The 144179-nt window shown below is 43.0% G+C and overlaps 3 protein-coding genes across 15 annotated transcripts; 1 reads left to right on the forward strand and 2 right to left on the reverse strand.

Moving 5' to 3' along the window:
• The first annotated feature begins 7158 nt into the window (after positions 1 to 7158).
• Positions 7159 to 59680, forward strand: tbce (tubulin folding cofactor E). 3 transcript variants are annotated; one of them, XM_041187447.1, is made up of 17 exons: positions 7163 to 7370; positions 20494 to 20636; positions 22805 to 22889; positions 26601 to 26783; positions 31052 to 31140; positions 33731 to 33830; positions 38856 to 38958; positions 39035 to 39111; positions 39560 to 39655; positions 40488 to 40552; positions 42679 to 42743; positions 46924 to 47076; positions 50006 to 50159; positions 53363 to 53431; positions 54917 to 54976; positions 55816 to 55907; positions 57843 to 59680. In XM_041187447.1, exons 2-17 carry the CDS (start codon positions 20531 to 20533, stop codon positions 57930 to 57932), a joined length of 1587 nt encoding a protein of 528 aa, XP_041043381.1. In that variant the 5' UTR covers positions 7163 to 7370; positions 20494 to 20530; the 3' UTR covers positions 57933 to 59680. The 3 variants fall into 3 exon arrangements, with proteins under 3 accessions (XP_041043383.1, XP_041043381.1, XP_041043382.1); XM_041187448.1 differs by having other exon boundaries at positions 7168 to 7308; XM_041187449.1 differs by lacking the exon at positions 46924 to 47076 and having other exon boundaries at positions 7159 to 7370.
• On the reverse strand, positions 59674 to 98816 carry b3galnt2 (beta-1,3-N-acetylgalactosaminyltransferase 2). 2 transcript variants are annotated; one of them, XM_041187450.1, is made up of 12 exons: positions 98550 to 98816; positions 88274 to 88391; positions 78559 to 78659; positions 76987 to 77180; positions 75799 to 75894; positions 71761 to 71871; positions 71053 to 71143; positions 69042 to 69225; positions 68236 to 68358; positions 66091 to 66250; positions 62232 to 62288; positions 59674 to 61560 (listed from the first exon to the last, which is right to left on the reverse strand). In XM_041187450.1, exons 1-12 carry the CDS (start codon positions 98656 to 98658, stop codon positions 61429 to 61431), a joined length of 1476 nt encoding a protein of 491 aa, XP_041043384.1. In that variant the 5' UTR covers positions 98659 to 98816; the 3' UTR covers positions 59674 to 61428. The 2 variants fall into 2 exon arrangements, with proteins under 2 accessions (XP_041043384.1, XP_041043385.1); XM_041187451.1 differs by lacking the exon at positions 62232 to 62288.
• A 7112-nt stretch (positions 98817 to 105928) lies between these two features.
• Positions 105929 to 133473, reverse strand: LOC121278062 (guanine nucleotide-binding protein G(I)/G(S)/G(O) subunit gamma-4). Of its 10 annotated transcripts, XM_041188110.1 has the most exons (6): positions 133270 to 133473; positions 131321 to 131430; positions 127312 to 127458; positions 124630 to 124735; positions 122358 to 122417; positions 105929 to 106070 (listed from the first exon to the last, which is right to left on the reverse strand). In XM_041188110.1, exons 4-6 carry the CDS (start codon positions 124714 to 124716, stop codon positions 105942 to 105944), a joined length of 276 nt encoding a protein of 91 aa, XP_041044044.1. In that variant the 5' UTR covers positions 124717 to 124735; positions 127312 to 127458; positions 131321 to 131430; positions 133270 to 133473; the 3' UTR covers positions 105929 to 105941. The 10 variants fall into 10 exon arrangements, with proteins under 10 accessions (XP_041044044.1, XP_041044043.1, XP_041044046.1 ...); XM_041188109.1 differs by lacking the exon at positions 131321 to 131430; XM_041188112.1 differs by lacking the exon at positions 131321 to 131430 and having other exon boundaries at positions 124630 to 124756.
• Between the last annotated feature and the right edge of the window lie 10706 nt (positions 133474 to 144179).

Below are 144179 nucleotides of genomic sequence, written 5' to 3' on the forward strand. Positions count from 1 at the left end.
GGTACATTTTTGTTTTTAATTGCCACTAGGGCCCCCTTATAGCTGGCCTTGCACACTCTATCCAGCCAGTCCAAAACTCTGCTGCTGGTCCCGAACTTGGACCTTGTGATTCGGACTTGGTAATTCACTCCACTTAGGCATCACTCCTGATCCTTGCTGACCTGCACTGATAACTGTTTAAGCAACAACTTAATTTTAAAGTTCTTATCTTTGTTTTCAAATTCATCAGTGCTACTCCCTATCTCTATAATCTCCTTCAACTCTCCGAGATCTCTGCACCCCTCCAATTCAGGCCTCTTACATGTCCCTGATTTTAATCACTCTACCACTGGCAACCATGCCTTCAGCTGGCAAGGCCACAAGCTCTGGGCTATCCTCCCTAAACCATCTCCACCTCCCTTCTTTAAGATGCTTCTCCAAACCTATCTCTTTGAACAAGCATTTGAGCCTGCCCTAATATCTCTTTATGTGGATTATCTGATAATACTCCTACAAAGTGCTGGGATGATATATGATGAGATAGGCACTATGTAAATGCAAGTTGCTGTTTGAAAAAAAGGTTGCATACCTGATATCTAGCCTCATTGAAGCACAGCATTCCCATATATTATTGTTGCTTCACAAGAATGTAACACCTCCACAGGAGTACAGTTCCTACAGGGATGTTTTACAACACATTCAACTAATGTTAACATATTTTACTAGGCACCATTTAGGCTCCAGTCTGTACAGTTCTGTACAATCCTCCACCCTCTTCAGAGCCCTGTCAACCACCATGGGTGGAAAACTGGCAGTATAACTCAGTGCTGCTCACTCTTGAATAGTACCTGCAGTGTGACAGCAGTAAAGTTCCACTTCTGTTAAGGAATATGTTCAGGGTAAGTAACAATGGGAAGGAATGTCACTCAGTTCTGCTGGGGGTACAATTGTCCCTCTGTCCCCATCCCGTCTTCCAATCCTAGCCCCAGCCGTGTATTCACCAGACCCCCTGACCTTCCCTCCCCGATGCTGAATGTTCATTGCTCAGCAAAGGACTTAGTTTCATACGCTTACGCCCTCATCTCAATGAATTTCGGGCTCGGCACGATGCTGAACTCTTCTTCCGCCGTCTTCGTCTCCGTGCTCACTTCTTTGGGCAGGAGTCCTCTCCCCATTCAACAGATCCTTTTACACAGCTCCAATATTCTCCCTCCATCTGGACCCCTCCCTCGGGATTCTTACCTTCTCTTGATCTTTTCATTGAGAACTGTCAGCGTGACATTAGTCGTCTCAATTTCTCTGCTCCTCTCACCCACTCTAACCAGTCACTCTCTGAACTTGCTGCACTCCGTTCTCTCAGGTCCAGCCCTGACATTGTCATCAAACCCGCTGACAAGGGTGGTGCTGTTGTTGTCTGGCGCACTGACCTCTACCTCGCAGAGGCCGAGCGTCAACTCGCAGACACTTCCTCCTACCTTCCCCTGGACCATGACTCCACCACTGAACATCAAGCCATTGTTTCCAGGACTGTTACTGACCTCATCTCCTCTGGAGATCTTCCTTCCACAGCTTCCAACCTGGCCCGCTTCTACCTCCTACCCAAAATCCACAAACAGGATTGTCCCAGCAGACCGATCATGTCAGCCTGTTCCTGCCCCACGGAACTCATTTCTTGCTATCTTGACTCCATTCTCTCTCCCCTTGTCCAGTCCCTTCCCACCTACATCCGTGATTCCTCTGACACCCTACATCATATCAACAATTTCCAGTTCCCTGGCCCCAACCGCCTCCTCTTCATGGACATCCAATCCCTCTACACCTCCATCCCCCACCAGGATGGTCTGATGGCTCTCTGCTTCTTCCTCGAACTGAGGCCCGAGCAATCCCCATCCACCACTACTCTCCTCCATCTGGCTGAACTTGTTCTCATGCTGAACAATTTCTCCTTAAACTCCTTTCACTTCCTCCAAATGAAAGGTGTGGCTATGGGTACCCGCATGGGCCCCAGTCTCTTTATGGTGTATGTGGAACATTCCTTGTTCCAGTCCTACACTGGCCCCCTCCCACAACTATTTCTCCGGTATATCGATGATTACTTCGGTGCTGCTTCACGCTCTTGTCTGGACCTGGAAAAATTTATTAATTTTGCTTCCAATTTCCACCCCTCCATCATTTTCACATGGTCCATCTCTGACACTTCCCTTCCCTTCCTTGACCACTCTGTCTAAATTTCTGGTGATAGACTGTCCACCAGTATCAATTACAAGCCTACCAACTCCCACAGCTACCTCGACTACAGCTCCTCACACCCCGCTTCCTGTAAGGACTCCATCCCATTCTCTCAGTTCCTTCGCCTCCATCGCATCTGTTCTGATGATGCCACTTTCAAAAACAGTTCCTCTGACATGTCCTCCTTCTTCATTAACCAAGCTTTTCCACCCACAGTGGTTGACAGGGCCCTCAACCGTATCTGGCCCATCTCCCACGCATCCGCCCTCACACCTTCCTCACCCTCCCAGAAACATGATAGGGTCCCCCTTGTCCTCACTTATCACCCCACCAGCCCCTGCATTCAAAGGATCATCCTCCACCATTTCCGCCAACTCCAGCATGATGCCACCACCAAACACATCTTCCCTTCACCCCCCCTGCGGCATTCTGCAGGGATCGTTCCCTCTGGGACACCCGGGTCCACTCCTCCATCACCCCCTACACCTCAACACCCTCCCACGGCACCTTCCCATGCAACCGCAGAAGCTGCAACACCTGTCCCTTTACTTCCCCTCTCCTCACCGTCCAAGGGTCCAAACACTCCTTTCAAGTGAAGCAGCATTTCACTTGCACTTCCCTCAATTTAGTCTACTGCATTCGTTGCTCCCAATATGGTCTCCTCTACATTGGAGAGACCAAACACAAACTGGGTGACCGCTTTGCAGAACACCTTCGGTCTGTCCGCAAGCATAACCCAGACCTCCCTGTTGCTTGCCATTTCAACACTCCGCCCTGCTCTCATGCCCACATGTCCGTCCTTGGCCTGCTGCAATGTTCCAGTGAAGCTCAACACAAACTGGAGGAACAGCACCTCATCTTCTGACTAGGCACTTTACAGCCTTCCGGACTGAATATTGAGTTCAACAATTTTAGATCGTGAACTCTTCCCTCCATCCCCACCCAATTTCTGATTTCCCCCCCCTTTTTTTCCAATAATTTATACAGATTTTTCTTTTCCCACCTATTTCCAATATTTTTAAATGTATTTCCATCCATTGTTTTATCTCTGCCTTTTAGCCTATTTCGAATCCTTCACCCCACTCCACCCCCACTAGGGCTATCTGTACCTTGCTCGTCCTGCTTTCTACCCTTAATTAGCACATTCCTTTTGAAAATATTACCACGTTCAACACTTCTTTGTCCTTTTGTCTGTGACATCTTTTGGCTATCTCCACCTATCACTGGCCCTCTATCCAGCTCTACCTGCCCCATCACCCCCGCCCCCCCCCCACCCTCCTTAAACCAGCTTATATTTCACCTCTTCTATTTTTACTTAGTTCTGTTAAAGAGTCATACGGACTCGAAATGTTAACTGTGCTCCTCTCCGCAGATGCTGCCAGAACTGCTGGATTTTTCCAGGTATTTTTAGTTTTGTTTTCGATAGATTTGTATTGGTTTATGATAATGAGGGATGTGGAAATGATTAGCCATGAGCGGTGAAACAGGTTCAAGAGGCTGAACAGCCTCTGCCTGTACCTTTGTAACCATAAATGTGAGATCCACACTTTTAAATCTAATAGATAACTCAGGAGAAATGTCTTTACCCAGAGAGTGGTTACAATATGGAATGTGCCACCTGAAGGAGCGGTTGAGGCAGATAGCATAGTTGCACTTAAGAGGAAGCTAGATAAGTACACAAGGGAGTTTGGAAAGAAATAAAAGGATATGCTGATAGGGTGGGATGAAGAGGGGTTCAGACAAGGCCCATGTGGAGCATAAACCCTGGCATGGACCTAGGGCTGAATGGACTGTTTCTGTGCTGCAGGCTCTATGTGCCGAAGTATTTCTCTTTCTGACCCCAACTCCCCCCTCCATTTCCAGTTCTCTGTTTTTTTGCTCGTCCTTTCATCTTTTTCTTTTGCTTTTCTCATTTCCTTTCATCCTCTGCCCACTCTGTCTTTCTGTGCCCTGAACTCAACAGGCGGTGAGCAGCTGTCAGGAAGTATCTAGCTGGTAATCTCACTGGCCGTTTACACTGCTTTTGGCACGGTCCTATAGAATTCCTGGTCTGTGAATTGTATTATCCCATTCCAGAATTCCCATGATTAACAATCCTAATAGCAATGTGGATTATTTTGGCATGCAATGTTTATCATATTTTTGGTGAGTTTTGAATAAGTGCAGTCTGTTGCAAAAGTAAAAATGGGGGTAAAATGTAAACAACAGAAAATTTCCTTAAATCCATCATCCATCCTGCTTGCAATTTTCATGGATTACATTCCCAATGAAACTAGGCACGTATTGGGGCTTTCACTCCTGCCATCTGCAGCAGCTGGAACTGTCTGACAAACCAGAGTATTGACTGTTACTGTCACCTGCTGGATAGATTGGGCATTGCCTGCAAGAATCAGAAAAGTAGGAAATAAAAACAGAAAAACACTGGAAAGACTCCACAGGCCAGACAGCCTCTGTGGAGAGAGAAAAATAGAGTTAATGTTTCAGTTCGATGGCCTTTCATCAAAAATATAAGAGCATGGAACAGGAGGAAGCCATTTAGCCCTTCGAGCCAGTTCCGTTAATTTTTTAAATTCATTTACGGGATGTGTGCGTCACTGGCTGGGCCAGCATTTATTGCCCATCCCTAACTGCCCTTGAAAAGGTGCTGGTGAGCTGCCTTCTTGAACTGCTGCAGTCCACAGCACTGTTAGGAAGGGAGTTCCAGGATTATGACCCAGCAACAATGAAGGAATGGCGGCGATATATTTCCAAATCAGGATGGTGTGTGGTTTGGAGGGGAACTTCCAGGTGGTGGTGTTCCCATGTATCTGCTGCCCTTTTCCTTCTAGATGGTAATGGTCATGGGTTTGGAAGGTGCTGTCTAAGGTGCCTTGGTGAATTCGTGCAGTGCATCTTGTAGATAGTACACACTGCTGCTACTGTGAGTTGGTGGTGGAGGGAGTGAGTGTTTGTGGATGGGGTGCTGATCAAGCGGGCTGCTTTGTCCTGGATGGTGTTGAGCTTTTCGAGTGTTTTTGGAGCTGCACTCATCCAGCTAAGTGGGGAGTATTCCATCACACTCCTGACTTGAGCCTTGTAGATAGTGGACAGGCTTTGGGGAAGGTGAGTCACTCACCACAGGATTCCTAGCCTCTGACCTGCTCTTGTAGCCACAGTATTTATATGGCTTGTCCTGTTCAGTTTCTGGTCAATGGTAATCCCCAGGATGTTGATAATGGGGGATTCAGCGATGGTAATGCTGTTGAATATCAAGTGGCGATGGTTAGATTCTCTCTTGCTGGAGATGGTCATTGCCTGGCACTTGTGTGGCATGAGTGTTACTTGCCACTTGTCAGCCCAAGCCTGGATATTGTCCAGGTCTTGCTGCATTTGGACATGAACTACTTCAGTATCTGAGGAGTCATGAATGGTGCTGAACATTGTGCAATTATCAGTGAACATCCCTGCATCTGACCTTATGATGGAAGGAAGGTAATGGATGAAGCAGCTGAAGATAGTTGGGACTAGGGTACTATCATGAGGAACTCTTGCAGTGATGTCCTGGAACTGGGACGATTGACCTCCAACAACCACAACCATCTTCCTTTGTGCTGGGTATGACTCCAACCATTGGAGAGATTTCCCCCTGATTCCCATTGACTCCAGTTTTACTAGGGCTCCTTGATGCCACACTCGGTCGTCAGTTACATGATGGCTAATCTGTATCTACATTCCATCTACCTACCTTGGTTCTGTAACCCTTAATTGGTAGATTTTCATTGGACAAGAGTATTATCGAGTTGATCTTCAGACAAATTTTCTTAGAGGAAACATTTAACTTTATTTACACGACAGCATATGCATCAAGCTCCATAACTAAAGAAGAACGTTCTGTCAAGGTTTGCCGTGCTGCTAGCACATTGGTTTACACAGATCATGTGATCTTACAACACAGATTATTCTTAAAGCTACAGTCTGGTACTACACTACCAATCTCAGAAATCTTTTGGATAATGGTAAAGAGTTCCAGCTTTCAACTAACTTCTGAATGAAGTGCTTCCTGAATAGCTCTAATTTTAATATCGTCTCCTCTTGTCCTACATTCCCCACCAGAGGAAATCGTTTCTATTTACCTGATCAAGACCTTTCATCATCCTAAACACCTTAATTAGATCACCCCCTTAATTATTTCTTAAAAATGACTGATCACAATAAGTACAATAGAATGGATGGAACAGGACTGTTTATAACTGCTTCTGAGTTTATGATTTTTAGTTGGCTGCTGGAAAAATCACACTAAATGGAATGCTTGGTCCCATTAAAAGGGTAATTGGAATTGATAGGATTAATACAAAAAAACTTTTTCATCTGGTGAAGGTATAAGAAACAAGGGAGCATAATCTTAAAATTAGAGCCAGACTGTTCAAGGGTGACACCAGGAAACACTTTGTCACATGTGAGACACATCACATTCAGGCCTGGTTCTGGACACTGGGAGGAGGAAGGAGGAGGGTCATCATATTTGAATTGTTTGATGGGCTTTGGGTGGCATCAGCTGCTGCCCTGTTGATGGGCTTTGGGTGGCATCAGTTGCTGCCCTGTTGATGGGCTTTGGGTGGCATCAGCTGCTGACCTGTTGATGGGCTTTGGATGGCATCAGCTGCTGACGTGTTGATGGGCTTTGGATGGCATCAGCTGCTGACGTGTTGATGGGCTTTGGGTGGCATCAGCTGCTGACCTGTTGATGGGCTTTGGATGGCATCAGCTGCTGACGTGTTGATGGGCTTTGGATGGCATCAGCTGCTGACGTGTTGATGGGCTTTGGATGGCATCAGCTGCTGACCTGTTGATGGACTGTGGGTGGCATCAGCCGTTGACCTTGTTATTCGGAGATTTTGCTGCTGCTGTTTTGTGGCCGCGCTCCTCCGGCCGGAAGAGGGCGCACTGACTCGGCCCTGTCCAGGAAGTGACGTAAGGTCCGTCTCCGCACGGAAAGTCTCCGTACCGGAAACCGCGGTGCTTTAGCAGGAGTCCCGGCCGCTGGTTGCCCTAGTGACGGAGTCTGGAGTCGGACTGGCGGCGAGAAATACAGCAACGGAGACAGCGGCAAGATTCCAGTCGGTCGGTGGGCAGGCGGACGGAAAGATAAAAACGGAGGGTTTCTCCCCGCTAGGCGGGTCTTGGTGGGTTTAACGGAGGTGGGAGAGGGGCCTGCCCCGGTGTTAAGTGGCCCGGGCCTGGGGCCTGGGAGGGGTGGATGGATTCAGGGAAATGTTCTCCAGGCTGACTGTAACTGATGTCATTCTCCAGCCACGGGGTAAGGACCAGACCTGGGGTGGGGCGGGGGGAAGAAATGATTTCCCCTGCTGAAATAATCCAGAACAAGGGGACATAATCTTAAAATTAATATCAGAGTCAGACTGTGCAGGCGTCATGTCAGGGGGCGTTTCTTCAGACAGAGTGGTGGAAATCTGCAACTGTTCCCCTACTCCCCGCCCCATGCACACACTGGCTGTTGAAGCTGGGGTGGGGATGGGTGTAAATTTAAAAATTCAATATTGGGATTGATGGATTTTTGCTGGGTAAGCGTTAGGGAACCAAGCAGGGTATATGGAGTTAAGATACAGATCAGCTATGCTTGTGCTGGAACAGACCTACGGGGCTGAATGGCCTCCTCTGTTCCTATGTTTCTCTGACAGTCGTAGAACCGTCTTGCCAAATCCCACAGGTCCCCTCTCCAGATCTCTCTCTGGCCTTGAATCATCACACACTTTAATTGTAGACCGCAAGGTTTCTCACACCCACACACCCAGGCATGTCTTTGAGGAAGAGCAGGGGAGTTCTTACCTGTGTTCTGATGAATATTGATTCCACGACCAACATCACTTAAATGGGTTATTTGCTGTTTGTGGAAGTTTATTTTGTGCACCTTGACTGCCAGATTTCCCTACATCATAACAGTGACTACACCTCAGAAGTATTTCATGGCTTTGAAGCATATTAGAATGTCTTGAGGCCATGAAAGGCGTGACATAAATGCAAGTCTTTTTTTCATTCTAATATAACATTGCCCGTCCTTTTCATTTAAAAAAACATTCTTCACTGACATGCTTTCCTCCTCAATTGCTTTTCTCTCCACTTTTCCCCTTAACCCCAACATTGATTATACAAATTAAAATTAAAATAATTTCATTGGTCATTGCAATGGTACTTCCTTTCACTTAAACATTTCATTGTTACAATTTATTACTTGGGGGAAAAAAAAGTAGTAAAGCCATTGCTGATTATGAAATCTGTATTTTAATTCACCATCCATGTACTTGGCTTCCAGTGGTCCGCCTGTAATATAATGCAAGTCTGTACATTTCCTATCTGATTTGGAGAGGTTGTTCAAACTGATCAGCTGTAAGAAATTGACTTTGCCTTCTTTGACCATGCATCATAGACAAATTTTTAATTGACAAATCACAATTCAGGAGCTTGGAAAGGCAATCCCAAAATTTACTAATTAATTAAACCTGCACATAAAAGAAATCAAATCTTTCGGCAAATGAACATACAAAATAGGAGCAGAGTAGGCTATTTGGCCCCTTGAGTCTGCTCCACCATTCAATAAGATCATGGCTGATCTGTTTGTGTTTCAAATTCCACATTCCCATCTACCCTGATAACCTTTGATTCCCTTGCCTAACAAGATACTGTGTACATCAACCTTAAAAATATTTAATGACACTGAGCCAGACAGTTCCAAAGTCGCATAACCCTCAGAAAAAAAATTCTTCTCATTATTGTCCTAAAAGGTTGATGTCTAATTTTGAAACAGTGCCCCCTAGTTTTGGATTCACCCACAAGAGGAAACATCCTTTCCACATCCACCTTGTTGCGACTGTTCAGGATCTTAAATACTTCATTCAAGTTACCCGTCACTCTTCTAAACTCCAGTGGAAACAAGCCCATTTTGTCCAACCTTTCTTCATAAGACAACCCACTCATTTCTAGTAAACCTCTGAACCACCTCCAATGCATTTACATCCTCCCTTAAATAAGGAGACCAAAACTGCAGACACTATTCGAGATGTGGTCTCATCAGTGCCCTGGATAACTGAAGCATAACATCCTTACTTTTATGTTCAAATTCCTCTCGTAATAAAGGATAGCATTCCATTAGCCTTCTTAATTACACGCTGTATCTGCATAATAAGTTTTTGTGACTCATGCACAAGAACACCTAGGTCTCGCTGCATCTCAGAATTCTGCAGCTGTTCTCTGTTTAAGTAATATTCTGCTTTTTTATCCTTCCTGCCAAAGTGAACAACTTCACATTTTCCCACATTATACTCCATCTGCCAGATTTTTGCTCACTCACTCAACTTATCCATATCCGTCTGCAACCTCATCTCCTCTTCACAACATACTTTCCTACCTATCCTTTTGTCATCTGCAAAATTTAACTACCATGCCTTGACTCCCCTCACCTAAATCATTGATATAAATTGTAAAAAGTTGAGGCCCCAGCACATACCCCTGTGGGACTCCACTTGTAACATCCAGCCAATCAGAGAAAGATCAATTATGCATACTGTTTTCTGCCAGCCAGCCAATCTTCTGACCATATTACCGCCTATACCATGAGATTTTATTTTCTTCAATAACCTTTCATGTGGCACCTTATCAAATGCATTCTGGAAATCCAAGTGTGGTACTGCAGGCTCCCCTTCATCCACAGCGCATGTTACTCCTTCAAAGAACTCCAATAAATCGGTTAAACGTGATTTCCCTTTCACAAAATCATGCTGACTCTTCCCGATTACCTTGAGTTTCTCTAAATGTCCAGCTATAATCCCCTTAATAATAAGTTCTGACACCTCCCCCATGACAGACATCAGGCTAACAGGCCTATAGTTTCATGTTTTCTGCCTCCCTCCCTTCTTGAATAGAGGGGTAATATTTGTTACTTTCCAGTCTGATGGAACCTTTCCAGAATCTAGTAAATTTTGGAAAATTAACGCCAACGCATCTATTTGTCACCTCTTTTAAGGCCCTAGGATGGTCCATTAGGACCCAAAGACTTGTCAGTCTGCAGCTCCATCAGTTTGCTCAGTACTGCTTCCTTAGTAATTTCAACATCACCAAGTTCCCCTCTCCCTTCCAGCTCCTGATTTACGGCTATTGTTGGAATGTTTTTGGTATCTTCTATCGTGAAGACAGAAACAAAATATTTGTTCATTTCATCCGCCATTTACTTATTACCTACTATTAATTCCCACTGTCACTCTCTTGAGGACCAACACTCACATTGTTTTTTTCTTTTTTAAATACCTGTAGAAACTCGTGCTATCCATTTTTACATTTCTAGCTAGCTTCCTCTCATACCTTAATTTCTTACTCCTGATTAACCTTTTAGTCATTCTCTATTGTTCTTTATATTCTGACCAATCATCTGTCCTTCTTCTCATCTTTGCGCAGCTATAAGCTTTTTCCTTAAGTTTGATGCTTTCCTTAACTTCTTTTGTTAACCGCGGATGGTGGGTCCACCCCTTAGAATTTTTCTTTACAGTAGGAATGTACTAATTCTGTGTATTCTGGAATATCCCCTTTAATGTATGCCACTGCTTCTCTATTGATCTATCCCCTAGCCTAGTATCCCAGTTAACTTCAGCTAGCTCAGCTTTCATGCCCACGTAGTTGCCCTTATTTAAGTTTAAAATACTAGTCTTAGACCCACTCTTCTCCCTTTCAAACTGGACGCAAAATTCAATCATGTTGTGGTTGCTGCTACCCAGGGATGCCTTTACTCTGAGGTCATTAATTAATCCTCTCACATTACTAAATACCAAGTCTACTATAACCTGCTGTCTGATTGGTTCCAGAACATGCTGCTCTAAGAAACTATCTCGAAAACATTCTATGAACTCATCATCCAGGTTACTACCGCCAATCTGATTTTTCCACTTTATATTAGGTTAAAATCACCCATGATTATTGCCATCCCTTTATCACAAGCAGCCGATATATCTTCTCGTATACTTTGTCTTACATTGTGGTTACTGTTAGGGGGCCTGTAGACCAGTCCTACTAGTGACTTCTTTGCCCTACTATCCCTCATCTCTATCCAAACCAATTTTACATCCTGATCCCCTGAACCAAGGTCATCTCTAACTATTGTACCAATGCCACCCTTGATTAACAGTGCTACCCCTTTACCTAGTTTTTATTCTTCTTAAATGTCATTTGGAGAGCCAGGGCAGACACAATGAGCTGTATGGCCTCCTTTTGTGATGTTAAAATTCTGTGATTCTGTGCTGTACGCCTCAATAATCAGGACTTAATCCTTGTCATCCTGTAGTCACATCTCGGTAATGGCTATCAGATCATATTTATTTACTTCAGAGTGCGCTATCAATTCAATTATTTTGTCATGAATGCTTCGCACATTTAGATAGAGAGTCTTCAGTTCTGTCTTTTTGTTATCTTTGTAAAATCTAGCCTTGACTGTTGGTGTATTCTAAGGTTTTTTTTCTCTCTGTCCCTTCCTGCCATTCTCTGACCCCCATATTACTATTTTGTTCTCCTGCCTTGACTCTACCCCTTGATTTGCTCCATCTATCCAAGCTTGACCCCTCACACACCCCCCCACCCCTTGTTTGGTTTAAAGCCCTCTCTACTTGCCCTATTATGTGTCTCACTAGCCCCAGCATGGTTCGAGTGTAGACTGTGCCAACAATACAGCCCCCACTTTCCCCAGCCCCCACTTTCCTCAGCTGTCCCACGAACTGGAACCCACTTCTCCCACACCAGTCTTTGAGCCATGCATCCGTCTCTCTAAGCTTATTTGCCCAAAGACATTTTGCACGCAGCTCAGGTAATAACCCAGAGTTATTACCTTTGAGGTTCTGCTTCTTAATTTGGCTCCTCATACTGACTATGTAGAACCTCCTTCCTTCTCCCGCCTCTGTCATTGGTACCTGCATGGACCATGACAACTGGATCCTCCCCCTCCCACTGTAAGTTCCTCTCCAGCACTGAGCAAATGTCCCAAAACCTGGCACCGGGCAGGCAACATAGCCTTCTGGACTCTCGTGCTTTGCTGCAGAGAACGGTGTCAATCCCCCTCCCTATATTATCTACTACTACTACAATCCTGTTTGCTCCCCCTGTTTGAACAGCTTCCTGTACCATGGTATCATGGCCATTCAGCTCATCCACCTTGCAGACCTCACTTTCACCCACACAGGTTGTGAGCACCTCAAACCTGTTTGACAATTGCAAAGTCTGAGGCTCCATCCTACTCTGCTTGGTCCCATTACCTGCCTCACTCCAGGTCAAACCCTCCTGTCCCTCACTGCTGACCAAAACAGGTGACCTTATTCTAAGAGGCACGACCATATTCTGGAACAAAGAGTCCAGGTATTTCTCTCCCTCCCTTGTGTTGTGCAGTGTCTGTCGTTTGGCTTCCAGGTCAATAAATCTGATCCGGAATTCATGTTGCTGCTTACACTTTCTACTGACGTGTTTGCCTAGGATCGCCTTGGCATCCAGAAGGTCCCACATTCGGAGTAACTGCCAGACTGAATAATATTTACAATTTAAAAACAAACAATAATGGAATCAGTCAAATCACATCTCAAATTTTATCAAATTTGGAAAACATTTACCAAGTCACTTTCGCCCCTCAGCTGACTGGCTATGCAAAAGATGGTGAAATGAACTTCCTTGTAAGGGCAAAAGACATTCGTAAAAATAATGTTAACTGACTCAACATTATCCACTTCTTTTGGAAATGCATATGTCAAGTTTTTCCCTCTCTAGAGATTAACCTCTGTCAGGGGCTTGGGGCTCAGTGTCTAAAACTCATTGCCCAGCCTTGCACTGCTTCCAGCCCACAGACTACCCATTACCTGCCCACTTTGACCTCATTGAGTTTGCCAGGCCTCTCTCAGACTCAATGTGCTCTCCCCTCGACCTATTCTCAATGTTTTCCTCCATCCCTCAGGGGCGCAGTTGCAGTTTTAGTGCTACATGCAGAGAATGCTCCAGGGAACTATTGTCCCCCACGCTTTTGTTTAATTCAAACAAAAGACTCAATGTTTGGACACGTTCTTTCTGCTTGCATATGAATTTGTGTAGCTTCTAGCAAGCATAAGTGAGCCGCGTGCAATGTGACAGCAAGTGCTGTCCAATCACGGATGCACATCTAACGTTAGACATTATGTTCTGCGTTTTGTAAGCACAGGCTGGTTGAGTATGATTAGTACTCTGCCTATAGCGAATAGCCGAAAGTATGTGCTGTTTGGTACAATCCACCAGTCTTTGGGACATATACGTATCTGGCATCACACCAACACAGAAATTCATATACCGCATCACTCATTAGTGTGATAGGCAGAATGTCTTTTTGGCTTGACAGCAGCATCCTGTTTGTGGAAAATACCACTTGTATTGCTACTGTCTAGTAGCAGCATGAAACGGCTAGTGTCACCTTTGCTCAAGGTTTTGAGATATCTCACCATTCCAGGGTAATTTGAGGTAGGCTGGGCATTTTTCAGTTCCAAAAGTGGCAGTTTAGGCCCATTCGTGAGTTTGTGCGAAATTTTTACATGTAGCAAAACTATCATCTACATATCAAGGGGTAGGAGGTTAGGGGTCATTACATTGAAAATGTGTTTCTCGTGGAAACTGACACAAATGTTTAAGAGAGCTGGGCCTCGAGGGGATCCCGTGGCAAATTTGGCCATATATGGTGTCATTAAAGCTGAACATAAGTTCAATGAACACAGATTCAGACAATGGTGAGGCATCTGGATCACCTTGATATAGTGACTTGGTGCAAATGTTTTTGGCCTCCTTGAGCGGTACATTAGTGAATAAACTAACAATGTCAAGCAAGCACATGGACATGACATTGATATGCAGGTTCTGTATAATCTTTGTGAAGGTGAAGGGATCCTTCACTGTGTATGTGGAAATCTCATTCAGAACTGGTTGTAGCACCTTCCTGAACTCTTTGGCCAATTCATGTTGTACAGAACTGGTCATAGATAAGATAGGGCATAAAGGGACATGTGTGCCATGGGCAGCCCATACATATGTGGACGCAGTGAACCATGAGGACGAATCCTATCATATATGCCACAAGACAGCTCATTACACTTACACAAGTCTAAAAAACATTTTTGTAATTTGCTTTTGAGCAGGGTTGTGCTTTCTGTTTCTTCCCCCTTCCTTTTGTTTTTTCCAATAATTTATATAGATTTTTCTTTTCCCATCTATTTCCATTATTTTTAAATCTTTTATGCCCCCCCACCCCCACTAGAGCTGGACCTTGAGTGCCGTACCATCCATTCTTAATTAGCACATTCGTTTAGATAATATCACCAACTTCAACACCTCTGTGTTCTTTTGTCTGTGACATCTTTTGATTATCTGCTCCTATCACTGCTTGCTTGTCCCTACAACCACACCACCCCCCTCCACTTCTCCTCTCCTCTCTCTCTCTCTCTCTCTCTCTCTCTCTCTCTCTCTCCCCCCCCCCCCCCCCCCTCCCCCAACACCACCTTAAACCAGCTTATATTCACCCCTCTCCTTGGATTCACCCGGTTCTGTTGAAGGGTCATGAGGAATCGAAACGTTAACTCTTTTCTTCTCCGCCGATGCTGCCAGACCTGCTGAGTTTTTCCAGGTAATTCTGTTTTTGTTTTGTGCTGTCATGCTTAGGAGCAGGTCCAATGGATACAAATTTGGACCTGTCATTAAGAACAGTGTACATTTTATCAATATAGTTTTGTGTGTTGAGGATGACTATTCCAGTCCCTTTGTCAGGCTTGCAAATATTTATGTCTGGTTTGGCCTTGAGGCCCAATGCCACCAGACATTCACGCTGCATGTGAAAATTGGGTAAGTCATTTGGTATCCTGCAGTATGCATGCACTAGACTAGCTGGTTTGTGGCAGGATAGCTGAGAATAGAGTAGTTCAAACTCAGCAAATAATGTTAGATGTGATTCCATGTTTGCTGAACAATCTTGAGTATACTAAGAATTACACAAACAGCCAATTTAAGACTCTCAGTTGGGCTCGCAATGTGCTTGCTTGCTTGAAACTACATATATTCATAAGCAGGGACTTGTCCTCTACAAGCAACAGCATGGGGGACAATAGTTCCCTGGTACAATCCCTGTGGCAACATCTTGAACAATCAGAGTCAACTTGTCAACTATTCAGCACTCTTTTCTCATGCAGTATAAATTGTTGCTCCCTTTGAAATTTGGCATTCTTGCATCTGTCCTGATGAGTGCAAAATGAAAAGCTTCAACAGTATCACTTTTTTTCAGCAATACTTTCACATTATTCCATGGACCCCTGGGAAGTCTCTACAAGCCCCCAGAGGTGTTCAAACCCCAGTTTGCGAATTACTCGTCCAGGATGTACCTGTGGATCACCTTCACTGCTCCACATCCTAGTACCCTGTATACTGCCAGCACTCTCATACATTGATATCCTTGCTCCACAGTGCTCTCAGACTCCTGCCCCAACATCGTTATCCCATTCGATGATCACCCAGTGCTACCAGATCCCAGGAACTTTTTAGGACACATCCAGGGACTCCCTTCACTGCTCCTCACCTCAGCATCCTCCACAGTCCACTGATGGATGCATAAGCCACTTGTACAAGCCCCTGTGCCTGGTTGATGCTGCATTCCTTCCCCCGCCCCACCACCCCCAGCTCCAAGGTCCTTAGGATGTGTGGCAACCCAGACTGTGGAATCATCTAGTTAGCCCAATGCCATATTTTGCAAACTCCCCAAATATTTTGAAACCCATGCTTCCCCTCTAAATAAGGCCGTACCTCAAAACTAAACCCTGATTGAACTGCTGCTAAAACTTATCTATCCACTTCCAATCTAGTCATATTGTCTATCCTGGGCTTGAAAAGAAGTAAAAATATAAACCAAATACATAAAATGTATGTTAAAGGAATGACAAATAATAATTGAACCTGTTGACTTTCGGTACCTATTGTAAATTTGGCAGAATCACAGACTTAAATCCCCAACATATTAGTAAAATATCAGGGTACCTTGTAATAAGCGATTTTGATTTGGTGTTCTAGCTAATACATAGGTTGTGTATCCTCCGTCACACCCTAAGTAATGACGTGGTAAATTTTCTCATTTTTATCTTGCAGAAAAGCCATATACATTCTTCCTGTCAATGAAACCTTACTTCCTATTGTTGCTCTTTGTGTTTGCTTTTCTCCATTATAAACTCCTTTATTCACATTTATAATGGAAATCAGTTTTGTAATCAGCATTGTATTAACTTTTTTCCACAAATTGCTCAAAATGCTCCTGAACACTTCTTTTCTTCTCAGTAGGTGAAATTTCTCCTGTCCAAAATAAGCATTCAAGTAATTGTTTCAGAAGTAGATGATTTAAGTTCTATTGAATTGTCTTTCATTTTTTTTAGAATCATATAGCACAGGTGGAGGCCTTTCAGTCTATCGTGTCTCTCTTTTTCCTGGAGCTATCCAATTATTTCCACTTCCATTGATCTTTCCCCATAGCCCTGTAAACTTTTTTTGTTCAATCCAATTCCCTTTTGAATGTTGCTATGAAATCTGCTTCCACCATCACTTCAGGCAGCACCTTCCAGATCATAATTTGCCAAATGAAATAATTCCTCCTCATCTCTCTCTGGTTCTTTCACCAATTATGTTAAATCTGTGTCCTCTGGTTACCAATCCTCCTGCCGCAGGAAACAATTTCTGCTTATTTACTCTATCAAAACCCATCTTACTTTTGAGCATATCTACTAAATCTTCCCTTAACCTTCTGTCTTTTAATGCTTTCATAATTTATTTTGTGAAAGTCTCAGGCTCTTTGAAAGTTCTGGGCATGGACTTGATATTTTTATCCAGAGGTGAGTGCTGAATTTGGATTGGGGGGTGGATCTGTGCATGTGCAGTGTACTTAATTTTCCTTAATGCATCAGTACATGTCTGTCAGCTGTATTGGTAGAATAGCTTTCTTTAGATTATAGGAGTTTCTGTTCAGTTATTACATGATGCTGGATAAAAAGCTAGAAAGAACACATTTCAAAAGCTTCATTCAGGTAAAGTAAGTTGAATTTTCTGTTGAAACAACAAAGGCTTTGTAAGTGTCTGCCTGTATGTGCGAGGAGAAATTACTGAGTGTTTTTCCTCACACTAATATTAGTTCAGTTTTCAAAAATAAAGGCCTTGATTTTGAACCTAACTAGCTGTCTCACCTGTATTTCCTTGACAGCTAGAAAAGGTAATTGTCCTAATTGCTCCCACTGGTGAGACACTGATTCTAATTACTAATGACTAGACATTCACAAGAAGGTGATTAAGGTTCTAATTGGATTTTCTGTGTTTGAGATGCGTGTAACAATGCTCCCTGCCGGAGACCTGGGTACGTGCCAAGGTTGTGTAAAGTGGAAGCTAATCAAAAAAATCCCTTCACTGCCTCTGAGAAAACATCTTCCAGGCTTCCTTCCAAATTGTTTCAGTCAAATTGTGGAGTCTTCTACTCACAACCCCTCAACAATATAACTTCTGTCGTACTGTGAGCAACACCACAGAAAATCTATGTATGTTTGTTGAATTTGCTCCTAAAGTTGGGCTCTAATTTTGTTGAGTGTAAAAGGATTTTCAAGTTGAGTTTACACAAGTTCATAATTGTGGATTTACTTTTTTAAATTGTTCAGAATGTTTACAATTTGTTGTCTTTTTCCTTATTGTTCAAAGTTCAAACTGAACTGAATATTAGTGTTGGTGCAAATCTCTCATCCTGGGAATATCATCTCAGTGCTAGACAGACTAATCCTTGTTTTCAGTATTGGACAATTTGTAACTGACTATTGGAGCAAAAGTAAACCTCATCATTTAAAACCCTATTCCTGTAATCTCTTACAGACTCCGAGATCTCTGCATTCCTCCAATTCTGGCCTCTTCCAGATCTCTGATTTCCTTCCCCCTACCGCCTGTGTCTCCAGCTGACCTAAACCCTGGAATTCCCTCGCTAAACCTCTTTGCTTTTCCACCTCTCTCTTCCTCAAAACCTCCCTCTTTGACCTAACTTTTGGTCACCTGTCCTAAAACTTGTCTATCTGGCTTGGTGTCAGATTTCGACTGATTTTACTTCTGTGAAGCATCTTGGAATGTTTTATGGCATTGAAGGTGCTTTATAAATGCAAGTTTTTATAAAACAGGAAACTCAATTAATTATACACAATGTATTGAGGGGATTGAATGATGAGGAGTGGTAATGTAATTTGGGTTTACTCTCCCTGGCAAAGAGATAGTTGAGAGGTGATATGTTTGCTGTTTTTAAGATTCCAAAGTGACTGGATAATGTAGACCATAACAAACTATATCACCTTGTTCAGAAACACAAAACCAGAACACAAGGCCTGAGCTTGAAGGGGGTAAATTCAATGAGCAAACGTTCAATCTGGGGGCAACAGTTTGCCTAGGGAGATAGTGGGAAAAGTTAGTATTGATTCATTCAAATGCAAATTCAGTAAATTTCTTTCAAAAAATAACATTTTGAGATCCACTACATGAGTAATTTGAGATATGACGTGATCCATATTTAGGAGGAAGAGGTGACTTTGGACCTCTGGATTCCTAAGCTTTCCATCACTCGGGGTTTTTCTTACCTCATATCTGGGTTTTTTTTATAGACTCATTGATGCAGATTGATTGTCATAATATTATCATTATATCATGTGACTGCCAAGATGATAGAACACAAAATCAGTCGATCATAAATCTTTTCTTGTATAGCAATTCCTATATTCCTAGTAGCCCAATATGATTATGCCTTAGCTGGAATACCATGTCCACTTTAGGAAGGATGTCAAGGCCTTGGATGGGGTGTAGAGTGGAGAAACTCAGGTTGTTCCCTTAGAACACATGGGCCAGAATTTTTGGCTTAGTGAGTGGGGGCATGTGTCCCGATGTCACCGCGCATCATTTAGATTTTCAGTTCAGTGGTCGCACAGCTGAGTCGGCTGCACACCCGCCGAACTGTCAAAGGCCTATTAAGGCCATTTAAAAAGTAATTAAACGAATAAACTGAGCTGCCCGCCCAACCTTAAGGTTGGCGGGCAGGCAAAGAGCCCAGGCGGCTTTCACATTTTTCAGGGAACCTCATCCACGGGCGGGATGAGGTTTCATGAAGTGTTTATAAATTGAATAAAAAATTTTATAAAAATTCATTGACATGTCCCACCTCATGTGACACTGTCACATGAGGGAACATGTCTTAAAAATTTTTCTTTTCTTTATTTAGATTTTAAAAATTTAAACTAATCTCCCTGAGGCACTTCTGTGCCTCAGGGAGATTTCTGTGCTCTTTTGCGCAGGCCCCGACTTAGGGAATCCCCCCCCCCACCGCCCCGACACATAGGGAGCGCTGAGCGCTTCCGGGCACACATCACAGTGGCCCGCCCATGTAAAATGGTGGCGTGCACCCGATCAGGGGTGCCGATCGGGTCTGCGCCTGCCCCCGCCCGTACTCACACAACCCCCCCAACGAGAGGGAAAATTCTCCCCATGGACTTGATGGGCCGAATGGCTCCTCCTGTGCCATAATGATTCCCTGAGAAGGTTAAGTGGAGATTCAATAAAGATGTTCAAAATTATGAGGGGTCAATAAGGAGCAAGTGTTTCCAGTGGCAGGAGTGTCAGTAATCAGAAGACAGAGGATTTAAGATAACTGGCAAAAATGTCAGCGGGGAGATGAAGGGAATTGATGCACTGCCTGAAAGGGTGACAAAAGCAGATTCAATAGAACTTCCAAAAGAGAATTGAATAAATAGTTAAAAATGGGGAAAGAAGTCACGGGTGTGGGGAGAGCAGGGGAATGGACTAATTACACAAACTAGGGTAGTATTCTCTGGAATTATTTAAATCTGAGATTTTGTTATCCAAAGGTATTCAGGGATATGGGACAAAGGTGGGTGTATGGAGTTAGGTCATAGATCAGCCCTGATCTCATTGAATGGGGGTGCATGAGGGAGTAAGCAGCCTACTCTGTTTCTATATTCCTAATTGGATAGCTCTTTCAAAGAGCCATCACAGACATGATGGACCAAGTGACCTCCTTAGGTGCTGTGTGACTCTGTGTGCCTAAATAACACTAAGGGGAGCTGCAGGAGTTGGGAGGGAAGAGAGTGAGTGGTGTAGTGACCTTGCTAATTCCAGGAGAAGCAGCACAGCTCAGTCCATAGAATGTGAGGGTAATGGACCTGATACTATCTCTTTTCAATTTCTGTTCAGATTTGGATGAGCCGTCAAAGGCTGAAATATACCAACGATGACTCAGAGTGACAGTGTGCCTTGTGATGCTGTGGGTAGAAGAATCATCTATCGGGATGAATACGGGACTGTTCGCTTTGTGGGAACAGTATCATCAGCAGCAGGTATAGTTCAAATCACAATCCTTTTCTGATTCAATTCATGGTCGTTGAAGTTACTCTCAGATTAAAGGAATGTTCTCTTTGTGTTATTCATTCCCTGGAAGAAGTTGTTCCTGGACTTTTTACCAAGAATTTTATAATGAGAGCTGGTGACGATTTCTTTATTCCTTCCTTGGATGTTGGCGTCAGTGGCAAAGCCAGCATTTGTTACCCATTCCTAATTGCCCTTGAGAAGGTGGTGGTGAGCCACAGCAGTTCATGTGGTCATTCCCATTTGATTTAGACTGATGGTGGGGGGTGGGGGGGGGTGCGGGGGGCAGTAGTATTTAACTTTGTCAGCCATGACACTTTGGAATCAGAAGGTTGTGGGTTCAAATCTAACTTTAGAGTCTTGACCGTGTAATCCACTTTCTCACTCGAGGCACAGTAGTGAGCTACATTGTCAGAAGTGCCCATCTTGTGGAGGAAATGTTAAACCGAGGTTCCGTCTGCCTTGGAATTAAAAATCCCATGGCAGTGTTTTGAAGAAGAGTACTAGAGTTCTCCCCCATATCTTGTCTAATATTTATCCCTCAACCAACATCATTTGAATTACCACATTGCTTTTGATATATGCAAATTGGATCTCATGTTTCCTAGTAACAACACTTCAAAAAAAGTATTTCACTGACTCTAAAATACTTTCGAACACCTTGAGGTAATGAAAGGTACTATAGAAATGTAAGTGCTTTCTGTCTATAATTTGGGACCAAGTTACCACTGTAAGTTAACATAATTTAGATTTTCCATCGTTTAGCTGAGTAAAAAAACTGCAGGAAACTTTACAAATTGATCTGATGTGCATGGCTATCTTATTTTGAACTTGTGTTCTGTCGTGGAGAACAATAACAGTAATATTTCAGAAAATGTTTCAGATGGATTGTGCTTTTTTTTTAAGCATAAGCTTAAGCACACACACCCAGGATATGGAATTTAGACAGTGTATATGTCCTGCTTTCGATTATTGGAAGAGGAGAGATTGTGTTCACAGGATTAGGCCATGGCCTGAGACATGGGACTTTGAATATTAGACTCAGAAAGGAATGAGCAGTTATTGAGAGTTGGAATCAAAGAGGGTTGAGTTAGAAAGGGGGGAGAGTTTGGACCAATGGGAAGAATCGAGAGCCGAGGAGCCTCTGACATAACGGAGTTCCACAGAAGGGGACAACACAGAGAAATGATGTCAGAGAAAGGGAATCTAACAAATCACTGGAAAATAAGATAAGGAAAAATTGGATGAGAATTTAGCAGGAGTTGGAAAAGATGGAACATTTTATGAGGCAGAGAAAAAATTGTTGAGATTAAAGTGGGGCAGGAGTGAGGAAGAGAGAAAAAAACGTGGAACTTAGATAAAGAAACTCAGGTCATATGAATATTGAGAATTGAAGTCAAAAATAAGCCATTCAGCCCATACGGCTCAGCTGTCTGCCATTTCAGCTCATCCAGCCAGCATCCAAGTGCACCTAAGACTCCCCTAATGCCTGTGATAGAAAATCAGCAGAAAAGAGGCTGTTGAGATAGAATTTCAGCCCACTTAAAACCTGGCAAAATCTTGAGGGTAATGTTCAATTTCACTGCTGGGGTTAATGAGCAGCCAGTTGCCCATTGCTCTAAAATCTCCGGTTTTCATCTGACTGAATTCAACAGAATGAAAATCAGATGAGATTTGATGGGTGGGCAGTACACAGTGAGCCCTCACATTTCTACTACAAAATCATTGGGAAATCCAGTGAGCCGGTAATTATATATCTATTGTATGTTTTCGTGAGCTAAAGGCAGTACATTGGGGCAGATGGACACAGCAGGTACTGAGGGCGATGTGGCATTGACTGGCAATAGTAATGGAGCCCCTCATCCCTTAAGCACAGTTGTACCCAGGTCTGGGAGATCAGAAAGGAGGATTTTAGTGAGGTTAAAATAGGGGGAATTCACACTCTCTGGAAAAAGAGCTAGATAATGGAAAGGGGGTAATACTGGCTGCGCTTACTGAGACTATTGAAGTAATTTTGTGACAGTTCATAGTTTGAAGTGATGTGATGAGTACCTTCAGAATAAATGTGAAACAAGATTTGATAAGCAGTGTAAAGAGTGAAATAAGTAAAAGTGATAAAAATGCATCACTTGTTTTCAAGGGATCTGGCTTGGAGTGGAATGGGACAATCCTGAACGAGGAAAGCACAATGGGACGCATGAGGGAGTGCAGTATTTCCAGTGCAGGTGAATGAATTTCTTCTCTTTGCATTATTTCCTTTAATTATGTGAGCTGTAGCCATTTAAAATGTATTTCTTCCTATTTTCAATCATTATCTTTCTCCTGTCCCCATGCCTCAACACAGAGAGTGGGAAGGTGACTGGAAACCAGATCACTGCAAATACTGTCCCTCTACATTTGTTTCTGAAATATCTTGCACTAATCTTCTCCTGATTTGTGCTGGGATACAGATCCACAGGTTTCAGCATCCTCAATTACCCCAAGGCACTGTCTTGTACAGGATACAGATCCATTGGATTCAGCCCCCTCTAATACTGACCCGTAATGGGATACAGATCTACAGGTTTTAGACTCCTTTAATACCCAAATTCGTACTAGGATATAGACCCACAGGATCCAGTTCTGCTAAAACAGTAAGATTCTAACTTGTACTAGGGTATATATCTTCAGGGTCCAGTCTTCTCTGGTATGTTTCATAATGAATTTGTGATCTATGTAAGGTGCTTTCTACTAAAATTAGTGCATATGGTCAAAATAGTGTTGCCAAAGGCTTGCTCAACTATGTTTCTCGGGCATCACTACATTAAAGAATCTGACTCCCTCACCTTAGGGCTGAATCGTAAACCCTAATTTTCACAGATTGGCAATACCATTAGGATCACAGAGTCAAACTTATTCACTTTATGGAGTGAAGTTAATGTAGGGAGATTGGAAAATGCAGAGCAAAAGTAACTTAGCAAAACCTGACAAAGAATGGTTAGAAATTATTAAAATTCCACAGTGGAGTTACTGTGTACTTGCAACCTGAGCGTGCTGTATCCCAACAGGGCAGGCTGTGGGATTACACCCACTTTTCCACAAGTTTTCCACATTTTAGAGAAATATATAATTATTGAAATAATACATAATACAATAATACATAAGAAAAATCATACTCAGGAGTCAGGGTGTGGGTGCTGCTGGTAAGGCCAATATTTATTTATTTATTGGCCATCCCTAATTGCTCTGAGGGAATCTTTGATCCGCTGCAGGTTTAATACAACGTAGTGGTTTGCTTTACTAGGCAGAATAAGCCACATTGGTATGGGATTGGAATCAAATATAGGTCCAGACCAGAAAGGACAGCAGGTTTTCGTCCCTAAAGGAAGATGATGAATTTGTTGAATTTTTACAACAATCCAACAGCTTCACAATCACTATTACTGAGACCAGCTTTTTATTTCCAGATTTTAAATCGAATTCAAATTCTCAACCTGCCCACGGTAGTATTTGAACTCATGTTCTCTAGATTATTAATAACATAACCACCACATCACCATTCCTCAACAGATAAAAGATAATGATCTTTTTCAGTATTCATGTGAAAACAAAGACCCTCTCTCTTTCCCCACCCCTTATATAATCTTGCCGTATACCAGCTAGCCTACCCATTGGTGTCACCATCTCCCATCAGTTTTAATGCCAGAGGCCAATAGCTCTAGACACTGAGATAAAAGCAAAATATTGTGGATGCTGGAAATCTAGAGCAAAAACAAAAATACCTGGAAAAACTCAGCAGGTCTGACAGCATCTGTGGAGAGGGATATAGTTAACGTTTTGAGTCCGAATGACTTCATCAGAACTAAGGAAAAATAGAAAAGAGGGACAGGTAGAGCTGGATGGTGGGGATTGCCAAAAGATGTCATAGACAAAAGGACAAAGAGGTGTTGATGGTAGTGATATTAGCTAAGAAATGTGCTAATGGGAACATTAAGGGTAGAAAGCAGGATGAGCAAGGGACAGATAGCCCTAGTGGGGGTGGGGTGGGGGTAAGGGATCGAAGTAGCCTAAAAGGTAGAGATAAAACAATGGATGGAAATATATTTAAAAATAATGGAAATAGGTGTGGAAAGAAAAATATATATGAATTATTGGAATAAAGGGCGATTGGAAAGGGTGTGGGGATGGAGGAGAGTTCATTATCTAAACTTGTTGAACTCAATATTCAGTCCGGAAGGCTTTAAAGTACCTAGTCAGAAGATGAGGTGTTGTTCCTCCAGTTTGCGTTGAGCTTCACTGGAACAATGCAGCCAGCCAAGGACAGACATGTGGGCATGAGAGCAGGGTGGTGTGTTGAAATGGCAAGCGACAGGGAGGTCTGGTTCATGGTTGCAGACAGACTGAAGGTGTTCCACAAAGTGGTCACCCAGTCTGCATTTGGTGTCTCCAATGTAGAGGAAACCGCATTGGGAGCAGCGAATGCAGTAGACCAAATTGAGGGACGTGCAAGTGAAATGCTGCTTCACTTGAAAGGAGTGTTTGGGCCCTTGGACGCTGAGGAGGGGACAAGTAATGGGGCAGGTGTTGCACCTTCTGCGGTCTGGCTGAACTTGTTCTCTCACTGAACAATTTCTCCTTAAACTTGTCTCATTTCCTCCAAATAAAAGGTGTGGCTATGGGTACCTGCATGGGCCCCAGTTATGCCTATCTCTTTATGGGGTATGTGGAACATTCCTTGTTCCAGTCCTACTCAGGCCCTCTTCCACAACTCTTTCTCTGGTACATCGATGACTGCTTCGGTGCCGTTTCATGCTCTCATCTGGATCTGGAAAAATGTATTAATTTTGCTTCCAATTTCCACCCCTCCATCATTTTCACGTGGTCCATCACTGATACTTCCCTTCCCTTCCTTGACCTCTCAGTCTCAATTTCTGGTGATAGATTGTCCACCAATATTCATTACAAGCCTACCGACTCCCACAGCTACCTTGACTACAGCTCCTCACACCCTGCTTCCTGGAAGGACTCCATCCCATTCTCTCAGTTCCTTCACATCCGTCGCATCTGTTCTGATGATGCCACTTTCAAAAACAGTTCCTCTGACATGTCTTCCTTCTTCCTTAACCGAGGTTTTCCACCCACGGCGGTTGGCAGGGCCCTCAACTGTGTCCAGCCCATCTCCCACACATCCGCCCTCACACCTTCCTCTCCAGAACCATGATAGGGTCCCCCTTGTCCTCACTTATCACCCCACCAGCATCCGCATTCAAAGGATCATCCTCTGCCATTTCCGCCAACTCTAGCATGATGCCACCAACAAACACATCTTCCCTTCACTGCCCCCGGTAGCATTTTACACGGTTTGTTCCGTCCGGGACACCCTGGTCCACTCCTCCATCACCCCCTACACCTCAACCCCCTCCCATGACACTAAATGTATTTCCATCCATTGTTTTATCTCTACCTTTTAGCCTATTTCAATCACCCCTCACCCTACCCCCACTAGGGCTATCTGTCCCTTGCTCATCCTGCTTTCTACCCTTAATGTCCTCATTAGCACATTTCTTAGCTAATATCACCACCATCAACACCTCTTTGTCCTTTTGTCTATGACATCTTTTGGTTATCTCCACCTATCACTGACCCTCAATCCAGCTCTACCTGTCCCACCCCCTTAAACCAGCTTATATTTCACCTCTTTTCTATTTTTTCTTAGTTCTGATGAAGAGTCATTCGGACTTGAAATGTTAATTGTATCCCTCTCCGCAGATGCTGTCAGACCTGCTGAGTTTTTCCAGGTATATTTGCTTTAGTATTAGCTGTAGGCACTGACTGCCTTCCGTCACTGTTTGGGTGGGGGTGTTGGCTGGGAAAACTGCTGGAAATAGGAGTGAGCACATGACCCCGATTCAGAGAGAATGCTATGACTCTAAAAAACCTACACCTCTTTGTGTCAGTCACCCCACAGGTGGTTCATTCATTCGCCCTCAAAAGGCAAACTTCGGAGTGGATTTTCTCTCGGCAGTGAGGGACCGCTATGGGCAGGAGGGCAATCAGGGAATACAGGACTGCCGGGGCAATCCTCTTCGCTGGGGCAAGAAACCTATCGAATTTTTGGGAAGCCAAGACGTTAAACAAAGGTAATCGTAGAATAGCAAGTACAGGAGGCGATCATGCGGCCAATTTTGTCTGCTCCATCTCTCTGAAACATCTGCTCAATTGGGCGCACTCCACCTGTTCTTCAAAATGTATGATGTATCATACACACACATCAAGGGAAAACATTCATAAATATGTATGCTGTCACTTGTTTTTCTAATGTCTTACTTTTATCTTTTCTATCATGTTCATTTCACTCTTTGCTTCTTTCTATATTATCCAGATGTGGACTTCAGTCATTTTTGTTTCATCATCTTTGCAGGCTAGGGTTGCCAGCTCTGATTAAATGTGCTCCTGGAAGTTTTATCACATGATCTCCTGGTGCCAACCACACTCCTTTCCCCCTCCCAGTAAAACAGCCTTTATTTTCCATCTCCTAATATTTTTATAATTAATAAACAGATCTCTTTTTTAAAAAAAAGTGGACATGAGGTTTTCCTGGGTTTTCCTCACACCAATGTCCAGGAGACTGCCTTTAATTCCTGGGAGACTCCAAGGCAGTCCTGGAGGGTTGGCAATCCTATTTTACACCCAGCCCTTTTGGTAGTTGGTGTGTTTCCTGTGTTCTGAATATTTTGTTTACAACATTTAATATGAGGTAAAGAAATATGTTGAGGCGTATATGAAATGCAGAACAGCTCAAACAAGTATTTGAAAGACAGCAACTCCGATAGTGTAGCATTTCTCGGTACAACTCACAAGATACAACACGTAGACCCACTGTATCCCATTACATTTCCCTTTTTTGTTTGGGGACTTGAGCAAAGAAAGACTAAAAAAAATAGAGGGAGAAATCAGACTGAGAGAAAGCTAGCTAGAAATATAAAAACAGATAGTATGAGTTTCTAAAGGTATTTAAAAAGGAAAAGAGTAACTGAAGTGAGTGTTGGTCCTCCAGAGAGTGAGCCTAGGGAATTAATAATGGAAAACAAGGAAATAGCCGAAGCATTGAACAGGTATTTTGTGCTTGTCTTCACTGTAGAAGACTTAGAACATTTCCTAAAGATTCTTGCAAATCAACAGGTAAAAGGGAGGGAGGAGCTTCAAACAATCACCATCACCAAGGAAAAGGTACTTGGAAAACTATTAGACCTAAGGCTGATGAGTCGGTAGGACCCAGATGGTCTTCACCCTAGGTTCTTAAAATAAGTGGCTGCAGAGATAGTCGAGGCATTGGTTATAATCTTCCAGAATTCCTTAGATTGTAGAAGGGTTCCAGCAGTTTGGAAAATAGTAAATGTAACACCATTATTCAAGAAAGGAGGGAGACAAAGCAGGAAGCTGTAGGCCATTTAGCTTAACATCTATCTCAGGGAAAGTGATAGTATCTGTTATTTAGAAGGTTAAAACAGGACACTTAGAAAATCATAATGGGATCAGGTAGAGTCAACATGGTTTTTTGAGGGAGTAACAAACAATGTGGATAAGGGGGAACCTGTAGATGTGGTGTACTTGGATTTCCAAAAGGCATTTGATAAAGTGCCACATCAAAGGCTGCTACACATAATAAGAGCTCATGGTGTAGGGGGTAACATATTAGCATGAATACAGGATTGGTTAGCTAACAGGAAGCAGAGAGTAGGCATAAATAGGTCACTTTTGGATTGGCAAGCTGGAACTAGTGGAATGCCATAGGGATCAGTGTTGGGCCTCAACTATTTACACTCTGTATCAGTGACTTGGATGAGGGAATGGAATGTATGGTAGCTAAATTTGCCAATGATACCAAGATAGGTAGGAAAGTAATATGTTAAGAGGAGGTAGAGTCTACAAAGGGATATGGATAGGTTTAGTAAGTGGGCTAAAATTTGGCAGATGGAGTATAATGTGGGAAAATGTGAACTTGTTCACTTTGGCAAGAAGAATAGAAAAGCAGTATCCCATTTAAATGGAGAGAGACTGCAGAACTCAGTGGTATAGAGGGATCTGGATGTCCTGATACATGAATCACAAGAAGTTAGTTTGCAGGTACAGCAAGTAATAAGGAAGGCAAGTGGAATGTTGGCAGTTGCTGGAAGGGTAGTGGAAAAAAAAGTAGGGAAGTTTTACTGCAGCTGTACAGGGCCTTGGTAAGACTACACCTGGAGTACTGTGTACAGTTTTGGTCTCATTTGAAACGGGTATAAATGCATGATCAGTTCAGAGAAGATTCATTCGACTCATTCCCGGTATGAAGGGCTTACCCAATGAAGCAAGGTTGAACAGATGGGCCTATACCCACTGGAGTTTAGAAGAAGAGAGGTGATCTTGTTGAAACATATAAGATCTGGAGGGGACTCCAGATGGATAGAGAGGATGTTTTACCTTGTGGTGTAGACTAGAACTAGGGTACCCGGTTTAAAAAAAAAAGAGGTCTCTCTTTAAAGACAGAGCTGAGGAGAAATTTTTTTCTGTCGGAAGGTAGCTTGGCTGTGGAATTCTTTTTCCCAGAAAACAGTGGAGGCTGCATTGTTGTATTCATTCAAGGTTGGATAGATTTTTGTTAGACAAGGGAGTCGAGGATCAAGGGGGCAGACAAGAAAGTGGAGCTGAGACCACAATCAGATCAGTCATGATCTTATCGAATGACAGAGCAAGCTGAAAGAGCCGTTTGGGTAGGACTTAGGAGCAGGAAGGACAATGTCATATTATTGCTCAGCAAATGTCTTCTCCTTCAGGGTCAGCCAATGCTCAGTGGGTAGCACTTTCAACTTTGAGTCAGAAAGTTGTGGGTTTGAGTTCTAATCCAGAGTCTTAAATACATAATCTAGGCTGACAATCCCAGTGTAGTACAGAAGGAATACTACACTTGCGGAGACGCTGTCTTTTGAAGAGACTTTAAACTGTATCCCTTGTCTGCCCCCATAGTTCGACGTGAAAGATCCCATGACACTCCTCAAAGAACAGGTTTTTTTTCCTAGTGTCCTGGCTAACATTTATTCCTCAACCAAAACTGCCAAAAATAGATTAACCTCATTGCTGTTTGTGGGTCCTTTCTGTGCACAAATTAGCTCCTGCATTTGCCTACAAAACGACAGTGACTACACAAGGCAATTTATCATAGCTTCTGAAATTGACAGACGTTCTTCGCTAAATATTAGACACAGCTCGGGAGTAGACATATTTCCAACCTTCTCCCCATCCTTTCACATCCACACTAGATAGTCCTGAACACGCTGCACACATCCATTTACCACAAGGATCACCAAACTGGGCATCCATTCCACTCTCTCCTACTGAATTACCAAGGATTTGTGCTTATCCCGCCAAACCCCACTCCCCTCCCCCCACCCCCCCCCACAGCCTTGCACCTACCAAGTGGGAACCAGATACACATTGTTCCTCCTACGTTATACCATAAGGCATCAGATAATCCAGGCTGACAATCCACTGTGCTCTCTCCCTGTACCCCCCTCCTTCACAGTTCTAGATAGCTGCAGATGAGAGTATAATGTCTTCATCCTGGGCTGATGCATCTGTATGGGATAGGCTGCAGAATTGAAGCTCATTGTTCAATTACTTAATTGGGATTGAAGAGCTGCAGTTTTTGGAAAGGACGATGACTGGACAATGGAATTATTATTTTTTCACTGAGTGGCCAGGAGTTTCAATCTGGTTTTTCACCTCTCCCGCCAGTCACACGGGAATGGAGTGTTCGTGATGCACCAGGCATTGCAATTGTGTGGGTCAGTCTGGAATTCCCTGTCCATCATTGACTGCATGCCTTGTGGTTTTCCCTGCACACCATTCCGGGTGAAAGAATGAATGTAGATAGCTGGCCTTACCGTACTCCAAACCGCAGAGCTGCATTGGATCATCTCTTTAGGCCACGGTCTAGGCCAGTTGCCCTCCTGTGAAGAATAATCTGCCACTGGAAGCGTCCCATCACATCACAGAAAATGTGACTATAAAATCTTTGGAGCCAAACTCCGAAAGTAGACCAGTAAATTAGAAGTGTGAGGTGCTGAGCCATTCCTGCGATCACGTTAGGAGATAACTAATACACGTGCATAAGTGAGGTTAGACTTCATCACTGAACATGACTCATCTCTGTCCACGCCAGGAAACTAAGGCAATGAGAAATGTGGAATGTGATAATTTTTTAAACCTGTAGGTTGTGCTTCAGGAACACAATTGAGTTTCACTGTTTCTCTCACACTTAAAGTCATTTAAATGAAAATCAATGATTTTTAACACAAGTTCCTCTGTTATAGGTTGGTGACCACTCTAACCATGTCCTGCTGTCTATATCTGTCTGTCTGATGTACAGGTGGTTTGATGCGTTGTTGATTGTTTCGGTCGGTGGATGTCAAGTGAGCCACGCCAATGAAGAGGACGAGATCTCCAATGTTTGCCCCAGTATCCTTACAATATTAATTTAGTTGTACTGATTAAAAAGAATACTGTGTCTCTCATCTGTTAGAGAAAGGAAGTGTGCTTGTTTTAAACATGGGCTAATATATTTCTGAGTTGCTTATAAAGTCTTCAGCCCTTGTGAACATAGAAGATTGGTGGGCAGGAAAAGACCTGCTGGGCCATCATGTCTGCCCCCATTATGATAACTGGAGCATCATAACTAGATTTGACACTGACCTGTGATAGAGGTCTTTAAGTTTATAAAAGGGTTTGATAGGGTAAATGGAGAGAAGACAACTTTGCTTGTACAGGAGTCCAAAATCATGGGCCATAAATATAAGATAGTCATCAAGAAATCCAATTAAGAATTCAGGGGAAACATCTTTACCCAGCAAGTGGTGAAAATGTGGGATTTGCTACCACAAGGAGTGGTTGAGATGAATAGCATAGATGCATTTAAGGGGAAGCTGGATAAACATATGAAAGAGAAAAGAATAGGTTATGTTGATGGTAATAGATAAGACCATATGACATAGGAGCAGAAGTAGGCCATCCGGCCCACGAGTCTGCTCTGCCGTTCATTGAGATCATGGCTGATTGATAATCCTCAACTCCACTTTCCTGCCTTTTTCCCATAACCCTTGATCCCCTTATTGATTAAAAATCTGTCCATCTCAGCCTTGAATATACTTAATGACCCAGCGTCTGCAGCCTTCTGCGGTAAAGAATTCCACAGATTAACTACCCTTTGAGAGAAGAAATTCCTACTCATCTCTGTTTTAAATGGGTGACCCCTTACTCTAACATTATGCCCTCTGGTCCTAGGCTCTCCCACAAGGGCAAACAACTCTCAGCATCTAACCTGTCAAGCGCCCTAAGTATCTTATATGTTTCAATGTGGTGAAGAAGGGTAGGGGGAGGCTCGTATGTAGCATGGTTCTAATGGCCTATTTCTGTACGGTACATTTATGAGTATTTAAAAAGAAACTATTCTTTGGTTATAGCATGCCATTGTACATTACTGTCCTGTCATGATGCAGGATATATGAAGTCTTAGTTTGTTGGAATGCCCCTGGCAGATAGCTGAGGTGATGTTTTGGCCAACCACATCACACTATGAGATCCCGCAGTTTCTGTAGATCAATGTGCTTTCCTCCAAGGTGATGCCTGGGTTATACAGGGAAGTGTTGGTGGCATAGAGCATTAATGGGGTCCATATTTTGGAAAATTTCTCCTGATTCGGACTCAACGAGCACACTTTGTGGGCTATTTGCAATTAGGTCTCAAGTCAAATCCATTGACTAAAGACGGGAGGAAAGAGAGAGATGCTTGCATCCACTTGAATGGGATGTGCTGCCATCTATATTTGGGAGGAGAGCCAGAGTTTCATTTACACAGAAGGCATGGAAATCACTGTGAGAAATCCATACCCTTTATTCTATGCTGACTTAAAGAACCTGTTTCATCATCATTAGACAACAACAACTTGCATTTATACAGTGCCATTAATGTTGTTAAATGTCCCAAGGTGGCACTTCGCAGAAGCATTACGGACAAAATTTAACACAGAGGCACATATAAAAATATTAGGACAGGTGATCAAAAACTTGGTCCAAAAGGTAGATTTTAAAGAACATCTTAAAGGAGGAAAGGGAGGTAGCGAGGCAGAGGGATTTCAAGAGCTTTGGGCCTTGATAGTTGAAGGCATGCCCATGGTTTGTTCCAGATCAGGTTTTCTTTGCCTGTGGCTAAACCCCCACAGGTTCTGTAGAAATTGGAAAGTAAGGTTCTTCACTTGGCCAATGTGAGACTTCTTCATATCTCATTCCCTGTAGTTAAATGCAGCCAATGGTCAGAACTCCATCCCAATCATCAGTAACTGCACCCTGCCACACACAAGATGTATCAGGTTCCTGGGCACTAATCCAAATAGTTTACTGCCAAGCCATCAGTGGAATCAGCAATCTGCTTAGTGAAGCTCTGCATCAGGAAATTCTGTCCTGGTACGGTGCTCACAGAAAGACAATCTGGGATAGGTAGGAAGAGAGGAGAATGCATGTTTACTGGGATATACCACTTTAACCAGCAGATGGAGCAATTAGAGTGCATCATGCATATGATGCCTACCATTGTTTAAATGCTACCGCAGCAGACTTATTATCCTTACTGTGAGCAGCTAACCTGGGATATTCCTGGTCTGGCCTGGTCAACAACTCAGTGTAAAAGCACAGCAGCCACCTGGACCTTGGATCCAACAGCTTTGATTGGCTGTCTTTTCAATTCCATTGCTGGTTGTGGGATCTTGCTGTATGCGGATTGGTTTCTGTGTTTCCCTATGTTACAACAGGTGACAACACTTCAAAAATTACTTTATTGGCAGTGGTGTTTTGGAATGCTTTGAGGTTGTAAAAGGCAAAAATATAAATTATTTTGCTCCAGCGCAGTGCATACCTATCTTAAAGAGGTTAACTGACCAACTCACTATTGCAGAATGCTTGGCAGATCAGCACAGGTCTTGCAGGATGGGGGAATCATGCCTTGGCTTCAGATAGGGCAGGTTTGTCAAAACTATTCCTTCACCATTTTCTATCAGATATTGTAGAGCTGGACTTGGCCAAGAACTTGCTTCCCTCCTGGGATAAGGTAGCGCAAATTACTCGACAGTTAAGGAAACTTGAACATCTTGATCTCAGGTATGAAATCTATGTACTGTAATAAAGGTCTAGTGATGCTTTCAGAAACTGTTGGTGTTACACTGATGTTATTCCTGGTAGAGAGGGAGTCTAGAATCAAAACAAGGCAATGGGTGCAAGGAAATAATTAATTACTTGATTTGAAGTGAAATTCTCCTTAAGTTAAGTTTACTTGTATGATTGACCATTAAGGGAAAAATAACCTTAAAATTAGAGGTAGACCAACCAGTGGTGATTCAAGAAACACTTGCTCAGACGAAGGGTAATGGAAATCTGGTACTCTCTCTTCCAAAAAGCAGCTGAGGGCAATTGAAAATCTCAATACTAAGATTGATAGTTTTTTGTAATGGCAAGGCTATTAAGGGTTATGGAGCCCAAGTGGGTAAATGGAATTAAGATACACATCAGCTATAATCTAATTGAATGGTGGAACAGGCTCGAGGAGCGGACTAGCCTCCTTCTGTTCCTATATTTTTAATTGAATGCTGTTTATGAAATGCTTCACAAACTTCTGTCAGTCATCAGTGTAAGATATCTGAACTTTTCCAGGATGACTAATGTGTTCAATGGCATTTCTACTCAGTGGGGATACAGGCATTATCTTCCCTGGCCTAATAGCAGCATGGAGTCATAACTTTTATTTGGTTCTGATAAAGGTACCTTCAAATTTTATGAAGCTAATGTACACATGTGTACATTGAGATTTTTTAAAAATTCATTCACGGGATGTGGGCTTCGCTGGCTGGGCAAGATTCATTGCCCATCCTTAGATGCCCTTGAGAAGGTGGTGGTGAGCTACCTTCTTGAACTGCTGCAGTCCATGTGGTGTAGGTACACCCACAATGCTGTTAGGAAGGGAGTTCCAGGACTTTGACCCAACGACAGTGAAGGAACAGCAATATATTTCCAAGCCAGGATGGTGAGTGACTTGGAGGGGAACTTCCAGGTGGTGGTGTTCCCATCATTCTGCTGCCCTTCTTCTAGATGGTAGTGGTTGTGGGTTTGGAAGGTGCTGTCTAAGGAGCCTTGGTAAATTCCTGCAGTGCATCTTGTAGATGGTACACACTGCTGCTACTATGTGTCGGTGGTGGAGGGAGTGAATGTTTGTGGATGTGGTGCCAATCAAGTGGACTGCTTTGTCCTGGATGGTGTCCGGCTTATTCAGTGTTGTAAGAGCTGCACTCATCCAGGCAAGTAGGGAGTATTCCATCACACTTCTGAGTTGTGCCTTGTATTTTATATATATTTTATGAAACAATTCTATGATTATGGGTACATTCACATGCATATTTTATAAGGTGTCATCTTAGCATATTTGATAATCAGAAGACTGTGGGGCTAAGCCCCACTTCAGAGACCTGAGTTTATAATCCAGGCTGACACTCCCTATGCAGTACAGAGGGAGTACTACAGAGTCGGAGGTGTTTCTGATGAAAATTTAAACCAAGGTCCTGTCTGCCCTCTGAGGTGGACATGAAAGGTCCCACGGCTGCTATTTAAAAAAGGCAGAGGAATTCTCCCCAAAGCTGTGCCCAACATTTATCCCACAACTAACAGCATTAAAATCAAATTATCTTAGTCATTAAAGTCATTCCTAGCCATTGGGATCTTGCTGTGTACAAATTGAGTGCCATGTTTCCCTACCAGGGCTGCGCAGGGCTGTTTGCCCACCTTAGGCGAACCTTCAGCCTGCACGCCCGTACTCCACAATTAGCTTTAGAAAATGAAAACAGTAAAATGCTCCCACTCGCATACAACCTTTAAAAATTGTCAAACTCACAGGTGGTTGTTATCAGTGGCCTGCCCTCAGCCCTTCCTTTGTTCTCAGCCCCCCAAGCTCCACCCCATTGCTCTGCTTCTGCAGTACCATGTTCCCTTGATGCCACTTAGATTCACAGCTCCACTCCTGCACCACTCGCAAGACCTCAGCTCACATCACAGGATCACCGCCTTGCCTTTCTGAATGGTTGAACTTGAAGTGCCCCCCCCTCCCCAGACACTCAGTTAAGTTGCTCACGCTCATAATTAAGTCATGTTGATGACATTTTAAAGTTTCCAAACTCAGACTTCATTTTGATGCTGTGGTGTAGGTGCTTTTGTGCTGCGCCCCCCCCCCCCCCCCCCCCCCCCCCCCCCGCCTCAAAACTTGCTGCTCGAGGCAATTGCCTAGTCGTTACGCCAGTCCTGTTCCCTACATTACATGGGGCAGTATTTACCTTTGCTAACCTCATGAAAAGGATCGCTTGGAGCCGCCATGTTTTACTGGACAAAGATACTGAATACTATCAACTTAACCATTGTCAAATCTCTACACCTATGATTGATGAAAGGCAAAGGCATATTTGCAATAAGTAATGTCAAAATAGATAACTAAAGGATAAGTGATAGAAAGCATGAGGGTAAATTAAGTCAAATGATTATAAAAGCCATGAATGAGAATGAGGAAGAGAGAAGATATTTAGCAAATATTGTATGTAATGTAACAGGGAATTTTTTAAGATTTAAATTGGCTTTAATCTAGATAATTCAGTGATTGTTATGATTGTTAACTTGTTACCATCTCCATAGAGATCCATAACTTTTAAAAAGATATTTGAGTTCCCACTTACTGACTGGAAGAATCACACAAGACCTTAAGTTTTAAGACTTTTACTGTAATAAACAAACTAAAAGCAACGATGTCTAAACACTATTCAGTAGGCAACTTAAACTGCAGAAAAGATCCCCCATATAACTTATAAAAACAGCCAAAAAACCCCTTCCCCATAGTTATACTTTGTCCCTTAATTGGATACTTTATCCTCTAGGAACTAGTGCAAAGCTATTCTCAGCTTTGCTTCCTTTTCCTTTTTCCAGCTGGATGACTTCTAATCCCCAAACTGATTTTCATGGTGATGGTTACCCTGGAGATTCCTTCCTCTAGCCAAAGCTAGGTGAATCTTGCAGCCCCTCTTAAATCCTCATGAACTTGGTTTCTACAATCCGAGTGCGAGCTCCCACCCATATTCTGCATGGTTAACCAGAGAGACTAGCTGCCTCGCTCTCGGATTCTTGCAGGCTGACCTGTCTGTGAGGTTAAGTGATACCTTAGGGAACTCTGTAACCCGATATTACAATGGCTTACTATGGATTCTTCCCCTCTCTAGCCCATTTCCATGGCAATGTGAATCACATGGGCGTTATATCTAGGTAGAAATACTAATTAGTTATCCTTTAGACCCCCAACTCCATTCTATCTTGAAATTAAATGGACAGTTTAAAGTATAACCATTTACAAAATCTGACATTCCTAATACCTCCCTGTCAGACTTATAGACTAACAGCCTACTCAGAGTCATCATACAATGCCTTACATTGCCCACAAGTATGAACATCTTGCATCTTCTTCCCAGTAAATCAATCTGGGCCTCACTGTCCCTATAGCAACCACCCTGGCTTGTTGTCAAGCAAGATTCAAAGCAGGTCACATGACCCTCTTGCTTCATTTTACCTTAAATTAAAGACATTCCTAAAACAGAACAAACTTTTAAACTTTGTAATTGTGTAGGGTTATATAATTGAGTCTCTCCAAAGAATGCTTATGATCAGTTTCAACACTCAGACTCTGCAGTGTTTGATAAGCTGTTGTCCTAGTGTATTAGTTGCATATTTTCATTCATCATAGGAAATGAGACTGGTTTTATTTCTAGTATTCTGTCAGATTCATAACTGATTTTGAATTAGTTTATATGAGCTACCTATACTGTTAAGAAACTTTTCTACCTTGGACTATAACCGAAGAGCCTTTTGGCAAAAGGAAAAGCACCTCTGTTTCTCTGGGTAACATCTACAACACAGTGACCTGGAATAGTACATGCTTTTATTGTAACCTGAGAGCTTGGGGTGACAGATGAGTTGGTACCTCAGTGATCCAAGCTGCCCTATGTCTTTCAAAACCCCAGTCCTTGGTTGTTCCCTTGTACATGGTGATTGACTTTGAATGTTGGGGTCCCTGCCTTTGGTCTGTTCTTCTTTCAACCCCTATTTGCCCCCTCCCAGCCTCTCACCGATCCCCTTCAAGGATGACATAATTCAGAAGTGCCTGCTACTTCTCATTTGACAATTCTTGTTACTTATTGTTAAATACCTGTCGGTAAAGACTGAACAGGCTGGGGGTCTTTTCGCCAGAACGGAAATGGCTGAGGGGTAATACAGCTCCTTAAAATTATGAAGGAGTGACAGGGTAGACATAGAAAAGATGTTTCCACTTTTGGTTGAGTCCAAAACTCAGAGCTGTAAGCTGATTGCTACCATCAGAAGCAGTTGAGGTGAACTGAATAGATGCATTTATGGGAAAGCTATATAAGCGCATAAGGGAGAAAGGTTTAGAAGGATATGGTGACAAGGTGAGAAGAAGAGAGTTGGAAAAGAGAGTTGTGAGGAGGCCAGCTTTGACCAGTTGGGCTGAATGTCCTATGTCTGTGCTGTATATTCTATGTAAGACACTGCCTAGAATGAGGTAGTGAAGCAGATTGAGATTGCTCGACTCAAGTTCCTTGAAGGGCAAAACTCCGAATCTGGTCTGCCACCTGACTAAAGATATGACCACTTTTGTACGTGATATTGGACTGCAATCAGAGAACCGGGAAATGCTTAATGAAGGATGCTAATCTCACATTCAGTGCAATCTCCCTGATTAGTAGAAAGTACCATCAAAGGTATAATTAGGATACTTACTTTTATTACATCTTGAGTTTTGAACTATTCTTTCCATTTCCCAATCATATTATCTGAAATACTTCATGTATGTTTACAGATGTAAAGAATAGGTCTTTCAATGAAAAGATAACTTAGTTTGGGTAATGTGAGGATGATGTCACTGCTTCTGTACAACCTGACAAGCACATCCTGGATTTGATGAATGGTTTTGCTAGCTAAGTGATCCATCTATTCTTACTTGAGCTGTCAGGATTCCTGAAAGAGTCTCCATGGCAACTGTTTTTCCTACCTCCTCATATGTAATTTTCTGTCTTTCTCTCTTACCAGTCAAAACAAGTTGGCGATTATTTCCAATCCAGTCTCTCTGTCTGATGCGTTTGCCAACCTGAAGGCATTAGCCATTCAACACAATGGACTGACATGGGCCCAGGTAACACAGGTGTTGACTTTGCTTGAACAGCATGATGTGATGCAACACAGAGTTGTTGACTCTGATCTCTTTACAGGTTCTGGAATGCTCCCAAATGTGGCCAGTGCTCGAAAGGGCCCACCTGTCATCTAATGCTATATCTGTGTTAGAAAGGTAAGCTAATTTCTGGCCCACTTTCACCATGCACCAAGATTCACACCTTGAAACCCCTCACAGTGATAGTTGTGGGCCGGTTACAAGCAATCCATTACCTAAGTTGAATTGTCAGGGAGCTAATCGAAGTGCAGGTAATTGGACTAAATAGGAGTATGCTACGTTGATCAAACCTGTAACTTTAGACCGGGCTTTTAATTATATTCCTTGCCATTAGCATTAGATTCTGGTTCACAATTTTCTTCTGTATATTTGTCACTATGTACCTAAATTTTAACGTTTCGACTATTGAACCTTTGAACGTTCATCAAATTTGATATTTAATTCCACAGTAGAAAAATGTTATATTTTAGTACTGGCTTTAAATGAAGCTGGTATTTATTTTCTTTGTCTGTGTGTTTCATCTCTTCCCATGTATTGTTTCATCAACCCTGTGCCTTGTTTCTAGGCCTATTGGTGTTCTACAGTCCTTGACGTTACTGGATCTCAGCTCCAACCTGCTGGCTGATGAGAATCAACTGGTGCACATTGCTTATTTGCCAAGGTTAGCTGATCTCCTTCCTTTGTGTTGAAGCTCGCGGTTCAAGTAACAATATTGCGAACTTCACCATTACTTGCAGTGCAAAGAGCCTGTGTACAGACCTATATTAATTTTTTTTTTGCCAGCAACGCATAAGTGTTTTTTTATAAATGAACTTTATTTGGTATCTTAATCCAAAGCACACTTTATTTTGTGATAAATCACTCTATTGTGTCTCATCCTTTAGATTAGCTTTCCATTGATACTTTTCATTGGCACTTTCAAAGTCTCACATATTGCCATGTGCAAATTAACTGCTGCGGTTCCTACATTAGAGCAGTGACTACACTTAAAGACTATGTTAAAATACTTTTAAATGTCCTAAGGTCATAAAAGGTGCTTGTAGCAATGCAAGTTCTTTTCTTTTTTTGTTGTTATTTTCTTTCCTTCATTCTCTAAAAGACCCCTGTAGTAAGGCTCTCTGTTCTAATAACTATATACCTGTACATGGGAAAACATTCCGATCTCTTGCTATTGCTCAGAGTTGTTCTCAATGCGTCCGCCTGCAAGCCAAGAAGCAAAGTGCACCTAAGAAGCTGGGGGAAGCTCACCTGATCACCCGTGCACCATTCCAGTCTTCCAGGGAAGGTGGCAATTCCTGCACATGAGGTTTCCATTTAATTCACTGACAGGACGAGGGGAGGCTTATCTGAAATAATTAATTACAGTAATACTAGCACCATGGAACTCATCCTCTCCAATCCAGATTCATGTCAATCTTATTTTAATAATCACATTACCTCTGTATTTACACTACAATTTAATGTACCAGTCTCGGTCTTCTTTGTCATTTCAGGTTGGAGCAGCTCATTTTGTCAAACACTGGGTTGACCTCATTGCATTTTGATGATATTCAACCAGGTATATGAATTTTATGAAAGAAATCTATATGTTTTCAGGTTTGTTTTAGCCCCTCTCCCTTCTGCCACAGCCATTGCAACTTGTGCCAACAGCCTCCTAGAGCCTTTTTGCTGTATCTGCTCTTCCTCTGTGAATCCAGACATCTTAGCCTTGTACAGTCCTGACGCTGTTCAAGATTTGTCCGCGTGGCACTGGATAACGGTTAAGAGCAAGACACTGGTCAGATCTTGTCCTGTATGGGAGGTTACCACACTCTGTGGTATGTTTACTTAACTGAGCTATTGGGAAGCTTCTGGTTAATTCATGCATTGGGTTATTTTCTTCTCTCAGTGACCTTCACTGTGCCATGCACCCCATCTGGTGACTTTTCCCCTTGCCTTGGCATTTGGAGAACTGCCTCTTGTTGATCTGCCAGAACATGCCATTTGGACTTTCAGATCAGTGTCATTTTTTTTTATTCATTCACGGGATGCGGACTTCCTGGGCCAGCATCTGTTGCCCTTGAGAACGTGGTGGTGAGCTGCCTTCTTGAACCGCTGCAGTCCATGTGCTGTAGGTACACCCACAGTGTTCTTAGGGAGGGGGTTCCAGGATTTTGACCCAGTGACAGTGAAGGAACAGCAATATATTTCCAAGACAGGATGGTGAGTGACTTGGAGGGGAGCTTCCAGGTGGTGGTGTTTCCATGTATCTGCTGCCCTTGTAGTTCCACTGAAAGTGCAACGGGACGCAAGCTTGCTATAACTTACTTGCAGGTATGCTCAAGATTGCATTGTTTGCATTGTGGAAGATTGTGCCAAAATTGTAGGGATTTGCTAATCACTTGCGTGATATCGTGAATATGTACTCCCTAAATCTAAACTCTAAATCTGATTATTTTTAAATGGATTATATAGTCATTGTTTTAAAATTGATCCTATTGTCATTGTTTTAGTATCTTAATATCCTCACAGGCTGCAATTTAGGAACATAGGTGCAGGATTAGGCCATTCAGCCCATCGAACCTGCTTCACCATTCAATACCATCATAGCTGATCATCGATTTCAGTGCCTTTTTCCCACACTATCCCCATATCCCTTTCTGTCATTGGTATTTAGAAATCTGTCAATCTCTGCTTTAAACGTACTCAATGACTGAGCTTCCACGGCCTTCTGCAGTATAGAATTCTAAAGATTCACAACCCACCGAATAAAGAAATTTCTCCTCATCTTGATCCTAAGTAGCTTCCCCCTTATTTTGAAATTGTGTCCCCTGGTTCTAGATTCCCTAACTAGGGGAAACATCTTGCCTGTATCTACCCTGTCTATCCATTTAAGTATTTTGAAGGTTTGAATAAGATCACCTCCCATTCTTCAAAACTCTAAAGAATACAGGCCCAGTTTCCCTGATCTATCTTCATAAGGATAGTCCTGCCATCCCTGGAACAAGTCTGGTGAACCTTCACTGCACTCTCTGTTTCTGGCCATAATAGCCTTCCTAAGTTAAGGGGACCAAATCTGCACACACTACTCCAGGTGCTATCTAATCAATGTTCTATACAATTGAAGCAAGACTTCACTACTGTACTCAAATCCTCTTGCGAAAAAGGCTAACAGGATATTCCTTAAATGCTCCTTCCATGGCTGTAGTTGTTTTATACCAGGTTATGCTTTAGTTAACCCTATATGATGGGAGGGTTTTATAGACTCCCATAACCCTTGCAATGGCTATAAAGAAACCCTTACAAGTGTGTAAGATTAGGCTCCAGCTGACCCATCCCCAATTCTTCCTTTGCGCTGCTCTCTGTTCCTACCCTCTGCCATGGAGTGGGTCAGGAAATGGCTTGATCTTTGACACAGTAGTGGCAGGAGTTTCAAATCTATGGTGAGAATTCCCTCCCAGAGGGTACAGCAACACTCGAGTTGGGAACAATCCAGATATTCATCCTTAGACAAGAAGGTATGGAATCCAAAATTATGATTGTCCCGGGATTGGTCCATATGAACCGCTAGGTAGCGCCATGTAGTTACATTGAGAGTGCAGTGGGACATAAATTTACCATAATTTAGTTGCAATTATCCTTAATTGGCATGTGTGAAATACATCCTTTCTTGAGTGTTCTCCATCTGTTTTTGTTCTCTTCCAGACGGTAAAACAGCAATGTTTCCAAAATTGAAATTCCTAGCAATTGACAAGAACCGAATCTCAGAGGTAAATCTATATCTAAGAATTTGATTCCGTAAAACAATAAGTAAATCTTCTCAAATTCACATTAAAGCTGCTATTAATGTTCCTTGTTTCTGCTTTGGTTTCTGGTTAGTTTTCTTTATGATACTTGAACACTTGGAAGTTGTTAAAAAATAGTTTGGAATCAACATAAACTACATGATCAGTAATGTTTGGCAAATTTTTCCTAACTTTTCCTCCACTCAGTCTGCAGGTGATGATTCCCTGTGTAGTATAGCCCTCAAAGACTTAGCCATGTAGCCATTTATATCTGAGCCTGTGTATGTGTCTGTGTTTGTGTTTGTTTGTTTTACCTCACTTCTCTTCACTACATTTAATTTCCCTGGGACAACCCAGCTAGACTTACAAAGTCTCCACATTTGTCCCAGTCATGGCTCAGTGGGTAAAATTCTCGCCTCTGAATCAGAAGGTCATGAGTGCTACACTGTCAGAGGTGCTGTCTTTCAGAGCCCTCTCAGGTGGGATGTAAAAGATCCCGTGACTGTTATTTTGAAGAAGCTTAGGGGAGTTGTCCCCATTCTCCTGGCCAACTTTTATCCCTTGATCAATATCACTAAAGCAGATGACCTGATCATTTTCACATGCCTGTTTGTGAGAGCTTGCTCTGCACAAATAGGCTGCCAGGTTTCCTACATTACAACAGTAACCAAATACTAACTAATTGGTTGTAAAGAGCTGAGGGATGTCTTGAGGTTGTGAATGACGCTGTATAAATACAAGTTCCATCTTTTATTCTTTTCTTGGTAGTTTCCCAGTGAACTGCTCCAGCACAGCATCTTATACACTGCATACAGACAGTCAGGCTTCCAGAATCGCTGCTTGTAGCCTGCTTATTAATGTTGAGTAGCTGGAGTGCTCAGAATTGAAGCTTGGAAGTTTGTTGTGCTTCATCTGTAGAGTTGACAATTGAGCTTTCAGCTTGCTTCCGTAACCCTGCAGACTCATCAATTGGAGTTCTTGGCAGCTTGCTTCAGTCACTTGAAGTGATTTACTCCTTTGAGATTTTGTTTGTCAGCTTAATGATACCTTTCTTGAAGTACTTAATGTAAGTCATTGCTATTTTTGGACTATTGCCTCACAGAAATGGTCGGTCAGGTACTGCACAACTTTGATGGGGCGGACGGTGAAAAGTAAATCAGACCGTAAAGCTGTACTGTCATTTTACTGAAATTGACCTCTCCCTTCTCCCCACTGCTTGGTTCAGTCTGGACTTGCGTGCACAGATTGCACTAGACTGCAATTGTGCTGCTCAGTGGGACACTCGGCTAGTCCCAGACCTGTCAATCAAATATTACAGAAGGTTCTGCAGTAGACTGCAGCTATATTCCTGATGGGATCACAATCTGTTTTTCAGTTCCATCAACTAATGCTTTTAGCTGCCTGAAGACTATATATAAGCTATATGTGTACAGCACAGATCATTGTTAACAGTGCTGTAAAGCCATGAACAAAATGCATTCAAGTAAAAATCGTGAATACTGATTTTTAGCAATCCTGCTAAAACAAGGCTAAATCTGAATGATTTCATTGATAGACTTTCGAGAAATTTCAATTAAATCGGTTGGAGAATATGTTTTGTGTTCATTATAGGCCTACATCAACATCTACAACAATATCTTGCATTTATATAGCACCTCTAACACAGTAAAATGTCCCAGAGCTTCACAGGAGTGTGCTAAAACAATATTTGACATCGAGCCAAAGGTCGAGACTTTAGGGCAGACAGTAAGTTTTAGGAAGTGTCTTAAAGGAGGAGACAAAGGCGGAGAGCTTTAGAAAATATCAGTCAAGATGCTGTTATAGCACAGCTGGTTAAAAGACATATAAGAGATCTTATTCTACATCTGGTGTTTTAAATATGGAGCAGAATTTCACCCATGTCAGGCGGGGGCGGTTGGGAAGCCGACTGCTGCTCACGATCGGGATGGAAGGCAATTTCGTGCTGGCAGCCAATTAAGGCCTGCCCAGCGTGAAACACGCTGCCTGTGGGGGGTCAGGGGGCAGATCGAGCCAGGCAAGTGCATATGCGTGCAACTGTGCACTTCATAATCTCCCTGAGGCACAGAGTTGCCTCAGGGAGATGAAGTGTTATATAAAAAAAAATAAAGAAAATAAAAATGTAATAAAACATGCCCCTTCATGTGACTCTGTCACATGAACAGGGACATGTTATTAATTAAGTTTTAATTTAAAAAAATTTTTACTTGCTGTTGGAAACCTCATCCTGCCTGTGAATGAGGTTTCCTACAAAGTGCAAAGGCCACTTAGCCTTTTCGCCTGCCCACCAACCGTAAGGTTGGACAGGCAGCAAAAAATTCTAGTTAATTGATCGTTTAATGGCTTGAACAGACCTTTTAATTGTTGGCGGGTGCACTGCTGACTTCGGCGCACACTCGCCAAACGAAGTATTGCTCGACTGCGCATTGACGTTGGGATGCTCACCTGACGTCAACGTGCATCATTTTACGCTCAAGTGGGTTGGGCGCACGTCTGCCGCCGAGCTAAAACTTTTACCCATGGTTTATGAAGGGTGACTTGTTTTGCACATAATCATTGAAGTGACCTCACTTAACCTCATGTTATCTGGAACTATGAAGGTAAGAATCAGAAATTAGTGTGTTTTCTCAGATATTATACAGACAGCATAGTGTTAGCTAATTATTTGTTTATCTTCTATTAAATGTGGTATGTTAACTCCCCAAGCACAGAGTATTAACATCTGCATCACAGTTAATACCATTGCTAGAATGACTGTATGTTCTTATGAACTAGCCCACTAACAACCATCATTCTGAACAAAAAGTCTCACCTGGAATTGACCCCATAATTGATTTCAAGGACATTGCACAATTACGCTGTAAACCTAAAAGGAAGCACATGTGTACAATGTAGCAGCAGAATCATACATTATGCTACACATAGTATCTATAGACCAGCCGCTGATGCCTGGAGCCATTGCTAGCGATATAAACAGTGCGATGGAGCCCACTTCCACTGTGGCATCCTGGCATCACACTGTTTTGTTCACGTAAACTTTTATCTGACAACTGACAACAAACAAATGAAACCAGCCAACTCAGTACATAAAATTATATAGAATTTACAGCACAATAACAGAGCATTTGGACGAACAGATCCATGCCGGTGTTTATGCTTCAACTCAGCCTCCTCCCCCACTATTTCAACTCACCTTGTCAGCATACCTTTCCATTTCTTCCTCCCTAACCTACTTAAACAGATTCCCCTTAAATGTATCTATACTATCTGCCTCAACTATTCCATGTGGTAGAGAGTTCAGCATTCTTATCACTCTGAGTAGAGAAGTTTCTCCTGAATTCCCTTAAAAGTCTTCTCTCACAAAACCTTTTGTCTGTCACATCTCATTTCCATCAACTTATCAAAGGCTAAAAGTTTCTCTCAAAATAAAGATCAAAATTATTACTTGCTACACAATATTATACAGTTGTTTTTTTTTTCTCATGTTTAATATCTCCATTTGTATTTTTTCTTCTCAAGTCCCAATCTCTTTGTCAAGCCCAGGACAGAGGCATCAAAAGTGGATTTCCTAAGGGGAAGGGGTGATGGCGGTAATTTTTAAAGGGTGAGAGGGATCAGTACCCAAGGGGATGGAACCATTTATGATGTTACCTGATTTCCCCTTTTTCCCTGCTGCTTTTCTCTCATATAAGTTACGAACAATACATCAGCTCACATTCACACCGCGCCAGTCCTGAATTTGAACAGTGTCTATCCCATTTGCTTCAGTCCTCTTCCCCATCAAAGCAACTTAAATGTTCTTTTCTGCCCAGGATCCCCATTCCTCCCCCAATAAAGATATACTTTTATTGTCACAGGTATAACAAGTAATTAATTTTCTGCTGTAATTGGAAGGTATTAATTTGCAACGTGTTATATGTCATAGCTACACAGAATATCTTAAATGAATACAGTATCCTTTGAGCAACTGTGAGAATGGCAATGAGACATTTATTAATAATCTGTTCCATCACAAATCTTGGCAATCATGCTCAGGGAAAGTCTGTTCTTATTTTTCCCAGAAAGCTATGATATTCTGACATGTTTTGCTCGAGGAAAATGTAATGACTTATAGCTCACAGGGAGCACTCTCTTTTGTGTTCTCAAGTTTTCGACCGTGAATGAGTTAAACAAGTTACAAAGCTTAGAACAGCTGAAGTTTAGTGACTATGCGATGGTGGAGCGTGAGAAGAATGCAAAAACTGTGCGGCAGCTTATCATTGCAAAGCTGGGACATCTAAATGTATTAAACAGAACAGAAGTAAGTGTCTTTACATAGAATTAAATAGGAATGTATGGCACAGAAACAAACTGTTTGTCGCAGCTGGCAGTGTTTATGGTGGTGTTTATACTCCACAAGAATCTCCTCCCACCCATCTTCATCTCACTTAGCAGCATTTCCTTCTATTCCTCTCTTACTCATTTGCTTATCTAGAGTCTCTTTAAATGTATTCATGCTATTTGTGTCATTTCCTCCTGGTTTAACAAGTTCCACATTCTCACCACTCTCTGGGTAAAGAAGTTTCTTCTGAATTCGCTATTGGATTTATTGGTGACTATGCCTCTAGTTTTGGTCTCTCCAGCAAGAGGAAACATTTTCTGTACATTTACCCTATCAAATCCTTTCTTAATTTTGAAAACCTCTCTCGCGTCACCTGTAAACCTTCTCTTTTCAAGAGAAGAGTTCCAGCTTATGTCAATTCTTTGGGACTTATTAAGAAGAATAGTTCCAACAAGGTGGGGAGTGGAGGATTGAATTTCTTAATGATCTTTAACCTTTAGACCATGTAGGCTATGTCTAATACCATCATTTGTGCGCAATTTTATTTTTGGATTTTTGTTGTTGACCATTTCTAGTAGTCTGTACCTGGAAGGGAATTTGCATATTTGAAAGTGACAGGCGGTGTTTAATATTCTTAAAATAATTTGATTAATTGGTGTTGTGACTGCAGTAGACGCATTATTTTTTTAAAGCCTACTTGATGTCAGGTTCCCTATTAGATGTGTCATCAGTCTAATACAGAGCCATGATCTTGCATTGTTTGATAGCTGCACATGGCCTAGCATACATTTGTTCCTCCCACATATCCTGTGGCCTGTAATGGAGTGGATGTACACGAATCTTTGAAGGTGGCTGGACAAGTTGAGGAGTCTCTTAAACAGTTTAAAGAATCCATGGTTTTATTAATAGATGGAGTGCAAATGCAAGGAAGTTATGCTAAATCTTTATAAGGTTTAGGCTCCAGCTGGAGTATTCCATTCAGTTCTGTCCACCACACTTTAGGAAGGATGTCAAGGCATTGGAGAGGGTGCAGAATAGAATAACTAGAATGGCACCAGGGTTGAGGGACATCAGTTAAGTGGAGAGACTAGAGTAGCTGTGGTTCTGGTCTTTATTAAATCTCCCCTCTGTCTCTGCTCTAGAGGTGTTCAAAATTATGAACGGTTTTGATAGAGAAAGTAAGGAGAAATTGTTTCCCCTCGCAGAAGGATCAGTAACCAGAAGACACAGAATGAAGAGGAATGGCAGAAGAAACCAAGGTAACGTGAGGAATTTTCTTTACGCAGCAAGCTGTTGTGATCTGGAATGCGCTGCCTGAAAGAGTGGTGAAAGCAGATACAATAGTAACACTTAAAAGAGAATTGGATAAATACTTGAAGGGAAAAATTAACAGGGCAAAGAGGAAAGAGCAGGAACTAATTTGGATAGCTCTCCCAAAGAACTGGCACAGGCATAATGGACTGAATGGCCTCCTTTTGTGTCTTGTGATTCTATGTTAATAAGATTGTAAGATTGAGGTCGAAGGGCAGACCTTGTGCTTTGTGAAACCTTGTGTGTTCAAGGGGAGGCTGTGGCATAGTGATATTTTCATTGGACTGGTATTCCAGAGATGTAGGGTATCCAGGTTCGAATCCCACCACAGTAGATGGTGAAATTTGAATTCAATAAAAATCTGGATGACCATTAAACCATTGCCAATTGTTGTAAAAACACATCTGGTTCACTAATGTCCTTTAGGGAAGGAAATCTGCTGCCCTTACCTGGTCTGGCCTACATGTGACTCTAGACCTGCAGCAATGTGGTTGGCTCTTAAATGCCCTGTGGAATAAAAAGGGCAGCTTAGGGATGGGCAATAAATGCTGGCCTAGCCAGCGATGCCCACATCCTATCAATGAATAAATTAAAAAAAACTCAGTCAGCTGAAATAATTTACAGGTACCTGAAAACCAGATTATATCAGTTGAGCTGAAAAAAATGTGTATTGCTATAATGTGAGAGTTCTTAATGCACATGCTCTTATCAATCCTTAAATTTCTTTCTTCAATTTTGTCTCCTGCGTTCACTGGTGCCCCTTGTCCCTTCTGCCCCATTCTCTACCAATCACTGCCATCCTCTCCAGCTACTCCACATTGCCCCATTTTGTATAGTCAAGCTTCCTCTCCATTGAATATCCTGTTCCCTTGCCTTTTGTTTGATTGGAAAAATGTCCCTTCTCACACTTCCAACCTTACAGGAGATGGAAACTTGTTAAAAGCATATACTGGCTTTTCTTTGAGGCCTCAAAGATGATGCTGCTACACCCTGTGTAGTTTAGTGCCACTCAGAGAACAGAGCCAACCTACTTTATTTTGGAGTTTTCTGGGTACATGTACGATATTTGTTAAAATGCCCTCTGAGTTCTCAGTAAAGCTTCCTTTATTGTGATTTACCAGTATCTGTCCCGAGAGAGAGAGACTCCACAGGTTAAATCCCAGATGTGGAAGAAAGGGGAGTGGCTGCAATAAAACGCAATTCACTACAAAAAGCCCCTGCTCTCAATCCCATGACTGTTTTTAAATTGCTATAGACCCCCTCCCACCCCTACTCACTGCATCTTGGCACTCACTCAATTTCTCATTTACATGCATTGAAGCATTATTAGATCTCTGATTTTACTGCCTGCTGTCTGCAATCAAGGACGGAACAGTTCTTCCAGGTCAATGACCAGCAAAGCATTCAGTTACAAAATGAGACAACATATATAAAAAAGGTTGATGAAGCATTAAGACTTAAAACCTTTAAACATTCAAAATGGAAAGAGCTCTACGATTAACCATTCAAGACGTGGTCCATTAGGTGCATGTTTTGCTGTTGCTCCTTATGCATTACAGTTCTCTGTCATTTTGCTAACGTTCGAATGTTGGTGTAGATTTCAGCCGATGAAAGGAAGGGAGCCGAACTAGACTATCGCAAGAGATTTGGGAAGGACTGGCTGAAGGCTGGAGGGCACCAGGATCCTGAGAAAAACAGACCAGATAAGGAATTCTGTGCTGAGCATCCTAGATATCAAGAACTTATTGAGAGTGAGTAAATAGTGAGATATCGTGTCCTCACATGTCATGACCCTCTCTCTCCTTCCCTAATTACATTTAAAAAACTAGCTTCACTTTTGGTTAGTAACTATCTCTCCCAAAAAAAGACGTTGAGGCTGGGGTGGGGGGACTGGCGGTGGTGGCAGGGATCAATTGAAAATTTCAAGATTGAAGTTGATAGATTTTGATTGGGTAAAGGATAATAAATAATATAGATTAGTGGTCGTGGGCTGCAGATAAGCCATGATCAAATTGATTGGTGGAACTGGCTGGAGGGGTTGAATGGCCTCCTGTTCCTGCAGTCATTTGGTGCTTTGGGAAACCTGCTCTTTCAACACAAATCGAAAGCACAGGCCCGTTCAGCATTAGGACAATGTGCTGATATTTTTCTAGTTTTTATAACAATTATTTAGACAGGGTTTATTTTTAATTACTTCTGAGATTTAATGAACCATAAGGATGAACAAATATTTTATATTAAATCTACCCTTTTACACAAGGGGCTGATTAAACACGGAGTTATAAAAGTTTGGGATGGGTGTGAAGGAATGGGTCGGAGGAATATATGCTATCAAACACCTCAACTTTTGTATCAAGTTCCAGAGTTCATTCAGTATAACACTGTGCTACTGAACATTGAATGTACCTTACAGCTTTCTAAGTTCATTTCTGGGCTTTTTGTTACTATTCAAAACCCCATCAGAGATTCTTAATTTTGTTCATTATCTGCTGGTCAGTGATACAAAGCAAGATCCCAGAGCCCAGATCACCTTTTTGAGATATAGTGCAACTTGTAAGTTACGAACACTTTGGGGACTGGCGTCAGCTGTTGTTTTTACTGCATGTGGCCTTATTTTCAAACTGGTCATTGCATGTATTGTTTAAAAACAGATTCAGATGAATGGGGAATTCATAACCCAGTATCCATAGTGGCAGAGAAACCACTGCATCCTTGCGACAGAGATGTGTAAGCATTCAATCCCAGATATGGAGCAGTTTCTCTGCTCACTGTTCTCCAACAGCCGTTACCCTCACAAAAGCTGCTCTTGCCTTCTGCTGACTTGTGTGCTCAGTGTTTTAAGTTATAAAAGGGCTTGGTGCAGAAATGGCTGTCTGTAGTTTGTAATGTGCCAGTGTCCATGATTTCAGAGTGCCCCTGGTATATTTTAGCATGCAAGTTATTTGAGTCTTCCAATTAGTGCCTAGTTTTTGGTGGTGTCCATTTACACAGGTTTCAATGTGGTTTCATGCCCGGATGAGTATGCTTTATCCTGGCTTGTGCTGTGTGTATGCCATGGGAATACCCTCATATCAGTCAGATTCTTGCTATCAGATTGTGTTTCAATTCCTCTCCAGGTGGAAGTAAAATGTTAGTGGAGACAGCTGATGGCTAAGGTGAAGCTTTCTAATTTAAGCACTCATTCACTAAATGTGCCTGAATTGTATCGGGAGTTATTTTGGGGCTAGTGGAGTATGAACTTTATTCTAAAGCCAGCTGATTAAATATTTAAACTGACATGCATTTACTTTTTGCTGGTGCTTGGAGTTTACACTGTGTCCAAAGGGTTGAGGGTGAGGGTGAAAAAGGCCCCGGCACCAAGCAATGGCACAACTTCACAAATTGCCTGCCCTGCTGCGGGACCTTGGTTTAACATCTCATCTCCCTTTGTGCTGCACTGGAGTGTCAGTCAAGATTACATGCTCAAGGCTCTGGGGTGGGACATGAACCCATGAATTTCTGACTCAGAAGCGAGAGTGCTACTCACTGAACCCTGACACTTCATTAATCCACTTTTCCTCCATAATTTCAAGCCTAGATTGTCACCACACTCCTCTATTGACCCTTCCCAAAGGTTATTGGTGTCATTTTGGTTGTGGTAAAGGCTGTCCCTTCAAGCATAGGATTCCCTTCTTTGAATCCTCCCCTTCTGTTTCTGAAAATCTTGGGATAAGGCACATGGGAATGCCATCACTTCACACCGTCCTGAATTGGGAATATATTGTTGTATCTTCATTGTCACTGGGTCAAAATCCTAGAACTCTCTACCTGAGCATAGTGGGAGTAACGACACCACATGGACTGAAGTGGTTCAAGAAGACAGCAGAACAGCACCTTCTTCATTGCTGTTCTAAAGGTGGATGATAAATGCCAGTGAAGCCCACATTCCAAGGTTAAATAAAAAATATATATATTCCAGTGGCTAAAACAAATAAAATGCTAAGCCATAAAAGGATTGCTCGGTTAAGTCTAATCAACTGAATAAGAGACTGGGGGCATGGAGCTCAATTTTCAACAATTGGGAATAGTTATGGAATATGAGGAAGGGTTAGAATAGGACAATTTAGGCAAGGTTCTCAGGTCTGACGGTGTATCCCTCTTGAAAAGTTCCAAAATTTCTGTTACTTGGATCTAATACCTGATTACTGAAGGATTACACCATTTGAACTAAATGAACATGGGTTGCTGAAATCAATTAAATCTACAAAGGACAAACCAGCAACTGCAAAAAGAAAATGTATATCGACATAATTTTTATTTAAAATGAAAGTTTCAACCAATTTGTTTGGAGTATTCATTGGGCAAAGGAATTCATGTGGCCAAGATGTCAGAATGTGTCAAAGGACAAATTTCATTCCGTTTTTATAATAGCTACAAATAGTGATACTACAAGCCTCACTTAGAATGGAGATGATTGAGTAATTGCCTTGTCAATCACACCTGGAGCTCAGTGACTGTGATTGATTTTACGCTTCTAATTTATATTATCGAACTATCCTCCACCTGCTGCGTTTTGTTGGAGAAATAATTGGGCTTTAATTGGGAGACTTTGTTGGAGTTTCGGTCATTAGTTGTTTGCTGTAGCTTGTAGAGACTCTTTATAAATAGTCTCTGTTTGCTGAATAAATAAACCTTTTGGTGCGAGTCCTGCCGTTTGTCCCACCCAGCCCCCAGCTGATTGGCTGACAAGGTGGCATCAATACTTACTTTGTTTTGCACTTGTTCCAAACCACTGAACTTCCTAGAGAACGTGACAGACCTGACTAAATTCGCTGGCTCAATCAAACTTTTGCTTCAACATAAAGAATACAAATGGTCATAAATAATTTCTGTTTGAAATTGGGCTAATTGTTACTGTTTAGCTTTAACGTGAGGACAACAAGTGTACAATATTTTCTTTCATTTCCCTGGCCAGAGTATGGAGCTGCTGAACTTTCCGAGATGGAACAGCAAAAGTTGTTTGCCCTAAAGGATCAGCTAATAGGTGAGAACACATTCTTCAGAAATGAGATTTAAACTGTTCCAGAAAACCTGTCTGTTATAAAACAAATGGTTCCCTCTGCGTTAATGACATTGGAAGCAAGTTAAAATGTGTGGTAATACATTTGGGTACAATGGTTAAAAAGGTCATATACTCCTTCGAAAATAAAGGGTCTAAATGGAGTAGAAGGGCAGCGTAATCTGCAGCACAGATGCACAAATCAGTAAAGTAGTGACAAAGGTAAATAACACCATTGAAAAGACACTTAGGTTCATTTCTAGAGGGACAGAATGGAAAAACAGGGAAGTTGTGATAATGTTGAATTGAACTTAGATTAAAGCACACTTGGGAGTACTGTGCAGAGTTCTGGTCTCCATAATACAAAAAAGATATAGAGACACTGGAGAAGGAACAAAGAAAGATGAGACGAGAATGATAACAGAACTGAGAGGTTTTCACTATCAGGAAAGCTTTGAGCAGACCAGGGATCTTTTCTTTAGAAAAGATGGGATAGTGGTGGTGGTATGTTATAGTTCATTCAGGGAGTCCAAGTTGCTGTGGTAACATGCAGTTTTACATGCCTGTTGTAGTCTGGAGTTATAGATAGTGATATTTGAGGCTCCAATGCTCTTTCCATCATATGGCTGACCAGGAATCTCTCCTGCTCTTACTGCCTGCCATTGGAGGGTGTTGGAAGGATTTGCAGATTGCTACTTGACCTATTTGACCACGTATGAACACCCTTTCCTTGGCCATCAAGTCCTGGGGTAGGCTCGAACCCGGAGCTTCTGGCTCAAAAGCAGAGACAGTATTCTCTCTGCGCCACAAGACCTCCATATATAGGATAGTCAATAATAAATCCAATAAGGAATTCAGGCAAAATGTATTACCTAGAGAGTGGTTAGAATATGGAACTAACAATCATAAGGCATGGTCAAGGCAAATAGCAAAGGTCCATTTCACATAATTCCATTAGAAGCAGTTCAAAGACCACTTACTCAACTGATTCCTGGGATGAAGGGATTCAAAGGGTAAAGTTGGATGGGTTGGGCCTGAATCCATTGGAGTTTAGAAGAATGAGAGGTGATCTTATTGAAACATATAAGATCCTGAGGGGACTTGACAGGGTGGATGCTGAGAGGATGTTTCCCTTTCTGGGAGACACTAAAACTAGGGGATATTGTTGAAAATAAGGGGTCCCACATTTAAGATGGAGATAATGAGAATTTTTTCTCTGATGATCATTTGTCTGGAATTCTGTTCTCCAGAGAGCAGTGGAGACTAGGTCATTGAATACTTTTAAGACTGAGTTAGATAAATTCTTCTTTGACAAAGGAGTCAAAGGTGATAGTGGGGAGTAGACAAGAAAGTAGTCTACATTCAGATCAGTCATGATCTTATCAAAGGGCAGAGCAGGCTCGAGGGGCTGAATGTTCCTAATTCATATGTTTGTGTTCAAGAAAATTGTCTATTAATTTACCTCAACAGCTTTGACCATTAGGTGCCCGGACAATCCAGATCAAAAACAGTTAGAGAAGAAGCTGCCAGGTAAACAATCAGTTTCTAATATACACTGTGCCCTCATTTCAGTGTTAGGGGCAAACCCATAGTATGTTGTATAACAATTTGAAATTCTCCCAGTGCCTTTCTGTATCCTATCTCTCTACCCGCCATCTGTGATCTCCTCTAGCCCCTACAACCCGATCTCTGCAACCTCCACAAGCCTTACAACCCTATCGCTGTTAGCTCCTTCAGCCCTCCCTCTTTCTGTAACCTCCCCCAATTCTACAACCCTCTGTCTCTAACTTCCTTCAGTACCTACAACCCTCCCTCTCTGTAACCTCCTCCAGCCCCTACAACCCTCCCTCTCTCTGTAACCTCCTCCAGCCCCTACAAACCTTCCTCTCTCTCTAACCTCCTCCAGCCCCTACAAACCTTCCTTTCTCTGTAACCTCCTCCAGCCCTGACCCTCCCTCTCTCTGTAACCTCCTCCAGCCCTACAATCCCCCCTCTCTGTAACCTCCTCCAGCCCTATGACCTTCCCTCTCAGTGATATCTGCGCTGCTCCAATTCTAACCTCTTGCACTCTCTTGATTTTAATTGTTCCAGCAAAGATGGCCACACCATTAGCTGTTAAGGTCCTAAGTCTGGAATTTACTTTTTAAATCTACCTTCCTTTCTCCTCCTTTAATACACTCCTAAAAACCTACCTCATCGATCAAATTTTGTCCTCATATTCCTGTGTGTCAAAATTCATCTGATTGTGGTTCTGTGAAACGCTTTGGAACATTTTACTACATTAAAAGTATAAATGTAAGTTGTTGTTGACTGCAAGTCTTAAAACCAGTTGCTAATAAACAGAACTCGTGTTCTATTGACTAATGTAGACTCCATGATCATTCAGAAAGTGAGGGGGCTGCTTCATCGACTGCTGAAAATTCCAGGTGCTGAACTAAAATTAACGTATATCAGCTCAAAGGTGAGGCATTCCATGTTCAAGTGTCAGCAAATTTCACTTGGTTCTTTTAGCCATATGATAGTATACAATTGAGTTTTGTAAAGGAGGAGTTAGCGCAGACATACACATGAATGGAGTGGGGAAAGGGAGGGGAGAGACTCCTCTGCCAAAATCACTAATGCAACACAATTAAGGATGCGATTTCCTTTTCATTCTATATTGTTTTGCAACAATCCTGTTTCGAAAGGTTCTGAAAACAATCTACTGCCATGGAAGATTGACACAGTGAGGATAAGAACTGCCTGAAGGGATGCTAAAATCCTTTGACTCCAGGCAGATGGTGTAATATTGCTGACAAACATCTCTCTTAAAGATTCGTGAGATAATAGTCAAGGACATGGTAGTAATTTGAACTATCTTTGACCTGTGTTGGAATTTAAATATACCCCAACAGCCCATAGAGGCCCTATGTCTGTCTAATATCTTTAGATAAAAGCAAAATACTGCAGATGCTGGAAATCTGAAATAAAAACAGAAAAATGCTGGAAAAACTCAGCAGGTCTGACAACATCTGTGGCTAGAGAAATGGAGTTAACATTTTGAGTCCAATATGACTCTTCTTTAGAGCTCTGAAGAAGGGTTATATGGACTTGAGATGTTAACTCTATTTCTCTCTCCACAGATACTGCCAGTCCTCCTGAGTTTGTCCAGCATTTTCTGTTTTTATTATTATGTAAGATCCTTAGTCCTGGGAAGGATGGGTTTGTTTGAACGGACTGAAGCAAAATCATCTTAAATCAGATTTGCAATGAAACTCATACTTAAGATTCCTCTGTGGAATAAGATGTGTAACAAAAAATGCCCCTCCAAAGAATTACAACACCTCTTGAGATGCTGTGCCATTGAAGAGTATGAATCCCTGGGATGTGCCGAGTTAGTTGATTTCAAACAGAATCTTAGCTGCATGGGGTTATGGAAGGGAATGTTAGGGATGGTTCCTGTCTCCATTCACTTAGTGACCAGATTGACAAATAGCAGCTGCTTCAATGGGTTGCCCTCCCCCCAGGACTGACTGTACTGAAGCAAAGATTCCATACCCTTGCAAGGGGACAGAGAAAAGTTGACAAAGAGGGAAATGTAATATGCAATTTAATAATTCTTTGAAAGATGAGGGGGATCAGGGTGCAGTGCTCCAAACTGGGACTCAGTGCCCCGAGTAGTGCAGTTGTGTCTCTTTTCAAAGTCTTGCAATTCCTGCAGCCAGGATTTGACAGTGAGTGAAAACTCAGGGAGAAATATAAACATGTGACTGAGTAAAATTCAACTTTTGGAGGCAGCACAAAATCAGGCAGGAGTGAAATGGGAGGCACTCCCACACACCACTCAGTTTTGTTTTGCTTTGAATTTGCCATTGTCCAATTTCACGCTGCACAGTCTGGACCATGACTATTGCTAGGTGACTTAGAGTGAAGTTCATTGTGAAAGGGCAGCTGTGCAATATTACACTAACACGCACTGTGCGATATTGTAGAGTATTGCACTAACAAACTGCCACCCAGTTCCCATCACAGCCTTATTCTCTGCAAGGTACTATTTGCAGGTGAAGGCAATGGAGATTGATTAGAGATCACCCACTGTGTCAGTATGCAGACAGTAGCAGCCAATATCTGAGCCAGTAACAGGATTCTCGAGTGTACCTCATTCAGCCCGTAGCAAAACTGAAGCAACACTTTGCGACACTGTTATAAAATATTTTTTACACTTCCTTTTTGACCATTATAAATATTTACAATGGTAGAGCAATGGAAAGTAGAATTATTATTGAGGAAACAAACTGAATTCCTGATGAGAACCTACTCTGTGAGGGTAATTTGCTTTTAAATGGAAATCTGTGCATGCTCTGCTCTAAATGATTGTACTGATGTACTGATCTTTTTCTATTTTTTTTTTTCTTAGATGGACATGGAAATAGATATGGATAATGATCTGAAGCCTCTATCATACTACTCGATAGAGAGTGGAGACTGTATATTAGTGAGATGGTAGCTGCATGTGACTAACACATTATATATAAAGGAAAGGAACCATACTCACCCTTGAGAGAAGATATTTTTAAACACTATCCCAGCACTGTATTGGAGATGCATGTGATCCCATGCAGCTTTGGAGGCAGTACTTCTTTACGGCTGTATTTAAAACAATGCTGGCTAGTTAGCTGCTGGTGAACAATGATTTCTTTTTGAGCCTGCCTTGAAGCTACAGAATGTAATGTGGATGTTACAAAGTCCACATTATAATTTGCACCTGTGTCAAAACTCTCAACTTTGTACTTAATTGTTTTTGCTTAAAAAAAACAAGCTCAATGTATCTTTACATGATAAACAGGCCTGAAGAAACAGTTTATAACACAGTTGTAAAATTAACATGTTCTGTTTAGCAATGGCACCAAATCTTTACTAAAAATCCTAATGCAGACTCTGAGTGGTTAACCTCATTCTCAAACAATGTTTGCTCTTTGTACAGTAATGGTTCTGAACCTGTAACAATTTGAAGTGATCCAAAAGGTTCAGTGTTAAGTGTCTTTTGGTAGTTCTGGGCATTTAGCCTTAATGTTACTGCATTGGACTCTGATTCAGAGGCTTAACAAGCATTTTAAGTTCAAGTACCTTCTACAGGTGAGTTGAATGATTCTGGCTGAACACACTTCCTCACACAGGATCTCCCCTACCTCCTATAATGCGAACCTGTGGTCGTCAAAATGGAACTGTATTGGTGGTAGCTGTGGAGCAGGCTCATGCTGAAAGCAGTCTGTCCTCCCAGCTATAGTGTGTGTAGCAGAGGGATGGGAGTTGTTGAGGGCATCACAAAGCTTGAGAAGGAGAATGATGTTCTAATATTATTGGGGAGAGATATTTGTAAATCCTGCCTAAGATTAAACTCAACATGGCACTGTTCGAAAGTTCCAGCTGTTTAGGAAGCTTTTGGGAATAATAATTGAGTTTATGAAATGTAACTTTTGCATTGCATATATCCTACATAGTTTTGACAGTTAATGGAATGGACTGGTATTAGAGTTTTTTAACATCTATATATCTGTATTTTCTAATGTTGCCACACTTTCCAGTTCTAGCCTTAGTCCTTGAATGAGACTGTAGGACAGCTAACAATTGAAAGGCTACATTAAAGTGGTAATGTTGGAGTTTTGCTTGAGCTGTTAGAGTGCCTCCTACTCCTAGAACATTTCAGCATTGAATGCATTCCTGGAGGATGATCTCTCCTGTGGTTTACAATCCCCTCAGTGTGGTGACGAGAGACATACAGACATTCAAAAAGCAAAAAATAAAACCGAGAAAACATTTACAGTTTGGGGCATTGTGACATCCCTCACTTGAACACAGCAATGCTGCAAGTAGCTGCAAAAACATGATCCTGCTACCCTATTTTGTAGCTTGCCCATAGCTCAGACCCTCTAAACTAATCACATGTTGCCTTAACTGCAAGGTAGTTCAGGGTTAGATTAGAAACATTAACTTACTTCCTTCCTCCACAGATTCCTTCAGTTTTATTTTATCACCCTCCAGGATTCATAGCATCTCGTACAGAATATTACTCTCCTTTAAAGCTTTCTCTGCTTCCGGAACTTCCCAGAGACTCTCATACATCTTTAAAGTGTTGTATGTGGAACATTGTGGGTTACAAGAGTTCTAATTACATTTGACATTTGGTAAATGTTTGTATGAGGAACCTATGCAAATTCCATTCCCCTCACTCTATAATAAAAGGTTTTTGCTGCAGTCGTGTTTTCTTTCCTCATTAGCTGAACTAAAACAAACTTTAATAACATGGTTCTTTCACAAGGTCCAAAGTTTCCGTTCTGGAACTGTAATATGGTTTGTACTGTACCGAAGATGAATTTTCCTAAGTATCCAACTTGTGTAGGAGAACAAAATGGATAATTATGAAACTGTCCTTGTACATGTTGTGATTGCACATTCTCATATGATATCTAGAGCAATGTGGTTGGCCTTTGTCTTGAAGGAAATGAGTCAGTAGCAAATCTGGACAGATATCACCACTTTAAAAAGGGCAATTGCAAAGGCAGGGTAAGGAGGTTGCCTCTTATGAAAGGAGCTAAAGCTTATGAATATTATTAAGGTATTATGAATGCAACCAGAAGTACAACATTCTACCTAATCACCTGACAGCAGTGGAACAGTGTAAGCTACACCTTCAGGGGGAACAAGTTCCACTTCATGAATGGATGTTCCATTTCCAATTTCTGGGTCAACAAGCTGGCCCTGAGCATAAGACCCAGCCAAGAATTTGTACTTAGGCAGACAGACCACAGCACATTCAATCCCTTGTCTGCAAAAGACAAAAGCCTTTGACCCACTTCCAAACATCACTTGATCCTGCTTACCAAAAAAACCCAGCTTGACTCTTACAACATCCTCTGCCACCCCAACCCCATTGCTGGGCAGATTACTGCACATATTCACCACCCTCGTTATGTGAAGGTAGTAGACCTCAATTATGTAGGCACTTGTCTAAATTTAAATTTCTCCCCTCTCATTAGATTGTGTTAATATTGAACTTCACTATTTCCTGAGAAGGTTTTAAGTATTTCAACAAAATCACTTCTAAGCTACCCCCGATCTATGTAAACATCCCCAGTCCCTTCTCCTTTTCAGCAGGGGTTAGCTGCTCCAATCTCAGTTGCCCTTCAACATGGTGCCCAGAACTACTCTGAGTGAGCTTGGCTCACCATTTATTGCCTGGGAGTTTTATCTGAGGCACATATCCTCAGATCCTGTTTGCCCCTTTTCATCACTTGCCCACATTGGGCTGCCATCTGCTACAGTTTTTCCAACTCATGTCCCTTTGCAACTTTCTGCACCCATCTACATTACTTGTGCTACCTAATTTAGTGCTGTCAGCAAACTTGGATATACAATTCCCTCTTTATTTAAGTGATTGTTAAATATGGTGAAAAGTTGAGACCCCAGGGAAACACCACTTGTTACATTCTGCCAATTGGTATACATACTCATTAGCTATTCTCTATCTCTTAATTCTTGCCCAATTCTTGATTCTAAATAGCAAAGTGGAGTGGGGCTGGGGAAAACAGAAAAGGATTTGGAGTACTTTTATTCTTACAAATACAAAAATAGGAAGATTTGCTAACATTTGTTTGATAGTTAAAATGGCCTCTTAATGACTTGCATTGCTACACACAGGAAAGTTGTGTGCAGCCAATGACACTGGTGGAGCAGTGCCAGCTCAGAATCAACCTAAATGGTGTAAGCTCAGTAACAGGTAAAAGCCCATAGGGCCAAGTGGAGCTGGAAGCTTATAGGTAGGTCCTTTATGATCACAGTCATTTCATTCCAACCACCATCTGGTCTGACAACACTGCTTCCTCATCCTTTGATAAAAGTGGACCACAGTTGTACAAGTGAAGCATGGGACTGTGTACACACTCACAACCAAGAACATCTGAACCAAAAGCTCTTTGATATTTGTCCTGCCTTGCTGGTGATCCTCACTTTTGACAGTCACAGGGGTTTCCACACTGTTCCTTATTCTTCCACAACTCCAGCAATTCCCCTGGAGAGTACTGGGGGGATGAGAGAGCACCAGGGAGACACTTCTTTTCACACAGCCATTGCGGGTCCTTGTCAACAGAGAAAATTGACATTTTAATACAAGCTACAATTACGTACAATACATTCAAGGAGAAAGATAAGTTACTGGAAACAGCAAGAGTTAAAGGCTCTTATGAAAAAGGAAAGATATATTTGTGTGGGGTTCTAACAAGGGGCCATAAATAAGATTGTCACTAATATATCCAATAAGGACTTCAGGAGATGCTTCCTTACTCATAGTAGTTCAAGTCATTGAGGCAAATAGCATAGTTGCATTTAAGGGGAAGCTAGATGAGCACATGAGGAAGAAAGGAATAGAAGGATGCGCTGATAGGTTGAAATAAAGGGATGGGAGGAGACTCACATGGAGTATAAAAATGGGCATAGACCAATTGGGCTGAAAGGCCTGTTTCTGTGTTGTACTTCAATGCAATGAACAGTTGATTGCTAATTTGCAAAGTCATAATTACTGTGAAAATCAGCCTCTTTTAGAAATGCACTAAACTTGCACAATCAAACTTAAACACCGGATTTTCCTGCACCACCCACCACTGGGATCTTCCATTCCCGCCAAAAGTCAATGGATTTTTGGCTGGTCTGCTGCATCCTCTGCAGTGGGTCCTGCCACAGCAGAGCCGGAAAATCCCGACCAAAGCCTCAGAGAAAACAACATTGGAAATGATGAATGTAATTTGGTCACCTGATGCCGCTGAGGTCCAACTGCAGCCATCCAAATGCCCATGCTGACATCTTCACCCTGCAGTTGCATTACAGACCAGCACATTATTCTCACAGCCACACTTTCTACATGTTATATATGGCTATAATGTGAATTACTCAAATTAAAAATTACCTTCATTTAGCAATTCAGCCGCTAAATAGTTTGGAACAGCTTCAGTAGGATGTTAACATTGGAGATTATTATTGGTAAAATACAAGGAATGTTGCCCACTCTTACATACTTTGCAAGAAGTGCCCTAACAGCAAAGTTTCTCCTGTACTATTAAAACATACAGATTTTATTCGCTCAGTTCAATCTCCTTTTCTTTATTATTTTAGCACCATTGATTTTCCGTGGCAGGAAGATGTTAAATTACTTGGTGAATTTTTAATATCAATTTCTGTTCTAATGCTGCTGAATTCTGAAATATGGTTCAGTACTGACTTAGTTTTACACCCTCACAAACCCACTCCATACTTAAGGTTGTCTGTGTTTTCCTAACTGGAGTGATCCCCATTCTATTATGGAAATGGTGGCAAAGTGTAGGTGGGATTAAGGACGATTAAACTTCAGAACAATTGGATTCTAAATATATGAAGAAGCTAAGAAATTATCATGAACAGATACTGCAGAATCATGCAGCATTAAACAGTTTTTCCATGGCCTGGTTGTTGATTAGTCTTCCCTTCTGTTACAGTGTTAACACACAGTCCAAGGAGCAAAATGAAATTTCCTCAGGATCTTGTGGCACACTGGTAGCCTCTGAGCCAGAAGCTCTGGATTTGAGTTCCACCCAAGGACCTGAGGGCCAAAGAAGATGCATTTATGACATGGCCAAACAGGTTGAGTATCAACCTGCAAATCCTTCCAACACACACTGATGGCAGGTGGTAAGAGCAGGAGAGATTTCTGGGTAGCTACGTAGTAGTGCAGATTACCACAGCAACTTGGAATCCCTCAGTGAACTATGTCACACTACCACCAGGATCTGGAGTTGCTGAGGTAGTTGGAGAGAATTTTTTTCTCTGGTAGGGGAGTCCAGAATGAGGGGGCATAACTTTAAATTAGAGTTGGGTCAATTGGAGGTGATGTTGGGAAATACTTATTCATATAAAAAGGGTAGTAAAAATGTGGAAGATCCCCAGAAAGCTGAGGAGGCTGGAGTCAACTGAAGTTTTCAAAACTCAGATTGGTAAATTTTTGATGGGCAAGGACATTAAAGAAATTAAAAGAACCAAGGTAGATAGACAGTTAAAATACAGAACTGCAATGATCTAACTAAATGTTGGAACAGGCTCAAGAGGCTATATGTCCTGCTCCTGTTCCTATAGTGTTTGGTGGGATGAGTAGTATGATGGGGTTGGAGGGTACTTGTTCAGCTGGAGACCTGAAGAGGTGAGCGGAGATTCCAGTTCATCAATAATACAGCAGGCGTAGACCATTCAACACAGACAGGAAACCCAGTGGAAACCCATCCTTCAGTAACTTGATTCTGTAAATGTTGGGATTGGATAGAAGTTTATGATGAACTTGGAATAAAGCATTGGCAGAAGATTAGCCACAATCTTTAGTCCTGCTGAACAGCTTCTGAAATGGCACAATATTGCTTTGCAAAAACATAATGTTCTGTGTAATTGTGCAAATGTGTACATACAAATATTGAAATTTTTTATTTTTTCAGGGTAGTGCCATAGTAAGTTGTTGCTGTGCCACCCAGACCCGATAGAATGGGATGGGGAAACTTCATGATAAGATTACATTGTGCCATCATGTCCCCCTTGATATCAGTCATTCCCTTGGCCAGTCTGTCTACCATTTGCCAGACAGAAAGCTGGCAGTAGAGTCAGTGCAAGCTGATCATCTTTGCCTGGAAAGTGAAATCTCCCAGATGGATAAACCATCTAACTTCCATAAAATTGCACTTTAGGATACAGTATGTGAGTACAGTAATTTGAGAAATACCAGGTGAAGCTTTTTAAAAGAGCTATCCAATTGCATGGGGTGGAAAGTGGAGTTGAGGAAGATGATTATTTTTTTTTTATTCAGTCATGGGATGTGGGCGTTGCTGGCTAGGCCAGAATTTATTACCCATCCCTAATTGCCTTTGAGAACATGATGGTGAGTTGCCTTCTTGAACCACCGCCGTCCCTGTGGTGTGGGTACACCCACAGTGCTGTTAGGGAGCGAGTTCCAGGATTTTGACCCAGCGACAGTGAAGGAACGGCGATATATTTCCAAGTCAGGATGGTGAGTGTCTTGGAGGGGAATTTCCAGGTGTGGTGTTCCCATGTATCTGCTGCCCTTGTCCTTTTAGATAGTAGTGGTCTTGGGTTTGGAAGGTGCTGTCAAAGGAGCCTTGGTGAGTTCCTGCAGTGCATCTTGTAGATGGTACACACTGCTGCCACTGTGCGTCGGCAGTGAAGGGAGTGAATGTTTGTGGATGGGGTGCCAACCAAGCGGGCTACTTTGTCCTGGATGATTCCTTGAGTTTCTTGAGTATTGTTGGAGCTGCACTCATCCAGACAAGTGGAGAGTATTCCATCACACTCCTGACGTGCCTTGAGGATGGTGGACAGGATTTGGGGAGTAAAGAGGTGAGTTACTTGCCGCAGGGTTCCTAGCCTCTGTCCTGCTGTTGTAGCCACAGTATTTATATGGCTAGTCCAGTTCAGTTTCTGATCAATGGTAACCCCCCCCCCAGGAGTTGATATTGGGGGATTCAGCTATGGTAATGCCATTGAATGTCAAGGGGCGATGGTTAGATTCTGTCTTGTTGGAGATGGTCATTGCCTGGTACTTGTGTGGCGTGAATATTACTTGCCACTTGTCAGTCCAAGCCTGGATATTATCCAGGTCTTGCTGCATTTGGACATGCACTACTTCAGTATCTGAGGAGTTGCAAATGGTGCTGAACATTGTGCAATCATCAGTGAACATCCCCAATTCTGACCTTATGATGGAAGAAAGATCATTGATGAAGCAGCTGAGGATTGTTAGGCCTAGGACACTGATCCTGCTTTTTGTGTACAGGACATAACTCGGGCAATTTTCCACATTGCCAGGTAGATGTCAGTGTTGTAGCTACACTGGAACAGCTTGGCTAGGAGCATGGCAAGTTCTGCAGCTCAATCCTTCAGTACCATTGTGGAATATTGTCAGGGCTCATAGCCTTTGCAGTATCCAGTGTCTTCATCCGTTTCTTGATATCATATGGCGTGAATAGGATTGGCTGAAGGCAGGCATCTGTGATGCTGGGAACCTCTGGAGAAAGCATCATCTAACTATGATCTTACTGCTTGACGGAGTTTGAGGGGCAATATGGCTTACTTATGCTCTTATTTCTTATGTAGCATGCTTGGGAAGACCAGGTGATTTTGAACCTTTGGTTCCCAAAGCTTTCCAGCACTGATATTTTCTTCACCCCTTGTCCGGATCTGTTGTACACTAACTAATAGAAATTGCTCACTATGATTAATCAACAACTGCACTATAGTCATATCATGTGACTAGCAGGACAACTACATGGACCTTAGGATAAAAACAAAAAACTGCGGATGCTGGAAATCCAAAACAAAAACAGAAATACCTGGAAAAACTCAGCAGGTCTGGCAGCATCAGCGGAAAAGAACAAAGTTGACGTTTCGAGTCCTCATGACTTTGTTCTTCTCCGCCGATGCTGCCAGACCTGCTGAGTTTTTCCAGGTATTTCTGTTTTTGTACATGGACCTTAGGAATTGTTAAGATGAAAAATAACCATGTTACTAAAATGTAAAAGAGGGGTGAAATTATCAGTGAGTACTTTAAAACCCAGTTAAAACCCACAAAAGGTGCCCAATACCTGATAGACTTTTAGTGTCTCAGTGTTTTCTGCCAGCCACTGAATCAGATTGCGAGAGACGACATAACCAGAACCACAGGCAAAATCAGGATAGACCAGACTTGGGTATTCCAGCTCCATCCATTTTCCACTGCTATCTACTGCCCAATTCTGCCTGAAACTGGAGAAAGCGGTTAGGAAAATTAATGAACGTGAGGCTTTTCTGAACAAACAAATAAAAAATACAGCCTCAAAATACTGCGGATGCTGGAAATCTGAGATAGAAATAGAAAATGCTGGAAATACTCAGAAGGTCAGGCAGCATCTGATGAGAGAGAAACAAAGTTAATGTTTCAAGCCAATGACCTGCCCTCGTAATGGGGAAGATGCTTCTGAATATCAACTTTTAAGCTTAACACAAGCTTGAAGAGCAGCACCTCATCTTTCTATTTATGCACTTCATAAGCCTTTTAGCCTCAACATGAATTTAATAACTTTAGATCTTAATCACCCATTTCTTCTGTAATCATTTACACCTCCCTTAAACCCATCTCATTATCAGCTACTTTTTCCCTGCACTCGTCTCTTCTGCCTTTTAATCCCCCCTGCATTCCACCCTCTCACAGTCCTTTTGTTTTGTTCTTTCCCCTTTTCTCTGTATGTGCTTTAGAGCCGTTAAACTTCTAACATCTTCCAGTTCTGAAAAAAAGGTCATTGACCTGAAACAAATGGCCAGAAATTTCCTGTCGGCGATTTGGGGGCGGGGCCCACTCACCGACGGGAAAATGATGCGAGATGCCATTCAAATATTGAGGAAGGCGGGCGGACAACGAAATCAGCCATCCGCCCGCCGACCTGTCAATGGCCAATTGAGGCCATTAACAGAGTAATTAAGATCATTAAAGACCCTGCCTGTCCAACCTTAAGGCTGGCAGGAAGGCCAGGAGCCCTAGTGGGCTTCTGATAAAACATGAAACCTCATCCATTGGTGGGATGAAGTTTCATGTTCGTGTTTAAAAACTTTAATAAAGTTTCAGTGCTTCTTATTAGCATGTCCCATCTCATGTGACATTGTCACATGAGGGGGACATGTTCATAATGTTCTTATTTTTCTATTTTTTAGAGTTTTTCAACCTGTCACTAATCTCCCTGAGATAGCACTTAGTCTCAGGGAGCAGCGTGCTCTTTCGTGCACATGTGTGAAAGAGCACACTCTGACAGTTGGGGAATCCCTCCCCCCCGCCCCGCACAGGAAGTGCATAGCGCTTCCCATTGAGTGGCCCGCCCACTCAAAATGGCGGTGGGCCCCATTTCGGTGGCGGGGGTTGGCTGCCCGCCCGCCGTCGAGCCAGTGAGGACCGCACGCCCGCCCACCAAGGGCAAAATTCTGCCCATTAACTCTGTTTCTCTCTCCAGATGCTGCCTGCCCTGCTCAGCGCTTCCAGCATTTGCTGTTTCTATTTCATAAATTAACTTTCTTGATCATATCACTCCAAAGCATCAAATATTTTGTGTTAAATGACTGATGTATCACATCCTTTTAGATTAGTTTTCCATTGGTACTTCTCAAAGCCTCAGAAAACACACTCCAGGAGGTCCTCAGACATTTGATATTGAGGTCTGTCAAGGTCTCGTTAGATTTGAACTTGAAACCATTTAAACTAGGGAGGGATAGCCGGGGAAATAAATCAGTAACAGCACATAGACAATGAAAGTTGAGGTTAATCTGCAGCTAAAGAAGAATTTAGCAGGCAGCATTGGGAGAAGAGAGCAGAGGAGGGAGATCACATTGACCGCAGAGGAAGCAAGGAAACCCCTGAGATAAAGGAATGTGACGTTAGGTTAGGCAAAATAAATATAGTGATTGGTTCCAGAGGCTTCTGTTCTGAAATAGTGGCTCAACTGGCAGGTTTTCCAAAATTTTAAATAAAAAATATAAAGTGCAAAACTTTAACTTGCTGATAGCCAGGTCCTCAATAACAGCTGTGCAGAGTCAAACCAAATCACAGAACAAAATTATGCACTACAGGAAAAGGCCACACAGCCCATCATTCCCTTGAGCCCCACACCCCATGCTTATTGCCACTCAGCACCACAAATTTCTCCTTTTAAATAACTGAGGATGAACTGCTTTTATAAAGCTCTCATGAATACAAAGATACTGACTTTCCCCACCACACATTTGTAGCTCCCAGCCTGTCTCCTGCTCTCTCTAATACTGCTTCCACATCGATGTAACAATCATCGTCCGTTTTCAGCAGCAGTTTGAAAATCGTCGACTCGACAGACCTGTTTGTGAGGTAAAAGCAGGATCAGAATTAAATTATTTTTAAAAACTTTTCCAGTAGATGGGTATGTTCAAGGGAGACTCCTAAACCAGGTTCTATTGCCTCCAAATCTCAAGTACTTAATTACCCCCAAAGAAACCAGTCTCTGTAACTCCAGACCACAATACCCTTCGTAACTAAAACGAAAGACTTTCATTTCTATAGTGCCTTTCATGATCTCAGGATGTCCTGAAGCCCTTCCCAACCAATTAAGCACTTTTTTTTTTTTAAAGTGTAGTCCCTGTTATAATATAGGGAATACTTTAGCCAATTGTGTACAGCAGCTCCCACAAACCGCCATTTGATAAATGACCTGATATTCTGTTTTTGGTGTTGGTTGAAGAATAAATATTGGGCAAGACACTAGGAAAAATCTCCTGCTCATCTTTCAAATGGTGCCATGGGATCTTTCATGTCCACCTGAGAGAGCAGATAGAACCTCCAATTAACATCACATCCAAAAGCCAGCACCTCCAATGGTGCAGCACTCCCTCAGTGCTAGCACTGGGAGTATCAACTTGGATTTTGTGTTCAAGTCTCTGGGATGGGATTTGAACCCATGATTTTCTGACTCAGAGGCGAAAGCGATACCCACTGAGCCACAGCTCACATAAAACGCAAATAAAAATGATGAATATCCCTTACCACTGATAAAAGTGCAGTAACTTATATGGCACATTTCTGTATGTGTCTATCACGTCTACAAAAACAATATCCTGATAGGTTTGGCTTTCTCTTCGTAAGGCAGCATCCTCTTCCCTGAGCTTATTTTTGTGACTTTCAAACCGCTTGGGCCGAGTGGTGAGGCTTTCCAGGAGTGCAGTACCATCTAAAAAAGATGAGTAGAGTGTCAGGCTGAATCTGTGCTTGCAGTAATCCCTGTCTGTCAAGTTCTCTATTAAACTTCAGACAATTATAATGGGAAAGCAGGGGATGTTTATTGTGTCAGAACACTATAAAAGAGTGAACATAAGAAATAGGAGCAGGGGAAGACCATATGACCCATTAAGTCTGCTTTGCCATTCAATATGATCATGGCTGATCCTGGGCTTCCACTCCACTTTCCCACCTGTTCCCCATATCCCTGGATTCCTTAAGACACCAAAAATCTATCTATCCCAGCCTTAATTATATTCAACAATGGAGCATCCACAGCCTCTGGGGTAGAGAATTCCAAGGGTTCACAATCCTTGGAGTGAAGAAATTTCTCTTCATCTCAATCCTTGTTCTAGATTCCCCAGCTTGGGGAAACAACCTCTCAGAATCTATCCTGTTAAACGCCTTCATAATCTTGAATATTTCATTCTTCTATAGACCCAATTTGCTCAGCCTCTCTTCATAGGACAACCCTAGTAAACCTTCACTGTACTGCCTCCAATGCAAGTATATCCTTCCTTAGACACGGAGACTAAAATTGCACAAGGTATTCAAGCTGTGGTCTCACCAAAGCCCTGTATAATTGTCACAAAACTTCTTTATTCTTATACTTCAATCCTGTTACAATATAGGCCAACATGCCATTTGTTTTCCTAATTGCTTGCTGTACATGCATGCTAACTTTTTATGTTCCTTATATGAGTACACCCAAGTCTCTCTAAACAACAATATTTACAAGTTTCACGCCTTTTAAAAAATATTCTACTTTTCTATTCCTCTGACCAAAGTGAATAATTTTACACTTCCCAACATTATTCTCCATCTGCTACTTTGTGCCCACTCACTTAACCTGTGTATATCTCTTTGCAGCCTCTGTGTCCTCCTCACAGTTTGCATTTCTACCTAGCTTTGTATCAACAATCTTAGATACATTGTGCTCTGTCTCTTGGTTTCAGCCATTAATATAGATTGTAAATAGCTGATCCTTACAGCACTCAACTAGTCACAGCCTGCACACTGAAAATGCCCCATTTATGCCAACTCTCTGCTTCCTGTCTGTCAATCAATCCTCTATCCATACTATAACACCCCAATTCCATGAGCTCTTATATTGTGTATTAACCTTTTGTGTGGCACCTTGTCCTTTTGGAAATTCAGTAATATACATTTACGAGCTCCTCTTTATCTACCTTAATAGTTACATCCTCAAAAACTCTAATACATGTGTTGAACAGGATTTCCCTTTTGTAAAACCATGTTGACTTGTTCTAATCATACTACGCTTTTCTATGTGTATCGTTAACACTTCCTTAATAACATAGTATGGTAATATACAGTAATTAAGAGGGCATTTAAAAAAAATTGTTCTCCACATGGGGGCATCTCTGCCAAAGCCAGAATTTACTACCCATTCCTAGCTGCCCTCAGTTTGAGTGGCTTCATAGGCCACTTCAGAGGGCATTAAGAGTCAACCACATTGTCGTGGGACTGGAGACACATATAGGCCCAGATCGGGTAAGGACAGATTTCCTTCCCTAAAGGAGCGTTAGTGAACCAGTTGGATTTTGACAACAATTTGACAGCTTCATGGTAACTTTTACACTAAAGAGCTATTACGTTCCCATTTGCAAAGCTCAGGTTATTGAATCTTTGGGGCCAATATCCTTCTTGCCTTTTTCCGACATTACTGTTTTGGCAGTATCATTTTAACTTTAAGGGACTACACAGTTTACACTAACATCTGTTGCTAGGGATGCAGTTTGGTCTTTCACTGACTTACCATGAATGGTATAAGTAAAGCCTCCAGCCACCGCAGCCACATTCTGTCCAAATCCATCCTGAATTACCTGTTTCTCTGCCTGCAGCTGAGCCTATATACAACAAGCACAGCTTGGAATCAGGAACAAACCAAGCAGGGAAGAACGCAAAGTCTGTATACACACACACACACACACAGATTTCAATATCCAGTTATATGCTTTAAACACAGTTAACATTCTTTTTACAATGGCGCAGTCCCATTACTGCACATTTAATTGAAAAAAAAAACACTCCCTCCAACAGTGCAGCGCTCCCTCAGTACTGGTCCCCTGACAGTGCAGCACTCCCTAACTGCCCCTCCAACAATGCAGCGCTCCCTCCTAACTGCCCCTCTGACAGTGCAGCACTCCCTCAGTTCTGTCCTTCCCACAGTGTAACACTTCTTCGGTACAGTCCTTCTCTCAGTGCAGCGTTCTCAATATTGCCCCGCTGACAATGCGGCACTCCCTCAATACTGGTGCTCCCACAGTCCAGTGCTCCCTCAGTACTGCCCATCTGACAGTGCAGTGCTCCCTCAGTAAAGTCCTTTCAGCAGTGTAGCACTCACTCAGTACTGCCCCTCCAACAGTAATCATTTCCCAATTTCTATCCATGGGAAAGGATGCAGCTCGTGTGTTTATAATCACCTTTCTGATTAGTTAACTTACTGCAACATGAAGAAACTTACTGTAGAGAATCTAAGAACACCTCCTCCACTGTCAAGCAGGACATCAGTGAGGTTTATGGTAATGAGGTATTCAGAGTCTTGGCTCTCCCAAGCAATGGTGCCTTCAAAACCCTGTCAAAGAGAGAGGACAGTATATATACCTTCTGACCTGAAGCTTCACATGCCATCTTTAATTTGTTGGTGGGATGTGAGGGTCATTGGCAAGGGCATCATTCATAGCCCATCCCTAATTGCCCTTGAGAAGGTAATGGTGGGCTGTGTTCTTGAAACACTGCAGTCCATCTGGTGTAGGTACACCTCGAGTGCTTTTAGGAAGGGAGTTCCAAGATTTTAATCCAACAACAGTGAAGGAATGGTGATACAGTTCCAAGTCAGAATGGTGTGTGGCTTTGAGGGGAACTTGAAGGTTGTGGTGTTCCCATGCATCTGCTGCCCTTATTCTTCTAGCTGGTAGAAGTTGTGGGTTTGGAAGGTGCTGCCAAAGGAGCCTTGGCAAGTTGCTGCAGTGCATCTTTTAGATGATATATATCACTGCCAGCACGCCAGTGGTAGAGGTGGTTAATGCGGTGCCAGTCAAGTGGGCTGCTTCGTCTTGGATGGAGTCCAGCTTCTTAAGCTGCATTCATCCAGGCCAGTGGAAGTTATTCCTGACATCTGCCTTGTAGCTGGTGGACAGGCTTTGAGGGAAAAGGGTACGAGTTACTCACTGCAGTGGGGAGAGTATGGCATAGTGGTAATGTCACTAGATCAGTAATCCACCGAATCATACTTTTCAGCCAAAGACCCAGGCTTCTCCATCACCATCCCTGGGCATAACCTATCCCACCGGCAGGACAGACCCAACAGGGATGGTGGTACAGGAGGTATTCTGAGTGTATACCATATATGATGATGGTACACATTCAGGAGGAAGTTGCCCTGAAAGTCCTCAATATTAACTCCAGACCCCATGCAGCCTCATGACATCATGGGCAAGGAAACCTCATGCTGATTACCACCTACCACCCCGCCTCAGCTGATGAATCAGTACTCCTCCGTGTTGAACATCACTTGGAAGAAGCATTGAGGGTGGCAGTCATACAGAATGTACTCTGGGTGGTACTCAATGACCATTTCCAAAAATAGCTTGGTAGCGTCACTACTGATCAAGCTAGCCAAGTGCAGAAGGACATATCTGTTAAACTGGACCTGGGGCAGATGAGAGAATCAACAAGAGGGAAAAACGATTAGACCTTGTCTCACCAAACTACCTGTCACAGATGCTCCATAACAGTACTGGTAGGGGTGACCACTGCACAGTCCTTGTGAAGACAAATCCCCATCTTCACAATGAACATATCCTATATCGTGTTGTGTTGCACTATCACTGTGCTAAATGGGATAGATTTTGAATAGACCTAACAGCTCAAAACTGGGCATCCATGAGGTGCTGTGGGCCATCAGCAGCCGTGGAACGGTATTCAGCCACAATCTGTAACCTCATGGTCCGGTATATTTCTCACTCTACCATTACCATCAACCCTGACTCAATGAAGGAGCGCATACCAGGAACAGCACCAGGCATACCTAAAAATGAGGTGTCAATCTGGTGAAGCTGCCTTCAAGTTTCCCTCTAAGCTACACACGATCCTGACTTGGAACCATATTGCTGTTCCTTCACTGTCACCGGGTCAAAAACCTGGAAGCACCTCCCTACAGCCCTGTGGATGTATCTTCACCACATAAACTAGAGTGGTTCAAGAAGGCAGCTCATCACCTCCTTCTCAATGGCAATTAGGGATAAGCAATAATTGCTGGCCTTGCAAATGATGCTCACATCCCATTAAAATAAATAATACATTTGGTTTGTGGGGACTGGAGGTGACACTCTCAGTGCATTTTTTTGATGTGGCGGCTACGTATTAGCACAGTCATCTACTCCTGGTGCACAGTAACTAGTGACGAATAAAACTACATAAGGGGAGGCAACTGAATGAATTTGAAACTCTTAAGATGGCAGAATGTCACTGATGTCTCCATAATTGTTACAAAAATATTTCTGAAGCAAGTCAAAGTTGAAATTCTATTTCCTAAATAGCATACAAACATATAAATAATAAAACATCCCAACATGATAAATAGAATAATAAAAAAAAAAAATCCGCCTTGAATTGTGGGCTCCACTCATACAGGACTTGAATCTACAACCTTCTGACTCAGGGGTAAGAGGGCTACCCACTGACCCAGGGATGACAACAATGGGATTTAGGACAATGTTAACAACGGCCTGGCTTCTCAGTCAATGCAAAGATGCGACTGCTGCCCATAACGACAAGTCAGGCTCGGAGAGCACCCCTGTTTAACATTGTGTTCAAACTCTCCTGTTTGGATCCAGGTCATATAAATTAATAAAATAACAATTTACATTGATATAGCATTGCTTCCATAAAAGAATATTTGAGAAATATGCAGGAAATAAAAGAATTTGAGGGAGGGGAAGATCAAATGAATGAGTGAAAACTATGGGTTATTAAAGCAGTTTAGGCCCATACTCGTTAGAGATTAGAAGGATGAGAGGAGATCTAATTGAGGTATATAAGATGCTAAAGGAGATAGACAAAGTAGACGTGGAGCGGATGTTTCCCCTTCTGGGGCATTCTAGAATGAGAGACCATTGTTTTAGGCTAAGGGGTGGTAGGTTTAAATCAGAGATGAGGAGGAATTACTTTTCTCAAAGGGTCGTGAATTTGTGGAATTCACTACCCCAGAGTGCAGTGGATGCCGGGACGCTGAATAAATTTAAGGAGGAGATAGATAGATTTTTAATTAGGAATGGGTTGAAAAGTTATGGGGAGAGGGCGGGAAATTGGAGTTGAGGCCGAAATGAGATCAGCCATGATCGTAATGAATGGCGGGGCAGGCTCGAGGGGCTGAGTTGCCTACTCCTGCTCCTAGTTCCTAAGTTCTTAAAGGGCTTTTGTGGGCAGGGAGAGATGTAACAAACCAAAATGGCATTGAAAGTGAGTATCAGAGACATAATTATGAAGGCATCAGTCAAATTAGATAGAAACAGACAGTTTCCAATGTTGGAGAGGTCTAAATCTAGGGGACATAGATTCAACATTAAATGTACCAGATTTAGGACAGAGAGCAGGAGAATGTTTTTTGCACTGAAGGCTGTGATGCTGTGGAATCCACTGACAGATTAAATGATCGAAGCAGAGATCTTGTCAACATTTAAGAATGGATTAGACAGGTTGCAAGAAAGATAACTACCACAATGAACACTGAAGAGAGGTTGACAGAGGCAATGAGGGTAAACACACATCAGCCACAGTTACAAGGAACGTCATTTATGAGTTGGGCCAAATCGGCCTTGGTATTTATTGTGAGCAGAGTGGACTTCAGGCTGAAGAGATTGAAACATGAGCTTCAGCAAAGGTGGACAAGGAGCTGGGTGGGGGAGGTGTGGAGGTGATGACATGTTTAAGCATCTTGAAGAGCAAAGTTAGTTAAGAGATGGGAAGGTAGCTGGAGAAAATGGATAAGGTTAAGCATGGGCTTTGTATCATAGCAAAATAAATCTTAATTCACTTGGCTGCTTGATATTATATTTCTATATCACTGAGCAATGTGGTGTTGAAATGGCCGATGGAGCCACATACTGATATCCCCAACTGAACATCTAATACAAGGGCTCAGAGTCAGAATTCTCCAAATACAAAGTGTGAGGACAGGACGGGAGCAATCCACACCAGGAATCAGGGGCTTTCATTTGGAAAGAGGGTGAATCATTGGGAGTCACCCAAGGTTCCCATCATCCACTTCTTGATGGGCAATTCAACAGCACTTCTGCAGAGGCCTGGGAAGTAGTCTCCTGCTTCCCAATTAGCCCGAGGACAGAGCATTTCATTGCAAGGCCTGAATAGAGTGGGGAAAAAGAGAAAAGAAAAATCAACAAAGGACTGAAATGTGAAATATAGGTGGGATTTTCTAAAAGTTGCACAGCATGGACGGTCCATTAAAAAAAACAAAAATATCCTTAAACCTTTGCCATACCTTAGGTAAAAGAAATCTTTCCACCGGCTTATACCACAGTTGGTTCACTTGTACTCCAGAGCTGAGTGGACTGAAGCGGGCGCTGGCAATCACCTCCTGGTAAAACATTCACACAGTAATGCAACAACAACTTCATCTAGGAAGTTTAAAAACAAGCTAGAACTTCAACAAATTATTACATAGCAGTGCAGCATTCATTCCATTCCCTACAATACTCACTGTGCAACTTGCCAGCTAACCAGCTGGTTACCTTCAGCACCACCACCTTCTCAAGAAATGGGTTATAAATGCCAGCCTTGACAACAATGTCCATAACATGAGAATGAATAAAAACAAACTAATAATATTTTGAGAGTTGATGCTGCGATTTGTCATTTTGTTCAAAATGAACACCATAGTTACATTAAGAACAATGATACATTTGTACTGGAATTATAAGAAGATGTCATTTGGTCAGATATTTTACCAGAGGCCTGGTCAAAAAGGCAATTTTTGAGGAGCATTTTAAAGGATGAGATAGAAGTAGAAAGAGACGGACAAGTTTAGGGAGGGTATTCCAGAGCTTGGGGCCTTGGAAACTAAAGACACATCGCCAATGGAGTTAACGAGAGAGGGAGGGTTGTAGGGGCTGTAGGAGATTACAGAGAGAGGGAAGGTTGTAGGGGCCGGAGTAGGTTACACAGAGTGGGAGAGTTGTAGGGGCTGGAGGAAGTTACAGAGAGAGGGAAGGTTGTAGAGCTGGAGGGAATTACAGAGGGAGGGAGGGTTGTAGGTAGATGGAGGTTGCAAAGAGAGGGAGTGTTGTAGCAACTGGAGGAGGTTACAGAGAGAGGGAGGGTTGAGGCCCCAGAAGAACATTGGATGAGAATTTCATATGAGACATTGCTGGACCAGGAACAAAACTAGGTCAGCGAGCACAAAGATGATGGGTAAATGAGACTTGGTGCGAGTCAGGCAGCATACTTTTGGATGAGGTCAAATTTATGGAGGGTTCAAGATGGGAGGGTAGTCAAGAACATATTGGAATAGACGAGTCTTGAGGTAATATATCTAAGGCTAAGGATTTCAGTAGTAAATGGGCTGAGACAGAGCGTGAGATAGTGAGGTTATGGAGGTGAAAATAGGCAGTCTCGGTGATGGAGAGCATAAGGGTTTGGAATAGGATGTCATGACTGTGGTGGGATTTACCTCCAGAGTGGTTTGGTAGAGTCGGACGGTCAGGTTCTGTTGAAAACCTGCTCCTCTCGGATCATGGAATACCCCAAGTCTTGTAATAATGATGGGATGGAGTACTCGGAAGTCAATCTTTGAAACCTTGCTACCAAGCAATGTTGAAGCAGGAGTTCCAAACAGACTGATGGCTTCAATTTCCTGTCCTATAACTGCAGAAAGTAAGAAAAAGAAGAATTTACATTTATTTGGCATTTTTCACAGCCTTAGGACATCCCAAAGCATTTCACAGCCAATCAAGTACCTTTGCAGTGTAGCCATTGTTGTAATATAGGAAGCCCATCTACCAACTCACGCACAGCAAGATCCCACAAGCAATACAGTAATGACCAGGTCCTCTGTTTTAGTGATGTTAGAGAAACATGTACCAGTTGCAGAACACCGGGGCGAACGTCGTTGATGGGGAGGCAATAGCATAGTGGTATTGTCACTGGAATGGTAATCCAGAGACCCAGAGTAATGTTCTGGGGACTCAGATTCGAATCTCGCTACAGCAAATGGTGGAATTTGAATTCAATAATGACCATGAAACCATTGCCAACTGACACAAAAACCCATCTGGTTCACTAATACCCTTTAGGGAAGGAAATCTGTTGTCCTGGCCTACATGTGACTCCAGACCCACAGGAATGCGGTTGACTCTTAAATGTCATCTGAACAATTAGGGATGAGCAATAAATGCTAGCCTAGCCAGGGATGCCCACATCCCATGAACGAATAAAAAAAAAAACCTCTCCTTTGATGAAGTGCCATGGGATCTTCTATGTGCACTTGAAAGAGCAAGCAGGGCCTTGGTTTAACATCTCATCTGAAAGGTGGCACCTCCAACAGTGCAGCACTCCATCAGCATTGAGGGTCAGCTGAATTCATGTCTCTGGAGTGAGACTTGAACCACAATCTTCTGAGTCACAGACAAGAATGCTACTTTCTAAGCCATGGCTGACAAAGATGTTGACTCAAAAAGATGACAGAATCAAATTCACATGCTTATTTCTCTTTGCAGTGGAATATTGACTGCACTGAGAACTTGATGCTCTACATTAAATTATTGGCTTCATTATAAATAAACAATATGCTGTAGCTAAAGGTTATTATAAATTTATAAAATCAGCATAGTGGGCCATTCAGCTCTCTACATAGCTATTAAATTAGTCCCACTCACCATACTCTTTCCCCATAGCCCTGTAAATTTTATCTTTTAACTTTAAATCCGATTTCCTTTTGAAAGTTACTATTGAATCTGCTTCCACCACCCTTTCAGGCAGCACATTTCGGATTTTAACAATTCACTGTTTCAAAGAAATTCTTATCTCCCAACCAAGGTTCCAGGAAATGGAGGAATACAATATAGAGGATAGACCCTCCTTTCCCCGGTTCTGTACTTGTTTATTCACAGATGCTGCCTTCTCTGCGCAGAATTTCCAGAATTTTCTGTTTTTATTTCAGATATCCAGTTTGCAGGTGTTCTGGAAGCCTCTTCCTTAACAAATACATGAACACAGCATTTCAATAATCTCCAGCAAGCCTGACCTGGGTTTGTAAAGTTGAGCAGCTGACAGGAGTAGGGATCCTCTCTGTCCTCATCAGGAATGTCGCAACCATAAGTTCCAATTATAAACTTTGCAAGGACACTGCCAAAGACACAAAATAAAGAGAGGGAGGAAAAATGTTCATTTTCTACAGCGCCTTTCATGGCCTTAGGACACCACAAAGCAGTTTACAATCAATGAACTACCTTTGAGGTATAGTCACTGTTGTAATGTAATAAATGTAGCAGCCAATTTGCAAACAGCAAGCTCAAACAGCCATGTGATAATGACCAGACAATCTGTTTTTTGGGACCTTGACTGAGGATAAATACTGAACCTTTAAAATAGTGCCATGACTATACCATTTACATTCACCCAACGAACAGATGGAACCTTGGTTTAACGTCTGATCTGAAGGATGGCACTTCCAACAGTGCACCGCACTGCACTCAATACTGCACTGGGAGTGTCTACCTGGATAACATTCAAAAATTTCTGGAGTGGGGATTGAACACAAGACCTTTTGGTTCAGTGACATGATAGACCAGAGTTAGAGGGGGCACAGACCCAGAGCACCATGGTGGGGAGGTTGCGACCCGAGGCACCAGGAAGGAGGGATAGGCCCAGCGCACCGGGGAGGATTATGGTGTTGGGGTGAGGTGATCAACGCCCAGGAGAGGAAGATAGACCCAGAACTCTGGGGGGCATAGATCCAAGGCACCAGGTGGGTAGGGGGTGGTAGTGGATAGACCCAGGGCAATGGAGGAGAGGGCAAATGGACCCAGGGCACCATGGGGCACAGACCCAGGGCACTGGGTGTGCGGTCATGTGGGGGTAGGCCTAAAGCACTGGTGGTTGTAGATTCAGCGCATTGGGGGAGGAGGTGTAAACCCAGGACATTGGGGGAGGGGGGATAGACCCAGGGCTCTGGGGGAGGGGGAATAGATCCAGGGCAACAGGAGAGGGGGAATAGATCTAAGGCACTGAGGAAGGCGGCGGGGGGGCAGTAGACCCAGGATTTTGTGGGAGGGGAGGATAGATACTGGGCATGGGGGTGGGGGGGAGGGGGTGCAAGACCCAGGGCACCAGGTGAGGGGTGATAGATTCAGGATAATTGAGGGGATTGGGGGAATTGACCCAGGGTACAGGAGCAGGAAATAGACCCAGTGTGTAAGGTGGGGATGCAGATTAGACCCAGGCATATAGATTACAAGATTCTTGCGTGTTTCAGCATCCTTTGTTATCCAACTGGACCACACTTGGACTCAACCATTCTCAATCCCCCCTCCCTCACCCCACACTGACCAGCACTAAAGCGGAAGGTGGTATGCACCATGTACTGGAAGATTGTACCAGATTCAACATCAAGTTTAACAATTTCAGATCTTAACCACTGTTCCCATATTTTTGGACAGCAAGAGTTGGGAATGGTTCTGCTGTTGTTCTGTTGACACCTAAATTACATACATGGCACTCTTTACAGAATCACAGAATGTTTACAGCACAGAAAATGACCATTCAGCCCGTCCTGTATGGTGGAGCCTTGAAGGAGTTATTCACCTAGTACCATTCCCCTGCCTTGTCCATGTAGCCCTGCACATTCTTCCTTTTCAGATAATAGTCCAATTCCCTCTTGATTGAATCTGCCTCCATCACTTGGTCAGACAATGCATTCCAGATCCTAATCACTCACTGTGTGAAAAAGTTTTTCCTCATGTCGCGATTGCTTATTTTGCCAATTATCTTAAATCTGTGCTCTCTCATTCTCAATCCTGCCACCAATGGGAAAAGTTTCTCCCTATCTAATCTGTCCAGACCCCTCATTATGTTGAATACCTCTATCAAATCTCCTCTCAACATTCTCTTCTCCAAAAAAAAAAGACCAACCTCTCCAATTTATCTACATAACTGAAGTTCCTCGTCCCTGGAACCATTCTTGTGAATATTTTCTGCACTCTCTTAATGTCTTCACATCTTTCCTAAAGTGTGGTGTCCAGAACTGAACCTTCTCAGTTGTATAATCCACCTGACATCTGTCATAAGCGCACTTTTTCTTCTTCACCTTAATCCCTATATCTTTTATTATCCAGGGAAATCTGAATTTTTTTTTGTCCTACCATTCCCCTTCCTGGGGATATATCTTGAATGCCCAAACTCTCTCTTCTGTAAAGGCAGTCATTGTTCAGTTACAGTTCTGCCTACTAACCTATGATTCCAATTTACCTGGGTCAAATCCATTCTCGCCCCATTGAAGCTGGCTTTCCCCCAGTTAATTTCTTTTACTCTGGATTGTTCCTTTTCATTTTCCATAGTCAACCTAACCGTTATGATACAATGATCACTGTTCCCTAAATGTTCTCCCACTGACAGTTGATCTACTTGGCCCATCTCATTTATAGGGAACAGGTCGAGCAGTGTCTCCTTCCTCATTGGACTGGACACATAATGCTGTAGAAAATTCTCTTGCAGGCACTCTAAGAACTCTTGCCCCTCTCTGCCCTTTACACTACCACTAGCCTAGTCTATATTTGGATAATTAAAGTCTCCCATTATGGATAAATAAAGCCTCCCATCATAAGTACTCTATAGTTCTCTGTAATTTTCTTGCAAATGTGTTCCTCTACATCTTTCCCACTAGATGATGGCCTGTAGACTACCCAAACAATGTGATTGCATCTTTTCTTGTTCCTTAGCTCTAGCCAAATATTATGTCCTAGATCGCTCTAGAACATCCTCTCTCTCCAGCAATACAATGTTCTCCATAATTAATATTGCCACCCCTCTCCCTTTCTTTCCTTTCCTATGTTTCTTTAACACCTTGAATCCAGGAATATTTAATACCTAGTCCTGCCCTTATTTAAGCCAGGTCCCTGTTATAAACACAACATCATTTTTCCATGTGGCAATCTACACTCGTCACTCACTAATCTTATTTACCACACTCCACATGTTCACATATATGCACAGTAACCCTAATTTAGGCTATTACTTTCTACCGTACTTTGAACCCAATTAATAATTTACTATTCCCTATTCTAGTGCTATCTGTCTCTCCCAATATTCTGAGCACCTTGGTATTCCTCCCTTATGTTACCTACTGGTTCCCACACCCTTGCCCAGTTAGTTTAAGCTCTCCCAAATAGCACTAGAAAATCACCCTGCAAGGACACTGGTCAAGGCTCTGCTTAGGCCTTTACGGGTCCCAGCTCACCTGTGCACATTCCAATGTCCCAGGAATCTAAAGCCCTCCCCTTCTTTCACCATTTTTCCAGCCTCGCATTCGTCTGTTTTATCCTCCTATTTCTACACTCACTTGTGCATGACACTGGGAGTAATCCAGAGATTAAATTCTGCCTGGGCCTCATCCTTCTTTATGCCTATATCGTTGGTACTAATGTGGACCATGACTGCTTGCTGTTCACCCTAAACCCTCAGGGTGCTCTGCAGCCATTCAGTGACATCCTTGACCCTGGCACCAGGAAGGCAACATACCATTGTGGATTCACACCTGCGACCTTGGAAACATCGCCCCGCTCCCCTATCAAATCTCCTATCACTACTGCTCTTCCAATTTGTGCACCCCCACTGTATAGCTGAGCTAACCATGGTGCCATGGAATTGGCTCTGGCTGCACTCCCCAGGTGAACCATCACTCTCATCAGTATTCAGAACTGAACACTTGTTGGAGAGTGAGATGCACTCAGGCAACTGCTGCTTTACCTGCCTGTTTGGTGGTCACCCTCTCTCCTTGCATACTCTTGAGCTGCGGGGTGACCATATCTAGAAACATGCTATCCACGAAGTTCTCAATGTACCGCAGTGACACCAGCTGCTGCTCAAGCTCCAAATCCCCAAGTTCAAGCTGCTATAACTGATGACACTTCCTGCCCATATGGTTATCCGGGACATGAGAAGTGTCTTGGAGTTCCCACATACCACAGGATGTGCACTCCAGAGGTCAGAGCAGCCCTGCCAATCCTCTATCTATTAGATAATAAACCTTGCTGCTACCAATAAACCTTACTATTTAATAAAAGAGAAGGCTCACCAGCTACTCACTTCCCTTCTGTTATTATCACTTAAATATATGGAAGCTAACTGATTGCTTTACTTAAAATTTTTTTAAGTTTTTAATCTCCCAACTACTTAGCCTCAGTCCCTAACTTTGGAGATAAATAATTAAAAAGAAAATATTTGCATGGCTATGGGGAAAGAACAAGAAAGTGGGATTAATTGATTGCTCTTTCAAAGAGCCAGCATGAGCATGATGTTGGGAGACAATAGGCTTCTACTGTACTGTAAGATTCTATAACTCTACATAGAATGCCCTATACATTACAAACCTTCTTCCACCTCCTCTGCAGAAGTTACTTACTTACCTGGCAGGGGAGAGACCTTCATCGCGTTTCTGCCAGGGAAAGAGCAATGGCTATAACCAGTCAAACCCCTTACCATGGGGTACCTAACACCATCCGAGTCATGGTGAAGGGCAGCAAGCAAGGAACAGGAATGGATAGGACCTTCTTCACAAAGAGGATCCTATTCAAGCTGTGTGGTTTTGAGGCTGCGGATATCTACTGTCTCCAGGATTTCCCCAGCGCTGGTTTCTTTGATGTGACCTTCAAGCATGTGGCAAACTCCTGAAGTTGTTTGAGGAAAAGAAAGACCTGCCAGAAATGAAGATCCTGACGGCGGAGCCGCTCTTTGTTCTACCGTTGCATCATGAACGGGTTGCGACGGTGCATCTGTACAACCCCTACGTCCCTGTTGCTGACATGCTCACCTTCCTTACCAGGTACTTCGATAAGGTTGGGATCTGCACTGAAGTTAAAGATAATTTGGGGATCTGGACATGTAAACGCCAGGTTAAGGTAACGCTCAAGACCGACGGTAAGGGAGCCGTTTTCCACCCCATTTCCAGATTCGCTATCGGGGGAAGCCGTGGTTACCTTGTCTACGCTGGGCAACCCAAACTTTGTCGCTCATGCGGCAAGTCTGGTCATGTGGCGGCCAATTGCAGTGCTGTCCTCTGCAAGAACTGCAAAAAGGAAGGGCACCAGACAAAAGATTGTAAACAGGCTAAGTGCTGCAACCTGTGTGGCGAGGCAAGTCACCTCTACAAGACCTGCCCCAAACGTTGCCGTACTTATGCACAGGCAGCTAAAGCCAACGAGGGGGAAGCAGAAGAAATGCCTCGTGTCACACCAACCACCAAGGCCCCCCAGGGAAAACATCGGGACAAAGGAGGACACAGAGAGAGACAAGGTGAAGGAAAAAATTGAGGCAGCAGACAGCCAATCAACAGCACTGCCCCCGGAACCACCCACTCCTCAGGAGAGCGAATCAACGGAGGAGGACGAGGCAGCAGTGGGAAAGCAGCAGGGAGAGTGGCAGCTAGTGAAGAGAGCCAAAAGGAAGAAGGGGCTAAAAAGAAACCAAGCCACTTCCCAGACAAGAGTCAAGAGGCGTCTCCTATCCGACACGGATAACAAGAGCAGCAGCTCTTCGGATGAAGAAGTGCCAGGGCGGCGCTAACAGAAGAAGCGGCAAAACGCTAGGGAGTCGGAGGACGAGTCACCCAAGCTCCAGAACATTGGTGACAATGAGGAGACCAGCGCACCCCAACTTGGCTCACAACCCAAAGAGGCCAGTGCACCACAACCCCAGGAATCTGGGAGCAGTGAGGCGCTCAGCGCACCCCAGCTCCGGGAAGCCGGGAGCAGCAACGCCCCAGAGGGGGAGAGGATTGGAGAAGCTTCTCCAACAGAGGACATTTCAAACCCCGCTCTCTGCACGGACCCCCAGATGCCACCCGAGCAGAACATCTCCAATGGGGAGGTTCAGGACGCTTTCCTCAGCCCATCCCAAGTGAAGCAATTTGAGCACACCACGGGCATGAAGGAACTCTCAGAGACAACAGGTTTGGTAAGTGACTAACTGCTTTAAAATGGGTGTAAAGATTGTATCCATAAAGGTGCGTAGCATTAAATCTACTACGCGATGTGTTGCGACCTTGGACTACCTTGCCAAGGTCAAAGCTGACCTGCTGTTTCTATAGGAGTGTGCGATACCGCATCTCAGCTCCTACAGGCAATGGTCACGATGGTGGTCCCATGGGCCATCGATCTGGTCGGGAGGAAACGACTCTCGTTCCTCCGGCCTAGGGATTCTGCTGCGGGGAGGCAGCTTCACCGTCTCCCAGGTTAAGGAGGTGGTGGCCTCCTCGTAGCAGACGTAATGTATAAGAATGCTCCACTCCGTTTAATTAACGTCTACGCCCCGTCACAAGGGGCTGAGCGGCTGGAGGTTTTTCAGCAGCTCCCACTGCTGCTGGCAACCTCCAGGCCGGTCAATCTGGGCAGTGACTTCAACTGCATCATCGATGCGGTTGGACGATCCGGCAAGGCCGACAGCAGATTGGACGCTACATCCAGATCCCTGATGGAAACAGTAAAGGATGCCAAGCTGCACGACGTCTTCAGCAACCCTGCAGATGGAGCGCAGCGTAAATACACCTGGTCGCGGCCTGACGGGTCCGTCTGTTCCAGGATAGATTTCCTGTTTGTGTCCCGTGCATTTGCAGTCAGATCCACCGACGTCAAGCCGGTGTTCTTCTCTGACCACTGCCTCCTACTGGCTGACTGTCACTTAGAGAAGGACCAGAGGGTTGGCAGGGGGGCATGGAAGCTAAACGTGCAACTGCTGACCCCAGAGAACATTGAGGAGCTCAAGAGGGAATACAAAGGTTGGAGAACCATGAAACCCCTCTTTGAGTCCCTGACACACTGGTGGGAAGCGATCAAGGGAAACATCAAGAGGTTTTTCGTCCTCAAAGGCACCCAGAAAGCTAGAAAGGAACAGAGGGAAATGTCCCGACTCCAGAAAAACATGCAGAATCTGCTCTGGCTGCAGTCGATGGGGGTCGATATCAAGGAGGAACTCCAAGAGGTGAAGAGCCAGCAAGCCTCGCTCTTTGCCTCGGAGGCCTCCAAGATCATCTTCCGTTCCAGAGTCCGCTCCGTGGAGCAGGATGAGACGTGCTCACGTTTCTTCTTCCAAAAGGTACACAGAGAGAGCTCTATGATCAGCAGCCTGAAGGAAGAAGACGGCTCAGTTAAGTCATTGCAATCTGACATTTTGAGGATCAGCAAATCCTTCTATGCCGGATTATATGACCTGAAGCCCACAGACAGCATGGCCTCCCAGTCCTTCCTGTCCTCTATCACGGAGGTCTTAGATGACAGTACACAGGAGAGTCTGGACAAAGCGCTAACTCCTGACGAACTGACTGAGGCCCTTGAGTCCTTCGAGAAGAGTAAAACTCCCAGAAGCGACGGCTTGCTGGCAGAGTTGTATTCGGCTCTGTGGGACTGGATCGGCCCAGACCTGCTAGAAGTGTACGACAGTATGCTCCTGGCCGGCATTATGTCAGAATCCATGAGGAAAGGCATTATCACCCTCATCTACAAGCACAAGGGGGAAAGGGAGGAAATTAGAAATTGGTGACCCACTTCACTGTTGAATGTGGACTATAAGATTCTGTCCAAGGTCATCGCCAATCGGGTCAAATCCGCTCTGGAATTGGTGATTCACCCTGACCAGACCTGCACTGTGCCGGGCAGGAAGATCTCTGACAGCCTCGTGCTGCTCAGGGATACGATTGCCTATGTACAGGACAGGGGTGTGGATACCTGCCTCATCAGCCTGGATCAGGAGAAGGCCTTTGACAGAATATCGCACACCTACATGGTGGATGTGCTCTCCAAAATGGGGTTTGGGGAGAGAATTCGCAATTGGATCCAACTGCTCTACACTAACATCAGTAGCACAGTCTCAATCAATGGGTGGGAATCAGATAGCTTTCCTATTAAATCTGGAGTCAGGCAGGGCTGCCCTCTCTCGCCTGTTCTTTTCGTGTGTTGCATAGAACCCTTTGCTGAGTACATCAGGAAGGATCCGGGCATAAGAGGAGTGACGATCCCAGGTAGTGGAGGCACTCAGATCAAAGTCTCCCTGTACATGGACGATGTCGCCATCTTCTGCTCTGATCTGCTGTCGGTGCACAGACTTATCCACATCTGCGACCAGTTCGAACTGGCCTCGGGAGCCAAGGTAAATCGTGGGAAGAACGAGGCCATGTTCTTTGGGAAATGGGCTGACCGATCCTTTGTCCCCTTCACTGTCAGGGCTGATGGCCTGAAGGTGCTGGGGATATGGTTCGGAGGGACCAGGGCACGCGTTAGAAACTGGAAGGAGCGAGTGTCTATGGTGAAAAGGAAACTGGGCATGTGGGAGCGACGCTCCCTCTCCATTGCGGGTAAGAACCTGGTCATTAGGTGTGAGGCACTCTCGCTGTTGCTGTACGTGGCGCAGGTCTGGCCCATTCCATACTCCTGTGTGGTGGCGATCACCCGAGCCATCTTCCGCTTTATCTGGAGGTCAAAAATGGATCGTGTCTGCAGGGACACGATGTACAAGCCTCTAGATAAAAGGGGAAAAAATGTGCCCAACATCGCCCTCATACTGATGGCCACCTTTGTGTGCGGTTGCATCAAGCGGTGCGTAGACCCTCAGTTTGCAAACACCAAGTGTCACTACATGCTGAGGTTCTACCTGTCCCCGGTGTTGCGAAGGATGGGTCTGGCCACGATGCCGCGGAACGCTCCAAGTAGTTGGACCGTGCCGTACCACCTGTCCCTCGTGAGAAAATTTATGCAGAGAAACACCTTCGACCACAAGTCCGTCAGGCAGTGGTCGGCACGTAACATCTTAAAGGCCCTGAGGGAAAAGGAGAGGGTGGATCCTGTGGGATGGTTCCCTGAGCAGACTGACAAAGTCATTTGGCAGAATGCCTCATCACCAGAACTTTCCAACAAACAACAAGATGTAGCTTGGCTGGTGGTGAGAAAGGCCCTCCCTGTAAGATCCTTCCTACACGCCAGGAGTCTCACCCCCTCTGCACGTTGACCTCAAGGAGGCTGTGGTGGGGAAGAGACCGTTGTTCACCTCCTTGTAGATTGTGTCTTTGCAAAGAAGGTCTGGAGAGGGATGCAGTGGTTGCTGTCGAGGTTCATCCCGAGCAGTTCTGTGACAGAGGACTCTGTGCTCTACGGGCTGTTCCCAGGGACACACACCGAGACAAACATCAACTGCAGCTGGAGGATCATCAGCTCGGTGAAAGACGCTCTTTGGTCTGTCTGAAACTTGTTGGTTTTCCAGCGCAAAGAGTTGTCCCCGACTGAGTGTAGCAGACTAGCACTTTCCAAGGTCCAGGACTACGTGCTGAGGGACACAGTTAAGCTTGGGGCAGCCGCCGCAAAGGCGCAATGGGGAAGGGTCGCTACCTAAGACCTTTCTGCCACAGTGCACTGGGGGGCTGGGAACTGTAAAGAGCCCATCAGTCTGTACAGATTAAAATGTATGTCTGCCAATGATTGAAATATTCATTGTTTTTTCTGATACACCTTGTGTTTTCAGTTTGTAAAAGTTGAACCTTTGTATTTTTGTGATGGTGATTTAAAAAGTTTTGAAATGTTTTTGAAGATTTATGAATAAAGTATATCTTTGCAAAAAAAAACCTCCTTTGCAGAAGTTTTGGACCTTTCACACCAAGTAAGGAGCATTTTTCATGTCATCGTGCACTCTGCTAGACTATTTCCTTAATCTAAAAGCTCTTCAAAAAGAAAAGTTAAACCCTTGAATAATCTGCTACTCACCGCTGGTTTAGATGCTGTAGATGCCCCAGCCAAGTCTTCCTGAGTGCATTTCGCAACTCATGGTGGTGTCGAGCTGACAGTATGCCAATCAAAATATCATACTGATCTGCTGTCCACTCTGGAAAAAGAAAATTAACACTCAGGAGAAGTAACAGAAAGAAAGAAATTGCATTTATATAGCACCGTCCATGAAATTAGGACATCCCGAAGCACTTTACAGCCAATTAAGTACCTCTGAGAATTCTTCTGCTGTTCTTTAAATAGTACCATTGGATCTTTCACGTCCAACTGAGAGGGTGAATGGGGCCTCAGTTTAATGTTTCAACTGAAAGATAGCACCTTTGACAGTGCCTCCCTCCACTGCACTGGAACAGTCAGCCTGGATTATGACCTCAAGTCTCTGGTGTAGGATTTAAACCACAACCGCTGCATCGGCCTTATATCAGGAGATCTTTTGAACATTATAAATATTTTCCCCCAAAAATATACTTTATTCGTAAAATTTGTAAAGGTACATTATGCAACAGTTCAAATTTAACATTACAGAAAGTGCAAAACAGATTAGTTTCTTCCAACACAACATCTTGCACTCTGCCTCACTATGCTTAAAATTACGGGTTCTATTTACAATATTCATTTCATGTCAAACATACAGCTCGAGGAATTTTACACTGTTTCCAGCCCTTCGGTATCGATGGGCCTTATACAGTAGCTTTTTCAGCAGCTGCCCCAAGGTTTAGCACACATAACTTATTGTAACAGTTCCTCTGCATAAGATATACACCATGCTGTTTGTGGTTCAAGGCAATGGTGAATGGGTAGGGGAGTGAGTCTAATTGGATAGCTCATTCAAAGAGCTAACACAAGAACGATGAGGTGAATGGCCTCCTTCTATGCTGTACAATTCAATATGGAAGTAACAAAACACTCAACAAATTTGCATTGTCAGTTGTCTTGATAATCTTGGATAACCTTCAATATTTCTGGATAATTTACCCTGTTTAAAACAGATGCTATGTGCAGGCACTGACTGAAGTCCTTTATATCATACTGAATGCATTGAACTACAGTAAAAGGTCAAAGAACTCTAGTTTCTCATGCTTACATACAGTAATTTGTTGCATTTATATAACGTCTTTAACATAGCACTTCACAGGGAGTGATCAAATGAAATATTACACTGAGCCATATAAGGAAATATTAGGATAGATGACAAAAAAACCAACTGACATGGAAAAAGAATGAAAATAAAAACACACAAGAAAAAGCAAAACACTTTTAATGAGGAAAGCAAATTGCCATTTCCTTTTATAAGAAACCTATTTGAGATGGATATGTCCCGGGTTCCCAAGCATCTATTTTATGACTATGAGCAGAGGCTCATACAAAGTCACAAATTTTGCCCTGAGATCTGAGTTTCTTGGAATGTCCATTGACACCACTCTGTCAGCTAATGAGTTGGAAGTGGGGTGGGACTTACAGCAAACAGAGTCTATTTTGCAGTGAACAGAGTATACTTTATGGTTTAATTAAACAGTCTCTATGCAGTAAGTCGATTTCTTCAGCAAACAGCGAAAAGCATCAGTATACTCAGCAGTATTTGTTTGGTCAGCAAACAACAAGTCTAGTTACAAAGAGTCCCTGTGAACTGCAGCAAACAGACGTCATAAGCAAAATTGCAGCAAAGTCTCCTGATAAAAGCAGGATTATATCTTCAGCAAATTGTAGTTTGGAGGACAATTAGATTATACAAATGAGCATAATATCAATCCCAGTCACTTACAACAGCGTGGCCTCCAGGTGTGACTGACCCAATCATCTCTAATCTAACCGGGACTTATGCTGTCACCATATGCAGCCAGTATTTTATTCTGTTAACTGAGAGCCGGGCATGCTAGTAGCGTGGCCATAATTTTTAGCCCCAAATCATGTCAAAAATACATTGCACAACTGACAGTGAATATCAGCAATGCTGCCTATTTTACTGCTGAAATCCCCATATGTGCACATACAATTATAACTTAACCTTAACTTATATTTATGTATTTATGTCTCAATATCAATTCTTTACATTTTGAGCTTTACCAGCAGTATAGAGTTGATTAATCAGTGCCTTTAAACACTATCAATGCTTTTTTTGATATCCTTCTTTAAGCCTCCAGCTGGCAATGAGTCAAACCCTCCTCTTGTTACTGGTACTTTAAGCAGCTGAATGGATCAGATTGAAACAAATAAGGAGTTAACACTAAAATGTTTTGAATGTCAAGTAGAGAGTTTATCTTTTATGCTCTCTGCAGAAGCCATGATGCATATTACAAGAAGTATATCAATGTGAAGAAGGGTGGCATTGGTGGTGTTTCAATGTTCCTGATGGGCTATGTTATCCTCAGCTACATTTGGGGATTCGACCACGTTACTCATGATCGCTGGAGGAAGTACCACTAAATGGTGCTAATACATCACAGCTCAAAGTCACATTAGAAGGTGACAAAATCTCTCAGCTGGACCAGTGAATTGCAATTGTTTTATTGAATGTTTATATTGTGTTTGTGTTTTTTTTACACGAGTTAGTGACAAGTAAAACTCATTGTTAGTTACCTTTTAAAAAAACATTTGGCAATTGATTGATCAACTGTGTAAAGTGTCTGTGATGCTCAGCAACACACATCACCTGCACCAGTCAGATAGTGATCATCAAGGAGACTGACCAAATCCATCTCTTGAAGCACATCCTATGACTTCGACACTGTCCACTCTAAATGATGAATGGAACCTGTTTCCCCATCCACTATTGTTGCGACCGTGATGTCAACATCCAATTTCACATGTGATACAAAATGGTATTGCAGTGAGGATGTAGTTCATTAAACCCAATGGTACAGCCTGTCACTCAGAAAGGCTAATCTTACCACAGTCTTTTTTGAAGCAGAACCCGCAAAATCTGATTCTCTCCATTAGGATAAAAAAATTAGAAAACCTTTTACTTAAATCTCCAAACTCGTCAATGCATATCTTGGTAGGAGAGAGAAAAAAGGCCTAGGTGAAATATTCTACTGAAGAGAGAAATGGGAGGGTGTGGGGAGGTGCTGTTTTCCTTAGAGCAGAGAAGGACAAGGGAAGATTTAATGGAGGTGTTCAATATATATCAAGAGTTTTGATAGAAAAGATGGAGAGAAACTGTTTCCAGTGGCAGAAGGATCAGTAACGAGGACACAGACTTAAGGTAAATTTGCAAAAAAAGCCAAGAGGGGAATGAAAATAATTCTTTTTACACAGTGGCTTGTTACGACATGGAAGCACTGCCTGAAAGGGTGGTGGAAGCAGATTCAATAGTAACTTTCTAAAGGAAATTGGAGAAATACTTGAAAAGGATGAAAGTTCAGGGCAATGGGAAAAGGTACTGGAGTGAGACTAATTGGATAGAGGGCTGGCACAAGTACAATGGGGCAAATGGCCTCTTCTGTATGATTCAATACAGAGGTAACAAAACACTCAACAAATTTGCTTTATCAGCTGTCATGCTAATCTTGGATAGTCCTCAGTATTTTCAGCTAATTTACCCAGTTTAAAACATGTTTAAAACAGATCGGGAATTAAAAGTCTAACGATGACCCTGAAACCATTGTTGATTGTCGTAAAAACTCATCTGGTTCACTAATGTCCTTTAGGGAAGGAAATCTGCCATTCTTACCTGGTCTGGCCTATATATGACTCCAGACCCATAGCAATGTGGTTGACTCTTAACTGCCCTCTAAAATAGTCTAGCAAGCCACTCGGTTGTATCAATCCGTCAAAAAGTCTAAAGGGAATGGAACCAGACGGACCACCTGGCAGCAAACTAGGCACCAGAAATGACAACGGCAAACTCATCCCTGTCGACTCTGCAAAGTCGTCCTTACTAACATGTGTGGCCTAGTGCCAAAATTGGGAGAGCTGTCTCACAGACTAGCCAAGCAACAGCCTGACATTGTCATACTCATGGAAACATACCTTACAATGTCCTAGGCACCACCATCACCATCCCTGGGGATGTCTGTCCCACCGGCAGGACAGACCCACCAGAGGTGGCGGCACAGTGGTATGCAGTCGGGAGTGAATTGCTCTGGGAGACCTCAACATTGACTCTGGGCCCCATGAAGTCTCATGGCATCAGGTCAAACATGGGCAACGAAACCTCCTGCTGAATATCACGTACTGCATCCCCACTCTCAGCTGATGAATCAGTGTTGAACACAACTTGGAGGAAGCACTGAGGGTGGCAAGGGCACAGAATATACTCTGGGTGGGAAACTTCAATGACCATCACCATGAGTGGCTCGGTAACATCACTACAGATCAAGCTGGCCAAGTCCTACAGCACACAGCTGCTAGAGTGGGTCTGTATCAGGTGGTGAGGGAACCAACAAGAAGGAAAACCATACTTGACCTCATCCTCACCAACCTGCCTGCCACAGATGCATGTGTCCATGACAGTATCGATAGGAGTGACCATCGCACAGTCTTTGTGGAGACAAAGTCCCGTCTTTACATTGAGGACACCCTCCATCATGCTATCTGGCACTACCACCGTGCTAAATGGGATGGATTTCGAACAGATCTAGCAACTCAAGACTGGGCAACCATGAGATGCTGTGGGCCATCAGCAGCAGCAGAATTATACTCAACCACAATCTGAAACCTCATGGCCCAGCATATTCCCTACTCTACCATTACCATCAAGCCAATAGATCAACCCTGGTTCAATGAAGAGTTCAGGAGCACATGACAGAAGCAGCACCAGGCATACCTAAAAATGAGGTGACTACCTGTTGAAGCTACAGCACAGGACTACTTGCATGTCAAACTGCATAAGCTGCGAGTGATAGACAGAGCTAAGCAATTCCACAACCAACGGATCAGATCTAGGCTCTGCCATATCCAGTCATGAATGGTGGTGCACAATTAAACAACTCATTGGAGAAGGAGGCTACACAAGTATCCTCAGCCTCAATGATGGAGGAGCCCAGCACATCAGTGCAAAAGATAAGGCTGAAGCATTCGTAACAATCTTCAGCCAGAAGTGCTGAGTGGTGATCTATCTCGGCTCCCTCTGGAGGTCCCCAGCATCACAGATGCTAGTTTTCAAACAATTCGATTCACTCCACATGACATCAAGAAATGGCCGAAGGCACTGGATACTGCAAAGGGTATGGGCCCTGACAACATTCCGGCAATAGTACTGAAGATTTGTGCTCCAGAACTTGCCGTTCCCCCTAGCCAAGCTGTTCCAATACAGCTACAACACTGGCACCTACCCAGCAATGTGAAAATTGTCCAGGTATGTCTTGTACACAAAAAGCAGGACAAATCCGACCTGGCCAATTACTGCCTCATCTTCAGTAAAGTGATGGAAGGGGTCATCAACAGTGCTATCAAGCAGCACTTGCTTAGCAATAACCTGCTTACTGATGCTCAGCTTAGGTCCCACCAGGATCACTCAGCTCCTCATCTCATTACAGCCTTGGTTCAAACATGGACAAAACAGCTGAACTCCAGGGGTGAGGTGAGAATGACAGCCCTTGACATCAAGGCCACATTTGACCGAGTATGGTATCAAGGAACCCTTGCAAAACTGGAGTCAATGGGAATCAGGGGGGAAACCCTCCACTGGTTGTAGTCATACCTAGCACAAAGGAAGATGGCTGTGGTTGTTGGAAGTCAGTCATCTCATCTCCAGGACATAAGGAGTTCCTCAGGGTAGTATCCTAGGCCCAACCATCTTCAGCTGCTTCATCAATGACCTTCCTTCTATCATAAGATCAGAAGTGGGGATGTTTGCTGATGATTGCACAATGTTCAGTACCATTTGTGACTCCTCAGATACTAAAGCAGTCCATGTCCAAATGCAGCAAGACCTGGACAATATCCAGGCTTGAGCTGACAAGTGGCAAGTAACATTCGTGCCACACAAGTGTCAGGCAATGACCATCTCCAACAAGAGAGAATCCAACCATCACCCTTTGATATTCAATGGCATTACCATCACTGAATCCCCCACTATCAACATCCTGGGGCATACCATTGATCAGAAGCTGAACTGGACTAACCATATAAATACTGTGCTACAGGAGCAGTCAGAGGCTAGGAACTGTACGACGAATAACTCACCTCCTGACTCCCCAAAGCCTGTCCACCATCGACAAGACACAAGTCAGGAGTGTGATGGAATACTCTCCACTTTCCTGGATGAGTGCAGCTCCAACAACACTCAAGAAGCTCAACACCACCAGGACAAAGCAGCCCGCTTGATTGGCCCCCATCCACAAACATCCACTCCCTCCACCACCAACGCACAGTGGCAGCAGTATGTACCATCTGCAAGAAGCACTGCAGAAACACACCAAGGCTCCTTAGGCAGCACCTTCCAAACCCACGGCCACTACCGTCTAGAAGGACAAGTGCAGCAGACACAAGGGAACACCACCGCCTGGAAGTTACCCTCCAAGCCACTCACCATCCTGACTTAGAAATATATCACCGTTCCATCACTGTCACTGGGTCAAAATCCTGGAAGTCCCTCCCTAACAGCACTGTGGGTGTACCTACACCACATGGACTGCAGCAGTTCAAGAAGGCAGCTCACCACCATCTTCTCAAGGGCAATTAGGGATGGGCAATAAATGCTGGCCTAGCCAGCAATGCTCACATCCCATGAATGAATAAAAAAACACATATCCCTTCTTATCTGAACAGTGAATTACAATTTATGTTGGGAAAGGGTGCTTCCAATTAAAGGAGCTCACCTGCCCACTGTACAGTATTTTTTTCCCCTTCTTCCTCTATTGTTCCTGTTCCATCTATTGTACCTGGCTGAGAGGAGTTGTCATTCAGCCGTCCCTCAATGTTGCTGTGAAACCAGTAAGTGACACGGGCATCCCACTGTGATTTGATTTAGTTTACCATTTCTGCCATTTCTCACATGATACCCCAGCTGAGATTGTGAACTCAATGCACACAGGCATGAACCCATGTCCCTTTGCTCAGGGCCATTCAGTAGAAATTGCAACTCACTGCACTGCTGTCCTGAAAAAGGAAAGCTTTCCCTTATACTTGGAGGAGAGATAAAGACCCATGTTTGCAAAGAATTTTACAGCAAAGATGCAGCCATTCTGCCCAACTGAGTGTTTACACTCCACACAAGCCGCTTCCCACCACTTTTCATCACACCCCATCAACATAGCCTTCTATTCCTTTCTCCCTCATGTACTTATCTAGTTTTCACTTAAATGTTTTACTAAAATTACATTGATATACCCACAGTTTGTAGCATTTCTTTGTCACCGAAAAGAATGTGGCTAATAAAACTAACTAGTGTACAATACTTTCTCTCTCATTCACTGTTCAATTCTTCTCCAATTATTTTCTCTCCTGATTCATACTCTCTTATTCTTTCTATCTTTCCTCAATCTCTCCATCTCTGATTGGTAAGCGTTCCTTGAACTTTATCGGTGAATACAATTTGAATATGACAGTGTTGTTCAACTCTTCATCATCCTCTAATGACTATAAAGAGAAACAAGAAAACGAAGAAGGTAAAAACAAAACAAGTAACAGAATATTATCGTCTTCCCACCTCAGCTAGTATCACTACCTCTTCGAATCATTTGGCTACGTTTGAGACATTTACAACTTGAATTTTTATAAATGAAGGATTTATGACATACCCTACTACATGTTGGAAGAATTTTTAAAATCTTTTTGGATTTTGTTCTCAACAAAATACTGAACAATTCCAAGACCATATTATGTAACTTGAAATGACACACACAAACAATTTTGTTGAAAGCATTGCATTGTTTGAAGTAGTCTTTCATCTCAGTTTTTTTTAAGAATCATAGAGGAGCGCAACTCTTCACTGCAATCCATGAACATACCATTCTGCAGTGACCAGGGCATTCATTAATAATTGGTCCCAGTGTAGCAGGCTAGTTTCCCTCTACTCTTCAGTGGCGATGGACAGATAGATGACAAATGGATGCAAATCAGGGAAATACATCTCCCAGGTGTACTTCCCCCAATCTGTGCCCTTTGAACCCCAGGCACAGGGCCCACGAGGTGTCCAGGGCTCTCCCAAGGAAAGCTTCAAATACTATTTCTCAGCACAGTGACATGTGCAGTTGCTCACAATCTGGAGGAGACCTAATCAAGTAGGATTGAAAGTCCAGGTTGTACAGTTTAAAAAGAGTAGGATTATTAATTTCAAACATCTGTCATAGTAATACAAAAACAAAATACATGGATGCTGGAAATCTGAAATAAAAACAGAAAATGCTGGAAATAATCAACAAGTCAGGCCTTTTGTCAGGTGACTTCAAAGGTCATTGACCTGAAGCTTTGACATTATTTTTCACAGATCCTGGCCTGCTGAACGTTTCTGTTTTTACTTGTTACAATAAGATTTCTGCTAGGTATGAGGGTTTAAGTCATGTGCATCATAGTCAATGCTAAAAATACACAGCCAAATCTACTCTAGTCTCTCGCTCATCACTTAATATTTGGTTGTCAAGCATGCAGAGCTTTATAGAATTTAAAGGTCATCCAGAATTCAAGAGATAATCTGTTCAGTGGAACAAACAGAATAAAATATCTCAGTGCCCTGAGAGAGGCCAAGGTGTTGATAGACTTGTGACAACACACTCAGAGATCTTTCACATTGATGGGAGACATTAATATATTACATCACATTTTTATCACTTTGAAGACAAACAGGGAATTCAGTTCAACCAGTCTATGCTGGTGTTTATGTTCCATATGTGCTTCCTTCCACCTCTCTGTGTCCCAACACACCAGCACATCCTTCTATTCCTTTCTCCCTTGTCTGCTTGTCCGTCTTCCCCTTAGATCCATCTATGCTCTTTGTCTCAACTACTCCAGTGGTAGTGAGTTGCACAATCCTATCACTCTCTGGATAAGGATGTTTCTCCTGAATTCCCTATTGGATTAGTGACAATCTTATATTTATGGTCCCTGGATTTTGGACTCTCCCACAAACAAGTATGTCTTTCTTTTTCATAAGGGCCATTCAACTTCCCTGTGCTTCTCCTTGAATATATTGTACATAACTGTAGCTTGCACTTTGTACTAAAACGTCACCTTTTTTGTCTCCCTCCTGCCAACAAGGAAATTTGTTAGCTGTGTGAAAAGAGGTGCCTCCCTGATGCTCCCTCATCTCCCCAGTATTGTCTAGGAGACTTGTTTGAGTTGTGGAAGAATTAGAAACAATAGCTTTCTTTCAGTTCCCTAGTGCTTCTCCTCCCCAATCCTGATATTCTATTATTTTGCTCCCGCCTCTCCTGAGGACAGTGTCCACTGATGTATTGGGCTAGCATGCTGAGCAAAACTTCCCCCGTTCTTCTGTGAATCATATCATGGGATCTTTTATGCCTCCCTTAGAGGGCTGAGTGTGTCTCAGTTTGTTTCATTTCAAAGATGGCACCTCTGACAGTGCAGTGCTCCCTCCGTACTGCATGGGACTTTCAGCCTGGATTATGGACTCACCACTCTGTGGTGAGAACAACACAGCTGACAGTCTTAGGAATCTTCAATGAATAAATTTTAAAGCCTGACTCACCAGCACTTCCGACCCTAAATTTCAGCGCTTTTTATTTATATTTGGAAAGCGAAATTTTCAAATCCAGTGTGGAAAAATCAAATAAGTGGGCAGGAGCAATGCAGAACGCCCATCTACTTAATATCGTTCATTTTGTAAAAAAGATAACGAGTAATGATTATCACTGGGACACAAATAAGCACCTACAGGACAATAACGTCTTGGCCTAAATAGCCAAGTGGTTATGGTACTGGGTTTGTAACCCTAAGATCAAGAGTTCAAATCTCACAATGGCAAACTATGAAACAATGTAACTTCATCTGAAACAGATGGAAACAGGTTTACTCAAAAAAAGAGTATCAAGAGTTCAAATCTCACAATGGCAAACTATGAAACAATGTAACTTCATCTGAAACAGATGGAAACGGGTTTGTACTCGAAAGAGTTACAGGACAATAACCACGCGCTTTACAGCATGGAAAGTGCTGGCTGGATCAGTGCGTCACCAAGTTGTCCAACAGAGCGCAGGCGCAGTACAGCGGCTGCTATGGGGCGGAGCATTAACAGTGACATCACCTCGCCCGACGTCATGTGCGACGGCAGGTAGGGGGCGGCGCAGTGATGTCACGGGCCCCCCTCCACGCGCAAGGCGGTTGGCGGATATTTGACGGTTAAATTCACCATTACCTCGGAACTGGACGAAGCGGCCGGGGCTGCAGTCAGGCCGCAGACCGAAAGGGACAATAATGGCGAGGACACAAAAGCAGGCCGCCGCTAGCACAGCTACGTTCCGCATTGATTGTCACGAAAGCGCCGCTTCTAACCGGTCCCCCTGCCGGTTAACGGCCAATCGTCGCCTCCTCCTGCTACCGCAGCCCTCCCCCCTCCACAGACGGCGCACTGAGAGGCCGGCCCGCCAACCGTCCGCCCGGTAATGCACAGCCGTACTTTGCTTGGTGCACTCTGGGAGTTGTAGTCCGGATATTTGGGAACCTGCTGGTTAGGCCGTCAGGTCAGGCGTTGAGCGTGATGACGTTGGGTGCTGCGGACGCACGAGGGTAGGGTGGATGTTGTCGCTCAAATGGGAGTTGCTGCATTAGAGCTTAAAGTTAAAAGCTGGAATTCCTTTGGTCTACTTGAGGCAGCCGTGTTTCAATGGGTAGCATTTTTACATAAAGTAGGAAGCTGGGGATTCAAGCCTTGAGAACAAAATCTAGGCTGATACTCCAGTGCATCACTATTGGAGGTACTTTTTTATTTGGATGAGGTGTTATCTCAAGGCCCCTTCTGCCCCTTTGAATAGACATAAAAGATTCCATGCCACGATACAAAGATGCTAAATGTGTCTTTCTTGCACAATAATTATCCCTCAACCAACATCACAAAATTATCTTCTTGGTTGTGGGATTATGTTGCCATATTTCCCACATTATGACAGTGATTACACTTCAAAATGTGCTTCCTTAGCTGTAAAGTACTTTGGCACAGCCTGAGGTCATGAAGGTTGGTGTATAAATGCATGACTTCCTCTCACAGAGAAAAAAACAACCCAAACGTTTTATAATTGAACATTTCTTTAATAGCTTCACAATCCTTACTAGTTACCAAGCAGAAAATGAACAAAAACACTAACCAATTTGCTTAACCCAGTCATGAAATAACAAACTAAGGTTTGGACCTGATCTCCTAATCCAGATCGGTACGAAATAAGTCCCAAGTACAAGTCAATGCAGTTGTCCTACAGCAATGCAGCACATTCTGACCACCTGACGTCAGTGAAGCACATTAGACAAAGGCTCATTTCTCCCAGAAAACACGATCAAAGTAGCAGAAAGAACCAGTAAATGAATAAAGCTTGACCTTTACTCTGGAGGTATCCTGCAAAACGTTAGCACTTAGAATACACGTCTGAACACAATTAACACGTACAATTTATTCATACAGTTACAGCTCATTTTAGATTTCTTTCCTCCTTGTCACTATTTCCTTGAATTTCCTGCCCTCCCCCTCTTCCCAGCAGCAAGTCACATAGGGGAAAGGGATATATTTTCACAAGAAATTACATTGTCACTCCAAGTTGCAATTGGCCACTCCACTCTTCATGTGAGCCTGGATTCTAATAACAGACTATTTAATTACAGAAACTATTACAGCCAGGCTTGATTCTGTCCTGTATCTACATTATTTCACATTCACTCCCCCCGTCACTGACGTACTGTCTGCGCTGTGTGTCCTATCCACAGGATGCACTGCAACCTCATCAAGGCATCTTCGGCCGCACCTCTACCACCTGGAAGGAAAAAGGCAGTAGGCACATGGGAACACCACCACCTGCAAGTTGCCAAGACACACACAACTCTGACTTGGAACTGTTGGCATTCCTTCATTGTAACTGGGACAAAATTCTGAAATTCTCTGCCTAACACCACTGTGGGGACAGCTTTACCACATGGATTGCAGTGGTTCAAAGAAGATAGCTCACTAATGTAGATCAGTGAGCACAGGAGTGTTGAATGAATGGGGTTTGGTGTGAGTTATGACACTGGGTATGGGGAGGAGGTTTACTTTACATTGAAGCTATTTTGCCCCCAAATGCTGATATGAAAAGCAATTGAAAATTATGTTGGGCCTCCAGACTGCTGAGTAGATGTCCTGACTAATTCAACTCCTTTTAGCTGCCAGTCAACTGGCTGGGGAGCTGCATCCACCCTGCGCTGCCTTTGAATGGTTTTGGAGATTTTTGGTTGAATTCCAGCAGTGGGGTCGACAATCTAGAACTAGGCATGTTGAAAATCTACTGGGTGAAGAATGGGTACGTTGTCCTACTGGATCTTCTCTATCTAGCAGGTCTCTGAGGGGTGGATTTTACATCAGGTAAACAGACCATGGGGTGGAAATTTGTCTTGGGAGCAACAGACATCTATTTTTTTTCTGCAGTGCATGTTTGGTTAAGTACATAGGCCCTTTAAATTTTTTTGGGTGGCAACTTAAAGGGGCACAGCCCACACGGGAACTTTTAGGTTTTCTGTGGAGATTAGAGGGAACATTGCTTATGAGGTAGCACAAAATGGATAATGAATCTGCAGCCATTGCAGTCACTGGAAAAAAAAATGGGGCAGAGTGCAAAGCAGGCTGCTGATTTGCTGTTTATGGCCTGGGTCAAATATCCTGCTGGCAGTCACTGACAGTTCTGTCACAAGAAGCAGCATGCCAGATAGCCACAGTATCCTGGGAGGGAGTCAGTGTCTTTAGGAGAAGGGAGGAAACACAAAGAGATAAAAACAAAAAACTGCGAATGCTGGAAATCCAAAACAAAAACAGAATTACCTGGAAAAACTCAGCAGGTCTGACAGCATTGGCGGAGAAGAAAAGAGTTGACGTTTCGAGTCCTCATGACCCTTCCCAGATTCTGTGGAAGGGTCATGAGGACTCAAAACGTCAACTCTTTTCTTCTCCGCCGATGCTGCCAGACCTGCTGAGTTTTTCCGGGAGAAAACACAACCCTGGCAAAGGAAAGTAAACATGTCACAGAATAACATTCCCTTTTAAAAATAATTAATGGAACTAACACATCAGGAATACACTGAACATGAGACTTGTGCCTGGATATGCAACTGCTTTTGAAATCAAATTAAAGTTAAGAATCCCCCACAGTATTGTCACACAATCCTGTACGTTAGACATTGTTAAAAAGGGAGATGTGCACAGTTTGAGGAGAGTGTCAGTCACTTCTCATTACTGTTATTTTTCAACTCCTGTTTAGGAATAGATTGGTACTAGACATTTCCTATAGAGTCTTCCTTTTTGAAGCAATAGAATACAACAAGAGTTTGTGACCAAACTGTACAGTGCTCTCATCAGACCACATCTTGGGTACCAGATCAAAGTCTGGCCACTGAGAAACAAGAACATTGAAAAACTGGAGGCAGTGCAGAGAAAGTCCATGAGGCTAATCCTTAGTGTCAGGGGTCCAAGATAGAAAACATTGGATAAACCTGGAAAGGAGGCACCAGGATAGTTAAGGGAATGGAAAGGGTAAATCTTTAAACTTGAGGGAGTAGAACAAAAGAACATAAGCTCAACCTAGTAAAAGATCATTTTCAGATCGATATCTAGAAATTCTTCACACAGAGATTGATCGAGACTTGGAATTGACTCTTGGATGGAGAGAACATTCTGGGATCATTTAAGAGCCAACCAGATGAAGCATTTGGAAGACTGACTGTCCTTCCCTGTCTGTTAAGTACCCTATGATCATGAAGCCTTGATCAAGAGTGGAGGGCAATGGACTGAGAGCAGCACCTTCCCATCCAGAGATTCATAACATGACCAGTTTTTACACAAGTGATTCCACCTTTAATAAGAAAACAGGAGGACAACTGTGTTTTCTCAGTAACCAATGATCCACTACCAACTTTTAGAATTGGCATGTTTCAAAGGCTTACCAACTCTGGTTGGACATATTCCTGGAGGATTCATTATAGGACCTCCCAACTCCAACTGCCCCATCCATTCAAACAATCTTTTTCCCTTGTGTCTCCCCTCCAATATTTTTATAACTAATCATTTTTCAAACAATGAAAATATACAATTCTGTGATGGCTCACAGCAGTGCCCAAGGCAATATTCGTTCATTCTTAGAGACTCTAGGACAATCCTGGAGGGTTGGCAAATTTAAGTTTTTCATTAAAGAGGAATTCCCCCAACCACTCCCCCCTCCCCCACCATGTCTGTTCCCAAGCTGTTGTAAACACTAACAACATATAAATGAGATGTGGCCAAGAGACATTGATAATCGTAAAGGAGCAGGTGCCAACTCTTTTAAGCAGATCTTCAAAAATGTTTTTAAAAACAGGTTGAAAGAAATGGTGTAAAACAAAGCTGTAATATATCAAAGGGAGAGTGAACCAATGCAGATTGATTTTGTATAATGTGAGACTTGCTGAGTGCCAGAGCCACAATTACCTGAAGTGTATGATCATCAGATCAAAAGTTAAACATTGAAATTAATTTTTAATACATTTATATTTGGCAGATGCACAGTGTGATCGTGATGAAGAACTGGAAGATGTGCATTTTTGGATATTATCATATATTTGATGTATTCCTATTCATTTTAGATGAAAAAGACTTCAGATGATCAGTTGGTGGAAGTAGGACCGATGTTCCATTAGATTTCCTGTTTGCAGAATATGAGCCTGTCTCTCTCCCCGTTGACCTCAACCTGTTCCAGTGTGGATTATCCTCCATGTAAAGAAACTGTTTCTAACATCTTGTCCTATGCTTGCCTTTTACAACCTGTTCTCATTGTGGTGTTCGAATCTTTTCATGGCCTCACCACACCCTCATCACTGCAACCTCCCAATAATCTTGGGAACTCTGCATTCCTATGATTCTGGCCATGCTTTCATCTGTCAGGGCCCCGAATTCTAGAATCCCTCCTTAAACCTTTCTGTCTAACCACCTCTCTAAGCTGCTCCTTCAAACTTACTTTTTTGACTAAACTTTTGGTCACCTGTCCTGATATCTTCTTTCATAACTCTGTATCAAGACTCATTCAAAATACAGTTAGGAAACGTGATGGGCAAGTGTTCTCCTGGATGAAGATAGACCCAATGGCTCCCCTCACCTGTGTTTAACTTAAAACACCCATACATCAGCCTGTTGCTTCTCTCTGCACAACGCTGAAAGCCTGAATGCCTTCTTCATGCTGTGGTATCCTGAACCAAGCAACATATTGCTTCAGCATGTATAGCGATTGTACTTTTCTTTCCCATATGCCAGCCGTACATGTTCAATTGTTCACTCTTTGCAGAGGCAGCTTTGAAACATATTCCATTTGATTTTAGTGTTCTTGAGACAACAACTTAATCTCTGCTTAATAAATTGGTCAACAATAATTCACATTTAAGTTAAATTCTCATGTTATTTGTTATTTATCTGAGTGATAATAGTAACTGGAAAACAGAACTTATTCTATCATTGATGAAAACTGTGGTAACTGACTCTTCAGCATTCCTGATCTTTCAAGTTCCCCTCATTCCTAGAATAAATGTCATATCACAAGACTTTCATTCCTCATCCTTCATGCGTATGATACATTAAAGCATTGGGCAGAAATCATCGGAGATCATCCCTCAGAAGTAATGGAGGGCAATTTAGGCGATTGTTGTTTTTCTACATACTGTCGCCCTGTGATGTCCCAACTGTGAAATGAATTCTCTCTAACATGATCATACCAACCTCACCCAAAGGTGAGCCTACATCCAGTTGAGTGAGGAAATTTGTCTGAGCTTAATCTCTGATTCAGACAATTTGTAGAAAAACATCCCAAGGTGCTTCACAGGAGCATTGGCAAAGAAAATTTGACACCGAAGAGATGACCAAAAACTTGTTCAGAGCTATCCTTTCAGGAGTGTTTTAAAGGAAGCGAGAGAGGTAGATCAGTTAGGAAGGGAATTCCAGAGCTTAAAGGTTTTGACAGCTGATGGTAGAGGCATGAACAGTGAAACAATTAAAATCAGGGATGCTCATGTGGCCAGAATTGGAGGAGTGTAAAGATCTCGGAGGATTGTGGGGCCAGAGGAGATTACATGGGTAGCGGTAAGGCCATGGAGGGATTTGAAAATAAGGATGAGAATTTTAAAATTAAGATGTTGCTAAACCAGGAACCAATGTAGGTCAATAAGCAGAAGGCTGATGGGTGAACAGGACTTGGTGCGATTTAGGACACACAATATTATGGACAAGCTCAAGTTTACAAAAGGGTTGAGAGTGGGAGACTGACCAAGAGAGCATTGGAATAGTCATGTCTAGGGTAACAAATGCATGGTTGAGGATTTCAGCAGCAGATGACCTGAAGCAGGGTGGAGTTGGGCAATGGTGTGTTCATGGTAATTGGTGGTCTTAGTGGCGACGCAAATATGTGGTTGGAAGCTCATCTTGGGATCAGATGTGACACCAAGGTTTCCATCAGTCATTAATCTCAGGTAGCCTTTAAATTTTTAATTGAAAAAGGCTGAACAGGTTGGAGTTCTTTTCTGGAAAGCGAGGTTACCTGATAAGAATGTGTTCCACTTGTAGAGAAGACCAAGACTAGGGGCTGTAAAAATAAGATAATCAATAATAAATCCAGTAGGAAATTCAGGAGAGTCTTCCTACTTAGAGAAGTTAGAATATGGAACTTGCTATGCTAACCCAAGGAGCATTTGAGGTGAATAGTATAGATACATTTAAGGGGAATCTGAACATGTACATGAGGGAGAAAGGAATAGAAGGATATGCTGACAGCTGAAGAAAAATGGGTGGAGGTGAAGTAAAGTAAGAGGAGGTTTGTGTGCAGCATAAACACTGGCTTGGACTGGTTGGGTTGAATTGCCTAATTCGGTGCTATCAGTTCTATATAAAGTCCTACTAATGTTTCAGACATCCCAACCTGTTTGATATATACATCGATTGTTGTTTTAGTTCTGGAAATATTAGATTAGGAAGCACATCAATACCATGGCCAGATTAGTTGGGATACATTAGATTTATCTTCAAAGAATATAATATTTATCTTCAAATAAGTTACTTTTATTCCTGAACCGTAGCTTGGCTTCAGAGTAAATGTTTTTGAACCTATACTGTGTCTCTTTGCATGCACATTCAATACTGTTGTTCTGTCTTCACTATGTACAGTCATTAAAAATAGAATGGCTGTACTTCTCTCCAAAGCCACTACTTCCTGTAGCCAGGCAATTGTGCTTATAACATTTTATATTTAACATACAAAACATGAAACGGTCTAGTTAGAAAAAGTCATCTAAATACCTACATTTCTTTAAAAAAATTTAAGTTGCTGTTAAATCCTTTTATGATTGTGCAACTGACACAAGTGTGTTGCTGTCAAAACTATGGTCAACGTAAAACACTCAGTACGGTTCATTCCCCTAAAACTGGAGCAATAATTACAGCATGCACATGTGACATTCCCGACGCCTGTGATCTTCTGTTCGAACACAGTGCTTTTCGCCTCACTTCCCCCCCCCACCCATCCACCCCCACTCCACAAACCCCCACCCCCATCTCCACGCGTTGTCAGAGGATGATGCAGAATAACTTCTTCTCCCTGAATGGGTTTTCAGAAGCAGGCAGAGGGGCGATGAGCGGATCATCCCTAAGGTGAGCATCGCAGTAAGCCATCAGGTCGGCTGATGCCTTTGACACCTAGAACACGCCAAAGAAAGACCAGTGTTAGGAATGGTTTTACTTGAGTGGTGTGGTGGGAGAGTATCCTGGCTGACCCACTCTCATTACTGTACTTTTTGTTTTGTTTATTCTTGAGATGTGAGCTGACAAGCCTAGCATTTATTACCCATCCTTAATTGCCATCAAGAAGGTGGTGGTGAGCCGCCCTCTTGAACCACTGCACTCCATCTGGTGTAGGGACACATGCAATGAAGTTATAGGGAGGGAGTTCCAGGATTTTGACCCAGAGACAGGGGAGGAATGGCGATATACTTCCAAGTCAAGATAGTGTGTCACTTGGAGGGATACTTAGATGTGGTGGTGCTCCCATGCACCTGCTGTCCTTGTTCTTCTAGGAAGACCTAGACAACATTAACATTAAGACTTGAACTAATAAGTCAAGGATGCAGATTTGGAAGGTGTTGACAAATGCCTCTTGGTGAATTGCAGCAGTGCATCTTATGGATGGTACACACTGCTGTTACTGTGCGTGGCAGAGGGAGTGAATGTTAAAAGGTGGTAGATGGGGTGCCAGTCAAGCAGCCTGCTTTGTCCTGGATGGTGTCAAGCTTCTTGACTGTTGTTGGAGCTGCACTCATCCAGGCAAGTGGAGAGTATTCCATCATATGCCTGACTTGGGTCATGTAAATGGTGGACAGGTTTTGGGGAATTAAGAGGAGAATTACTCTTTGCAGAAATTCCAGCCTCTGACCTGCTCTTGGAGTCAGTGTTTATATGGCCAGTTAAGTCTCTAGTCAATGGTAATCCCCAGGATGCTGGTGGGGGATTCAGCATTGGTAGTACCAATGAACTTCAAGGAAAGAGGGTTAGATTCTCTCTTGTTGGAGAGAATCATTGCCTGGCACTTGTGTGGTATGAATGTTTCTTATCAGCTCAAGCCCGAGTGTTGTACAGGTCTTGCTGCTTTTGGACATGGACTGCTTAGGTATCTGACGATCCACAAATGATACTGAACATCACGCAATCATCAGCGAGCATCCCCACTTCTGACCTAATGATGGAGGGAAGGCCGTTGACAATAGAACTGAAGATAGTTGGGTCTAGGACACTACCCTAAGGAACTTCTGCAGCAATGACCTGGAGCTGAGATGATTGGCCTCCAACTACCACAAACATCTTCCTTTGTGGTAGGTATGACTCAACCAGTGGTGAATCTTCCCCTTGATTCATAAGAACTAGGAGCAGGAATAGATCAGGCAGCTCTCAATACTCCTCCATTCAGTACAATTATGAGCGACCTTTCCCACCTGCTTCCCATATCCCTCAATTCTCTGAGATCCCAAAAATCTGTCCATCTATCTCAGCCTTAAATACAGTCAACACTGGGGCATCCACAAACCTCGGGGGTAGATAATTCCAAAGTTCCACTACCCTTTGATCAAAGACACTTCACCTCAGTCCTAAATGATCGTTTCCTTATCCCGAGACTGTAACCCTGTGTTCAGAATCTTGTATGTTTCAGTGAGATCACCTCTCATTCCTCTAAACTCTAAAGCCCAATTTATTCAGTGTCCCATCATAGGACAACCTTTTCATTCCAGGAATCAATCTAGTAAACCTTTTCGGTACTGTCTTCAATGCAAGTATATCCTTCTTCAAAATAGAGAGAGAAAAACGTGGCCACAGCACTCTAGGTGTGGCCTCATCAAAGCCCTGCACAATTAAAAGAAGACTTCCTTGCTCTTGTACTCCACTTCCCTTGAAATTAAGGCCAATGTGCCATTTGCTTTCTTAATTGCTTGCTGTATCTGCATACTAACTTTGTGTTCCTTGTACAGGGACACCCAAGTCCCTCTGAACATTAACATTAGCAGTTTTGTGTGTTTTGAAATCCAAGCTGGACAATTACCACCCCATCTACTCTTGATCATCAGCAAAGTGATGGAAGGGGTCATTGACAGTGCTATCATGTGGCACTTACTCAGAAACAACTTGCCCACTCAGAAACAACTTGCCCGCTGATGCTTAGTTTGGATTCTGTCAGGGCCACTCAGCTCCTGGCCTCATTACAGCCTTGGTTCAAACATGGACAAAGAGCTAAACTCCCAAGGTGAGGTGAAAGTGACTGCCCTTGCCATCAAGGCCGCATTTGACCGAGTGTGGCATCAAGGAGCCCTAGCAAAACCGAAGTCGAAGGGAAATGGGGGAAAACTCTCTGTTGGTTGGAGTCATACCTAGCACAAAGGAAGAAGATGGTTGTTGTTATTGGAAGTCAATCATCTCAGTTCCAGGATATCACTGCAGGAGTTCCTCAGCGTAATGTCATAGGCCCAACCATCTTCAGCTGCTTCATCAATGACCTTCCTTCTATCATAAGGTCAAAAGTGGGGATGTTCACTGATGATTGCACAATGTTCAGCACCATTCGCGACTTCTCAGATACTGAAGCATGTTCACATGCAGCAAGACCTGGACAATATCCAGGCTTGGGCTGACAAGTGGCAAGTAACATTTGCGCCACACAAGTACCTGGCAATGACCATTCCCAAAAAGAGAGAATCCAGCCATCTCCCCTTGAAATTCAATGCCATTACCATTGCTGAATCTCCCACTATCAACATCCTGGGGGTTACCATTGACCAGAAACCAAACTGGGCCAACCAGGTCAGAGGCTGGGAATTCTGCAGTGAGTAACTCACCTCCTGGCTTCCCAAAGCCTGCCCACCATCTACAAGGCAGAAGTTAGGAGCATGATGGAAAACTCTCCACTTGCCTGGATGAGTGCAGCTCCATCAACACTCAAGAGGCTTGACACCATCCAAGTCAAAGCAGCCCGCTTGATTAGCACTCCATCCACCATCCACTCTCTCCACCACCGACGCACAGTGGCAGCAGTGTGTACCATCTACAAGATGTACTGCAGGATCCCATCAGGGCTCCTTCAACAGCATCTTCCGAACTCACGACCTCTACCAACTAGAAAGACAAGGGCAACAGATCGATGGGAACACCACCACTTGCAAGTTCCCCTCCAAACCACTCACCATCCTGACTTGGAAATGTATTGCTGTTCCTTCACTGTCGCTGGGTTAAAATCCTGGAACTCCCTCCCAAACAGCACTGTGGGTGTACCTACACCACGTGGACTGCAGCAGTTCAAGAAGGTGCCTCATCACCACCTCCTCGAGGGCAATTAGAGATGGGCAATATAAATGCTGGCCTAGCCATGTCCCATGAAAGAATTTTAAAAATTCTGATTTTCTATTCTTGCTACTGAAGTGCATAACCTCATACCTCCCCACATTATATTCCATCTGCCATCTTGTTGCCCAATCACTTAACCTGTCTATATATCTCTTTGCAGTCTCTGTGTCCTCCTCATGGCTTACATTTCCAACCAGATTTGTATCATCAGCAGACTTAGATACATTACTCTCTAAGTTATTAATTTGGTTGGAAACAGCTAAGGCCCTAGTACTTCACTAGTCACACTAGTCACATTCTGTCAACTTGAAAATGCCCAGATTAACCTTACTCTCTGCTTTCTATCCATTAACCAATCCTCTTTCCATGTTAATATATTAACCCCAACTCCATGAAACCTTATCTTGCAAATTAACCTTTTATATGACACCTTATCAGATGCCTTTTGGAAATCCAAGTATACTACATCTACACGTTCCACTTTATCTTCCCTACTAATTACATCTTCAATAAACTCTTTGTCAAACATTATTTCCCTTTTGTAAAACCATGTTGACTTTGTCTAATTTTACTATGGTTTTCTAACTGCATTGCTAAGACTTCCTTAATAATAGATTCCAGCGTTTTCCTTGATATCAGGCTAATTCCTTTTTTCACTCTCCCTCCATTTTTGAATAGCAGGGTTACATTTATTAACTCCCAAGCTGCTGGGACCATTCTAGAATCTGGGGAATTTTGGAAAATCATAACCAATCCATCCACTATCTCCGCAGATACCATTTTTTAGAGCCCTAGTATGCACCCATCAGGTCAGAACCCATCAGGTCCTAGGGATTTATTGGATTTCAGTCCCTTAAATTTCTCCAGTACGTTTTCTCTGCTGATATTAATGACCTTAAATTCCTCACTCTTAGTTACTAGCCCCTTAGTTACTCTCTATTTCTGGTATGTAATTTGTGTCTTCTATGTGAATACAGACACAAAATGTTTGTCAATGTCTATGTCATTTGCTTGTTCCCCATGATAATTTCTCTTGTCTCTGCCTCTAAGGAACCAATATTTACTTTAGCTCCACTTGTTTCTAAAATGCCTGTAAAAAGCTCTTACAAACTCTTTTTATAATCCTGGCTAGCTTCTTCTCACATTCTATTTTTTTCCCCTTTTATCAACTTTTTGGGGGCCCCTTTCTGAATTCCATAATATTCCCAATCCTTCAGCTTACTACTATTCTTTGAAACATTATAAGCCTCTTCTTTTAATCTTTAACTTGCTCAGTAAACCAAGGATGGATCTTTCATGCTAAGTTTTTGATTTTAATGGAATGTATTTTTATTGAACATTGAATTGTTTCTTTATATGTTTCTTATTGTTTATTAATTGCCATGCCCTTTAGCTATTTACCCAATCAACTAGAGCCAGCCCTCCCCTCATTCCAATGTAATTGATTTGCTTAAGTTTAAGATTCTTGTTTTTATTAGAGTATGTTGCTGTCAAAAGTTAACATGGAATTCAATTGTATTATGATCACTATTTCCCAGTCCTTTATTTTGACTAATAATTAACCTTATTAGATTGAATTTCCATTGACTTCAAATTTTTCTAGGGCTCTTTGATGCCACAATCGGTCAAATGCTGCCTTGATGTCGAGGGCAGTCACTCTCGCCTCACCTCGAGTTCAATTCTTTTGTCCACATTTGGACCAAGGCTGTAATGAGGCAAGCGACCAAGTGGCCCTAGTGGAACCCAAGCCGAACATCAGTAAGCAGGTTATTGATAGCACTGTCAACAACACCTTCCATCACTTTACTGATGATTAAGAGTCAACTGAAGGGGCAGTATAGTAGGCTGGGTTGGATTTGTCCTGCTTTTTACGGACAGAACATACTTGGACAATTTTCCCACACTGCCTGGTTGATGTCAGTATTATAGCTGCACTGGAACAGTTTGAGTAGGCACCCAGCTAGTTCTGGGGAACAATTCTTCAGTATTACAACAAGAATGTTGTCAGGGCCCATTGCCTTTGCTGTATCCAGTGCATTCAGCCATTTCTTGATATCACGTGCAGTAAATTAAATTGCCTTAAGACTGACATCTGTGATTCTCAGGACTTCAGGAGGAGGCTGAGATAGATCATCTGCTTGACATTTCTGGCTGAAAATGCTTGCAATCACTTTAGCCTTGTCTTTTGCACTGATGTGTGGGGATGTCTCATCATCGAGGATGGGGATGTTTGTGGAGCCTCCTCCTTCCGTTAATTGTTCACCACCGTTCACGACTAGACAGAGGGCGGTAGTGAGAAGTGACTGAAGCATTCTGGGAGAAGTCACCGCAGACACCGCGAGTCAGAAGGTGATCGAGGATGACCCACTGTCAAAGAACGGAATAGGCCCAAACATTACATTGCTATAGCGTTTCCATCCCTCCCTCCTCCTCAAACCAAAAAAAAAAGGGAGAGGCAACACCTTCAGCAGTGCACCAGACCTGCGAGGGACATTCTTCTGAAAGTGGATTTTTTTTAAAAAGCAGCTGATTGGTGAGTAAATCTTGGTGAACCAATCTATTAAAGTTATTCATTACTTAATACTGAGGTAGGAGCTAAAAAAAAGTATAGAGTAGTACTGTACAAGTATAGTTAGTCAAGAAACGAGGTTCCTAGCTAACATAAATAAGGCCCCAAGCTAGCGTATTTTTTAAGGGAGTAACTAGCTTAATCGACAGGGATGTCATGGTAGTAGATCTCAGATCCGTGATATGCTCCTCCTGCAGGATGTGAGAAATGAGGGATGCTTCCAGCGTCCCTGTTGACCATGTGTGCGGAAGGTGTGTCCAAATGCAGCTTTTAGCTAACCGGATTTCGGAGCTGGAGCTGCGGGTGGACTCATTGTGGTGCATCCACGATGCTGAGCAAGTCGTGGTTAGCACATTTAGCAAGGTGGTCACACTGCAGGTGAAGATTACACAGGCAGAAAGGGAATGGGTGACCATCAGGAACAGTAAGAGACTCAGGAAGGTAGTGCAGGAGTCACCTGTGGTCATCCCCCTCTCTAACAGATATACCACTTTGGATACTGTTGGTGGGGATGGCCTCTTAGGGGAAAGCAGCAACAGCCAAGTTCACAGCACCGTGGGTGGCTCTGCTGCTCAGAGGGGCGGGAGGAAAACAAGTGGCAGGGCTATACTGATAAGGGATTCAATAGTTAGGGGCACAGACAGACGCTTCTGTGGCCGCAAGCGTGAATCAAGGATGGTATGCTGCCTCCCTGGTGCCAGGGTCCGGGATGTCACGGAGCGGCTGCAGGACGTTCTGGGGAAGGAAGGTAAGCAGCCAGTGGTCGTGGTACACATTGGTACCAACTACATAGATAAACTAAGGGATGAGGACCTGCAAGCTTAGTACAGGGAGTTAGGAGATAAATTAAAATGCAGGACCTCAAATGTAGTAATCTCAGGATTACTCCCAGTTCCAAATGCTAGTGAGAGCAGGAATAAGCAGATAGACCAAATGAACACTTGGCTGGAGAGATGGTGTAGCCGAGAGGGATTCAGATTCTTGAGGCACTGGGACCGGTTCTGGGGAAGGTGGGACCTGTACAAACCAGACAGGCTGCACCCTGGCAGGGCGGTGACCAGTGTCCTTGCGGGGCTTTTACTAGTTCTGTTGGGGAGTATTTAAACTAGTGTGGCAGGGGGATGGGATCCCAGGAGTGGGATCAGATAGGTCAGATTCAGATCAGAAAAATGGAGGTAGAACATTAGCCAGGGACGTTGTGATAAACATGGAGTTACAGGAGAAGCAAAGTTTAAAAAGTAAAAAATACCTGGAAAAACTCAGCAGGTCTGTTGAAGGGTCATGAGGACTCGAAACGTCAACTGTACCCTTCTCCACCAATGCTGCCAGACCTGCTGAGTTTTTCCAGGTATTTTGTATTTTGGATTTCCAGCATCCGCAGTTTTTTTGTTTTTATCTAAAGTTTAAAAAGTGTCCAGCAAGGGAAATTGACGGGGTTAAACTGTTTATACTTCAGTGCAAGGAGTATTACAAACAAGGTAGATGAGTTAAGGGCACAGGTAGACACATGGCAGCAGGATGTCATTGCTATAACGTAGACCTGGCTAAAGGAGGGACAAAACTGGCAGCTAAATATCCCTGGTTATAGAGTCTTCAGACACGATAGAGTAGGAGATAAAAAAGGAGGGGAGGTAGCACTAATGGTTAAAGAATCAATTCCAGTTATGAGAAGGGATGATATACTAAATGGGTCAACAAACGAGGCTTTATGGATTGAGCTTAGAAATAAAAAAGGGGCAGTCACATGACTAGGAGTATACTACAGACCCCCAAATAGTGAAAGGGAGATAGAAGAACAAGGATGTGGGCAAATTTCTGCTTGTAAGAACAAGAGGACAATAATAGTAGGAGACTTCAAATATCCTAATAACAACTGGGATTCAAACAACGTAAGGGGCACTGAGGGAGAAAAACTCATGCAGTGTGTCCAGGAAAATTTTTTCAACCAATTAGTGACAAATCCAATGAGAGGAGATGCAATTCTAGACCTAGTCTTGGGGAACGAAGAAGGGCAAATGGGTGAAGTGACAGCTGGCGACCATATTGGGGACAGTGATCACAATTCGGTTAGATTTAGCATTACCATGGAAAAGGACAGAGATAAGGCAGGAGTAAAAGTCTTGAACTGGGGGAAGACAAATTTTGCAGAAATGAGAAGGGAGTTGGCTGAGGTGGACTGGACAGCACTGCTGGAAGATAAAACAGTGAAAAACCAATGGGAAACATTAAAAAGCGAGATCCTAATTATACAAAATAGACATGTCCCCTACAAAAATAAGAGTGGTACTGCCAAATCTAGACCTCCCTGGTTGTCTAGAGGAAAACAGAGGAAGATCAGACAGAAAAAGATAGGCACAAAGAAATAAGCACTGCAGGTAGCCTAGATGAATATAGGAAGTGCAGGGACGAAGTAAAAAGGTAAATAAGGAAATCAAAGAGAGGGCATGAAAAAAGATTAGCAAGTAAAGTTAATGATAGCCCAAAGTTGTTTTACAAATACATTAGTGCTAAAAGGTTAGTTAAGGAAAAAGTGGGACCAATCAGAGATGAAGATGGAAACTTGTGTGTAGATGCAGCGACTGTGGGAAGGGTTTTGAATGAATATTTTTTCTCCGTGTTTACAAAGGAAAGGGAGGATGTAGATATAGTAGGCCAGGAGGAACACTGCGAGATATTGGACGGGATAGTCATAAAGAGAGAGGAAGTACTCGAAGGGTTGAAAGTTGATAAGTCACCAGGGCCAGCTGGATTGTTTCCGAGGCTGCTGAAGGGAGTCAGGGAGGAGATAGCAGATGCTCTGAGGATGATTTTCCAATCTTCACTAGATACAGGGGAGGTACCGGAAGACTGGAGAAATGCAAACATAGTTCCATTGTTTCTAAAGGATCAAAGGAAATGCCAAACAATTGTAGGCCAGTTAGTCTTACATCGGTGGTGAGCAAATTAGTCAAATCAATCCTGAGAGATAGGATTAACTGTCATATGGAAAGGCATGGACTAATCAGGGAAGGTCATGCCTCACAAATTTGATTGAATTCTTTGAGGAAGTGACAAGAAGGGTTGATGAAGGTAGAGCAATGGATGTTATGTACATGGATTTTAGCAAGGCATTTGACAAGGTCCCACATGGCAGATTGATGAGGAAGTAAAAGCCCATGGGATTCAGGGTAACGTGGCAAACTGGATAAAAGGTTGGTTTTGTAACAGGAAACAAAGGGTAATGGTCGATGGATGCCCTTGCGAATGGCAAGTTGTCTCAAGTGGTGTTACACAGGGCTCGGTGTTGGGGTCCTTGCTGTTTGTGTTATATATTAACAATTTGGACGAGAACATCGGGGGCATGATTGGGAAATTTGCAGATGACACAAAGGTTGGCCAAGTAGTGGATAGTGTAGAGGAAAGTCATAATCTCCAAAACGATATAGATGAGTTGGTGGAGTGGGCGGTAAAGTGTCAGATGGATTTTAACATAGAGAAGTGTGAGGTCATACATTTAGGGAGGTCAAACAGTTACAGGGATTACAAAATAAATGGGAATATACTAACAGGGGTAGATGAAGTGAGAAATCTTGGCAGACAAGTACACAGGTCCATGAAGGCAACAGTTCCAGTAGACAAGGTTGTAAACAAGACATATGGAATGCTCTCCTTCATTGGCAGAGGTATAGAATATAAAAGTAAGGATATAATGTTGGAATTGCATAAAACACAGGTGAGGCCACAACTGGAGTATTGTGTGCAGTTCTGGTCACCACATTACAGGAAGGACATAATAGCTCTGGAGAGAGTGCAGAGGAGTTTTACAAGAATGTTGCCAGGGTTAGAAAAGTGTAACTACGAGGACAGATTGGATAGGTTGGGGTTATTTTCCTTAGAACAAAGAAAGCTGAGAGGTGACTTGATTGAGTTGTACAAAATTATGAGGGGGATAGAGTGGAGAGGATAAAATTGTTTCACTTGATGGAGAATTCTAAAACCAGGGGATATAGATTCAAGATAAGTGGCAGAAGGTGTAGGAGGGACATGAGGAAGAACATTTTTTACGCAGAGGGTAGTGGGTGTCTGGAATTCACTGCCCAAGTTGGCGGTAGAGGCAGAAACTTTAAACTCTTTTAAAAAGTACCTGGATCTGCACCTAAAGTGCTATAAGCTGCAGGGCTATAGGCTGGGTGCAGGAAGGTGGGATTAGAAAGGGCACCTGGGTGTCCTCGGGCTGGCATGGACAAGATGGGCCGAATGGCCTCCTTCTGTGCTGTAACTTTTCTATGGTTCAATGTGGCAAGACTGCAGAGCTTTATATCCTGATCTACCCATTATGGGATCAATAGCTCTGTCTGTAACATTCTGATTAACATGCATGCCTGTGTTGTAGCTTCATCAGGTTGGTATTTTGTTTTTAGACATGCCTGATGTGACTCCTGGCATGCTCTCTGACACTCATTGAATAGGGGTCAGTCCCCTGGCTTGCTGCTAATGGTAGAGTGAGGGATATGCCAGGCCAGGAAGCTACAGATTATGTTTGAATACAAATCTGCTGCTGCTGATGGCCCACAGCACCTCATGAATGCCCAGTTTGAGCTGTTAGATCTGGTCCAAGGCTATCCCATTTATTATGATGGTAGTGACACACAACACAATGGTGGATACCTTCATTGTGAAGGTGGGACCTCATTTCCACAAGGGCTGGTCAAATGCCTCTGTAACAGGTAGATTGGTGACGGCGAGATCAAGTAGATCTTGTTGATTTGGACAGAGGGATGCACGGGCACGAGACTACGTGTTGAGTGAGACGTAGATTGAATGAGGAGTTGGGAATTTGGTTCAGATGGGAATTCGGGAGGAGGGGCAAAGAGGTGCTCCTTTTTTTCAGCATCCAGCAGTTGGTGAATTTCCTTCCTTGTCACCAATATACGTGAATGCAACTCTCTGTTACTTTATCTGTGTAAATCATTAACTAATTAAATAAATAAGGTTGGACAGGAATGGCAGGGATGGTGATGTGCTGTGATTGCATTGTGTATGAATCTGTGGAACGCCCCGCAATCCTGGACAACCATATCCGCAGCTTAGTCAACTTTGGCTCTGGATTGCTGAGCTGGAGTCTGAGTTGTGGACATTGTGGGGCATCAGGGAGGGGGAGAGTTACCTGGACACTTTGTTCCAAAAGGCAGTCACTCCCCTTAGGTTAGGCAAAACTTCACAGTTGATCAATGATCAGGGACATGAGGGTGTGACTGTGAGTCAGGGAGAGAAGGTGAACCAGCATGTAGTGATGGAGGAGCCTCAGCCCCTGACTTTGTCCAACACGTACAAAGTGCTGCCTGTGTGCATGAGGATAAGGCCTCAAAGGTGGATGAGCAGACTGACCATGACACCATGGTGAAGGATGCTATTCAAGTTGGGGAAACAAAGAGGAAGGTGGTAGTGAGAGGAGACAGTATAGTCAGGGGGATAGATACTGTTCTCTGCAACAGAGAGCATAAGTCCAGACAGTTGTGTTGCCTGCCCGGATGCCAGGGTTTAGGACATCTGCTCAGGGCTGGAGAGAAACTTGTAGGGAGGAGGAGGAGGATCCAGTAGTTGTGGTCCATGTGGGTACCAATGACATAGGAGGAATCAGGAAAGCGGTTCTGCTGAGGGGGTATGAGCAGCTAAGGGGCAAGTTAAAAAGAATCTCAAGAGGTGAGCCATGAGCGAATTGGTGTAGGGTAAATAAGATTAGAGCAATGAATGCATGGCTCAAAGATTGGTGTGATAGAAATGGATTTCAATTTATGGGGCACTGGCACCAGTATTGGGGAAATTGGGAGCTGTACTATTGGGACGGTCTTCACCTCAGCTGTGCTGAGACCAGTATTCTGGTGAATCGTATAACTAAGAGTACTACAGACCTTTAAACTAAATGGTGGGGAGGGCGGGGGGCGGGGCGGGGGGGTGGTGGTGCAGGGTGCAGGGAGGAGGGATCATGTGAGAGAAGATATAGTAGAGTAAAGGGAAACAACCAAGTAATACAGCAGGGCAGCAATTTGGGTAATGAATTCTGTAGTGTTACAGGAACGGACAGAACATACAATCATAATAAGAGTGCACCAGCGGAAAAAGCCAAAAATGGTAAAAACAAAGTTTAAGGCCCTGTATCTGAATGCACATAGCATTTGTAACAAAAGGGATAAATCGTTAGCACAGATAGAGATAAATATAAATGACCTGATAGGCATTGCAGAGACATGTTTGAAAGGTGACCAAGGTTGGGACCTGAATGTTGAAGGGTATTTGACATATCAGAATGACAGGAAGCTAGGAAAAGGTGGTGGGGTAGCTGTGTTAATTAAGAATTCAGTACTGAGAGAAGGCCTTAGCTTGAAAGAATAAGATGTAGAATCAATTTGGGCAGAGATAAGAAATAGTAAAGGGAAGAGATCACTTGTGGGAGTATTTTATAGGCCCCCTAACAGTAGCTACAATATAGGACAGAGCATACAGGAAGAACTAAATAAGGTGTGCAAGAAGAGTACCAGGATAATCATGGGTGACTTTAATCTATATGCAGATTGGGAGAAATCAGTTTGGCAAAAGTAGCCTGGTAATCAAGTTCATAGAGTGTTTTCGGGACAGTTTCTTAGAGCAGTATGTTCTACAACCAACCAGGGAGCAGGCTATCCTAGATCTCCTTGTGCAATGAGGCAGGTTTAATCAATATCCCCATGGTGAAGGAGCATCTAGGTGACAGCGATCACAACATAATAGAATTTCATGTTCAGTTTGAAATGGAGAAGTGTAGATCCATGACTAGTGTTTTAAACCTAAATAAAGGTGACTATGAGGGTATGAAGGCAGAGCTGGCTAAGGCGAACTGGGAAACTAGATTAAAAGGCAGGACAGTAGAGTTGCAGTGACAGACTTTTAAGGACATATTCAATAATGCTCAGAAAAGATTTACCCCAGTGAGAAAGAAAGACTCTTTGACAAGGATGCATTATCCATGGCTAAATAAGGAAGTTAACAATATACTGAAAGAAACACTGTACAAATCTGCAAAGATTAGTGGAAGGTCAGAGGGTTAGACAGATTTTAAGAACCAGCAAAGAATAACTAAAAAGATAATAAAGAGGCAGAAAGCAGAGTATGAGAGAAAGTAAGATAAAAACGGATGGTAAATATTTGAATAGAAAACGAGTAACTAAAGCTAGAGTTGGCCCCTAGAGAGTTTCTGGGGAGCTGATAATGGAAAACAAATGGTGGAGGCGTTGAACAGGTAATCTGTGTCTGTCTTCACGGTAGAGGACTTAGGAAATTTCCCAAAGATTCTTGAAAATCAATCGGTGATAGGGAGGAATAACTTAATACAATCACCATCACCAGGGAAACGGTTCTAGGAAAACCATTAGAGCTAAAGGCTGACAAGTCCCCAGGACCGGATGGCCTGCATCCTAGGGTCTTAAAAGAAGTGGTGGCACAGATAGAAGATGCATTGGTTATCTTCCAAAATTCCTTAGATTCTAGAAGAGTTCCAGCAGAAATGTAACACATTTATTCAAGAAAGAAGGGAGGTAAAAGGCAGGAAACTATAGGCCAGTTAGCTTAACATCATAGGGCAAGAGCTAGAATCCATTATTAATGGAGGTTATAGCAGGATGCTTAGATTTGATCAGGCAGAGCCAACATGGCTTTGTGAAAAGGAAATCGTGTTTAACTAATCTTTTAGAGTTTTTTTGATGAAGTAATATTCAAGGTGGATAAAGGGGAGCCGGTAGATGTGGTGTACTTGGATTTCCATTTAATAAGGTGTCACATCAAAGATTACTACACAAGATAAGAGGTAACATATTAGCATGGATAAATGATTGGTTAGCTAACAGGAAGCAGAGAGCAGGGAAAAATGAGTCTTTTTTGGATTGGCAAGCTGTAACTCAGAGTCCCATAGGGACCAGTGCTGGGGCCTCAACTATCTACAATCTCTATCAATGACTTGGATGAAGGGAGTGAATATATGGTGGCTAAATTCGCTGATGACACCAAGATAGGTAGGAAAGTAAGTTGTCAAGAGGTAGAGAGTCAGCAAAGGGATATAGGCAGGTTAATGGGCAAAAAATTGGCAGGTGGAGTACAATGTGGAAAAATGTGAACTTGTTTGCTTTGGCAGGAAGAATAGAAAAGCAGCATTTAATTAAATGGAGAAAAATTGCAGACCTCAATGATACAGAGGGATCTAGGTGTCCTGGCACATGAATCATAAAGTTAGTACGTAGGTACAGCAAGTGATTGGGAAGGTAAATGAAATGTTGGTGTTTATAGCAAGTGGAATGGAATATAAAAGTAGGGAAGTTTTACTGGAGCTAGCAAGGGCCTTGGTGAGACCACATCTGCAATACTGTGTGCAGTTTTGGTCTCCTTATTTAAAAAATATATAATTGTTTTAGAAACAGTTCAGAGAAGGTTCACTGGACTCATTCCTGAGATGAAGGGATTGTCTTATGATGAAAGGTTGAACAGGTTGGGCCTACTTCCACTGGAGTTTAGAAGAAAAAGGTGACCTTATTGAAATGTATGAGATCCTGAGGGGACTTGATCGGCTGGATACCTGGAGCGTGCTGCCTCTTGTGGGGGAGACTAAAACTAGGGGACATAGTTTAAAAATAGGAGTACTCCCTTTCAAGACAGAGATGAGGAGTATTTTTTTTTCCCAAAGAGTCGTTGGTGTGTGGAATTCTCTTCTCCAGAAAGTAATGGAGGCTGGGTCATTGAATTTATTCAAGGCAGAGTTAGACAGATTGTTGTTAAGCAAGGCAGTCAAGGATTATGGGTTGCAGACAGGAAAGTGGAGCCAAGACTACAACCAGATCAGCCATGATCTTATTGAATGGTGGAACGTGCTCGAAGGACTAAATGGCCTACTCCTGATCCTATGTTCTCACCACCAGTTGCACACCCAGTTGGGCAGATATGTCCTTCAGGACCTGGCTAGTTCCATCAGTAGTAGCGCTACTGAGCCAGTCTTGATGGACATAGAAATTCCCCACCCAGAGTACATTATGTGCCCATGCTACCCTTAGTATTTCTTGATGTGGTGTTCAGCATGGAGGAGCACTGAATTGTCAGCTGAGGGGAAGGGTGGCAGTGATGGTCAGTGTTTATGTAACTAGAATGAGGCTTAAAAAGTGAAATTTGAGGACAGATTACCTAAACTAGTCTGTGTCTCCTTGAATTTAGAAGTTTGGAGAGGTAATCATATGAGGTGTTTGAAACATTAAAAGGATTTGATAGCATAGTAGAGAGAAACTATTTCCTCTGGTGGAGAACCCAGTACAAGGAGGCACAACCTCAAGGGTTATTCAAGGGTGTTGTCAGGAAGCACTTTTTCCACACATACTGTGGTAGAAGTCCAACAAGGAAGATAGTAACAGGCTTCAGGAGGACATGGAGAGCTGGTTAAATGGACACATACATGGCAGATGAAATTTAACGAAGAATGTGAAATGATACATTTAGGAAGAAAAGATGAGGAGAGACAATATCAATAAAATAGTACAATTTTAAAGTGAGTGAGAAGGCTGTTAAAAAAGCATATGGGATCTTAAAATTTATAATTAGAGGCATGGACTACAAAAGCAAGAAAATTATGCCAAACGTTTATAAATTACTGGTTAGGCCTCAGCTGGCATATTGTGTCCAATCTGGGTACTACACTTATGCTGGTCGGAAGGATATCAAGGCTGTGGAGAGGATGCAGAAAAGATTTGCTAGAGTGATACCAACTATGAAGGATTCCAGTTATATGGAGAGTAAAGAAGCTTAAGGGGAAATCTAACAGAGGTAGTCAAAATCGTCAAGGATTTTGTTAAGAGTAAATAGGGAGTCAGTAACAAGAGCACACAGATTTAAGGTAATTGGCAAAAAAAAAGTGGTGAAATGAGCAGAAATTTATTTATGCGGCAAATTGTTAAAATCTGGAATGCACTTTCTGAAAGGATGGTGGAAACAGATTCAGTCGTAATGTTCAGAAGGGAGGTGGATATATAATTGAAGTAGAAAAATTTGCAGGACTATGGGGGAAGCACATGGGAATGAGACTAATTGGATAACTCTTTCAAAGAGCCAGCATAAGGATGATGAGCTGAATGTCTCCTTCTGTGCTGGATATTTCCTTTCCTCCCTGATCTGCTGATCGACAGTCCTATAGGCTCATGTACAGCCGCACACAAGCTCCTAGGACTGAATCAACCATTTCTGCAGCTGAGACATGAGCTCCCTCAACCCCGATTGTGGGGTGGGGGGGACACAAATTGGCAGCAAGATGACATCGGTCTCATAAATCAGGACAAGCACAGAGCCAGTTCTGGATTAATACAGGCTCCACAGTTTCATTTTGGCCTTGACATCCTTCCTAAAGTTTGGTGCCCAGATTGGACACAATATGCCAGCTTAGACCTAACTAGTAATTTATAAATGTTTAGCATAACTTTCTTACTTTTCTAGTCCAAAATATACAAGGCAATCTGATCCACATGGAGACCTTGCGATTCTTTCTGTACCTTGTTAACAATCCACACGTTTATTCCCCATTTTTCAGAGTCAGGAAACACTGTGCTGACCTGTAGTATAAACAATTTGCATTTATAGAGCACCTTTGAAGTAGCAAAACATCCCAATTGACTTCTCAAGGAACATAATTATTTTCAAATGGACACCAAACTCATAAGGCGATAATAGGACAAGGTGACGAAAAGCTTGGTCAAAGAAGAAGGCTTTAAGAGAGTGTCTTAAAGGAGAAGAAACAGGCAGAGCAGTTCAGGGAAGGAATTCCAAAACTTGGGGTCTAGGTACTGGTAGCTGAAGGTACAGCTCCAATGGTGGGGCAAAGGAAATCAGGGTCAGGCAAGGTCTTGGAAGGTTGTAGTGACAGAAAGAGAATACAGAATTAGGGAGGGGTGAGGCTGTGGATAGATTGGAACAGAAAGATCAGCATTTGAAATTTGTGTTGTTGTCACATTGATGCCAATTTGTAAAAACCTCACAGATTAGTCTGTTGGGCAACATTCACAAAAACAAAAACTTATCTTGCTTTCACTGGCATTATAAAAAAACTGCAGGTTACAATGAATACGATTTGTTGATGTGCTGTCAGTCCTTACAGTTAAGAAAGGATGGGGATTGTCAATGTAAAAAGCCTGTGTGAAATCCTGGGAGCTCCTCTATAATTATGTTGGAAGCTTCAATGTCAATAGGAAAACCTTCCCGTCGAAACTATCAATACCACTTGTTTCCCTGAAAGGATGCAGCTTTCTGTGCTGCATGTTCTTAGTGCCTATTTGCAACCAGCCTGTTCCAAGCCCCACTGTCGTCTGATAATAAGAGTCTGTCAGCTCCTAATGGGAGAAAATCAAACATAGCCAGGGCCTGGAAGGAGATGTCATGCGATGCAACTAAAAGACTATCACAAGCAGTGAAGATTTCTGGCAGCATGAAAGCATCTAATTAAAATGTTTACTGCTCTTTTTGGGGAGTTTCAAAATTGCAAAGACAAGAGCTGGCTGTAAAATCTCTTTATTTAGCCAAAAGAACTAAAGACTGTCCTTATCAGACAACAGCCAGGGAGGGTTAATGAGGAAACATGTTCTGAAGTGGTTTCATTTTTTGAGATTATTTTCTCTCCCTGTTCAATTTCCTGGTGGGTGTACCATTATATTAAAATGTCTGCATTCAACCGTAGCCTAGTGTAAGATATATGGTGTTAATGAGTACAGTAATATATCATTAAATGCTGTGTCATTACCATCCAAATGAGACATGGAAAGAACCTATGAGTCACTGGCACCCCTCTGCTTTGCATTCAACCCAGTTGCCTGATTTTTTTTCCCTCTCTAGCTGGTGTCGAGTTGCCAACCTTCCAGGATAGCCCTGGAACTTCCAGAATTTAAACATTAATCTTCCGGATACAGTGAACAAAAACCCATGAGAAAGGTCAGAGGGGTATCAAAAAGTTGTTTTGTTTTTCCATTTTTTTGAACACCATTATTTTTTAGTTATAGTTAGAGATGAGAGTTAAAGGAATTAAGAGGGTGGGACAATCGTCAGAAATCTCCAGGAATACATCCAACCAGGTTGTCAACTCTCCCTGATGTCTATGTTTACACTCAATCTAGAGAACTGGGCCAGACTTTAGCTAGTAATTCATAACATAAACAACTACTTATACTTCAATCGCACTCATTTCATTCGAGGATTTGGATATGCACTAAGCTCTGGAGAGGATGCTGGGAGTGAAAACAGGAAAAGACTAGCTGGTCCAAGCAGCCTGTCCCATACTGTTATGATACGTCATTCATTTTGCCACTAGATTCCCTACTCCCACAGTACCATGCTGTTTAACAGGAGTGGTGGAAAATCCGATCAGAAACTCCAGGAAAATTACAGGGAACAAGTCTGGAACATTCCTCCCTGAACACTTTAGGCGACCCACATTAGTCCAGGAGACCATACCGCCTGTGACTGACATCATTTGGTACTTCCCTCTGGTATAATGCGATCTCCACCCCAGTCTGAAACCAGTCCAGTCTCAAAGGTATTAGTATTTGCTGGAAGAGATCACACAGGAAAAGCAAAGCCATGGTAGGTTTTTTTGAAGGTGAAGAAGAGCCTCTTAATGGTGATTATCTTAACAGTTGAATGCAAAGACAATCATCCCTCATTTCATCATTGGGAAACAAACAAAATAAGGACAATTATCTCTTTCCTTAAAAGATGCCTCAGAACTGTCATCTTTCTAAAATTACCAACTATGAATCTTTAGAAAGTACTGCTTACCTTCATTCTTTCCATGCAGGCTTCCATCTTCAGCTGTTCTACAGCTTTTCTGGCCTGAGAAATACTGGCTGTGCTGTTGTTCGACATTTCCTGTCACTCTGTAAACCTTCAAATCAAATCACATGCCCTGAAGTTTAAGGGATGTAAAGTGTTGAGATGTCAATCTAAATTGCAATCCCTTAGATATTTACGTATGAAAGTTAATACTGTTATTTACCACACAGTTTTCAAAAACAACCCATATTGGATCAGGAATTAGCTAATGGAGTGGATCATTGCACCGTAATTTCATTCTCGGGCTCAGTTTGAAGTCTAATGGGTTTAAAGTCTCCCTTATCTGTTGAGTCAGGAGGTGCAGGCTTCATTCCTTGCTCTGGGAAGCCTGGTGAGTGGAAATTGGGGCTCAAGCTCTGAATTCTGGGTTGACATCCAGTGGGATTCTCATGTGCGTTGCATGTGGCAGATCCCTCCACCCTCAGCATATGGGGTTTTGGAAGCACAAAACACTTTTGCCTCATCAGATTAGCTGCCATATTGGCTGGTATAAAGGTGGTTAAATCAGCCTGATTCCTGCTACTATTTTTGCACTATTCTCCAGGGGAAGGGCAAGGATGTGAAAATAGTGCCAACTGCATTAAGTGACTTTACTGCTGTTTGACATAATGCATTCTGAGGAGGACAGCATCATGAAAAGCAACTTGAATTTTACAGCAGTACAATTCTATTTTTAGGGGGTCAACCTAAACTTGTAAAACTGGAATTTCCTTGGAGTCTGCTCCTGTACTGTTCTTAAACTTTGTTGGAAGTATAGTAGAAACTGCTTACATGGCTAAACAGGGAAATTCTAGATGAGGATAATTATTCTCAATCTACAGTGGTGCATTTTAACAAAGGTTTAAAATTAACATTTAAATTTAATATAAGGTTGGGATTTGAATTCCCCTCTCTCGGGATTACTAGTTCAATAAAATGACCATCATGCTACTATACCAATGAATAGGAACATAAAGTACAAGAGCAAAGAAGTAATGGTATTTTTTTTTAAATATTAATTGTTGGTCCAAAAACTGTATACAATTTGACTGAATTATGGAAAAGACATAAAAGCCATTGCAAGTGTACAGTGTAGATACACCAGAATGATGCCAAAGATGGAAAACTATAATTATGGAGAAGAGACTGGAGATGTTTCTACTGGAAGAGATAGTTTAAGAGATTGGACAAAAACTTACAATATGAAGGATTTTAATAGGATGCACAGGGAAAGACTATTTCTTCAGGTAAGGCAGTCAGTAATCAGTTTTTTTTAAACCCAGGGCTGTTGGAGCAGGGAATGCTTTACCACACAGAGTGGTTGAGACAGAGACCAATGCATCCTTGAAGAGAGAAGTGGACAGATATTTATAACAGAAATAGTGCAAGGCTCTGGGCAAAGATCTAAGATCAGGTTTGGATTCCTTTGGAAAAGAGCAAACATATACAATGGGCTGAATGGCCTTGGTGCAGTGAAGCTGGAGTTTAACCCCACCACTAGACAACATTCTGGCAGGGGCGCGAAACTCACAGTGAAAACTTAAAATCTGATTTAAAAACCCGGTTTCTCTAGTCTTTAAAGCCCAGGTTAGATGTGGAACAGATTTTTCAGTTCTGTGACGTAATCAAGGATTCATGCTGACAGCTGATGTGACTCACCTTGCAGAGAGATAACATGGAGGTGCTATTTGTTTTCTGGAGATGGCCGGAAAGAATGTCAAAAGTAATTGAACCAGCTCCCTTCCTATCAAGATCTGCATAACGGTGTCACTATGGAGCTGGAGCTGTCAACCATGGGCCATATTAAAGATGCCACAGGGACCAAAGAAGTCCAAAAGAAATCAGTTTTTCAATTTCAGTCCTTAAATCTTTGTTGCCTTTCCATAGTCAAAACGAATGGCAACACAGGAGGAAGTTAATAAACATAACTGCACACTTCAGCAGAGAACATCCAGCCATTGCTACCTCCTTTACTGCCTCTTTGTAAAAAGCTATTTGAGTTGGTGAAGGTTATTCCACACCCCCCCCCCCCCCCACCAAACCCCACCGCATCCCCTCGTCCAGAAATTATGTTAAGATTTTCTTTCAAAAGCTTGGGTTTTGAAGCCAAAATTAGGTATCTGTGACAAGTTCACTCGACTATTGTATTTGAAATATACCATCCATTGGTGGGGTTAGATGAAGGGTAGGAGAAGGCTCTTGTGAAGCATAAACACTGGTATGGACAAGTTGGGCTTATTGGCTTGTTTCTGTACTGTGCATTCTATATTTCTGCCTGATGTTATCTACCTCCTTAGGTCACTGGACCAGTATATATAGCCCTGTTCTAACAGTAAATCTGTGGAAAATCCAATTTGAGAAGACAGATGGACAACAATGGTGTGCTTTTTGTTTGAATGTGCCCTTTTCTAGGCTCCTCAGCCTCCTTCAGTACCCCTGCAGGACATAGAGTCTGCAGATTTGATAATTACTGTCAGCTTAAAACAGGCACCAGAAATGTTCAAAAGAAACATCTGCCTTGAATCGTGTTAAAGTCAGGAGAGGCAATTAACACCACAGGGAAGAAGAGCATGTGAGGGGGAAGAATCACTTGCTGGGCGTGTCACACTGCTGGAGTCTGCCATTAGCTTTGATTTTTTTTTAAATAACCTTTTATCAGTGCATCAAGAACCAGTGCCCTAAATGTTTCAGATGACGTGGCTGCACATTAGTTCCAATTGGATCCTGCTTTCTAGTGATGAGAGCCCAACACAGTTCCTCACAACCGTCAGCATTGAGGACCAGCTCCTTCTTGCTCTACAGAAAATGATAGGATTAATTCAAACTAAAATCAAGTCAAAGCTCAAATTAATACTTCTTTCCATTCTTTAATGCAATAATTTCTATTACTGGTAAATAGAATTACATGAAATTTACAGCACAGAAACAGGCCATTCACCCCAACCAGTCTTGAGGACATGCTCCATCGTGCTGTGTGGCACTACTTCTGTGCCTAATGGGATATATTCAGAATAAACCTAGCAGCTCAAAATTGGACATCAGTGAGGCACCATGTACTATCAGCAGCAACAGAATTGTACTCAACTGCAATTTGTAACCTCCACCATTAAACCTGGGACCAACCCTGGTTCAATCAGGAGTATCAGGAGCAGCACCAAGCATACCTGAAAGTGAGATGCCAACCTGGTGAAGTTACAACACAGGGCTACATACATGCTAGAAAGCAGAAGCAACCTATTATAGACAGATCTATCTAAATAATTCCACAACCAACACATCAGATCAAAGCTCTGCAGACCTGTAATATCCAGTTGTGAATGACTGTGGACAATTAAATGACTATTGGGAGGAACAGGCTTCATGAATAATTTATACCCAATGATGGCAGAGCCCAGCACAAGGACAAAAGGCAAGGCTGAAGCATTTGCCACTATCTTCCACCAATTTGATTCACTCCAAATGATATCTAGAAACAGCTGAGTGCATTGGACGCAGCAATGGTTAGAGGCCCTGACAAGATCTTGGTTGTATTGCAGAAGACTTTTGCTCCAGATGTAGCCATGCCTCTAGCCAGGTTGTTCCAGTACAGCTACAGCACTGGCATCAACAAAATGGAAAATTGCACATCCATGTCCTGCCTGCAAAAAGCAGGGCAAATCAAATGTAGCCAATTAATATCCCACCAACATACCCTCAATTATCAGCAAAATTATGGAAGGTATCACTGACAGTGCTATCAAGCAACATTTACCCACCAATTATCTGCTCATCAATCCTCATTTTGGATTTCACTGGGATCATTTGGCCCCAGATATCCTTACAGTCTTGGTCCAAACATGGACAAAGGACAGACTGCAGAGGTGAGACAGACTTCCCAAGGCAGCATTTGATCGAATTTGGCATCAAGGAGATCTTATAATATTAAAGTCAATAGGTATTAGGGAGAAACTCTCCACTGGTTGGAGTCATAACTAGCACAAAGGAAGGTGGTTGTGGTTGGTGGAGGACAATCGTCTCAGGCCCTGGGGACATCACTGCAGGAGTTCATCAACCTTCATCATGAGGTCAGAAATGGGATTTTTGCACAGTGTTCAGTTCCACTCACAACAACTCAGGTAATGAAGCAGTCTGTTCCCACAAACTGCAAGAGCTGGACAACTGGAGATTGATAAAGTGTCAAGTAACATTTGCACCACACAAATGCCAGTGAATAACTAACTCCAACAAGAGAGTCTAATCACCTCCCCTAGACATTCAATGGTATTACCATCATCAAGTCCTCTCATCAACATCCTTGGGGTAACCAATGACCAGAAACTTAACTGGACCAGTTAAGAGGCTGGATATTTTGCAGCAAGTGACTCACTCCTGACTGCTCAAAGCTGGTCCACCATCTACAAGGCATAAGACAATAGTGTTATGGATTATTCTCAACTTGCCTGGATGAGTGCGGCTCCAACAACACCCAAGATGCTCAACACCATTCATGATAAAACAGCCTGCTTGATTGGCATCCCATCCACAAACATTCACTCCCTTCATCACTGAGTACTGTGGTCTGCAGTGTATATACAAACTACAAGATGCACTGAAGCACCTCGCCAAGGCTTCTTCGACAACACTTCCCAAAGCTGTGACTTCTACCACCTAGAAGGGCAGTAGGCACATGGGAACACCACCACGTGCAAGTTCCCCTCCAAGTCATACGCCATCCTGACTTGGCACTATATCACCATTTCCTCACTGTCACTGGGTCAAAATCCTGCAACTCCTTTCCTAACAGCACTGTAAATGTACCTGGGCCACAGGGACTGCAGCGGTTCAAGAGAACAGCTCATCACCACCTTCTCACAGGCAATTAGGGATAGGTGATGAATGCTGGCCTAGCCAGCAACACCCACATCCTATGAATGAATAAAAAAATGGTCTGTTCTGGAATTTGTGCTCCACACAAGCTTCCTCCCATCCTACTTCATCCAACCCTCTCAGCATATCCTTTGCTTCCTTTCTCCCTCATGTACTTATCCAGCTTTGCCTTGAATGCATCTACATTTGTCTCAACCACTCCCAATGTTAGAGAATTTAACTTCTTGGTAAAGAAGTTTCTCCTGAATTACCTGTTGTTCAGCTACAAACAACAGCTGCAAGCAGAGATTGAGAGTATTCCTGGGCCTAGAGTTTAGACACAATTTGACTCTGCTGATTCAATTGCTGTATTTTTATGAAGGCTTGACTCAAACTTGGCAAAATTATCCACTATAAAATGAGAAAAAAAGAGTATCAACACCAGCAGTTGTGCAGAGACAGCTGTGGCGTGCAGGTCAATGTAGTTGCTATTTTATCAGCCTTGACTCAGTTGGTAGGGCTTTCATTTGGGTGAGTAGGCTGTTAGTTCAAATGCTGCACTGTTAAAAGTGGATGAAAAGATTCCAAAGCACCATTCAGACTTGAACAGGGAAACCTGTTCAAATCTGACTCCCCAGTGTCACAGCCAAGATTAATACCTCAACCAGCATCACTGAAACAGATTACCTGACCATTATTACATCACTCTTTGCAGGAGCTTGCTGCATGGCCATGGCTGCCATGTTTCCTATACTACAAGAGAGAAGTATTTAGATATTCACTTGCATTGCCATAACCTCCAGGGCTATGGGCCAAGCACTGGAAAATGGGATGAGTGAAGTCAGATCTTTGTTGACGGGTGCAATCACAATGGGCCGAATGACCTCCTTCTGTGCTGTAGATGTCTGAGATTACACTTCAAAATTACTTTATAGGCTGTATGGTGCCTTGGAATGTTCTGACAAATGCTATATAAAATTTAATGTAGAGAAATGTGAGGTGATTCATTCTTTAGCACAAAATGTGACAAAACAAACATTAAACGATACAACTTTTAAAGTGTTAGATGAACAGAAAAACACTTGGGGATTTCAGAGAGGCTTTAGAAGTAGGAAGACAAGTTAATAAAGCTGTGAGAGAAACATAGGATCCTAAGTTTTAGAAATAGGGGTACAAGAGTTACAAAAAGCAAACAGCTAATGTTAAATCTGTGCTAATCATTGGTTAGGCCACAGTTAGAAGCCATTGTCTCTGATCCCAAGCCACCAACTGCACCTATCTCCCTAGCCATTGTCCGAGGCTGAAGCAAACTGTTTGCAACTTTGGTGTCCTAGTTGGCCCTGCACTAAGCTTCCAACCCCATAGTCTCTCCATTACCAACACTGTTTACTTCTGCCTCTTAATTTCCCACATTCCTACACTGTTTCATCCCATCTGTGGCTGAAACCCTCCTCCATGCCTTTCTTACTTCCAGACCCAACTGGTTCAATGCTTTCCCAGCCAGCCTCCCATCTACCACCCTCCATAAACTTGAGCTCATCCAAAACCCTGCTAACCATCTCCTAACACACACCATGTCCTGTTCGCCCATCACTCCTGTGCTTGCTGACCTCTTGCACATTCCCGATTTCCATCTCTGCATCACTGGCGGCTGTGCCTTCAGCCCAACTTCAGAAATTCCCTTCCTAAATCTTTCCACTTTGCTAACTCTCTCTCTATTAAGATGCTCCTGAAGCTCTCTCTCTTTGAACAAGCTTTTGGTCATCTGTCCTAACAGCTCCTTAAGTGTCAAATTTTGTTTGATTATGCTCACCATGAAAGGCCTTGGGACATTTTACTGCCCCAAGGGTGCTATGTAAATGCAAATTGTTGCAGAATATAGTCTCCAGTTTTGGGTGCCTTTCGTTACTAAGGATGTCAAAGCTGTGGAGAAAGTGCAGAAGACTTCACTACAACAATCCTGTGGATCAGAAATATTGGTTATGATAAAAATTGGGATTCGTGAAAAGAAAGGTTTAAAGAAGATCAGATTGGTTTGGTCAATTTATGAAGGATTTTAAAAAGGTAAAGAGGGAAACCTTTTTCCTCTGTTTAGAGATTGGGTAATGAGAGGGAATCAACTTAAGCTTCTCTAAAAAGAACAAAGGGAAAGGTCAGGAGAGTTTGTTTTTACATGGAGGGTTGTTATGTCCAAGTAGAAATGTTGGTAGAATTCAAATCTATAATAGCTTTTAAAAGGAATTACATAGAATATACGGCATAAAAACAGACCATTCAGTTCAATTGGTCTGTGGCATTCTTCATGCATCATACAAGCATCTTCATCTCACCCTGTCAACATTGTTTCCTTTCTTCTTCACATGTTTATCTAGCATCTCCTTGAAGGCTATTTGTTGTTATTATTAATAAATGCTATTAACTCAACCATTCTTTGTAGTTTGTTATTGTGAGCTGAAATATCTGGTAGCTCAAAACACTAAGATCTTTGGCGACAACAGTGCACACCACTGTAGATGGCTGAGTCATCAGCTGCCTCAACTCTACTCTCTGGAACTCCCTCCCGAAGTCCTGTCACCTCTCTAAAAACCTCAAAACATCTTTTCAGCCAAAGTATTGGTCTCATGTATTTAAATATTTTTAAAGGAAAAAAATGCAGGTTTGTTGGAAGGGTGTGGGGATGTAACTCTGGATAGTCTGACAGCTGGGACAGGCACAGTGAGCCTTATGACCTCTTGTGTTTTAAAATTCTATGGTGGAACAATTTTATTTTCTAGGCAGGTGCACAGCTGAGTATGTGCAAGTGTGTGTGTGGCAGGGATGGGTGGGGTGGGATGGAAAATGATGTCAAGAGTAAGCAAATGAGATGAAGATCAGCAAACAAAACCCAGTAACAAAAAAATAAGGCGGCAAAAATTTAGCCTGGAAAATGGTGAAAAACCAGCTTGGTGGCGGGGGGGGGGGGGGTGTTGCCTTCACAGTTCAGAAACATCTAGATTGTAGCATTAAACTGCAAAACTAGTCCAACACGTCCTGAAAAGCTATTCATCCAAGTTAGTGTGGGATGGAAAGATTGACAGTGATGCTTTTGTCTAAGGCTGGTGAAGGGGCGATGCTGGAGCAGGGGAGATCCCGCTGTGCTCTGGAGGAGGCCCGTGCTATACCTGACCTGGGGTTGCTTGATGCAGACACTGCCTCAAATAATCCCTTCCTCGCCCTCACAAGATTAGTTTAAAACATTTCAGATCAGGAACTAAAATATCCAAAGAATATTAAAGTATTGTTATCTGCACTATACCCACACCACAACCAGAAGTAAAACAGCACTGTTGTAATAATTGCATTGGAGATAGATTATTTTAATACTGAAGCAGGCAGCAAAAAATGTTGAGTAGGAGGTCCAGCATCTGGGAATACAGAGGAGATAAAATATTCACCAAAAAAGCCGTGAGCTCCCCCTTTTCCTCACCCATTTTCTATGTGAATCATTTCTCGCACTTATTAACCCCCTTAGTTCCTGGGCATCTGCCTGAAAACCACTGGCTTTTCACTTCATCACTGAACGAGCAGAGGAGCGGGATGGGACAGGGATTTCAGCCGGAGTTTGTGAAACAGCCTCTTTCCTCCCACATTTACATTCAAGCTCGGACTATTAAAGGCAGATAAAGAGACTTCGGCTGAGCTGTGCCAGGAGCAAGAGGGGATGAGCCAGCGGGAAGAGGCAGATGTCAGGGGAAGCCGCCTCGCCTTTGTGAACACACTTACCCGGCAGCTGGCAGACACGGGCCGTTACCCGCACCCAAATCCGCGTCCCCGAAGCCGCGCTGCTCTCTAACGAATAACATGAACGGCCCGAGTCGCTGTGCTCCCTTCCACTCAGCTTCTGCCAGACATGGTCCCCGGGTACATGCTGCTCCCCGCTAGAAATAAAAGCAAATCACTCCCCCCCCACCTTGGAAACGCACGGCGTCTGTCCGCCCTCCGTCACCTACTCTCCGAGATGTTATTGGCTCCTTTCGGGATATTTTAAGACCAATCTTGGTCAGCTTGTGATCATGGGGATGGATGGGGTGGGGATCCTCGCAAGTGAAACAGGGGGATCTACATCCGAGAATGTTCCAAACATGTCAGGAGACAGGGGAACTCACACAGGGGTGAGGGGGAAAGAGAGCAATTCCTGCACTCAGTTACTGTCCCGGTGTTTCCTGTTTTATGTACGGAATGGGTGATTTTTGCAAGTGCATGTCTCAAACTATCATGGTCGTCAGAGAATTACCATTTTGAATGGGTTTTTTTAGTCTTCCCTTCCTGCAGTGTATTGTGTCGTTAATACAGAGATGACCACGGCTGTGCTGTAGCCTCCCTGTCTCACTCCGGATTGAAGCAGGTTTGGGTCGAACACTGAATCTCTTCTCCATTGCCCCAGCCACGTGGGACTCGGGGAAGCATAAATCAGCCAGTGAGTTTGGCGCCTCACTTAAAAGTAGCAGCACCCCTCAGCAGACCGAACCCCAGCTCTCAGGTCGCTCTTTGTACCACTCTGCAGTCTTCATCACAAGACCTTTAAGCTCTTTTCTGGTCAGTAACCATCCCGGAATGGCACCGGGAATTTGTTGGTGTTGCTGACTACTGTACTCATTCTCTCTAGCTTCTGTCCACATACTACCCTCTGTCTTGTTATTATAATGATACACTTAACCACTTATAAAGGATTGTGTAAACACATTTATTTAGATGAGGCCCAAAAGGACAGTTATACATTGATATAAAGCTTTAAGACATCAGAACTGCACGTCCTCTGCTCAAAGCAAAAATGAAACTAAACCTGGATCACATGACACACTTCCTTCTAGTGTTGTCATGCTGCGATCTCTTAAAGGCATAATATAACATCCATGACGTGTTCTCAGCCATGTTTACTCATTACCGGTGGTTATATTTAGGGATTTGTTCAATTCAGGTTAGGATGATGCTTTTAAATTAAAATCAGTTCATAAGTGCTCAAATCAACAGCACACATCTTCTGAGAATATGGATTAGATTCAGAGAAAGCACCTGTCCAGAATCGTGTTTCCTACAAACCATATCACAATGGAGGCTGTTGAGACATTCCAGTAAAATTCGCACATTTAAATGGCATTATTCATGTGAGCCCAGCAAGGGTGGCCATGAACCTGCACCTATGAAGGCAATGGGTTTAATTGGCACAAAAGCAAAATACTGCAGACTCCGGAAATCTGAAATAAAAACAGAAAATGCTGGAAATACTCAGCAGGTCTGGCAGAACCTGTGAAAAGAAAGAAAAGTTAATATTTCAGGTCAATGACCTTTCATCAGAACTTAATGGGACAAGTAAAGAAAGAAATGAGGAGTGAATGGCGGAATGATGAACAGTTGCTGTGTGAAAAGCAAAAACAAGAGGAAAAACAAGAGTAAATACAAAATCTACAAAGAAAAAGGGAACAAAATGGGACAGAGGTTACAATCTCAAATTGTTGAATTGTTGAGTTGGAAGGCTGTAAAGTGCCTAATCAAAAGATGAGATGCTATTCCTTGAGCTTACATTGAGCTTCACTGGAACACTGAAGGAAACCGAGGACAGAGAGGTCAGCATGAGAGCAAGGTGGAGAATTAAAATGACTGGTGGAAAATACAGGGATGGTGTGCTGTGCTTTATTGTTTTCCATATTGAGAAATAGATTAAGATTCACTGTCAACAATATTTTGTTTCTCATATGTGTAATATAGGTAGTTGGTCACAATTAAAAGACTTGGATTCATGTAGCACCTTTCACAACCACAGGACATCCCAAAGCACCTTACAGCCAATTATGTACTTTTGAAATGTTGTAATGTATGAAACGTCTCATCTTAATGGAGTGTCCATCAGTCTGCCCTCAGAAATATAATGATTGTCATTCGAGTTCGAAGAAGATGGTGGATGCGCAGACTCATCAACAATGAGCACGGAGCTGGTTATGTGGTCCCAGCCTGGATGCACAGAGTCGGAAACAGTTGGGGCATTGGAATTCATATGTTGTGACTTGGACAGATGCTGCCCTATCACATTGTGACAGAAGTATAATAATTTTCATAATAGTTTTCTGGTTTATTGTGAAGTAGATTTATGGGGGTGGGTATAGTTGGTTCTGTCTGGGTGATTTAATTATATTTGTAGTCAAGTAGACTGCAAGCTTGAAATCATCAAAAGAAGTTAGGTGTTTGACATGCTAATGAGTAAACATGGATGCTAAGGTATGAAGGGAATTTGCATTTTTAGATAAATGAAGGGACTTTTGAATTTCAAAGGAATGTTTGTCTGTTTACAACTAGCCAGATAAGCAAGGCTAAGGAGTGTGTTCATTTTTCCCAAAGGTAACTGATAATATTGGCAATATGAAAGCTTTTATATTATGAGGGAGATGCAGTTTCAAAGACATATGGAATCATAGAGTTTACATATTAAAAAGAGAGAAACATATATAAAGTAAAATGAAATGCTATGTGGAAGGAAGACCATGTAAGATCTAACAGAAATGTGTGAAATAGTCTTAATGAAGCCTCCAGCCATGTGTGCCTGAGTCTGCAATGTGACAAAATTGAAGTTAGGGAAAAGCCATTTGGAATTCCACTGTAAAGTGATATTGTGTTAACTTGCTGTTTCTGTTTTAAATCTAAAATCTATTTTGGACCATTGCCTTAAAGGGGATGTACCTGGGGGTCAGGTTAATTAGAAATTTTATGAGTTATATTAGTAAGTAATTGTAGTTCTATGTATATGCTTGAAATCTTTTATTTTGTTAATAAATATTTTAATTTAATTTTTAAAATCTCTAATGGTCTTGGTGGACTTACTACTTCTGAATTCAGTGTACACATCTGATAATAAATACAAATTGCAAAACCATTGTGATAGCAGGACCAAGCTTCTCTTGTGGATTTGGTCTGCCTGGCACACATAACAACATTGTTCACAGGCAGCAATAAGACATTAACGTTGATCATTTTCAAAGGTGACAGAAGCTCTATGGATCAGACCTGTCCAGTGATGCTTTTCGCACTGATCCTTCCATGTCATTAGGCTTGATGCTGCACCACTTCAGATTTCCCTGAAGCATGCCTTTTTAGCGCTTGCTTGGCCAACCTTGGCTTCTTTTGCCAGACTCCAGCACCCCATACAGCAGTGGAATGTGATGGTCCTCCATTCTAATTCCATACCCTACCCAGCACAGTTAGGCTCTCAGGAGCATTGCCTCATTACTTGTTATCTGGGCTCCATCTAAGATTTTGAGATTTGTGATCCTGTCTTGCCAGTGGATTCCAAGGATGGAGTAAAGAGTACAGATATGAAATTGTTCCACCTGCCTTGTGTGCTTGCGGTATAAAGTCCAGGACTCACAGCCATACAGGAGGGAAGTAATAATGAGATCGTTGTACACCTTGATCTTCATGGACAGTGTAATGTGGTGGTTTACTACTCTGGTGCAAGAGTCTGGCAAAAGAAGCCAAGGTTGGCCATGCAAGCGCAAAAAATGCATGCTTCAGGGAAATCTGGTGCAGCATCAAACCTAATGACTCCCAAGCACCTGGATCATCTTGCTGATCCGAGCTGATATCTCATTATCAGCGAACCATCTTTGGAGTAATGGTTCCAAGGTATTTGAAGCTATCAACATTCTTCAGCTCTGTATCATTGATGGAGATGCCTTGTTGAACAATGCTGGAATTTGTTAAGGGCTGCTATAGAACCTCAGTCTTTCTTAGACTGATGGTCAATCCCAAACAGCTTTAAAGCCTCTGAAAAGCAATCAACCATGATTTGCAAATCTCTCACTTTTGGAGCCATTAAGTCACAATCATCAGTGAAAAGGACTTCTTGGATGAGTTTGTCAGATGTTTTAGTTTAGCACTGAGATGGCGTAGGGCAAAGAGTGAGCTGTCAAAATGACTTTGGAAATACACTCCCTCTCCTAAAGATCCTTGACAGCATGCCTAAGGACACCAGTAGAGTACGGGTTAAGAAGGATTGGTGCTAGAATGCAGCCTTGCTTCACTCCATCCTAGATTACAAAGGGAGCTAAAGATTTGCTATTAAAAAGGATCTGTCCCATTACTTCATCATGGAACAGGTGTATGACATTGACAAATGTTTTGGGGCAACCACGCCTTCCTGATTTGTCCACAGGAACTCTCTGTTGGCTGTGTCAAAGGCCTATACGAGGTCAACGAAATTGAAGCAGAAGGCTCTGTTCTGATCCCGGTGTTTGTCTTGGCTTTGGCTCAAAGTAAACATCATATACACTGGGCTGTGACCTGGTCACAGTGACCATCATTGTTAACTGTGCTGTGAACTGGTCACAGCGAACATCATATGCACTAGGCTGTGACCTGGTCAAAATGACCATCATATACACTGTGCTACGAGCTGGTCACAATGAAAATGATATCCACTATTTTGTGATCTGGTCACAGTAAAGATCATATCCACTGTGCTGCGACCTGGTCACAGTGAACATCATATCTACTGTGCTATGACCTGGTCAAAGTGAACATCATATCTGCTGTGACCTGGTCACAGAGAACAACATATCCGCTGTGCTGTGACCAGGTCACAGTGAAAATCATATCCACTGTGCTTGACCTCGTCATACTGATCATCATATCCACTGTGCTGGGACCTGCTCAAAGTGAACATCATATCCACTGTTCTGCGAGCTGGTCACAGTGAACATCACATCCACTGTACTATAACATGCCCACAGTGAAAATCGTATCTTCTGTACTTTGACCTGCTGACAGTGAACATCATATCCACTGTTCTGTCACCTGCTCACAGTGAACATCATATCAACTGTACTGTGACCTGTTCACAGTGAACATCATATCCACTGTCCTGTGGCCTGCTCACAGTGAGCATCATATCCACTGTACTGTGACCTGCTCACAGTGACCATCATATCCACAGTGCTGCGACCTCCTCACAGTGAACATCATATCCACTGTGCTGCAACCTGCTCACAGTCAACATCATATCTACTGCACTGTGACCTGCTCACAGAAAACATCCTATCCACTGTGCTGTGACTAGGTCACAGTGAACATCTATCCAATGTACTGTGACCTGCTTACAGTGAACATCATATCTGTTGTCCTGTGGCCTGCTCATAGTGAACATCATATCCACTGTGCTGCCACCTGCTCAAAGTGAACATCATATCCTCTGTACTGTGACCTGCTCACAGTGAACATCATATCCACTGTGCTGCCACCTGCTCATAGTGATCATCATATCCACTGTGCTGCCACCTGCTCAAAGTGAACATCATACCCACTGTACTGTGACCTGCTCACAGTGAACATCATATCCTCTGTACTGTGACCTGCTCACAGTGAACATCATATCCACTGTACTGTGACCTGTTGAAAGTGAACATCGTATCCACTGTACTGTGACCTGCTCACAGTGAACATCATATCCATTGTCCTGTGGCCTGCTCACAGTGAACGTCATATCCACTGTGCTGCGAACTCATCACAGTCAGTGATCATCATATCCACTGTGCCATAAATGGGTCACAGTGAACATCATACCCACTGTTCTGTGACCTGCTCACAGTGAACATCATACTCACTGTTCTGTGACCTGCTCACAGTGAACATCATATCCACTGTACTGTGACCTGTTGAAAGTGAACATCATATCCACCGTACTGTCATCTGCTCACAGTGAACATCATATCTACTGTACTGTCATCTGCTCACAGTGAACATCATATCCACTGTTCTGTGGCCTGCTCACAGTAAACATCATTTCCACTGTGCTGCGAACTGCTCACAGTAAACATCATATCCACTGTGCTGTGAACTGCTCACAGTAAACATCATATCCACTGTGCTGTGAACTGTTCGCAGTGAACATCATATCTACTGTCATAACAGAACTGTTGAACAGAATCAGTTCTGTTGAAGAATCATGAGGACTCGAAACGTCAACTGTGCTCTCCTCAGCCGATGCTGCTGGACCTGGTGAGTTTTTCCAGGTATTTCTGTTTCTGTTTTTCTTTTGGATTTCCGTCATCTGCAGTTTTTTGCTTTTATCAAATCTGTTGTGCTGTGACCTGCTCACAGTGAACATCATATCCACTGTCCTGTGGCCTGATCACAGTGAACGTCATATCCACTGTCCTGTGGCCTGCGCACAGTGAACATCATATCCACCGTGCTGCAACTTGCTCACAGTGAACATCATATCCACTGTCTTGTGGCCTGATCACTGTGAACATCATATCAACTGTGCCGCAATTGGGTCAATGTGAGCATCATATCCACTGAGCTGCAACCTGGTCACAGTGAACATCATATCCACTGTCCTGAGACCTGCTCACATGAACATCATATCCACTGTGCTGTGACCTGCTCACAGTGAACATCATATCTATTTTGCTGTGATCTGCTCACAGTGAACATCACATCCACTGTGCTGCCAGATTGTCACAGTGAATTTCATATCCACTGTGCTCTGACCTAGTCACAGTGAACATCATGTCTGCTGTGCTGTGACCTGCTGACCATGAACATCATATCCGCTATGCTGTGACCCGGTCATACTGTTCATCATATTCACGTACTGTGACCGGCTCACAGTGAAAATCATATCATCTGTACTATGAGCTGCTGACAGTGAACATCATATCCACTATCCAGTGGCTTGCTCACAGTGGACATCATATCCACTGTGCCGCAAATGGGTCAAATTGAACATCATATCCACTGTGCTGTGACATGGTCACAGTGAACATCATATCCACTGTGCGGCCAGATTGTCACAGTGAATATCATATCCACTGTGCTCTGACCTAGTCACAGTGAACATCATGTCCGCTGTGCTGTGACCTGCTGACAGTGAACATCATATCCACTGTCCCATGGCCTGCTCACAATGAACATCATATCCACTGTGCTGCAATTGGGTCAATGTGAACATCATATGCACTGGGCTGTGACCTAGTTACTGTGACCATAACATCCACTGTGCCACCAGATTGTCACAGTGAACACCATATCCACTGTGCTGCCACCTGGTCATAGTGAAAATCATGTCCTATGTTCTGTGACCTGGTCACAGTGAACATCATATCGACTCTGCTGCGAACTGCTCACAGTGAACATCATATCCACTGTGCTGCGACCTCCATACAGTGAACATCATATTCACTGTACTGTGACCTGCTCACAGTTAACATAATATCCACTGTTCTATGAGCTGGACAAAGTTAGCATCATATCCACAGTGCTGCAATCTGCTCATGGTGTACCTCATATCCACTGTGCTGTGAACCTGTTCACAGTGAAAATCATATCCAGTGTGCTGTGACCTGGTCACAGTGGACATCTTATTCACGGTGCCGCTAGATGGTCAATGTGAGCATCATATCCACTGTGCTGTGACCTGGTCACAGTGAACATCATATCCACTGTCCTGTGACCTGCTCACAGTGAACATCATATCCACTGTTCTGTCACCTGCTCACAGTGTACATCATATCTACCGTACTGTGAACTGCTCACAGTGAACATCATATCCACTGTACTGTGACCTGCTCACAGTGACCATCATATCCACTGTGCTGCGACCTCCTCACAGTGAACATCATATCCACTGTTCTGTGGCCTGCTCACAGTGAACGTCATATCCACTGTGCTGCGACTTGCTCACAGTGAAAATCATATCCACTATTCTGTGGCCTGCTCACAGTGAATCATATCCACCGTTCTGTGGCCTGCTCACAGTGAACATCATTTCCACTGTGCTGTGAACTGTTCACAGTGAACATCATATCTACTGTCGCAACAGAACTGTTGAACAGAATCAGTTCTGTTGAAGAATCATGAGGACTCGAAACGTCAACTGTGCTCTCCTCAGCTGATGCTGCCGGACCTGCCGATTTTTTCCAGGTATTTCTGTTTCTGTTTTTCTTTTGGATTTCCAGCACCTGCAGTTTTTTGCTTTTATCAAATCTACTGAGCTGTGACCTGCTCACAGTGTACATCATATCCACTGTCCTGTGGCCTGATCACAGTGAACATCATATCCACTGTCCTGTGGCCTGCACACAGTGAACATCATATCCACCGTGCTGCGACTTGCTCACAGTGAACATCATACCCACTGTACTGTGTCCAGGTTACAGTGAATATCATATCCACTGTACTGTGACCTGCTCACAGTGAAGCTCACATCCACTGTTCAGCCACCTGCTCACAGTGAACATCATATCCATTGTGCTGCTTCCTGAACACAGTGATCACCAGATCCACTGTGCCGCACGTGAGCATAGTGAACATCATATCCACTGTTCTACAAACTGCTCACAGTGAACATGAAGTCCATTTTTCTGCACGCTGCTCACAGTGAACATAATATCGACTGTGCCGTTAGCTGGGCACAGTGAACATCATTTGCACTGTTCCGTAACCTGGTCACGGTGAACAACACATCCACTGTCCTGTGACCTGCTCACAGAGAACATCACATCCAGTGTTCTGTGAACTGCTCACGGTGAAATTCATATCCACTGTTCTGTGACCTGTTCACAGAAAGCATCATAACTATAGTGCCGTTGGCTGGTCACAGTGAGCATCAATCCACTGTACTGTGAACTTGTTGCAGTGAATATCATATCCACTGTTCTGCGACCTGGTCACAGTGAACATCATACCCACCGTACTGTGACCAGCTCACATGAACATCATATCCACTGTGCTGCGTCCTGCACACAGTGCATCATATCTACTGTACTGTGATCTGCTCACAGTAAACATCACATCCACTGTCCTGTGGCCTGCTCACTTTGAACATCATATCCACTGTGCTGCAGTTGGGTCAACGTGAACATCATATGCACTGGGGTGTGACCTGCTCACAGTGAACATCATATCCACTGTCCTATGATCTGGACAAAGTTAGCATCATATCCACAGTGCTGCGATCTGCTCACAGTGTTCCTCATATCCACTGTGCTGTGAACCTGTTCACAGTGAAAATCATATCCAGTGTGCTGTGACCTGGTCACAGTGAACATCATATCCACTATGCTGTGATCTGGACAAAGTTAGCATCATATCCACAGTGCTGCAATCTGCTCACGGTGTACCTCATATCCACTGTGCTGTGAACCCGTTTGCAGTGAAAATCATATCCAGTGTGCTGTGACCTGGTCACAGTGAACATCATATTCACGGTGCTGCGAGCTGGTCACAGTGAACATCATATCCACTGTGCTGTGACCTGGTCACCATGACTAAAATATCCACTGTGCTGCGAGCTTGTCACAGTGATCATCATATCTCCTGTGCTGCTACCTGGTCACAGAGATCATCATATCCACCGTGCCCCAAGTCAGCCACAATGAATATCATATCCACTGTGCTGCCACCTGCTCACAATGAACATCAAATCTACTGTGCTGCGACCTGCCCACAGTGAACATCAAATCCGTTGTGCTGTGAACTGGTTACAGTGATCATCACATCTACTGTGCTGCAATTGGGTCAATGTCAACATCATATGCACTGGGCTGTGACATGGTCACAGTAACCATCACATCCACTGCGCTGCCAAATTGTCACAGTGAATATCATATCCACTGTGCTCTGACCTAGTCACAGTGAAAATCATGTCCGCTATTCTATGACCTGTTCACAGTGAACATCATATCCACTGTGTCGTGACCTGGTCATACTGATCATCATATTCACGTACTGTGACCTGCTCACAGTGAAAATCATACCTTCTGTACTGTGACCTGCTGACAGTGAGCATCATTTCCACTGTCCCGTGGCCTGCTTACAGTGAACATCATATCCACTGTGCTGCAATTGGGTCAATGTGAACATCTAATGCACTGTTTCCAGGACTGTCACTGACCTCATCTCCTCTGGGGATCTTCCTCCCACAGCTTCCAACCTGATAGTCACCCAACCTCGGACGGCCCACTTCTACCTCCTACCCAAAATCCACAAACAGAACTGTCCCGGTAGACCGATCGTGTCAGCTTGCTCCTGCCCCACAGGACTCATTTCTCGTTATCTTGACTCCCTTCTCTCTCCCCTTGTCCAGTCCCTCCCCACATACATCCGTGATTCCTCTGACACCTTACGTCACATCAACAATTTCCAGTTCCCTGGCCCCAACCGCTTCCTCTTCACCATGGACGTCCAATCCCTCTACACCTCCATCCCCCACCAGGATGGTCTGAGGGCCCTTAGCTTCTTCCTCGAACAGAGGCCCGAACTATCCCCATCCACCACTACTCTCCTCTGTCTGGCTGAACTTGTTCTCACACTGAACAATTTCTCCTTCAACTCCTCTCACTTCCTCCAAATAAAAGGTGTGGCTATGGGTACCCGCATGGGCCCCAGCTATGCCTGTCTCTTTATGGGGTATGTGGAACATTCCTTGTTCCAGTCCTACTCCGGCCCCCTTCCACAACTCTTTCTCCGGTACATTGATGATTACTTCGGTGCTGCTTCATGCTCTCGTCAGGACTTGGAAAAATTTATTAATTTTGCTTCCAATCTCCACCCCTCCATCATTTTCACGTGGTCCATCTCTGACACTTCCCTTCCCTTCCTTGATCTCTCTGTCTCAATCTCTGGTGATAGACTGTCCATCA

The sequence above is a fragment of the Carcharodon carcharias genome, chromosome 5, assembly GCF_017639515.1.
Source record: "Carcharodon carcharias isolate sCarCar2 chromosome 5, sCarCar2.pri, whole genome shotgun sequence".
NCBI classification, from domain to species: Eukaryota; Metazoa; Chordata; class Chondrichthyes; order Lamniformes; family Lamnidae; genus Carcharodon; species Carcharodon carcharias.

Coding starts and splice junctions, on each gene's coding strand:
- tbce (XM_041187447.1), top strand. CDS start 20,531: ATGACTCAGAGTGACAGTGTGCCTTGTGATGCTGTGGGTAGAAGAATC. Junction 33,831..38,855: donor CTTGAACATCTTGATCTCAG/GTATGAAATCTA, acceptor CTCTCTTACCAG/TCAAAACAAGTTGGCGATTA. Junction 55,908..57,842: donor TAACGTATATCAGCTCAAAG/GTGAGGCATTCC, acceptor TTTTTTTCTTAG/ATGGACATGGAAATAGATAT.
- b3galnt2 (XM_041187450.1), bottom strand. CDS start 98,658: ATGCGGAACGTAGCTGTGCTAGCGGCGGCCTGCTTTTGTGTCCTCGCC. Junction 88,392..98,549: donor CCGCTTCGTCCAGTTCCGAG/GTAATGGTGAAT, acceptor TTCTTTTTCCAG/AGTGGACAGCAGATCAGTAT. Junction 71,144..71,760: donor GTGTTCTTAGATTCTCTACA/GTAAGTTTCTTC, acceptor TGTTGTATATAG/GCTCAGCTGCAGGCAGAGAA.
- LOC121278062 (XM_041188111.1), bottom strand. CDS start 124,716: ATGTCGAACAACAGCACAGCCAGTATTTCTCAGGCCAGAAAAGCTGTA. Junction 122,418..124,629: donor CCTGCATGGAAAGAATGAAG/GTAAGCAGTACT, acceptor TTTATACTACAG/GTCAGCACAGTGTTTCCTGA. Junction 106,071..122,357: donor ACGTGTGGATTGTTAACAAG/GTACAGAAAGAA, acceptor GGCGTGTTCTAG/GTGTCAAAGGCATCAGCCGA.